Below are 143,546 nucleotides of genomic sequence, written 5' to 3'. Positions count from 1 at the left end.
GGCGCGGCGGCGGAGGCGCGAGGGGAGGCCGTGCCCGCGCCCGGGGAAGCCGCTGCCGGGCCGGGGGAGCGGCCGGGGCCCGCCAGCGGCGCCGCCCGCCCGTCCCAGCCGCCGCCCCCCTTCAGTGCGCGGGCCCGTGTGCCGGCGGCCCAGCCGGGCCCCGCCTCGCCGCGCTCGCCAGGAGGGGCGGGGGCTGTGGAGCGACGGCAGCGAGCAGGCAGGCGCGGAGCTGCCCTTCCATAGGAGCCGCCATTAGCGCTGGGACCCGGTGACAGGGTCTCGGCGTCGGCGGCCGGCGCGGCGCGGGGAGCGGAGGCAGCCGGGGTGGGTCCCCGTTTGATGGATCCCCGGATCGCCTGGTTCCAGCCAGAGCAGCTCGGCCCCTCGAACCGCCTGTGGATGCAGATCTGGGAGACCACGCAGGGGGTCCGCAACCTCTACTTCCAGCAGCAGCAGCAGCAGGAGCAACAGCAGCAGCAGAGCGCCCCCGCCGGGGCCGGCCCGGCCTCCCCGCCCGGCATGTACCGCGCCCCCCGCGCCGACCCCCAGCCCGACTTCCTGCCGCTTGAGAGCGCCAACAACCAGCACAACCGCAGCCACCACCAGGCCTCGCCGCCCCCGGGGGCCGCCGCCTGGGCCCGGTCCGCACGGGGGGGGCCTCCCGCCGCCGCCGCCGCCGCGGCCGCCAGCAACAAGAGGAAGCGCGACAACAAGGCCAGCACCTTCGGGCTCAACTATAGCCTCCTGCTGGGGCCCCCCGCGCAGGGCCGGGCCCCCGCCCTGGGGGACGAGCCGGCCGCCCGGGCCCAGGCCGGCCTGGCCGAGCCGCTCTACACCGGCACCCCCTGGAAGAAGAGGAACTACAGCCAGGGAGTCGTGGGGTGAGCGACCGCGGCTCTGGGCCGGAGGGCGAGCGAGAGGGCGCCTGGCAGCGGCCAGCGCCGGGCCTGGACCCGGCCCGGCCTGTAGAGGAGGCGGGGGCCTCGGCCCTCCCCGCCCCGGGGCCAGCGCGGGGAGCGCTGCCGCGCGTTGGGGCCGGGCAGCGGTAGCGGGGCCGGTGCGGTGCCGCGCACGGGGCGGCCGCCGAGGGGCGGGGGGCGCTGGGCCGCGGCACCTGAGGCACGGGGCGCGGCCCAGGCCCCGGCCTCGGCGGGTGGCGCAGGGTGGCCGGGCCGGGTCCGCCGGGCACCGCTCGCCGCCGGCGGAGTGGGGAGGGGAGGCGAGGACGGTGGGCGCCGGGCCGCTGCCGCGGCTGTCAGTACCTGGCGCAGCGCTGAGCGTCCAGCCCCGCGGGGCGAGCGGCAGCGGGCTCGGCTGCGCGGCCGGCCGGGGCGGCGACTCCGCGGGGAGCGGGGGGAGTGAACGCGACTGGCGGCGGGGCAGCGGGTGCCCGTGTGCATGCTAATGCTGCGGGCGCGCCTATCCGCAGGCGACCGGAGCTCCGGAGGGCTCCTCCGCTGTCACCGCCGGCGCACGTGGGGCTTGTTACACGCTCCTCGCGCGGTAACGCGCCCCGCTCCAGCGCTGCTGTTCCTCTGTCATCCCGCTTCTCGCTTTGCTCTTATTCCGGATAGTTTTTGGGATTGTTTTGTGTCGCTGCTGAGATGTCTAATAGCGTTGCTGCTCACGCACATGCTGCGGGGCTAGATCAGGCACTTCCCTCAGCTGACGCTCAGGGTGGCCGAGGAGGGAGGAGAGCAGGCAGCATGCTGTCAACTGTGCAGGTCTTGTACGCCTGCTCTCCACAGCCAGTCAGGCACAGCTTTGTGCTACATGTGGAACAAGTGCATAGTAGGAACTATAACTTAAGAAAAAAAAATCCTCTGCTGCACATAGACTGGGTAATTACACGGGGAGTGTGTTCTCTAAGACCTGACAGAGAAGGTATGGCACTTGCTCTCAGAAATAAACTTGCATGTGTGTAATAGAGCATTATGGATTTTAGTATGGTATTATTAATGATTTTCATGGATCTCTGGCTGTGGAATGTGTGTGCTGATGTGAGTATTTCGTCCATAGGTTTTTTGTGTTAGCTTAAGTCTCATCAGTTCACGTTGCATGAGCCCACAGAGCAGTACTGAGGGTAGACAAACATGTATCTTCTGTTTACCTGAAAACTGTTTTGAGCCCTCTCTCCCCCCTTTTTTTAAACATAGAGATGGCTTTTGATATGGGTGATGCCCTGAAAAAGAGCCATTGGGTAACTTTGTGGCTTTTTTTTTAAAGTTCATGCTTTTCAAAAGATAACCTTTGCCTTGACGCGTGGTGTACCTCTGCTCCCCACAGCAAGAGCACACTGACGTGGATTTGACTTGTTCAATATGGGTTTCTAGTGTGGTTTATGCAGGTGTGATACTCTTCACAGTCCTGTCCCCTTACAAACAAGCCGGGCTTGGTTTGGATGTCAGGGCTGTATACTGACAGTCAAAGGCCCAGAAGAGGTAGTTTCAGAGATCAGTAATGATTTGGGCCCATCAGCTTTTGTGTGCCGTGTTTGTACTCAAGGGTCCTTCAGCTCCCTCCCACTGCTAAGTGTTGCCTTCAGAAGTCAATATTCTGTAATATTCATCAAACTAACTGTACAAATTCTTGATTGCTGTGAAACTGAAACTCTTACCAGCTCTGGCTCCTTATTTTCTTGCCAACTACTGTGTTACCTTTGCTCTAGGGTTATAATAATTCATAAAATGACACTGCAGAGTGTGCTATTTTAAGTTCTGTTGTTACTATTTATTGTAACCTTCTGTAACTTTCTACACAAGATTTAAAATAATATGTGCAAAACATACCAAGTACTGAATTTGTGTAAGTTAGTTTTTGGACTCTGTTTCTTGTCACTTATTTACTTGAAGGTTGAGGTTAGAAGTGCTTTTCTGTCTGTCTTTTAAGTCCATAAACCTTTTCCCTTTATTGAAGTTATAGAGAAGTGAGAGAAAGGTGAGCTTCAGTAAGAGATTAATAACAACAAAACTGTACCAGAGTATTGAAGGTGGTGTCTGTTGCTAGTGTAGAATTTCTGTTGAATCAATTTCAAACTCTAAAGCGGAAGCACATTGTGAACTTTTTAGTAGTATTAGTAGTGTTAAAAAGTACTCAAATATGTTGGTCTACATTTGGCTTGACTGTCTAGTCTATGACATATATTTACATGGTGCTGAGGTTCTGTTTTAGCAATTTCTTTTGTTCAAAGCAGAGTGAGCTACAGCGTCTCGCAGATACACCCACCTCTACGTTGTTTTTCCTAAATTATGGAAGTAAATGCTGTTTGTTTCTAAAAAGCTATTTATTCCAAAGATATTTAGAGGCAGTTGGCTAGAAATCTTGGATGAAAATTTATGAAAACAATTTCTAAAAGAAGTGGAAGCCTTAGAGAAGCATGCAAGTGCTTAGGCCTTGTGAAGGTTGCAGTGTGACTGACTAGCTGCTGGCAAGGCTGTGTGAAGCCTCCCATGTAAGTGCCTGTGGTGTGCTCTGAGGTGCTGCCATCACTCCTGCATAAAGTTTCTTTTTAATAACTCTGTTGTAGGGCATCTGTCTTGTGTCTTGAGACATGATTAATGATGGGTAGAGAGGTCTGTAATCTAGGAAATGAGGTTATTGCTAAGGTAAATATTTTAAATTCATTATTTCCAACATGATTCCTATATTTGTGTTGACTAGTTCTAACAGTTACTGGAGCAAAAACATACCTGCAGTTCTGTTATAGCATTGCTTGTGTGTTAGCAGGTGTGTTTTTCTCCCCTAATTGTTTCAATGCAAATTGTGAAAAAAATCAGAGGCTCTCAGTGTTTTTCCCTATATACCGTCCTGTACTTTTGTTCAGTTAATCAGTTTAAATTTTGTCTTTCAAATACAAACATGTTATGGAACAGTCCCATATTCAGAAAGACTTGGCCTGACTTGCTGGAAAACACAGTTGGAAACTGACATGTGGCATTCATATTTCTAGTTCAAGGATGTCACTTAGATGTACAGCTGTGCAAAACCAGCTCTGAAGAGGCAGATCAACTCTCTCTGTTGATCAGCAATATGGAAAAACACTCCAGTAATTTTTAGCTAGTTGGACAGTTTATGTGAACACCTAACAGCATGTAAGTAGCTACCTGGAGATTTAAGTAAGGTAAATGCATTGAAAGAGTACAGGTTTTGGTTAAAAGCTAATTATTCGGTTTCAGGCTGTTTATTTTTATTGAGAAATGTGGTTAATGCTTAGTTAATGTTATTTATATGTACAAAGACATAACTAAATAGTTTAAAAAATGATCCGAGATGGTGTTGGTTTTGATTTCAAGATAGATTTGCTACAAAAAATGCACAGTATTTGCTAACATTCACCGATGCTGAAATACTGACATTCAACAGGTGAACCATTTTTACTCTTATAGAGCTAATGGTGCTATTGTATACATTGTATTCTCGCCTATTTTTAATGTTTTCCCTTGTTCTAGGTTTTCAGACATGCATTTGTATTAATAATGTAGAGGTTTGCATTATGGGTACTATACTTTGTTCCGGCTCCCTTAACTTTGTGACTTATGAAATATCACCATGAATCAGTTATGCTGCCTGCAAGTTGATTTGCACTAGTCAGATTCAGCTAGTACATCTTATAACCTCTGGAGACTTGGACAATAGACAGTAATGCTGAAAAGAACAAATTATGCAGAAAAGAAATGAGAAATTTTACACGATTATTATTGACCTAACACATAATGTACCTTTAAAGGTTTAATTGGATTTGCCTTGACCCAGGGTAACTAGTAGCAAAACTCAAGCATGCAGAAGAATGTCTGGATTGGGATTTTGGCATGGATTCTGTTTGTCTGTCTGTCCCAAGGGCAACAGTAAATAATATTAGTAATGTCATAATTAAAAAGGAAGGAAAAGTATTGGTGATACTGAAATGGCTATTCTACAGCTTTCACCGAGTTTAGACTGAGCCTTACTAAAGGTGACTGAAGAACTACTTAAGCCAGAAACCTTAAGTGTAACAAACCTCAAAAACAATTTGGCCTGTCTTGTAGGTTTCTGTGATTCTTGTGCCAAAGGAAAGTGTCCAGTTCATATGCAGTTCCCAGGTTGGAGTTGTGGATTTTGGGACTGTTTAGTTTTCACAGGAATCTGCAGCCAAAAGCAAGAACCCAATTAATCCGTGAGTTTAAGGAGGAAAATCTGTCGTGTATTCCTGAGGAGGAACCTGGGTTAAGTAGAAAACAGTGCATTTTGAAATATTGAGTGCACACTGTTTGAAGTACTGATGGAAACTTTTCCATGGAAAGGAGAGAATCCTGTGTCCCCTCAGAGGAGGAGTGTGCACATGTTCACAGGCCACTGAATTGTTTGGCACAGAATTGAGCAGGCTTCAGTTTATTTGATAGAAAGTTTCCCAGCAGATTTCCCAGGATTACAGAGGGTACCATGAAATAAAATCATAACTACTTTAGGAAGAAAATAGCTTCAAGCCATACATCTTTGCTTTATTCTATTATGGTTCTTTTTTTCACGTGAAGTTTGTCAGCTTCTCAGGTCTGTTAATCTCTTTTTTGAAAGAAGCTAAATGCATTAAGGCAGGCATGGGCTCGTTCTCTGCAAGCTTTGAGCTGACCAGAGGACATGTAGCTCTAGTAATGCAGCTGTCTGCCTAAGATAACTTACTCTGTCTCTCTTTAGCTCTTACTTTCTCAGGTCCTTGAGTGGAATCAGCCACAGTGGCATGGTTTCTATGTGGGCTGGAGCATGAACAAAAAGAGCTGAGTGCAGTGTGAGCAGAGCAAGTGTGTGTACCTGCAGCAAAATGTCTAGCCAGACTGAATGCCTAACCTAGGGGAATTTGATAAAATCCTAATCATGTCATTTTTCCTCATCTACTCTGAAGTGCTTAAATCAAATGCATGGGTGGTGCTTCATTTCCGGTTGCATTACTCTGTACGTACAAATGCTTCACATAAGTGAAACAAACACTTCTGTGCACAGACATCTTATTTCTGCTGAAACGACGAGGTGTTTGCATGACTTCTTAATGTATCTTCTGTTAGAGTAGTTGCATCCATTTCAAATTTAGTGAAGATGTGTATGTTAAAACATAGGTTTCAGTTGAATTCACCGTATTGTGTAAAAATGAATTACTCAGTAAAAACTCATAGATACAAATCTGCTTGCTTCCAAAAAAAGCCCCTTATAACAGTATTCTCTCCTCACTCTGTAACTGACTATGTAAGCTGTAAGGTAGAAGTGTAAGGATGTGACTTGAGTGCAAATCCTTTCCTTCTCTCCATCTGATAAGATTCACTGTCGCTCTCAGTCTCATCCTGAGTCATGCCACAGCCCAGTTCTGGCAGTACCCTGGTGACAGCTTGTGCAGCTCTTGAAGGCGGTCATCTGTGAAGTGAAAAGTGAAATCAGATATTTCCCCACAGCCTGCTGTAGTAAGAAATTACTTCTTTTGGAGGGATTGGGAGAGAGAAACAAGTGTCCTAAGGGGATGAAGGTGTTGGACTGAAGGCAGTTTGAGGAAACCTTTACGAAATATACTGTAAATATTATATAAGGGTATTGTTTGTGCTTGCAGAATTTTGGAATGGTGCCAACATTTTGACACGTTTTATTTAACCAACTTAAGGAGGACTTCAGAGACCTGCCTGTTTCTACATATGCGAGGAAACAGCATGTGAATGTATTCTTGTGAACTGTTTTGATGTCTCTAATTTTTAGCTTTTTGGGGGGACTTGGACACCTTGGAGTGGCTATATAAGGAACAGAAGTTTGGCAGCTTTTTTTTTGGTAGATAGTGATGTCTATATTAAGTAATAGGAAGAGTGTGTCGTTCTCTCTTGTGTGCTTGCTGATTCCCAAGGGCCAATATGTGCTTTCTGTAACAGTATGCATTTGAAGAAAGAGTCTACTCACTCTGAGTCTTTATTAGTGTTATATTAAACCATGTTGTTACTGCTCTTATATTTTAACTAATGAACTATTAGTATAAGGTCATTTTTTGGGAAACCTAGGATCAAATTGTTGGTCGCAGGGAACACAAATAGATGGAAACTGAATCATGAAAGCACGTTGTTGCTTTTTTCACTCCTCCAATTAACCATTTTTCCGTTGTGCTTTGTTCCTGGACAGTTTCTCTATGCTTATTTAAAATCGGAGTATTGAGGTCTGTTTTATCCTTTGGGAATTTGCACAACTTTGAAATATGATTTTGAGAAGTTGTATACATAAGCTTACTATCAAAATAGGCAATAACATAAATACTTTGTATTTCTTTCGCCTCATAGTATGGTGATTAGGAATACATCTCAATGTCAGGTACATGCTCCCAAAATAATGCATGTGCCAAAATTTAAGAGGTGCCTGTTGCTTTGAAGTCTTTTGTTTATATTACATGTGATGTGGCATGGAGGTCCCCTACGCTGTCTTTGCTGGATCTGGAAACTGGCAGCAGTAGAAGAGCATAGAGCCAGCTTAGGTGTTCTGTTGAGAAGTGTATGTGCAGGTAGTGGTATAGTGATACAGCCATTGAAAACTTGCATGATACATATTATAAGCAAAGAAATACTATTGCCAGTGTTAGTGAGCAGTTGGCACGCTAATTCATTACTTGAACATGCTGAGATTTCTTCAATTATGAGTCTTTTTGAATTATCTTTTTGGATGACCTGCCAAAGAGCGCTCAAGATGTCAGTTGTATTTGAGTATTGGTTTCTGTCCCTTTGCCTTGAAATTAGGCTTTAACAAAATATTCCTATAAGCATGAAAAAGAAAAAAAAAACCCTAGTGAACTGGATACAGGCTTCAGATATTTTTCCTAGGCTGCAAATAGCTTTACAGACGGAGCAATTTGAACTTTAATCATTTTGTAACTTTAACCTACAATAGATAACACAGCAGGAATTTTTTCCAAGAATACTATGAACCTATGATGTCATAGGATAAGATAGACATGGATCGAGGCAGCAGAATTCTCGTTTGGAAGTTTGTACAAAACCAACTACAAATCTCCAGAGCTTGTTTAAATCTTTTCAATAACTTTGTATTGATGATGCTCACGTGTTGTCTCATACTCAAGCAGTTAATGTATTAGTATTGCTGCATTCAATTATAAGTCTTATAATACTAGCTGTCCCTGAGGCTTATCCTTCTGACCTTTAAAGCTGTGCCACAAAATTGAGCTGCACAGCCCAAGAGCTGCTTGTGTACCACGGCTACCACCCGGTCTGCAGGACTGGGAGGGTTGGGCTGAGGGTAGGGCACAGGTAAGAGGCAGCTGCTCCAGGGCAGTTCTAGCACGTCAGCTCAGTATGAGGATGAACTGGCTGCATGACTGGGTCTGAGAATGTCTTATGCTGGCACATCAGCAACATCTGTTAATTTTCTTCCTCCTGTGGTGACGATTAAGATTATTTGGCAGCCCTCATTCTGGATCAGCCTCTCTGACAGTCTGCTAATGTCCTCCATGGCATAAGAACTACATCTTAATTATTCAAAAGCAATGTGCAGCTAAAGAGACAGTCTTAGTGTAGTTGCTTGAGAAGACTCTACAGTGTGGAATTCTCCATCATCATACTGTAGGCATAACTGGGTTTTTTTTCTGCATTGCATTTTACAGGATTTTTACTGGAAAACAATGGTAGCAGAAGCTCAAGTAACAAGAGTCTTAGGATAAAAATTAGTCTCTATGTATCTCCACTCTTCCATCGCGTTGGCATGATTTTTTAGAGGAGAAATAGCCAACACTGTGTTGAAAGTGTTGGTAGACAGCATGGAGGAAATAGTGTTGTGATTCTACAAATAATGAAATAAAAGAGCGGGCAATTGTAAACACTGAGATCCTCTAGAAACTTCGAAATCAGGGAAATGAGGGTAGTAGAGGAGGAGGTGTGTAGGTTAGTAGAAACATCGGCTCCTCATCTCCACTGAGTGTAGATTTATTTCCAGGTAGATTTGAGTACACACATCTGAACTGTTACATACTTTCTTACAATTACTTTGTTGTTTGACCCAGAAAAATTTGAAAGGATTTGCATTAACCTGTCATAAAAATCAAGTATAGATAAGCCCTTTATATGGTGTCATATAGAGTAAGAATGCCACTAAAATACGGCATGCAGAAATGTCTTGCTGTAGTCTGGTGTGGAAGATGTTAGTCTAAGGTGTCAACCTGCAATCTGAAGTTACTGAGTCCTTAATCAAAGCTGGTTGACCTTGCCTGACCTCTTGAAGTTGTGTTTGATCTAGACTGAGGAAGTGTGATAACTTCTTTTCTGAAGTTTTGTCTGTCTTTGTTAATTTTAAAGCTCTTCACTTCCACAGTTACTTTAGGAACAGATGATATTTTCTTCTGTAGTACAAAAAGCAATCTTTTTCCCTGTTTTTGGGGTTGTTTTGTTTTGTTTGAAAGGGATTGTTACAATAAACATACTCTTTTATATGCATTCACGTTCCTCTCCCCTCCCTCAGGGATATTTTGGCTTTAACCTAAAATAAGTATGTGCATCATTTTTGGAAATTGTGTGAAGTTTTACTCTGGACTTACACCTCTCACAGTGGCTTTATCTCTTACGTGTTCAGAGGTACTCCTGGTCAGCAAGCTTTCTACTTAGCACAGTGACAGAACTATTTTGTAATGATTATAATTGCGAATCACACAGTCTTATTGAGCCAGGCTGAAAAAATGAGGTCCTAATAGTTTATTTAATTTTTGCTTTATCACACTTCTTCTCAGCTGAGTGATTCAACTAATGTGCTTGAGGATCTTCTGTTTACTTGGCCTTCTGATTGTGTTTTGCGTGCAGTGTCTTACTCTCATTCATCCATGGGGATTTTTCCTTGTAGTAGTCATACTTGGCAGATACTCACAGGAGAAAATTTCCATGTTAATTTTTGCCTTGAAGAGCTAATTTGTTGTTTGAGGTTAGCATCTTTGTTCCATGTACTTTTGCTTCCAACATCAAGTAGGAGAGAGGTTTATCCCGTCAAGCTGTTGGATTCTCTCTTACAGGATGGTTTTTGAGATTAGGCAGAAAGGACAGTACTGTCTTGTAATGCATCAGCTGCAACTGTTTTCTGAGTTAAAATCTGTCAAAATTTGAATTAATTAGTGGTCTTCTGAAGCTGTTCTTGTTACTACTTGGCCAAATGTGACAAGGCAGGTACAGGTGGTAAAAGATAATGTTTCAATAGCAGTAAGTAGCAGTATCAGCTCCCAGCACAACAGCACGTTGGAGCAAACAAAGAGAATAACTGTGTAATAACAAACTTCCTCTCTCGTTTCTTCCGTAATATAGTATGTGCCTGTAGGCATTAAGTCACTGAACATTATAGGCTGGAATAGTTCACTTCAGCCTTTGCTCCTCTGAGGTATACCTGCTTCAGGCATGCTGGAACATACACTTTCTAGTTGCAATTGATTCAGCAGTTTGTAGAGCTCACAGTGACCCTCTTACGCTTCTCTGATAGCTGCTCTTCACTGCTGCACCTTTTACTTTTTTGGTACACTAGACACATTTCAATATAATTTGGAGATTAAAGAAATCGTTTGGAGAGCATGGTTTCAGTAAGTGAGTTGAATGAATCTTGAGTAAGTTTCTGAGCTCTGTACAGCCCCTCACTCTCCATTTGCTAATTTTGTCAGTAGATTGTGCACAAATGTGTTAATGTACAACATGTGGACAGTGTGAGGTGTGTCATGCCAGGGATACCCATCCTAGGGTGAGTTCCAGCATTCACCTGTGTGATATTAGGCTTGGGTGGATTGTGAGGATTTAACTCAAACCACAAGAGGTCATGTTCCCCCCTCCCCCCCCCCCCTTTTTTTTTTCCCCCACCACGAGTTGATTCTTTTGTCCTCATGTCCAAGCAGAACCCAGCAATTGAGGTAGTTGCATGAAATCTTCTGTAAGTCAACTTTCGGCATATATTGGTGTCTCTGAATTTAAGAGTTTGGACTCAGGGAAGGTATTTCAGTGAAGCGTTTTCTAGGCTTGTATTGGTAGTTTTCTTGCAGATGCAGTAGGTGAATCTTCAGGGCAGAGAAGAAGATAAAAACCATGCTTTGATCCATAGGGTTAGTCAGAGACCAGCTTCTCTAGATACTTTGAAGGTCGAGATCAATCACATACATTGGAGGAAGAAGGATTTTGTCCAGTTCCTGACATCAAAGCTCTTGAGCGTGCATCTCTCTCACTAGGCTAATAGAAGTGGCCTCAGGAAACATTTTCCTGTGATCTACTTGGGCATTGTCCTTTTTTAATTGTTATTACTTGTAGCTTTCTAGCTCAAAGTGATAAGCAAAGGGAGGCTGGTGACTCTCCAAAATATTTTGCCAGTTGAGTGCTACTGCTTGTGGCCCATGGTGTTCCTGGTAGCCATGCATCCTGCCTTGCAAGTGGGAGTATCTGAGTATAAGAGAACAAACCAGAATATGAACAAAAGTTTCTAATATGTAGCCTTAAGGAAGCGTGTTACTGTATTGTGAGTCCCAAAATGAATATGACCTTGATTAATCCGAACATAGTTCACTATCCACACCCTTACTGCAAAGATAACAAATCATCAAGGCAAAAAGTTACCTGAAGTGTTCCTTGTACCTTGCCATAGTACATGTGATTGTTCCTCCTCTCCTCCTTCAAAATGCACCCACTCCAGTCATGTGTGAGCATTTGGAAGTGAGAGGGAGAACTAGTTCTGAGACTTAATTTTCCCTGGATGTGACAGCAGCACTTATAAGCTTGTATTAATATTGTAGCAGTGTCACCAAAGTACTGTAACAAGTAATAAATGCGTGATGAGATTTTTCTGAACATGTGCCAAACGGGGAAGTTGGGATCACTATCCATTTTTCTTGAAGAATGTAAATTTAACATACAAACTTAAAATCTTGTGGTTTTAATAGTAAGTGCTAGCTTCAAATCTTCACATAAGAAGTTTTGAATACTTACAATATAGGAGATATGACCAAAATGACTTATGGCTCACTTTTATATTCCTTGAATGTTCCAAAATATAGTGCAAAACTCCCTCTCAAAAACCACCCAAAACTATGAATGTTAGAAAATGACAGAAGGCTTTAGGAAGCTGCATTGACTTTCTAAGTGTCATACTGGCACTTCAGATGTGATTTGAAATGTTCTTGTGCTAGGGCTGAGACGTGTTAACAAACTGCCACTGCGGCTTGTTATTTGACTTAGTATTTTTATATTAAATTGTTTTAAGTTTGAGCTAACGTCTTTCTGAAGCAGAAGTGTTTAGAGTTATGTTCTCGATTCTTCTACCTGCTTAGCAGCTGAAAAGCAGGCTTGCTGCACAGATGAGTGCAAGGTGGCTTTCAGGAGTTAGCACAGTGCACGCTCGAGTGTGCATTCCTGATTGCAGGGACAAGTGTGTAAGCAACACCAGCTACCCGCAGGAAAATGGACTTCAAACAGGTTTTTCACTTTGCATTGAGGTGAACAGCATGAGCCTGGGATGGTGGTAGTGTCCCTTCTTAGGGACTGGTGTGGGCTTTTGAAAGCTTAAATCGGTTCAGATGGAGGGAGATGGTAGTTAATAATTGCATTGCTCTCCTTGCTTTCATTTCACTAGTCTTTCTTAATTTATTAAGTAATAAGAAGAATATTTGTTAAGCAGAACTTACTGTATATGTGAAAGTAGTGGATGTTTCTCCAGTCTCTTCTGTGTCAGAAAAAGCTCTTTTGAGCCCTGCTGGAGACTTGCCTGGCTTCATGTTGTGTGACCCACAGCCATTTATGGTGACAAAGGTCTATACTGTGAGTTTTTAGCTCTGATCAGAGTCTTCAGGTGGAAATTTTTTTCCCAAGGACATGTTATCCATTGGAAGTGCTCATCAGCCTGTTGGGAGTGTGTTAGTTTCACCTCTGCCCAGATAGCATGTAGTGTCGTTTATTGGCAGGTCACAGATTGTTTCTTTATGTGATGATATTTATTGCACTAACAAAATAGTAGCAATGTACCAGTGATGTATAAAGAACTATCCTGCTGGCTTGGCTTTATGAAAGGTGTGTTAGCTGACCTACTGCATCCCTCTGTTCTGGTTTAACAGTAATACCACTGGTGATATTTCCAAAACTGGTCTAATAGACTTTTTTGTTTATAGTTCAGAAGGGGTTAGACCCACTCACAAGCACTGTGGGGATTTGCTGGCTATAGCTTTTGTTATAATCTTAACACAAATGCAGACATTACTGTGTTATTAGGAAATTTCAGCTAATATAAATTGAACTGTTACTGGTACCAGTGGTTACTTTTACTTCTTGTTAAGCTCTTGTTAAACTGTTGTTTGGTCTTGAATGAGAGCTTTTTGTTCAAGGGGAATTGGCAGCCTCAGGAATTACTAATTCCTCAGTATATGAAATAGATACCTTTAACTTCTCTGTGGTTTTAGCTGTTTGGAAATTTACCTCAAGTTGTAATTACAGAATGTATGAAGTGTGTGCTAATAATTGCACTTTACACTTAAAGGCTTTTAAAAATATGTATCTGTATTTTAAATTACAAGGTTGCAAACTGCATAGCTGGTCTCTATATGTAACTGTTCCAACAGACTAATTCTTTTTTTACAAGTGAGCTAAAGGAAAACCTTGTGGTAGTATTTTATAGGAGATGTTCAAGTTACTGGTGTGTTTCAAGGTAATTAGTTATTACTAGAGTTGGAGCCTTTTTGTCATTTTGAAATAAACCAGCTATTTCCCATCTCTGATCTTCCCATTTTGTTTTTCTTGCACAAAACCTTTCTCTCTTGCTTCATCTTGTTCTTTTGATAATACTTTTTCTTTCAGCTCAGTTGAACTAGCAGTTTCTCTCAATATTTTTCTACTTCACTCCTCTCTTAGCAAAATGCATGCCTGACTTGTAGATACTTTCCAGGGAAGAAAAAGCAAGCTATTCCCACACATGTAGTGATTCAGCTAGATTGTTTTTATGTAGAGTGTGATTTAAAAGAAAAGGCAAGGAAAAGTACAGGTACCTCTCAAAACTGTCTTTGATGAGCAAGACTGAGTATGCATACAGCATGGGTTTACAAGTCAGTGGATCAGTTGCAGGGTTATACTTCAGATTGCTTCTTGGGACACTAATTCAAACATTTGATTTATAATTAAAGTTCAGTAGGACTGCTTTTCCTCTTAAAAGACAAATCTCTAGGAAAAAATTCTAGTACATCTGAGTATATTTTAGAAAGACAAAGCACATATTGCAATTTGTAAGCTGACAAAGATTGCTCGCTTCTACCTTGATAGGAAAAAAGGTTCTCTTGCATTACTTCTTGTCTAAACAATGTACTTGGGAGTTTTAATTAGAAATAACTTGGATCAATTTTTAAAATATCACATTTATCCTGATTGAGGCAAAGCATCTATAAAATAAATTAAAAACTGAAAAGATGGAGATAACAGTTTAAATAATTGAAAAGAACTGCCCACAATGCTTCTTTCTCCTGTGTTTTATTGTGACTTTGGCCAGTTCCGTAAGGCAGTGCTATTTGAGTGCCTTCTGTGATACAGTTGAACCTATAAGTTAATGTTAAATCCAGAATGTAAATTAAAAAAATACATTGATTTGAGGTGTGTGCGGGAATGGTTGTTCATTGGGAGGAAGAAAGAAGGTACTATGCTGTGTGCTTTCCAATATTTGCACAGAATGGGCATCGTAGATCTTGTAAATTCAGTGACTTTTTTTTTATTCCACAACATTTGAAGAAATATGCATCATTAGCCCATGACAAATTGCTGAACAAGCTAACTTCATTCAGAAAAGTGTTTTCAAACTCAGTACCAGAGTGATCAATCCTGAAACAGGTTAGTCCTGAAAACAGGATCTGTGTTCCCAAATCATTTACGTATTTATGAAAATTTGTCCTCCCTTGGTCCTAAAAGGCAATTCTGTGAATTACTCAGCAGATGGCAAATGCGAGTCAGAAAGGTCAAGGTGTTCTTGGATAAATACTGAAAGCTACTCAAATATTGCTTGGCTGCCAGAGGTGATCTGCTGTATGCAGATATGTCAGTTGAAGATGTTTCTTCCACTGGCCAATTTTTGCCCCGTGCCATCTGGATGGAAGTGGCTGCTGCTGCTGCTGTCCTTGAGGGATCCTCTCTGGATTCCCCCGTGTGCTTAGGAGAAGTTGTCTGCTTTAGCTGAATTGATGGAAATGATGGGATTTAACTTGGCTAGCTTTGTTTTAGCTGTGTTAGGGAGATTTGTGTAATCCTGTTGTAACAGACTTTGTCACTGAGAAGCCAGAGAATGGTAACACAGAATCACAGAATGGCAGGGGTTGGAAGGGACCTTTAGAGATCTTCTAGACCAAACCCTCTCCTAAAAACAGGTCCTCCTAGATCAGGTCACACAGGAATGTGACCAGGTTTTATGAAGACCTCCCAAGAAAGAGATTCCACACACTCCCTGGGCAGCCTGTTCCAGAGCTCCATACAATAAAGGAGTTACTGGGCTATAATGGAAGGGGACAGGTATAGATCTCATTTGCCTAACTCTCTGCAAAGTGAAATTCTCCATTTGCATCTTAGGAAACTGTTTATACAGTAGATATCCTGATTTTTAGTGCTCTTTAGTAATCACATGGCAGTGGAATACCTGCTTTTTCTGCATGTCTGTTTTTAGGTAAACTGTGCAAAGATGGTCTTTGAAGTTGTATTTCTAATGAGTGAACTGAAGAAAAAAAACCCAACTCTTCAAGCTTTCCTATTTTTTTTCAGGTTGCTAGTAAGTCTTTTGGGATGTTTCATTTTAAAGCTCCCATAGGACATATGTGGCTCAAGATATGGTTACAATGTGACCTAAAATACATTGGTGGTGTTCAGTAACTAAGGATATAGTAAGTGGTGGTTGAACTCTCTGAGGCTTTTGAAAATTGCTTGCTTTATTATGCACAATTTTTGTTTCGTAGGAGAACTGATGTATCGGTAACCATGAAACTGAACTGCCTATTAAATCACATGCAAATACAGTTAGGTGGTTTTCAGTGGCTTCAAAGCTAGCAAATATTAAAAGAATTTGTCTGCTAAAGAAGCACAGGTGGTAGGGAGAGGACTTCAGCAGATGCTTCATATTTACAGTTCCCTTCACTACTTGAATGTTTGGTTTTGTTTGAGTTTGTAGATGAGAAAATAATTTGTGATCTTTACAGTGTCTGCTGTTATTCCTGCTACATTATTTAACACATGTAGATGGTAATAGTAATCTACAAATTATTTTCCTAAGATCATGGGAGAGTAATGTTTAAAGTTAATTTGGGAAGCTGTTGGATTTCCCATCTTGTAATGCCAATATCATTTTTAAAATAAATATTAAAAATATATAAAAACACTTTTAAGGGGAGAGAGAGAATTGAGTGCTCAGTGTCTTTCCTTTACCTTAGTTACAATTTTGTTCAGACCACTTCAGGATGAAGTAGGTCACAGATGGAAAAGGTTTGTTTAGCTCATGAAACTTCCAAAGGATCAGAATTTCCTGCTCTAATTTTTTTTTGTTGTTGCAAAATCAGGGCCATCTTTTTCATAGGAAAACACCTTGAGAAGCTTCAAACTGAAATGATTCTCTCTTCTGCACAGTGCTAGCTTTTTTTCTCAGGAGTGGAGAGATGGATGCAGTTAGGACTCTGAAATACTGATGCTTTTGACAAACTAAAATACCTCAGATTCTTCCTTCACATTCTTCCCCAAAGACAATTATAAAACTGAAATTCTGCAATATCTCTTTGTGTTGCCTTTATTTTTTTTTTTCCTCCGGAGAAGACTTAAACTAGTAGGAGCAAGTAAACTCCTATAGGAATTATTCATCCAAAAGAAAATTAATATACAAAAGACTTATTTAGTGCTATGGGGTACATTGCAAATATCCCATTCCAGTGTGGATATAAAATCAATAAACTCCTAAATCAGAAGTGATTCATCTTGGAGTTTAGGAAGGCAAAAATTATCTGTGTATTCATTGCTTGCTTCTACTCATCACCTGCAGAAATTCCAAATAATTTAGACTTTCATAATTCTGAAAACATTTAGAAAATCCTGCCCAAGTATAAATTGTAGTGCACAAGCACTATACGATTTCTCTGTGTATAGTTACTATCCCATTGTTTTAAATTATCTTGAGTGTAGCATTTCCTGTGCAAAGGAATATATGTGCCCAAGGCAGAGGAAGCTCTTTGAGACTGGATGAGTAGAATTTTTAACCCAGTTGTTTTAACAAGTTGGAGCAGAAGCTATTGGTAACACCCTGATGAGAGAAATCAGAACATGCATGCCTGCATAATTTCTCTCTGAAATGAAGAGTAAAGCAGAGCCAGAGGACAGTGGAAGTATAACACAATTCTAGAATGTCAAAAGCAGGAAAATTTTCAGTTAAAACTTACTACTCTGGTTAGCATAATACTGCACATTAACATGCAAAAGCAACAAATGTTATGCTGTGCTTAAATTACACCAGTCAGAATTACCTTTATCTTTCTGGTTGTTCTGCTTAGCAGGACTGTGCTATGCTGCTCAGCTACTCGGGGCAGGGAGGAGAGGTCCGGGTTGTGGTCTCACTCAGGCCAGCCACTGGTGTGACTGGTGAGCACTGGGCACTGGTGTGTGGGACTGGCTTCTTCCAGGCTGCCGAAATCTTTGAGCACAGTGGGATGCTCATTTGGGCTGCATGAGGATCCTAGTGCAGAGAAGTGAAGCTTGTAGTATCTCCCATTGTGTTTCATAAAGTGACATGCTTCCCAGTATGACCCTTGGTTCTGGATTTGGAACAGTAGTGAGTTGTGTCAGGTAGCTGAAGTGTAGGATCAAGTTAAGTGCTTGTCCCATCCCCGCATCTGTCTGTGCAAAATAACATTTTATTTGAATGTGGTTATTTTGTTAATTGTTTGCTCGAGGTGCAGCAAGATTCATACCCCAGAATAACAACATCTTGGATATATGTGAACTAGTTTGAGAATCTGGAGTGGCATATTTAGAGCCCAGAAGTTGTGCTACAAAATGAAAGCATGGAGTGATCAAACTAAGAAAGAAATGACATGCACTATATTCCACAGTATAGGCATCTGCACAAAAGCTGTGAGGTGTCACCTGAACGGCTTGAGTCTAACAGACTTGAGTTCCTCATGGTGCTCTTCAGGATGTTACAGTGGGGAGTCCTTCTTGTGACTACAACTTTGGCAGCCATAATTTAATTTTTTTTATGATGCATCACTACCTCTTGTCAGATAAATATAAAAGACACTGTAATCCACTAAAGTTAGTGGTTTTTCTTCTCTGTAATTATTTTCTGTCTCTGGAATTCTGGTAAAATCAGCTTACCCGAGTTGAAACAGGGTATAATACCTGTTCTAAAACATACTCAGAGAAAATGTAAGAGACTATTTTCTTTTCCCCGCATGTTAAGATTTCCTGAAGTACAGGACAAAGGCTCACTTGTTTACTGCCATTTACTGTAATAAAAACAGTAAACTAATGCTCTTATGCATTGCAGAGAGCTCTCTCCATGCATCCTAAGTAGGCCTTGGGTGTTCATGTGCTTCAGTATAATTATAAAGCCAAATGAAATATCTCTCCATAGTGAAATCAGGTTTATTCCAGTGCAATTTCCTTCTAAAAACAAGTGTCTTTTAAAGAACTTTTATCTAAAATGACTAATGAATGTAATGACATTAAATAATAAATTACTGTAATGATGCCAAAAATAACTTTGCTATCTCTTTGATCTTCACTTCAGCATTTCATTTCAAGATATAAATTTCCACTAGAGACTCTTGTAAATAGACTCCATTATTCCAAACAAATTGTTCTGAAAAAAATAGTGACTATAATAGATGTTGATGAAGACAGTGAATAACCTTGAATTTTAATTTTCAATACAGCTTGAGTTAACTGCACACTAATTGGAGCCACGCCTCTTAAGTCATGTTGTACTGCTCTGAAATCTGCATGTGGCTACTTCTGTTTGTCTTGGCTTTAAATAATCATTGCCTTGCTTCTTGGCAGCAGCAATTGTTGGGCAGGGAAATACAGTTCCAGATGTAGTCTTGAGCCTTTATGGCTTCTGCCTGCCTTCTGCGTACAGTGGCTCTGTAGCACAGGTGGTCGTAGCAGCATGGAGTCTTGGAGCAGATAAAACACAGATAGATCTGTAGTATTTCCAACCAGTTTGTTGATGTGAACTTTCTCAAGTAGTCTTTAAGCTTTTCTTTTACCATTGAAATAGTCCAAATGTCAAGGTTTTTCTACATCTGCATTGTTCAGTAACAGTCAGTGCATGTGTACTGTAAAATAAGCATGCTGCTTGTTTTTTTGTTTTGCCCTAAAGCTTATGTGCTTCTAAAGAATGCAACAATTGATATAATTACCTCGATTAAGAGTGTCAGTGGAGTTAATAAAGAGAAGTGCCCTGAGAACTGCAATGTCTGTATAGCTTAGCCCTTTGTGCACTTTGGGGACCTCATTTCTGATTGCCTTGTACTTTTAGAGTTCCCTTATGGGGCAGGGGAACAATTAACTCCTGTAAAGCATAAGCCTAGAAGCATCTGGTCCCAGTAATGACGGGTGGTATGGATTTGTGCTGTGCCATACGTAAATTTCTCCCTAAGGTTGGTCCCTCAGTATTATCCCAGCATGCCATGTGTTATTAAGTGGCCTCAGTCAACATGGTGCTACTCCTCATGGCATGCAGTGCATGGTGCACTCAATGTTGTGTTACTACGAACATTGCTCTGAGGCAAATCTTGGGCCTTGTGGATGTAACCAGGCTGTTCCAGCTACTCCAGAGGAGCAGGGTCGAGGCAACGGCTGTGTTGCTTGATCAGTTCTCCACAATGTAGGCCACAAGGAAAGTAAAGAGTTTGCCAGATGTGGTGGGAAGCCTTGGTCTGACTTCCAGGTTTTCCTGTAAGCTGGTCTACCAAATTCAATTTGAAAAATAATTTGTGTTTTCTAGAGCTTTGATTATGATTTTTTTTGCTTGTTCTCCTTGCTACTTTAATGGTCAAGCATGTGGAGACTAAACTAGCAATTCAGGATGTGTTATCGGCAGTGAGGACAAGAGCGAACTTGGTTATTGGAGTGTTTGGCTTGTCCTTTATCATGTACTTCTCACTTAAATTCAGTTCATGCAATGAGGGTAGTTATATGGTGATTTAAGTGCCAACATGTTGGATAGCAGTGAAGCATAGGAAAACAGGAGATGGCTGAAAAGTCTAGGGCAGGGGAGGCAGCTCCCCTGTAATGGATGGCAATTGTGGTTTGGAATGTGCATGTTAACCCTGGGTTATAAGTTGCCAAGGAGAAGCAAAAAAGCAACCATCGGAGGAGGTAAGAAGTGTTCTACTAATGTTAAAACAAGTGCTGAAAACGGCGTTTATTGGGATGAATATTACAGCTGTGTTGTCAGAATATTCTTGTGGTTCCTGAGACTTTGTGTGTGAAACAGGGCTTGGTGTCAATGTGTAGTGGTAAGCAAGGGAGAACAGGGAGATGGCACCTTGCATTTTTGCAGGAGATCTTTTGGGGAAGTTGTTTCATTTTAGCACTTCATTTAAGTGTTTGTAAGGCTCCCTCTGTAGGTGTCAAAGGAGCAGACACTTCTCTACAGGTTGACTTAGAGTAGCTAAATTTGGTACCTGTCTAGATCTCCCTTTGGAAGAGCTCTGTCAGAGGAGTTTCTCTCTTTAGATTAGCTATAGAGAGCCATGGTGACAGCCACCACTAGTTGCTAAAGCTTTTATGGTTATACTGCTAATTGTGTGTGAAATTCCAGTAAATGCTCAGTGAAAAGCAGTGTAATTTTTTTAATTCCTCTGTCTCTGAAAGAGGCTTGTGTTGCTCATAATGCTGCAGTATTGATGAGCACAATGCCTGTGGTTGAGTTCTGCCCCTACCCTGACTGTTGAATACGACTTTCAGGTACTTTAATCTGTTTTGTTGACACCTGTATACAACTTCCAGTTATTAACATTTGATTTATTTAAGTGTGCGTGCAGTGGGGAAGTATTAGATTCCACATCTCGTCTAAGGGCTAGCTCTTAATAAATTCTGATGGTCCCTCAGAGCTTTAAGGAGAGATGCAGTTGTGCTTGGTAACTAGAAACAGTATATTTTTAAAAAATAACTACTACTGTAATGGTCATTGCAGGAAACAAAATTAATTAAACTGCTCTGTGGCTTGAATTAAAGGATTGTGTCTGGTTTTTTTCTAAATTACATTGTTAGTCAAGGTGATGGTATGTTTAGGATATTACAGAAGTGTAGAAATTTGTGGTGCTGTATGAAGATACATTTATTTCAGCTCTAATCATAGGCAATCTAAACATAACTTACTGACTGTGAGAAGCACATGTAATGTGGTAAACTGTCAAATATATGGGTTAACTGTCAGTCAATCACTTATTCTTCTGGGCCACCACTGCTGTGTGTGTACTACTTACTTTTTTGTTGTGAGGAAAGAGTGCATGTTTATGCGCCTTGTCTAAGCAGTAAAGGAAGCAATTCTTCTAGCTCTAGAACTGGCACAACTACTATCAACTTCTTAAAAGCTTGGTATTGAATACAGACTGATGCCTGAAACTCCCTGGCTGGAGCCAAGGGGCTGTTAAGGAAGCTTTGGCTGAAAACCTCCTGTTTAAATGTTTGTGAGGTGTGTACTCAGAGCTTACAGCTGCATTCATAGTGGATGACTGAACCATTTCCGTGTTCCGCTGGCCTTGAGATACAGATTGTGACTTCCAGGGTGAATTGAAGGCACTTGGATTTAGCTTTGCTTCTAGCAAATGCAGTCCGATATTGACTTATGGCATAAGAAACTAACATGAAACCAAGCATTACTAAGTGTTGTCCATCTGGATTTTCTTTTAATTGCATGCTGCTTGTAAACTGTCCCTTAACTAAATGGGTGACTAGGAGCTTTAAAATGTTTTATTAGAGTAGTTGATATTTCATTCTCCTGTGGGTTTTTTCCCTGACTTTCTGTTAATTTTGTCTTTTTTTTTTTCTTTCTTAGTCTTCATGAAGAAATCATTGACTTTTATAAGTATATGTCTCCCAGACCTGAAGAAGAGAGAATGCGGATGGAAGTGGTGAACAGGATAGAAAATGTTATAAAAGAGCTCTGGCCTAATGCAGATGTGAGTAGGACACTGTTCTGTTTGTTAATATATACAAGAAACATTTTGTGCCTCTTTACTTTATGATGTATTGAATCAAGAAAATACTGTTGATTTTCTATGTTAAAAAAAAATCCACAAATATTTTCTGGTCAAATGAGAGAGAAGATCTTTCTTCCTAGAATAATACAGGTCAACATTTTGTGTCACACATAGGTCTAACTCATCTTTATTCCTACTATAGTCAAAGAAAGGGCCTAAGGTGTGGCAACATATATATAGTGTCACTGATATGTATTTACTAAGATTAGTGGGAACATAGCAGGCATGCTTGGAAAGAATTGTGTTAAAAAAAGTCTTCTGAAACTCAGAGCTTCACTAGTAGCAGGGCTTCCAGTCAAAAGACCCACCGTCTTGAATAAGTCTGTTAAGGTAGAATGCCAGCAATGCTGTGTTTCATAGACTGTGCTATTTTTAATGGACAGTTAAACTAAATTGACATATCTTAACAAATTTAAACATTCCAGTTATGTTTTTTAGAGGAACAAACAAGTCTGTAGATATGTGTCTTGAGCTTAAAATCTGTAATGCCTCTTTCCACTGTTTTCCACTGTTTTAATATGTTTCTACTATTACTTCCTTCAATTGAAACAAGAGTTTCTGCTATGCAGGACTATGCTTTTTTTTTAATAAGGTTGTATTAAAGAGAAGCCAGAGAAGTTGCTTTTACAACTTGAGATAGTTTAATGGGGACACAGTTGAATTTTTAGCATAATTAAATCTAATTGTATCCCTCTACTAACATGGTGTTCATTTCCAGAATGCGGATTTGTAGCTGTGGTCATCTATATCTGTAGCTAACAGTAGCTGAAAATAAGGACTTCTTGTTGGAATAGCTAACCAAATTCAAACAACAGAATCTTGAGTTTAAGGAATGTTCTTTGATCCTGCCATAGTAAAAGATACCCTTTTGACCTGGGTGACTTAAACCCACTATCCGTTTCAGATCTTTTAAACTTCTTTTTCTGGAAGATTTTTTTAGAAGTTGGTGGACTATGACAGGATATGGGTTCTGTATAAGCTACATGTATGTGATGTGTGTAAAATACACTCACATTTTCAAAGTGGTTCAAGTTGTTATAGAAAATGTATTAGTGATTTGTAATATGGAAGGAGCACTCTCCACTCGGTGATAGCTACCTTTGCACAGTTATAGGGAGCTCGTAGAGTCAGTACTACATGTGTCTGGTTATTTTCTCTTTGAGCAAAAGCAATAGTCTTTCCAAGGCAACTGTGTAAGAGACTTCAGTGTATTTCACAGATATTGCATAGTTCTTCTCTAGCCCAGTGGAACGGTGTTATAGAGCCTAATCAAGAGCAGGAGTGGTGAGCTACCAGTCTGATAGGCAATAAAACATACATAAAACAGTGTGAGTATGAAACAATGCTTACTTTGCCAAAGCCTTGTAGTAGAGCATTTCACCAAAATAACTGATTGCTTCAGTTCATCTTCAGAGAAGATAAGCCTTTTTCCTAGTCAGGTTTATGTGCTGCAGACTTAACTAGTGTAATGGGGTGAGTGGCTTTATTACCAGGGGATCTGTCTTTGTTGCCACTAACACTTTGGATGGGGCACCAGAACTTGGGGCTTCCAGAGATACTGTTTGTAGGGCAGACGTGGCCTATAAAAGCTAGATCTTATCTATAAAAATAATTTTTAATATTAATTACTTTGGAGCCTTGAGAAATAGTTATTCTTTAGGCTACTGAAACTCTTCTTTGTACACAGAATCTGTTTAAGAAGAAGCAAATTACAAGTCCTGACACATGTGATAGCTGGTCACTGGACTTAGCTGTAATGTGGCTGAGAGGAAGCACACACTGTGTAGCTGAAAACTGAAGTTCACTTTTCAGTTAGTGACAGTTAAAATTGCCATGACCTTTACTGTTTTTGAAAATGTTGGAGAGCAAGAGTGTGCCAGTCCCTGTTTCTCAAGTCAGTCGCCGCTCTTCAAAACTTAACTCTGCATTTTGTCTGCTGTTGTTGAATTGAGGAAGAATTATTTTTTATGCCCTTGTGGAGCTAGAAGTGAACTGAATGGTTACAGGTTATAATCTGGGAACTACTGTAATGCCATTTTTGTAATACTTTACAGATCTGCTTGAGAACTGAACTCAACTGTGTTCAACTTTGACAGTCTTTTGTTGTAATTTTTCAGTCATTTGAGTTAATCACTAACCTTTTGGAAATCTGTGTTGGTTTAGTTGCTTGTAAGATTTAAGGTTTGAGTACACGCTCTGAGAAGGTGGAGTGTTATCTGGTCCAATGTCCTCAGCTTTAGCTGTAGTCGAAAGCAGTAAGTTAATGTTTAAGCTGTTCATTTTGAGTCACAGATGCAGTGAATCCAGCTAAAATAAACTTGTAAGTTAAATATACACATTTACTTCATAGTTTGCCACTAAACACAGGTGAGACAAGTAAGATGTAAAAGTCAGATACCAAGAAAAGGAAAATCAGTCTTCATGAATCTAGATGTATAGAGAGCATGTGGAATGTGTCTATGCATGTACTTTTTTTTTTTCATGTTCCACTTAGGAAAAGACTGAAAAGGCAGATGGGGGGGGGATAAATCTAGGTATCCTAAACTGTTACTTTATTTATAGAAGTTAGCAATTGTGTCATTTGCTCTCTTACTCAAGGGAATGTGCTTAGAAGGAAACATTCCTAGTAAGTGAGAGCTGTTCTTGGCATGAGCAAGACTGACCATAAGAAAGGCTTTAATTACACTGAAACTGAGCAACCCAAAACATTAAATGAAAGCATTTGAAGGCAAAGTTTTTTGACCAGTTGTGTATGAAAATTTGACTGTTGAAGAACTAAGTACTCATGCAGTGGAATTCAGGATACGTTTGTCAGAATGTCCACAACTTCGTGTCCGAGTATTACATGGCCTTGTAGAACTGAAAAGAGGTAATGTTGCATACTTCATGCACTTCAGTTATGGAAATACTGTGGCTGGCAATAGAACAAGAACTTTATTTAATTTGACAAATTTAAGTTGGCTATGGATAGATTTTTTTTTCTTTTGACGAAAGGATTTTGGTAGCAAGGACTTACCAAGCTTTTATGGGTTTCCAAGTTCTGTTGTGCATAGTGAGGACATATTTGGACACATAACATAACTCAAGCTCCTTTAGGAACATTGGAATTTAATATGAACAAGTTTGCAGAAATGTAGGATGAATAGTATCACTAACATGCAGGAGTAGGAGTCCATTGCAGTACTGTGAAGTCTTGAGTTATCTTACTAATGCAAATATGTCTCTGTCCACACAGACTGAAAACATAATTGGCAGTGTTGCCACACAAAGCCTAATGCTCAAATCTCACAAGTCGTAGTAGTGTCCTGTATTTGAGTTGTTTTAAATACAGACATTGCTACAGAGCTTCAACAGTTTAAATTCAGATTTGATAATAAATCAAAATCCTTTAAAATGTCTGTTCCGACATCCCCTCTCTTCTTCTTCCATCTTTCCAGATTTGGTCAGATGAGAGATTGAAGTATGGGTGTGGGTTTCTTTTACAATAATTCTGTGTTTCTCATGCTCCAAATTATTATACAACTGCAGATGTTGTCTCATTCCTTTCAGTAACTGTCATATATGTTGTATCAGTAAGTTTATGAATACTTTCAGAGTTGTTTATTCAGTTTATTCAGTAAAAGCTCCCTTTGCTGTTCAGCTGAGCACACTATTTTGTTTGATAATGTGAAAGCACAATTAGTTTTTTCCGAACTCATGAGTGGTTGTGCAAAAGCACTTTTCAGATGGTTTTGGTGGCCAAATAAATCCTGGTTTTACTGAACCCAAACAGTTCCACAGAGGATGCTTTTATTATTATCCTAGATTCTAATAGTAATTATTATTGTTACATTCTTAGCTTTGTGATGCCTTTATGCTTTTGTCAAGATCTAGTACAACATTGGTGCTTAGTTCTGTGACATGTCTTGCAGTCTTTCCTAGTTTTGAGAAGCTGTGAACTTTCAACATTAGATTTACTGCCAGCTTGTGGGTTTTTTTGTTGGAGGTGGGGGGGAAAGCGGTAAAAAGAGTGAAGTGCTATAAAATAATTAAAAGGAGGCACTCATAATACTTCTTAGTCTACTGAAGTATCAAGACACTTACTTGTAAAACATCATTTTCTGTCTGCCCCATTTTCTTATCCTGAAGGGGAAAACCATAAAGACTGAATCACTTGACATACAAATAGGTGGCGATCAAGCTGGTGTGTGAGGCTCATTAAAGCAGAATATGCAAGTCTGTAAGGTGTCTCCAGGAAATGGATCAGAAGACTGTCTGGTTGGAAATTAGTCCAAATGTGTAGATATTTTTACTTTGAAGTCTCACCAGTCCCCCTCTGAGACTTAGCACATGAGTCCGACCTCCATGCGAGGTCTGGTAAAGTTAATGAGAGCGTGGTTTCGGACTGCCTGCAGTGGGAACCAGGTTATTTAAACCTCCAGTGCCAGTAAAAATCCAGCATTGTGAACTAAGTCTGTGGGAAGCAAAACTTTCTGAAATGTATCTGTTTGGTTTTTAATCAGAAATAAACATAGTTGTGCTACTTCCTCTGTAATTGAAGGGAAAAAGGATTTTGTGATTTAATTTAAATGTGCAAAACAACAGAAGTATATTAAACCAACTTAGAAAGTATATTTGAAAGCCGAAAGGTGTATTTTGAGATAAGAAAGTAAAATTAAATTGAACTGATAATATCCTGTCATTCTTAAGTGTTTTTAAATAGCATGGTTTATATATTTTTTTTTTTCCAAAATTGGTTATGGTGAAAATGTTTATATTACAAATAAGATATTGTAACAAACAAGTCAAAATGATTAATGTTTTATGGGTCGTATCAGTGAACATTAGACTTTTATACTACACTGAAGATATAAGTGCTTTAATGGGAAAAAGTGCTTCTGTTCAGAATGTGCCTGTTAGCAATACCAAAATCTGCCAATGGAGGGTAGCAATAACCAGCCTTTACAAGCAACTTAATAGAACTTGTTTGTACTCAAGCCTGAAAATTTGTTTTCATCTCTCCTGTTCTTGTGTTTCAGGTGCAGATATTTGGAAGTTTTAAGACTGGTTTATATTTACCTACAAGGTTAGTAATTTTTCAGAGTGAATTCTGTATAAGAGAAAAGAGATTTTGTTGAACCGGTATCCCTGTAGTGATTTATCTGACCTCCTAATGTCTGTGTTACTGGTGTGCACGGTTATTATATTAAGAAACTGTTAAACTATTAGTACTCTGCAAAGAGTACAGAAAGATAGTAATTAAGACAACACATGTGTCTGTATAGATTTTGCATATATCAGTAAAATGAATTGCCATGTTGTCAAAACATGGCAATTCATTTTACTGATTTATGCAAAATAGGATTTGGCTCCATTAGATGACTGAACCAAAATAAGAGACTGGCCTTAAAAGAAAAGCTAAATTTTATCTCTGTGAATGATTAAATTGAAACATTTAATATTACCTTGTTAATGATAATATTGGCACTGAAGAAAACAAGATTATGTATAGAATTGTTTTTCCCTTCAGACTTCTTTTGTGAAATCTGTACAATAGCCAACATCTGCCTTTTTTGAATTTATTAGTAGTTCTCATAAAGAAAAGTCATTACTCAGTGACACTGTTATCTTCTCTGTAGGAATTTTAAGTATTTTTTTCTAATTAAATAGAAATAGAATAAAAGGCTTAAATATCTGCAGAGGATAAACATATTGAAATACTGTAAGCCTGAGATTAACCTTGAATTGAGTTCTGTACCTCGGTAACATGAAGAATTAATGTCAAGTACTGATTGCAAGTGATGGATGCTAGAGTAGTTGTTTCATCTATTTTTGAAAAATAAGGTATCTGACAGATGGTTTAGTATCTCCTTTAGTCTAAACGGTGTTCTAGGAAAGCTGAATTGGTCAGTTACTGTGTGGAAAGTTGAAAGTAAGATGTACAAATACAGTTTGTTTTCACATTTGTCATGGTTCTTGGGTGCTTTTTTTTTGCATATTTTTAAATAGACTTGATTAATAAACTTGATTAGAGTCTCTTCTCCCAAGTATCAAGTGATAGGGCGAGAGCAAATGGCCTCAAGTTGCGCCGGGGGAGGTTTAGATTTGCTATTAGGAAGAACTTCTTCACTGAGAGGGTTGTTAAACACTGGCCTAGGCTGCCCAGGGAGATGAAGGAGTCCCCATCCCTGGAGAGATTTAAAAGCTGTGTAAACGAGGTGCTGAGGGACATGGCTTAGTGATGGGCTTGGCAGTGTGAGATTAGTGGTTGGACTCGATCTTAAAGGTCTTTCCAACTGAAATGGTTCTATGATTCTGTACTGTAATGCAGGAGAGCTATTCCTATCCACATGGCTGATAGCAATATTTCTGTACTATATTTGCTTGATAATTTCAAAACTGATGGAAGAAACACATTCTACTGTCGTCTGATTTAATATGCTGCCTTCCCTCCATATTTGTATCAGCAGAGTTTTTGAGGGAGAACAAATGCAGATACTTTAAACAGTACATAAATTCATAAAAAGTCTTTCTTGTGTCAGTACATGCCACACATTCATAAAACCCAGCATTTATGTGGTGGTAATTAATTCACTGTTGCCATCTGTCAAAGCTTCCCTTTCCCAGGTAGGTTTTCCCTACCTGTCAGTAACTATACAGTTAGTTCAGGTTTCAGGTTCTGAGATTCAGAAAGACCTACAGTGTGGTTTTAATTCTGTTATTCTGTGTTAGATTTTGCCTAACATCCTTTTAGTTAAGCTCTTACTGAAAGTTCAGGTATGTGATTGTTTAGCTGCTGGATCTCTGTTATTTTGGAAGCAATATCTATACTCAAGGTGACAGCAGAGCTGCTTTTTCTCTCTTGGTGTGCATTAGGAAAATGTCTCCCATTGTTACCTGTCAGCATCAGTAGTGCGTTTAATACTCATTTGGTTTAGAAGTGTCCAGCAGCATTTCCTGCTCTCCAAGCAGGTTTTGAATGTAGTTTTCTGAAACTGGCTGAGACTGTCTGTACTGGTCAGCTAAATGTAGTGCAACTGAACTGCTGCTGAGCTTGCCTGCTGCTGGCACCGCTTGTCGGCGAGAAACATTTCATCTGATGCAGATGTAGTTTCTTTGGGATTGTTCAAGTGGTGTTTGTGAATCAGCAGACCTGCAGAATCTTTGTGGGTAGAAAAAGTATTCCTACATTTTTTGTTTTTCTGTTATGCAGTTTTCCATATCACTGAAGTGATAGCTCAACTATAGGGTTATAATGCTTTGTGTTCCCAACAAGCAGAGGAAATCAAAGAAGCAACTGGGGAGCAAAGAGGAGAATGCAGACTCTCACAGTGGCCTTCACTGACTTCAGTCTGGACACCAGTTGCCTCTTAAATTTGAATTTAGGCATTGAATTAGTGTGTCAGCTCCCTGTGTAGCCCAATGAATGTGTCTTTGCATAGGGAGGAAGCGTAGCGGGATAGAGTCACCTCTTGAAGGAGCTAAGTTAATGAGTGAAGTTGATTAGGTGGTTTGATCTTACTTAACAGCTTGTTGATTCCTGAAGGTGGAGTTGCCACATTTTCCTCTCTCCCTCCCTGCTCCCTGTTCTTGGCACTACAGGCCAGCTGCTTGCCATGTGCCCACTGATGTTCTGGTCACACAAAAGCAACTTTGAGATGCTGAGGCAGGAAACTACCCCAGAATGTTTTGAGGTTCTTTCAAGGGGGTGGAGTGAGTAGGGAGGACCTGATTTCTCTAAGACCATTAGTATGTTTAATTGATTTGCTGTGAATTAGACAAACACCAGACCTAGAGTGAAGGAGGAGTTAAGGCTGTGCATCTGGGAGTAAAGGATGAGCCTTCCTCTTTCAGTGACATTACTGATTAATACAGCCCAAAGGTGTTGATTTACAAGACAATTTCTTGCTCTGAATCACTCTGGAGAAGTTGATCCCTCTCTGCTGACAGTGTGGCCTGAGGAGACTAATCTGGGGCTTTACAGACCAGTTGATTTTTATGTTTATCTGTCCCCTTCCCTTGGTAACCTCAAATGTTCTGTGTTTCCCATGTAGAGTTCATCCTCACTTCCTTCTTCAGAAAATCAAGAATAAATTATTCCGTGAAGCTACGTTCTGTCAGCTTTATTCTAGTTATATGTGGATGTCAGTTGTTTACCTTTTAAGTGTATTAGTATTTGAATAAATCTGTATTTTCTTTCCATTTCAGTGATATTGATTTAGTTGTGTTTGGAAAATGGGAGACATTACCTCTTTGGACCCTGGAGGAAGCTCTTCGAAAGCACAATGTAGCAGATGAAAATTCAGTAAAGGTTTTAGATAAAGCAACTGTAAGTTTGGGGAAAGAGGGTATTTCCTCGCTCTAAGCTAAATTTCTAATCAAAGAAATATGGTGTTCCTATGTGACCTGTTCTAGGCAGACCTACTTGAGCAGGGGGTTGGACTAGATGATCTCTAAAGGTCCCTTCTAACCCCTACCATTCTGTGATTCCATTAAAGATCTTGGTTAAAAGGATGAATTTGCATAACCAGAAACTGTTTCTTACATAAATTTGAAACAGAAGTAATGGAACATTTTTACTTAGTACAGGTTTTGTTACTGTCAGAATAATAGTACTCCAACAGAAGCATTTCTTCTCTTGGGGAAAATAATCTGATTTTCCATACTGTTCAACATACATTTGCTTTTGGGTGACGTTGTGCTAGTCATTGTTATGAGTTAATGTGATTCCACTTGTGAATTTCTGGAAGTACAGCCTCACATAAATCTGTAGTGGTATGTCTTACACAGGAGAAGTAATTCCATTACAACTTCCTACCTTTTCCTAATTGCAAGAGTGTGTTGGAGTTTAAACAGGTGTCTAATTGCTGGCTAGCATTAGTAGAGAGAGGCAATTTGGAAACCACTCAGGTAGAGACACATCACAATGTTTCTTGTTTTAAAACAATGTTGATGAGGAATAAATGACCAACTGTGACACATGAGTGTGTCTTTTCTTTAAAGTATCTATTACCATTTATCTGTATTTTTTAAGCCTTTGTCTCCCTCTGGTGTTTGTTTTTCCCACTAAAACTGTGCTTCTGTGACAAAAACTTAAAATGTATCACTTTGAAGATGAAGTGTTAAGTTCTGTGAAACAGGACAGTAAATTGAAAATAGCATTCATGAGTTACAAGAGCAAAGTTTATATAAGCAGATTGGTGAGGAGAGTGAGTTCCTAAATAGACAGGAGTCCTGTTTTCGCTGCCTCCTCTTTACAGTTCATAAAACATTTTGGTTTTACTGATGTGTATAAGTGAAACCAAATATGTCTTGGAAGTCTGTATTGACCTAATCTGTCTTTCTTTTGCAGGTACCTATTATTAAACTGACAGATTCCTTCACTGAAGTAAAAGTTGATATAAGCTTTAATGTACAGAACGGGGTTAAAGCAGCCCAGCTCATCAAAGATTTTATCAAGGTTAGGCAAAACTGTAAAACTACAAAGCTGAATATATGATGATTGAATTTGATTTTCTGTTTTACTTGGACTCCTTACTAGAGATACACTTTGTCTCTCTGTTATTTTTTGTTGTCTGATACTACTGTGTGACATCCTTAGTTTTTAGACATATTACCCTAGGCAGCATGAAGAGTAAAATGTACAAAGAAAGCATGGAGAAGTTATAGTGGTACAATGACTAAGGAGAATGTGCTAATACTTCCCTTAAGTGTTTTGCTCTTTCAACTGTGGTTCCTTGAACTTAAAATTACTACTCACACATCCCAGAGAAAGTAGGAGTAATCTTGATTTAGATTGAATATTGTTTCAGCATACAAATGCTAATTAAGTAGAAAAACTTATTGTTCAGGGATTCACTGATAGCTGCGTCATTGATATTTAACAGTTATTTTTGTTTAATATATAGAACTATTTTATTAGGATGAATGCACTTTTGTATTTAAAGTTTTTAAGTGTTGTTACAGTGTTTTCCTTCCTTTCCCTCATTCAGTGCACTGGACACTCATAGTAAATATGAAAGCAGTAGAATTTTTTTTCTTGGATTTTCATATTCTGTGTAGGGAGGTGAAGTGCAGTTCAGTCTCACTTAAATGCTTAGATGTTACTGTGATATTATTAACTGCTTTGATTTTTTTAACCAAACTAGTGGACAACAGGAGAATCAAGTATTTCAGTATCTAGACAAGTAAAACTCCTTTAGAAAAATCCATGAATCTGAATAAAAGAAGCACCTTTGGTTGTAGGTGTTGGACATCATGTACATCTGCTTTAATAATGTCATTGAGTTGCCAGAACTCTTCAAATTTGGGGAGATTTTCAATTGCTGATGAGTTGAGTGTATGGTCTTCAACTTGTTAATCTTCAGTTCCTTTATGTATTCTTAGTAGCCAGTATGAAAGTAGTCCAATTTGCTTCTGCAGTTATCTATTTCTTTAACCTTTAGAAGGACACAGGAGAAAAATCTCTGTCCTTAGTTTCAGTAGAACAATCTGAGTCTGCATTGACTCACCTGTGTTCTTACATAAACCTGTCCTTAAACCTTGTGCTGGCGAGGCCTCTTAGACTTGTGTCCAGAGAAGGAGGATAGGGTGGGTCGGGAGATCTTCCTTCTGTCAATCTCTGTCTGATGAACATGAGTTAATTGTGTTGGCCAACTGTTTGCTGCTAAATCAAGTTTGATTGCTTTGTGCTATGTGGCTTGTTGAGGACAGAAGATACTCAGATTCTCCACCATAGGACAGCTACCTGGAGCTGGGTAGCCAAGTTCAGTTGTTTCATCCTATGCATCTCCGTGTTGCATTGTGGTGGTCTGTGCTTGCTTTGCTACCACAACACAAGGGGTATATTTCTGTCACCCTCCACATACAAATTTATTTTTAGATAGGTATATGAAGCCCTATAAACTTGCCTAAAATTGCCTATATATGCTTCTTAATTTCAAGACAGGAGGTTGTTTTCTCTTAAGAGCCTGAAGGTGCTTTTTTATGCTGAAGAAGACTGTGTTGATGTGTTCCTGTTGAGCAGGTTATTCGTGACCATTTGTAGAGGCAGCACTGGCCTTTGATCAGGGCTCAGTGAGAGTGGGCTGTGGCCTCAGGGAGAGAGCAGGAGCTGTATGTGGCAGCTGGACAGGCTCGGGGCAGGGCCTTTGCCCACCAGGGTGGTCCCCAGACCAAAGAGCAGAGCAGGTCTTGGGACAGCTCACAGTCTGGCCAGTGACTGGCAGCCAAGGCCTCAGTGAGGAGGTCAAAGCTGAGGACTATGCGTCAGTGGTTAGGGTCATAGTAGTGTCGTGATCAGCATCAGTGCATTGACAGCATGGCTCAGGCAAGCACCAAGGGGAGCAGCTAAGATGAGAAGCAGCTCTAGAGTAAAGTGGAGAGATTCCCAACAAGGCTTCCCACATGATGCTTTCCCAGCAGCCTGATCAGGCCATGCAACTGAGCTGCGCCAGAGCTGGCCTTGAACAGGGGTGGCTAAGCCTGGTGTGGCAGGAGAGGGGTGGCACTCAGCCCTGACACACAGCAGGTCATGGCTAGACTGCTATGAAGGGCTGTTTGTTTAACTTGGAGAAAATTTGCTGTGTGCTTTCCAAATGACTTCATTGGTCTTCCTGAGGATCTATCTATGAAACACTTGCAGGGCATTCTCTTAGGTCTTATTTTCTCACACATTAACTTTGAATACCTAACTGTTCAGTATTGCTCTTGGAAGTGCCTGAATCTCTTCATCCAGTCCTTTCAGGAAGTCTTAGGAAGCTTTAAGGATTTGCAATTTCCTGAGAAAAGTCTTGTCTCTGAGTTTTGGTACATGCTGATATTCAACACTTCAGCTTGTGACTGTAAGTTTTTAGTTGTTCAAAAAAGGCATCTTGGGATCTTGGGTTAAGGAGGGCTCCTGATACTCACCGTAAGACTCTTGCAGAGAAATTCTGGGAGAAGTTCTTCTTTCCCCTTAGTCTTTTGCAATCACAGATATCATCATCCACATCTCTTCCCTGACACGAAGAAACCTTTAAGCTTTGTGTTGACAAAAGGATTGCTATTATTGAGCCTATTTTGCCCTCTTCCCTTTGAGGGGATGTACAGAGTGCAGGCTTAGCCCCAGCCTCCACTGCTGTCCAAAAGGTCCATTCTCTGCACATGCAAAAGGAATCCATGTGGACAAACTTATTGAAGGACCAGTTACCCAAGGGTAAGTATTTCACTCCTTTGAAAATGTTGTCTGGTTGTAGCAATTTTGAAGAACTCTGAGCATCTGAAGTACTTACAGGACAGAACTCTTGGTCCACTTTGGGATATCACTTTGGTCATAGCAGGAAGGTTTTGTTACAAACATCATGATATCTCCACAGTTCTTCCTTTACTTTCCTTTTCACTTATATGAGGAAAGCAAGTGTATTTATATATTCAAAGAAAAATGTTCTGATTTTGTGAGGTAATAACGTCTTTCTTTTGTTAGTATCTGCTACTAGATTTGAAGAGGTAAAATAACTGTACTGATCACAGGCAGAGCACTTGGCTTCTCCCTAAAAATAAGTTAAAATTATACTTAGCTGTGAGACTGTGAGTATAACAGATGGCTTCAATATGCTATCTTAGCATCAGTTGTATATATGTGTCATGGCACCCAAACACCTTTGTTTTTCTTTTCTCTTTCAGAAATATCCTGTGTTACCATATCTGGTTTTAGTATTGAAACAGTTCCTGTTGCAGAGGGACCTTAATGAAGTATTTACAGGTGGAATTGGTTCTTACAGTCTTTTTTTAATGGCCGTCAGTTTCCTTCAGGTAAGATTAATGAAACCTATTGTTGCCATTGCTGCAGAAAGACATTTCATTAAGAAGGAATTTAATAAATCCTTAAATTTAACCTTTTGAGCCATGCTGTTTGTGATCTTGCATCCCTTTTTCATTTAAAAATAGACATATCCCCACTGTCTACCTTCTCCCATACTGATACTTATGGTATTGGAGATGTTTGGAACGTCTGTTAGTGTATCAGTATCAGGCACATGGGTCTGTCCTTTATAACACGTATTTTGCAAGTCATACACCCTGTATGTGCTCTGATGAATGCAGCGGAATTTTACTAGTTTGTCTAGGTTTTGAAGCTGATAGCAAATAAACATGTTTTATAACTTTCTCTTAAATCCAAGAGAACAAAATACGTGAGCTGCATCTGTATTGTTGTGCCTGGGGGAGAAAAAATATTGTAGAAATACAAAGTGGCCAAGCTCTGGCTTTATCAACCTCATTCTTTTTCTTGTATTAAATGCTGTTGTATAAGCATGTGCGTATGTGTCTGTGCTCTTACAGTTTGTAGTCACTTTCAAACCAGAGTCTTGAACTGGAGCTTGGTGTTTGCTGAATGCTATTGCAGTTGCCTGCTGAGCACAAAAGTAGTGAGAGCAACAGGTGTATCTTTTTTGAAAGAAACCAAAATCTCTCCCAACCCCTTTTTTTTTCCTTATCTTGACTGGCAGCAGTTCTATTTGCTCTTGAAAAATGTCAGGGTCTTGTATCTGTTAAAGTTACGAACTAGTTTTGTTCAGAATCTCTCAGGCTGCAGACGTACTAATAGTGGGGATCATTTATATAGCTGTGCACATTGGAAGCCTCTATTTGTATTGCAAACCCAGGTTTGTGAGGTGCAAATATCTTTGTTTTTTTACAAGAACCCTGCCATTAATGCTAAAAGTTCAAAGTTCACTTGTTGAACAGTCTTCAAATATAGAAACATTAGTATGAAGTTTATAAAAGTTTTGATAGCATTAAAGATGCTTCATCAAGAGAAAATACTATATTTAGACATGTTTTCTTTATATATTATGTTTCATTATTATTTATTACTCTATTTAGACATGTTAGTTGTAAAAAACAAAAAGACACTTAAAGGCACTTTAAACTTGAAGTCTTAAGAAAATATTTTTGTTTTTTTCTCTCTTTCTGATAGCTGCATCCCAGGGAAGATGCCTGTATGCCCAATGCCAACTATGGTGTTCTTTTAATAGAGTTTTTTGAATTATACGGACGTCACTTCAATTATCTGAAGACTGGAATCCGAATAAAGGATGGTGGCTCTTACGTTGCCAAGGATGAAGTGCAAAAAAGCATGCTGGATGGCTACAGACCATCAATGCTGTATATTGAAGATCCCTTACAGCCAGGTATCCTTCAAACACAAGATGTAACATACTGACTAAGAAAAAAAAGTTAGGGGAATGCTTAATTCAGAGGAGTTACATGAAAGAATAGCATAGAATGACCACCAAAAACCAAACGGAAACACTTCGTTCATGGCTATGAACACAAGATACACTCAGAACACAATAATTTTCTTTAGAATATGTTCCTAGCAAAGGTTCCTGTGTCCCCCAAGAACATACCTGTCCTGCAACTGGGAGATGGGATGTAAGGGAGCACACCAAACAGCTGCCACGTGCTCTGGAGTAACAGGGGTAAAGCTCCAGCACCATGGGCCCAGGTGCGGGCTGGATGTGCCTCTGTCAGCGTGGTCACAGTTGTGCTTTGTGCTGTGCATACACTCTTGTGCACACTCTTCTCTTGGATTCTGTAGTCACAGAAATATGTAGCGGTTTCATTTTGTACTGCCAACCTTTACATTAAGGTTAATTTTTTACTTGAATGTCTGGCTTCTGAAATGGTGAGTCAATTGCTGTTCATAGGAAAGAGTTAAGGTATTTCTTGTCTAGGAAAATGTCATCCGGGACAGTACTGTTATATGTGAAATACATGCAGAACGAACTTTGGGATTTTGTTTTCTTTTGTTTTTTACACTTTTACCTAGAGAATTGCCATTTTGGACTCCTGTGCATGTAAATATCTATAGGGCCTTTAAATATTTATTCTTCACTAATCCTGTTCTACAAAAGGTAACTGCAGTCAGTTGGGACTTAAGGGCAATTAAAAAAAAACAGTCTCCTGTCTGAAAGGAGATAACCACGTTTTGGATCTTATTTACTGATTCATTTAATTATCTTCTTATTTTAAGGTAATGATGTTGGGAGGAGTTCCTATGGTGCCATGCAAGTGAAACAAGCTTTTGATTATGCTTACGTTGTTTTGAGCCATGCAGTTTCCCCCATAGCTAAATATTATCCTAACAATGAAACAGAAAGGTAAATTTTACGAGTCTAAATCTCAGACATTAATTACTTATATTTTTGTGTGTCCAAAAATTTGTGATGATGGTTTTGTTTTTTTCCTGCTTTACAGTATATTAGGTAGAATAATTAGAGTAACGCAAGAAGTGGCCACGTACAGAGACTGGATATCAAAGCAGTGGGGAATGCAAAGTAGGACAGAGTCTTCATGTAACGGTAAGTTTTGACTAAGCGTGACTGATAGTGGGAAACTTCCTGCTTATTGTGATCAATACAAACTTTGTTGTCGCTTTTGTCTCATATAAGGCAACGTGTGCACCTTTGCTCAGTAGTGATGGACTGTTTTGCGTGTTTTCATCCAGAAAATGTAGGTTTGTACAGGACTAAAAAGGCCATACTACATTGTTGTTTTGTTCAGTAGATTTGGTCAGCATAGAGATCTGTAAAGAGTAGTGACTTGCAAAAGGAGACTTTTGAGAAACTTCCAATTTCAATTATATGTGTTGTTACTGTCACACTTCCTGTGTACTTTCAGTGTGGACAAGTTTAAAAAAAAGAATTACTGGGAGTGATGTCCTCTCATCCTCTGTTGTTCTTTCATTGATCATTTTAAACTTGAACCTAATATATGTGCCTGGAAGCACTATTTAAACCAGGATGAACCATGTAAGTAAAATAAGTCTTTTAAACAGAAAAAGCCTGAACTATCAGCCATAATTTTTGTTACTAACAAATGGAAGCACACAAAACCTAGCCAGAGAACGTGCTGAAAATATCCTTTAAAATCATCTTTATTTTCATTACCCGTCTTGTAAGTCTTGTAACTTCACCAGCCAGTTGCTTCACCTCTTTTGGTGCAGCTATATCTGCTGAAGCTTTCAAATAAACATTAATACTTTCCAAGGAGTTTGAGAACCTTTCCTGCTGGGAGTCTTCCTTTGTTAGGGATTAATCAGAGAAGATAACACAACTACCCACTCTTTAGGTTAGGCTGGGATTGTTTATTTGTAAAGCTTTTGTTAGTGATTTCCTGCACTGTCTAAATTGAAATGCCCCTTGGCTGTTGATGGATTTATTGGTCCATAGCCCCTGGTGGTGGCAGCCAACTGCTGTTCAGACTCACAAGCTCCAGGGCAGTCCTCAGCTACCTGTGGTGATGTATGAGTTAAACTCTGTATGCAAATACAGCTAGTGGGACAACAAATGTGTATTATCTAAATCAGAGGTATCTTACGTGAGATAAACCACTAGTGACAAAAGTAAGAGTAGCCCTGGATGAGGAAGGTAATGGTGGGAGTTACAGTGGTCATTGTGGAGATTTAATTTAGATTAAGTTCAGATTCCTTTTTTAAAAAAATCAAAGTAGAAGTTAGTGAGATACAAGAGTTCTGGGTCTTGTATTTTCAGTGTAGATTTTCATACAAAGTGAGCAGACTTATTTGGTGTTCTGATGGCTGTAGAAGCTCCAGCAGAATAAAAATGGGACTTGCTGATTATTGAGCATCTACAGGAACAGAATTTAAACCTACGTATCTTTAGTGCTGGTGAAATCTGTCATGAAACAATCTTATTAAACAGCACATCTGAACTTTGTTACTACTTTCTTCCATGTCTTATCTGTCTTAATTACCGTCTTGGACTGTGGGTAATATTTGGTGGTTTTCATAGTATACATCAGCAGATCTCATCAGGAAAGCACCATGTGCTATGCAAGGTGCTGGTTTGCTGTAGGAAGAGTATGTGCGTGTGCAGATGTGTCCATGTATCCTCTGATGTAATAGATACCTAATGCCTGAGTGGGTATATTTAAAAAACAAGAGACTCACAAAAAAGAAACATGGTTTACCAGTTAACATGTGGTGATGCTTCTGTTTTGTTTTTAACAGGTAATGGAGTAACCTTGATAGTAGATACTCAGCAGCTAGACAAATGCAACAATAATCTTGCTGAGGAGAATGAAGCACTGGGAAAACCTAGAAATAAAACTTCAGAAACACTTAGTAAACATTCTTCAAATTCTTCATCAGGTCCTTTGTCATCATCATCGTCTACTCTGTCCAGCTCTAGTGACGTAGTAAGTACTGGAGGGTTTCTGATTTTATATTTTTCAATTTCTTTGGGGTTTTTCCTATTTTTTAATTTTATTTCTATTGTCACAGAATACATTTTGAAAGCTGGGAATCCTAGTTAGCTATTTCATCCAGAATCCTAACTTGCATAAGATGTTACCTCTTATGCAATTTCTACACATGGAAGTTGCGGTGTGTTTTTGACACAACACATGTAGAAAATTAATAGATACCAAGTTACACAGCCCTCTTTTCTCTGGGAAAAATGTATTCCAAAAAAACCCAGGAAAGACTGGTAGTCCTAAGTCATGCTTGACCAAAAAAAAAAGCTTTTAAAAAAAAAAGGCAAATCCCAAAGCAGGCTCATGCTTCCACACATTTTTAAATCTGTCCATTTTGCTCAGTGAGAATTCTGGATTGAAAGAATTTTAGTATTTAATAAAATAAACACATTTTAAGTTTTGTCCACTGCTAGTGTTCTTTTTTCAGGGAAAACTCACTTGTGGGAAAACTCACTTGTAGAAAAACTCACTCTTAAGAAAAACTCATTCTTTACATTTTCCTAAAGGATTCTGATGGAACACCTTGCAAAACCTCTAAACAATTGAGTTGTCGTCAGTCTACCACAAACAGAGTGGGGTCACAAGAAGTGTCACTGGAATCCTCCCAGTCAAGTGGGAAAACACAAAATAGCCAAACAGCCAATACATCCAGCAACACGAACAAATCTCAGGTTTGTGAAATGGTTGGAAACAACAACTGTCTAGATTATGTGTATATTACACATGTCCTCCACAGAATGATAGATTGTTCTGGGAAAGAAACACTGTGCTTTTCACCTTCCCTTTGCCCCACTGAAAACCTTTGAGCACTGATTGTATCTAAAATCTCCTGATTCTCTGTTTAGTTTACACAGATGCAATTGCATCAGTGGCTTTCCCAGCCTTAAAAGAGCTGAAATGGGATTGACTTTATTTTGGGAAATATAGATTTGCCAGAAGTACACAGCTGTGTTGCGCCCATTTCCAAGTCCAGTCTTTACTGCAGAGTTTGAGAACTAGTGAGACTTGCCTACATTTAGTGAAAAACAGTTAGCAAAAATGTATCTTTAAAGCTGAGACTGGCTGCTCTTGTGGATGTTGATACTTTTGAACTGTCTTTCATTAAGAGTGATGAAGGTTCCTTGCCAATACATGAGATTCCTTGTCATTTCCCCTTAAAGACAAGTATCTTTATGATGAAACCTGTGAGAGCTTACACCTTTAGGAGATTTCTCATGTGGAGGAGTGTGTGTATAACAAATCTGTCATCAGAAAGCATTGTATGCCTATATACAATAAGCTCTGGATTTATGCCGTTTAATTTTCATACCGTTTCAGAATGTAGAACTTGTTTAATGTATGAAAAATAGTCTGGAGTCTTCTGGAATGTTATTTCTGAATTCTGAAGACTTGCCTCCTACTTGCTGGTGATTTATCTGTAGCTAGTAACGTCAGTTTATAAACTAGGCCTTGGACATACCATGAATGTGTGCTGGTGTTATTAGGCAGAGCTAAGTCTGGTGCTGGGATGTGAATATTCACAACCCGAGATACTCTACATCTGTAAAAAGCAAAAAATGAAACTCTGTTCTTCGCTCTTGGCCTTGCGTGGTTCATTTGGAGTTGAACATTTGTTTGCAACCACCAAAGTGAAAGGGCCATGGTGCTGTGCTGCTGTCTGAGCAATGGCCCAGCTTCCTTCACTGGAGCAATGTTTTCAAGTTGTTTCACTTGCATGAGGGAAGGTGCCCATTATCCAGAAACAGGGTTGTGCAATTGCCAGATTTTTCCCTTCTTAGCCCCCCTTGACCATCATCTCTTTCTTTTACAGCATGGATCTGCACGGTTATTTCGCTCTTCTAACAAAGGCTTCCAAGGTCCAACAAGCTCAAGCCACGGTACCTCAGTCACAAACAAACAACATCAAGGCAGCAAATCACACCATCAGTTTTTCCACGGCAAAAAGAGGAAACACAAGAGGGATGCAACCCTTTCAGACCTTTGTAGATAGTTGCCTATTTTATGACTGTTCTTCTGTGTGCAATGATCTCATGCTACAGGATAGTTTGATAGTGACTCCTTGGATCTCTTCCGGAGCTTCAGACTGTTCAGACATTGATTAGCAACTGCATTTTTTTTCCCAGCTCGCCACGGAACGGATCATGAAGATTGATCACTGCAAAAAAATTCAAAAAAATCTAAAAAAAGAGAAAAAAAAAGAAAAAAAATTTAAAAGCAAAAACTTAAAAAAAAAAAAGAGGAAAAAGGCTGCTCATTTGATAAGTCATATGCTACAACAGGGTCATTTAGGATATAAAAGCTTGAATGTAATATAAATGTATTTCCCATCAGCTCATGCTGACCTGTAGAGATAGTACTCAGTGTGTCTAGGGGGTGGTAACAAACAAATAAAACACAAACAAAAAAAGGAAAAAAAAGCAAAAAATTGTATTTTGAGGGAAACCCAGCCTTTAAAGGTGAAAGTAATTTGTGCATGGTTTTTTTTATTATTTTTGCATATACTTACCATTTTATTGTGTATATATAGATGACCATATAGGAGAACTGACATTTGTAATAGTGGATTTGTTAATACTTTTTACATAACATTACTGTTTAAATTGTAAACATAAATTTTTTCTCAGGATTAGTTTGGAAGATAATCTGAATTGTCATTTTAACGTCCATATAAAGAGACATTACTAGTTATATTGCTCAGAATTTCTTTTCTTGGCATTTAAAAGTTTTAATAGAACATTTGATCCGCAAAAGCGATTCCTCTGAAAGAAAGGTTTATGGTGGCAAATGAAGTTTTTCATTTGTATAAAGTGTACGTGTACTTTGTGTAGACACTGAGCTTGTCATCTCAGAGAAGTAACCTTCACCTTGTTTTTAGAGTGCCATAATTTCAGACAATGGGGTTTAATAGTTGCATCCTTCTCTTCCTCCCCTCTCTGGTCCCTCCCCTACCCTTTTTTTTAGAGAAGTATAAAGCCACGTGGGGGTTTTTGTTTGTTTGGTAGTGGTGATTGTTTTCTTCGTTATTTTTTGTTTTTAAAAATACCAAACAACAAAACTCAGTTTGTTACAGACGTTTGCATTCCTGGGCTGCTTTAATCCCATGCCTCCTTGTTTGTGCCTTCCCTGTCCCTTCCAGGTCTGGGTTTTTTTGTCTTTTATATTTTTGCTAACTCCTGTAGGAGATAATAACTGTTGAAGCTTTAAGTAAATTTTACAATTAAAGTACTTTTTTCTCACTCCCCTCTTAGGCATTTTTTATATTTACACTTAATTATTTTTAAAAAATAAACAAAAACCCAGAAGAACTTCAAATAATGAAATACATTTTGTATTGCCTTAAAGACCCAAACCTTTCATATCTTATAGTATTTCTTCATTGACCTAGTTATCATTTAAACTCCACGTGTGTGTGGTTCAGTCGCATCACAGGTGTAGGCTGCAGTAACTTTGATGCCATGAATGTGAATTCAGTGTGTATTATCCTCACAGACGTAGCTTGGAACAGAAGTTGGGACACTTCGATGGTAGAAAGTTAAGTGGCATTTACTTTCACATATTTCTTTAAAGAGGAAAGTCTGTACTGGGCATACGTGGCTGTATTTAATGCAGCTGTTCTGGAGATGACGCTTTTATAAAAAGTACTCTTAGCTTTTAGAAACTTTTCTTTATATACACTTGCAAAATACTACAGACCAACCTGACCTTTAATGGGCACTAGTGAGTGCAATGATTTTAAAAGTAAAATAATACTAAAATAAAACCAGAACCGATGTCATCAATTAAATTAATGAACATTTTCAATGCATTAAAGTGTTTTACTTCAAAAAGGTAAAAATATATATTCTAAAAATGTGGAAAATCTCACCGTTTCCTCCAACACTAAGTTTAAGTGATGTTAATTTGACAATTTAAAAAAGAATTTATATTCATCTTTTAATTTGATCCGATAATTTTATTGACAAGATGTTGAGCTTTTGTTCATATAAATTAGTACAAGTTGTACCACATTATGCATAATCACAGTATTTATTTTGTTTTAGATCCTTGTGAATGTGTAGACTTCTGTTCACCGCTTAGGGAACAATTATTTATAAATTATATTAATCCAGTATTGTTAGCTGCTATTAGCAAAACTGTTCCAAAACTTAATACTTGCAAAGATCTGTATCGCATTTACCACACTGAAGTGTTTTTAAAAGAATCACCCTCATCGTTGAAAGCAAATGTACTCTTAGGGTGCAGATATTAGTGTTCCAATAAGCATGTGATAATTTTAAGGTGGTGGTAGCGGGAAGATAATCTTGATTCCATTGGGAATCTTAGGTTTGCCTCAATTTATGGTTTTCATAAATTTAATGGAAAATAGCTTTTCCTGGACTGCTCAAGTTTCTTTTTGGTAAACAGTATCTTTCTAAAAGAAAAAAAAGACAAAAAAAAAAGAAAAAAAAAAAGGAGAAAAAAAAAAAAAGCATGAAGGAAAAATTGAGGCATTTTACATTGCCTCAAATGACCAGCATTGTATTCATAAAATACTGTATATCTTGCAAATCTTTATTTAAACAGAACAGTTGAACTGTTCGTTTTTCAATCTGAAGTAAAATACTTTCAAGACCTTTTAGTTTGCCTGCTCATTTGTCTTGTACATTTCATCTCTGTATTTGACTCAAGTCTAATTCCTTTTTGAGTTTCAATACTTTTGTGAAGATTTTGTGAATATATGAAAAATAAATGTTTACTCTAACTACTGCAGTTTATCACCATTCTTGACACCCTGTGTTTTCCTTCACAGTACCATGGAAAGAGCAGACTACTTGAGGCGCTTTGTCACATATTTTTGTAGTATCTGGATGCTTCCCAGCTGAGTGCTGGGCTCTCTGCCTGGAATTTGGAAGTCGATTTTATTCAAGGAGGCCTGGTCTGCCGTGTTTTCCTCCAGGAGACCTAAAGCAGAGCTTGTATGCCTGAGAATAAGTAGAAGAATACACACATACCAAGCATGATCTATGTTTTTGGGTTTTGTTTTTCCTCTAGTTTTCCTCTGCACTATATGTAGGAAACTTGTGTGAGGATCTGTTTTCTTTGCCTTCTGAGCTTGGGCTGGAATAGTGTCCAGCTGCAGGACAGCAGCTGTTCAACGCTGCCGTGCCGCCACGGGCCTTGCAGAAATATGCAACAGTTAATGTGAGTCACCCTCGGCTAGAAATCCTGTTTGGCACAGCTGGGATTACTACAATGGATTTTTAACTTTGGCTGTCTTCTGTCCTTGCATAAATCAGTAGGGAGATGTACACATACCAAAAGTTCTTGTAGTCTTGCTGCTGGTAGTCTACCAAAGACCATCTGAAAGACTGAGATGTCTGTATACCTTCCTGTTTAACATTAGATTGATTTGTTAAGGTGGTTTTTTTTCTCTTTCATAAAGAATAGTTCAAATGGTGTTTATAGTTAAAATATATGTATTTATTAATTTTTAAAAGAATTATCATTCTTTTACCTTGTGACAGAAGAGAAGCTGAAGTGCAAGTAAAAGTTCCTGTTGGTGAGACATGATGTGATTCTGTTCCCTGACCTCCACATTCTGTGCTGCTTCCTCAGAATTTACAGCTCAGGTTTTTAAATGTTTACAATAAACTTGTTTTCCTAGAACTTGATTTTTAGAAAATAATTAGTAGCTCATGGCTGGTGGAAACTTTTTCCTTTTTTATGTAATTACATTTCAAAATTGATGTTTCCCATTTTGTAACTGGAGTCATCGTGAGTGCATCCCAAATACTACGTGTGAGTAACTGATTGGAAAACTCTTGTGTTAAAAAAGTATTGTAAATGAAAGCAGCCAGCTGTTCAGCACCTTGATGGGTGTTAGAACTCATGACAGATGTTAAAACTATGAATGTGTGACTCTGTCTTTATTTCCTGAACAGTGAAAGCTGTAGGAGAATACAACGTGTGTAATTACTCATTAAGGGAGTATATTTGTCTATTTAGAGGCTGTAACAAAAAATACAATTATCCCAGTTGTTAAAGTGCAAAAAAGTAATGATTGTTTATTCTACTGACTCCTAGAACGTAATTCTTCTGCTTAATGATGCAAAATACTTTTCAGAGAGTCAGGTTTACCATATCTTAGTGATCATGGAATCAGAGGATGGTTGGGGTTGGAAGGGACCTTTAGAGATCATCTAGTCCAACCCCTCAGCCAAAGCAGCTCCACCTAGGTTGGGTCACACAGGAATGTGTCCAGGTGGGTCTTGAAGACCTCCAGAGAAGGAGCCTCCACACCCTCCCTGGGCAGCCTGTGCCAGGGCTCCGTCACCTCACAGTAAAATAGTTTTTCCTTATGTTTAAATGGAACTTTTTGTGTTCCAGCTTCACCCCATTACCCCTCATCCTGTCACTAGATACAAAGGAAAAAAGTGTTGCCCCAACCTCCTGACATCCACCTTTTAGGTATTTGTAAATATTAATGAGATTCCCCCCCCTCAGTCTCCTTCAGACTAAACAGCCCCAGTTCCTGCAGCCTTTTCTCATTAGGAAGATGCTTCAGTCCCCTGATCATCTTGGTGGCCCTGTGCTGGACTCTCTCCAGAAATTCCCCGTCCCTCTTGAGCTGGGGAGCCCAGAACTGAACACAGGACTCCAGATGAGGCCTCAGCAGGGCAGAGTAGAAGGGGAGAAGAACCTCCCTTGACCTGCTGGCCACACTCTTCTTAATGCATCACAGGATGCCATTGGCCTTGGCCAGGAGGGCACATTGCTGGCTCATGGTTAGTTTATTGTCAACCAGCACTCCCAGGTCTCTCTCTGCAGAGCTGCTCTCACCCCCAGCATGTACTAGTGCATGGGGTTGCACCTCCCCAGGTGCAGATGTTTGTCTTGAAAGTGCAAAATTTGAGAGCTTTATTTTCTAGTTAATTTGTAGTGTTTCCACAAGTTTTCCTCAAAAATGTTTTCCAGGTACAGTGACCTAAATGTAAATCTGTCTTGACTATATTTCCATGAGTCATTTACCAGCAGTTCTGACAAGATACATTCATGGTTTTATCTATAAGCTTAAACCAGCTTTACAGTTTTTATGGTCCTTAATTACATTCATGGTTGTAGATTTTCCTGTATCAAAGTTACTGTTCTCTTCTCTATAGTAATTTGCTCTGAGCATAATTAACTAATTTTCAAAAGCTGATTCTTAGGATGTTTGAAATGATCCCAGAGAAAGTATCCAACCCCGAGAATTCATTGCAAGTTACTTAATGAACAATATTCTGAATAACACAGAAATTAAATTTCAAATGGCCTTGTTGGGCCTTTACAAGCCCAAAGTTGATGTCAGGTATCTACTCAGAAATAGGAATGAAGGAGCCAGGAAGTGGCTGTTACTTGTGCATTTTAATATAGTCGTGCTGGAGCAAATTAATCCACATTCCAGATTACTCTAAAATTTAGATCTGTTAATTTTGAACAGCTGTAATTTTCATTCATAGTATATTTAAGTTATTTTGTCACCATAAGCATTTAATTTGTGGACTCTAGAAAACTTCTAACAAGTGTGGATCCTTTGTTAGACCCTTGGTCTGTACAGTTCAGTAGGCCTCTCTCTTGGCAATGCCAGCTTAAAAATGATCTGTTGCCATTTGCTCCTTTCTCTCACAGTGCAACCAGGTGTGAAGTGGGCTGAGTATGAAATGGGGAGGAAAAGGAATGTGAATCTTTAGTTTGCTGTAAGTTAATTGTAAAAGCTATTGGGATCCCGGAAATAATTTAGGTACACAAAGAAGGGAAGAAAGAAGACATCTCACAGATTCTGCACCAGTGAAAGCTATTGGAGAAATGCCATGTTTCTGCTTTCCAGGATGCTTCAACAAGGTCCTGCCAGTCTTCTGGTGAGACAGTTTGCTCAGATGTGCTTCTTGTCAGATACGGAATAAGCTGAGCAGAGAACCTGCTCACCAGTGGCGTGTGCTGAAGATTTCTGCATTCTGCAGCAGCTTGAGATAGCTGTGAAGGTGTATATTGGCAATTAGACTGATACTGGTATGTTTTGATTCTGCTCTCTCCCGCTAGGAGTATGTAATACAATGTCCTTGATGGCTTTTGATACTTAAAGTTGCTAAATCGAGTCTCCTAATCTTTTCTTCACTGAGTCTACAGTTTGTTTTTTGTGGCAGAGGGCTTTAGTGGTGTATGTGGCCATTTATCAAATCCTGTCCAGTGGGCTATAGCGAAGCAGGAAGGGGATAGAGATTGGCAGTGCTTTAAAAAGAGTTATTTCCTCTGCTACAGCTGCTCTGTAAAGAAGCAGCCCACAAGCTGAAGTAGGAATATGTCCTCCTAGCCCTCGTAAATTCATATCTGAAGCTAGTTTCTGTGCAAATAATAAAAAACCCCTAACATTCAGATGCTAGGATTTTAGTTTGTTGTGTTTTTTAAAAAATCCTTCTATATAATGAAGTTCCTCATTTCCCATAGTACAAAACACCTGAGAAGAAACCCCTGGGCTGTACGCAAGAGCTGGCTTGTAAGGAATGCGTTTGTATGCTGGTGGAGGAAGTCTGGGGAGCCATGGGTGCAGACTTGGTGAGTGTTTGGTTTGTTTAAAATTTGTTTTAAAAAAAGCTCCTGTACGGGTATCTAAAGCTACTTTTGCTTATGTATGAAGCAATGTTTGACTCTTGATCTGAAAGATCGTTAAGCAATCAAAAGCTTCTGAATAGCTGTTAGAGAAAATAAACTGTGCTCTCAGCTGCATTTTCCCAGGTCTAAAGTTCATTTACTGTACCAGATTTGGTGACAGATCTGAAAATAAACTGGCTTCAAATTGCTTGTTTGTGCTGCCTGGCAATGTAACACAACAGTATCTGTTCTGAACTTAAAGCTCCCATCTTAAAAAATACCAAAACAAACCCACCTTGCTGGTCTGTATACAACAGATTGCACCAAGAGTATGATGAAATCTTACAACAATAACATTATGTGGTTTAGGTGAAATATGCATTAATGGTTGCTGTTTGCATTTCCCTTCTCCTGTAGCCTGTTTCCAAACAAAGCTGTTGTTTTCATTCTTACAATAAGTAGTGGACTTATTAAGGCTGGGTTGTTGGGTTTTTTCCCTCTTTGCTATAGTGGATCTTGAACCAAACTCCTTTGTGGTTGCCTGGTAATCAGTAACTATGAAAAGACCATTTTCAGTCAGAAAAATCAATGGCTAACTCAACAGCAGGTGGAAATCTTCCATACTGCCTTCCTTCAATGCTAGCTTGTTTGCTTTTTCTTTTCCAAATTCTTAACAGTGCAAAGGAGAAATAACTGAGCAAATAATAAGATTTTTTTTTAATCCCAAGGCATGTCTTATTAAATCTATGTTACAATATCAACTTTTATCTATGGAGGTAACATAAAGCAACCTAATTGCTGAAAACTCCCAGTACCTCTGAGCTGGAGCACGTGCCATGTTGTGAATCACTTTTGTGCAGTGTCACAGCAGCACCCTCCAAGTGTGAAAGGTATTTTGAAGGTATCTGTTTTATAATGTTGTTTGTATGAAGACAACAGCACCTTCAGGGACTAGTAATTTACTTGGTACTGGTGAGCTACTGCCTGTACTTAAGCATCCTAAATCCCACAGAATCCCATTACACTAAGGGTATAGCTGAGAAAATGAAGTTTTGTTGCCTAAAGAAAGTTTAAACAATATTAGGGTCAAAAGACAAGGAGGTGAGAGCGGTAGCTGCTACTAGAAAGAGGAGTGGGTGCTGTGGGTTGCCCTGGCATCTCTGGCTGTGCCTTTGCCTCCACCAGCAAAATGGGTCAGAAACTACCATGGCCAACTCACTGCGCCAGACCCACTTTCCTACACAAAGTGCTCTATATTTACACTTTTAACAACATTTAACAGCTAAGTGCTTCTAAATTCTTCAGAACAAAGTCACATGATGGTCTATCAAAACTTGAACAAACTTTTCAAAGAGTATAGGCAAATACAGAAGCTGAGAATCTGGAAGCTGAAGCATTAAGGTAAAAGGGAGGGAATCCAGCTTTTGCAGTTACAGGGAGCTACTGGTCTGGACACTTTACCATGCTCTGATAGTCTGATTTAAAACAAAGAAACAAACAAAACCAAACCCTATATCTTCAAATGCCACTACTACACATTAAGTCTATAGAATAAAGAAATATTTTAGAATTACAGGGGTGATTTTAGAGAAGTATTTTTTAATTAAAACAGTAGAAAACAATAACATGTCAGGAAATAATGTTGCTTCTGTAGTTTCTGTATTATGTACTAGTTATCAACACTTAGATGTAAAAATCTGTCCACAGAAAGCAATAGTTATGAACTCTACTGTATTTGTACATTTGGGAGAGTCTGAATGTTCTGATGCTGCTTAGTTAGGAAAAACTACAATTAACAATTGTGATGAGCTGGTGCAATACTAAAGGGACATAAATTAGAGCTGATGTTTAGTTTTCTGTCGTCATTATCAAGTTATTTGTTTTCATTTCTTGTTTTGTGTCCTCATCTATGCCTTGATTTTTACACACCTTTTCTACCTTTGTGCCCTATCTGGCCTGCACAGGACATCACAGCTTTCCTGTATCCTATGCTGACTGCTGGCATCACTTAAGACATAATTTTATGAGCTAGATGGATGATGTTAAAGAACAGCAAGTATCCATTTCTGATCCAGTTATGGTAGAAGGTAGCTAACAGGTTCATAGCCTGTCCACATGGGAAAAATTTATAATAACAATGCCAGTGCAAGCCACTATCACGTGGACATGCTAAAGAACTGGATAATTCTCATCCTGAAATGAAAGACTTCCCAGCTAATTTTTGGTGTGTTGTACTGGAGCAGTGAAGGTGCAGTATGAACACAATGTTAGTGTTACTATAGCAGTACAAATTCTTAGATTTTACTACAAAGGAGTGAAACCTTTGCTGTTGTGAATTTGAGGTTACTCATTTGCCTTGCACTAGAAGCCTGCCTCTGTTGAATATAAGAGGCGATCTGATTTAAGTTATATCAACTTTATCCTGTTTTTTCTCTCATTTTCAAAGACTTAACATCTTCTAGGCAAATGCAAATGCACACACACACATCAGTAGAATAATTACAACTATGGAGACATCTTTCTCATTTCTAGAACACCCATGAACACTTAGTGACTTGTCATCAAAGTTTATTTAGAATACAGTAACTAAACACAGCCAAAATGTTAGAAACCATTGGCTCCTTGGAGGGGAGATGGAGAAGGTCGTGCTCAAGGCCCTTCCTCCAGCTACTATGAATGGGGATGGACTTCCAGCATCACAGACTCTAGCAGGGATGGTGTCCCAGAGACCAGATGGTGTTTGCTTTCATAAGTTGGATTAACCACTTGCCCACTGTTTGATTTACTGAAGTGAGACAGACTCTTAAAGCTTCCTTGCTTAATATTTAATAGCAACATGATATCTGGTGGTACCATGATGATTTTTGGTATTGGTCTTGTGAGCAATTAAGTGACACCTCTGTCACTGTTGCTGCAGAACTCTGTGATTTCAGGATAGTAAGAAACCAAAGCATTTCTAATCTTAGTCCTTCCCAGCTTTGAAATCGTTATTACATGGGTTTGTTTGAAAATACCGACTACTTAGAGGAAAATACAGTCCAATTATCATCATAAAGGGAAAGAAAGAGAGGGTTGTATTCTTGCTCTGTATTGTCTCTTTTAAAATCCCCACTGCAATCTAAAGAAACTAATCTTCAAGAAGTCAACTATTTCTTTGAGCTTAGTAAGTTATTATAAAAGACTATATGCTTGTAATTTATGAAAATACAATTTGTACTCCATTGGCTTCAATCTAATAGGGCTATGTTGATTTAATCAGATGAAGTTTCTCCACACACTTTTAAAATTGCTTTGTAACAGACTTGTTTTTTAGTAAATCCATATTTCCTAGTGGATTCTCTAAAAACTTTCTCTTCTAGAATTGTATTCTGGTTTACATAAAGTGTTTTTCCCTGATAATGTACATGGTCCATTTGTTCCTTACTGATTTTTCTAAAGTATTCTTTCTTCCCAATATGCCCTCCTGGCTACTAACACAAAGATACTGCAAGTGCAAATTGAAAACAGTTAGCTAAATAGTTTCATCATTCACTGTGAAAATAGAACAATCTGTTCTTTTCTGTGTTCTTTAAATCAATAACGTTTTCCATTTTGTTATAAAGGCCACCTGCAGTGTTATGGTACCTCACAGGGAAATGACCTTCCTTTCATTTATTTTCTTCCCTTGTGTAAGTTACCGGTTAATGACAAGAAAGAGTGACCCCCTCAATAAGACCATCTCACAGTTTTCTAGGAAGTTGTGGACCAGATCTTCTATCACTCAGTATTGTTCAGAGTAGTTTGATTTCAAGAAGAAAATGTTCTCTTTTAATACAGGTCAGCTTGAGTCTACAAGTAGATTTTAAAATGAGTCTTAATGCAGTCTAAATCACAAGTACAGGTAGAAGGCTTAAGTGAGTAGCCAGGCTCTGATTTTTCAAGGCATGATGCATATTCTCAACCTGGAGAAAGAAATTTAAGCATGTGCAGATGAGGAGATGGAGATATCTTTATGATTCTTAATCCAACAAGTCAAAACCTCATGGCCCAGGCTCTGAAGCTGCAGGCAGGGAGACTTGAATCCCTAAGTTGGTAAGTTCCTCTAGAAAACAGTGTATTAGCTCCTCAGTCACATTTTTTCAGACTGCTAGCACTTTTCCTAATTTCTTCTATCATTTCACAGCAATGCGAGTTTGCATTGGGCTTAAAGTTTTCTTCGGAGAAAGTACTGTTGGAGGATTAACTCTGACTGACTGTCAGGAAATCTGGAATGCTCGAAAGTGTGATTGTCATTCTAAGGCAGTTACACGCTTGGACAGCTTTAAAAGAAATAACAAATGGGACAAGAACTTGAATAGCTTTTCATTTCCCTAAAGTGGCAAATGATTCACAAAAGTTTGTTCAATTGATCCTAGGGCCTAGAAATGCAAACTATGTAACAGCAGTGAAACTCTGCCTTCCCTTTAGCCTGGCTGACATAGTAAGATACTCTGGCAACTGATTCCAATATTGTCCTGTAAATGAGGGTGGTTGCAGCTCAAAATAATTTCTCATGACATCCTTCCTAAGCATGTAGTGCCTAGCACTTGGGCTTTGTTTTGTTATTAGGCATCTTTGAACTCATAAGTTTACAGAAATAGCAAATAATATGCTCAAGTTGTTTGTCTCATTCTCTAAATTGATCATTGGCTAAAGAGAAGGGGGTGGGGGGTGTATGCACACTGGGAAACAGATGCTAAATCCAAAACAAAGAAATAATTGTTCTAAAAAATACTTCCTACTGTAGTGTTCATAAATGATGCCATTTCACTCGGGGCTGTCGGAATCATGAAACTAGTGAAGAAAAGCAGACGTTAAGGTTGTCTTGATCACTGTTTCTGGATATTTGAAGAACTGCAAAAAAGCATGCTCTCCTACATGCTTTCTGCTGTGCTATTGCAGGATGGCAAAGAAATATTGAGAACAAGACAGTATATTTAAAAGTCTACACGCTAATTTTGAAAGTACTACTTAACATATTGTGCTACTTAAGACTATATTATGTCTAACCCACAAAAATAGTCTACTGTGTATTACTTTTCAAATTATTCCAAAGGGTTGAAAAGAACACTTTCTGAAGTTAAAACTGCACTTCTGATTTGGCTTTTGTCACATATTCATTTGAGTAGCAACCATACTCGTGACTCATTTATGGGAGTCACTGAAAATCTGAATATGGAGACGTTTTGCAAACGATTTATAGGTAACTTGCTGGGGCCAAATGCTGTCAGGTCCTTTACTACTGTGAGTAGTACAAGCATGCGTATGCTGAAGGCATATTCAACCCACAATAACTTGCTAAGAGCAAAATGTACACACACACGCCCCCCTCCATAGGAATTACCCTTGAAGATTACTATGTTCTTCGATTCTTCTTTCCTTTAAAAATAGTGGTCTTCTGCTATTTCATAGTGATTCATGGCACTGGGTACTATGGCACTTTACATTGAGGCACACATCTGAATTGTTCAAGCCAGAGTGCTGTAAGGCTCTGTCGGTAAGTTTGTGAATGACACTGTAAATGCATTTGATATAAACACTTTATCTACAAAGAACTTACATAGAAAATTGAAAAATACTTTGAATTTTATTGTATTAGGTTTTTATCAGCTAATGTATCACATTTTATTTTAACTAAAAATCTGAAATTCTTTTGGATAAATTATAGCTACCCCATTCAATCTTTGGGAAGATGAGGTTTCTGTGTTTAATGCTCTGGTTTTATGCATTCAGTATGTGTGTATCGCTGTAGAGCTCCTGGACTCTTTCCCACACAAGAACTTCAAAATAATAATGCTTGCTTGTCTACTAAGAACATTTTCACAGAACCAAATAAAACTCTGGGGATTGCTACATTCTAATTTATACACCACCATTTCAGATGGACCTTTGATTAAGGGCTACATTTTCACAATATCAAACATTTGCAGCTATCACATACTCATAAGAAATTTATTTTAGACCAATCTATAGGTGCAAAAAGAGAAGCCATTAAAATGACAGGTCAGATGCTATCACTTTTCCTCAGACAGGACAGAACGTTACAGTCGTGTAGTTGCATTTAGCAGGGCTCCCAGCAATGTCAGGTGCTCTCCAGTAAGGGGTGGTAGCATCTGCCTTGTGCAAACCAGCCTGTACTTCAGCTTCACTGCACTTGAGAGAAAAAATAGCAGAAAAAGAGAAGGGGAAGTCTAGACATAGCATATGCAGGAGCCTATTAACTGGATATTAATTTCCATATTTTGGATTTTTTTTCCTTTTACATCCATTTTGCTAAAAATATGTTAGAAATTACCAGTAGTTTGAGAGTAATCTGCACAATACTGTACCAACAGCACTTTGAGTGTTTTGGAACTGGTGCCATCAAATAAAACTCTGCAATGTCTGTCTCATTGAATCATGCAGGAATTTTAGATCTTACTCTGGGATAGCAAATATTTGTGGGCATACAGAAATGATGTTAAGCAATCTGTGTACTCGGAAGGTCCACAAAATTTTGATGAAGTGATAAATGGAGTCCATCTGTTCTGAAATTACTCCATTTATGATCTCAGAAGAAGAATGAATTTTCCATTTCCTGCAGTTTTAAAATCTTATTATCTAACCCAACTTTCAATGAACACAAGGAATTCTTTTTAACAATTATTTTACTGCAAGAACCTTTTTCTCTTCTCCCCTAAGAAGGGGTCTGCTCCTGTGCACTGCTTCTGTCTGAGTGCTTCAATAATTTCCTAGTGCTTTTCAGACACACAATGTCCAAAACAGGAATGGAAAGACCTAGGTAAGATTAAGTAACTTGCTCAAGACTGCTCATAAAAGTGTCACAGGGCAGGGAACAGGAGAGCAGAGTCCAGCTTGCTTGCTGCCCAGTGCAGTGCCTCAGGTATGTAATCGGTATGTAACCAGTTCTTGCCCAGCTATATTCCTTATATATTTGTCCCAAACTGCAGAAACTAGATTAAATTTCGATTCTAAGATTCCCAGTTCTAACAGCCAAAAAGTATCTTAATGCTTGGCAGCCTCAGAAAATCAACATTTCCTATGTGCTCAGCAATATTCAAACAGGAGCTTAGACAGTAAAACAAAGCTATTGTGGCTGTGCTGTGCAAGATGAACTGCTGCTCCCTCTGAGAGAGTAAATTCAAGCATATAGCTTGGGCCTGCAGAGTGTAGAAAATACCAGCTGGCTAGCAGTACACAAATAAAAGTTGTGTTTAGTTACTAATGTACTATCACAGTAATGGTGTGATCGTGGATGACTCACACGTGGTTGTAGCTGCAGGTAGCTGCGCACACACCTGCCTGCCACAGGCTGTGTGCAGTCGCCCATGACTAACACTTCCCCACATAAACGTAATCCAAAAATCCATGGAAATCAGCACTTCTATTACCTGCCATGTGCTTTGCATTGGACTTAGGTGTGGTAGAGCCAGGCTTGATCTGAATTAGTAGCCAGATGTTCAAGGCTCAGTGTACTGAGGAATCATTGCCAGCCCAGTAAACTTGCCTGTAATGTACTGAGATGGCTAAAGCTGTAAGTAAAGGGAGGAAAGGGAAACTGATGCTGCGGGATGGCCGCAGTGCGGGTCAGGTCGCTCACACTCAGGTGCCACAGGGCTGAGGGCAAGGCTCTTGATTCTGGAGTCCTGCCAAAAGCACTCGGCCGGGGCCAGACTTTAAAAAGCTGTCTGTAAGTCTTTGGGTTTTCAGGCTCCCGCACTGTTGGCTGCCACACCATCACGCTACAGTGTGGATGCCGACGGCTCTCCCATCTGAATCAGGTGGAGGGACCCGCACACCCCCAAGCCCCTGCGAGCTGTGAGGGCCGGGGTACAGCCGACGCAGCCCAGAGCGCGTTCCCCCATCACGGGGGTGTGTGGAAGGCTTAACGACCGAGGCGAGGCTGAGGCCGCCCCGCCGGGCTCCCGAGGGCCGGCAGCAGGCTGGCGCGCCGCGCGGAGCCCCCACGGCCGCCTCCACGGGGCCCGCGTCCCACCCACCACCCGCCAGGGGGCAGGAGGGGCGCTGCCGCCGCGCGGCCCGCCCTGCGCCGCGCCGGGGAGGCTCCGCGGGCCACAGAGACACCCCAGGCGGCGGCGGCGGCGGGAGGGGGCGGAGCGTCCGGCACCAGTCCGAGAGCCGCTGTCCCGCCGCTGCCCCGCCGCTGCCCGCTCCTCTTCCGCCGGCCACAGGTGAGAGACGACGGCGGGAGGGAAGGTGTCCGGGAGGGCGAGGGCTGGGGAGTCGCAGCCCGCTCTCCTGGAGCGGGGCCTCTGGCCACCCGCGGGCTCCGGCGGCCCCACTCCACGGAGCTCCAAGTTGAAAGCGTCGAAAACTCGATAGCTTTCTCGTATAGTGGTTATTTACTACCTCATATTACAACACATGATACACTTGGGAAGGGCGAACAAATTTTCAGGCCCATAAACCTTTCTTCGAGTTTATTTCGCTTAGAAGAGACAGATTTGGTGAGCTGCGAGGCCTGATAATTTACGTGTTTCTGCACAGCCGATGAATGGAGAAGTTACTCGCTGGGTTCGTGTCTTGTGCAGTAATGCACTCGAAAGCCAAAAGCTGACTCCTCTGTTAAGGGGTATTTTGAATACTTTTTTTTTTTTTGCTTGTACTGTATTTCTTTAGCACAAGAGAGCTTTAAATTGCTGAGAGAGGTACTTAAATATCCCGGGGAAACTTGAAATATCTGCCGAAGTTGGGTTTGTGTCTCTTTTACTGCTGAATAGGTAAGTTGCTTCTGATCTCAGTAGGATGTGTGCCTGCGTTGCTGTAACAAGTGAGCACTCTGTGTTAATAAAGGGTTTAAAACGCTTTAATAGATACAGTTTAGCATTTGATCATTATTGCTGGGGTCTTATGTTTGCCAGTGGCAGATAAAGTATGTTATTATATAGCAGGGGCATGTCAGTGACCCAGAACCACACTAACGTCTGTTGAACCTGAGACTTCTTTTATGGCCGGTAAAGATGTGTGGTCAGCAGAAGTGCTAAAGACTGGCAAAGAAACTTTGAAAACATTTTTGGACACAGAAATATACAGTGTAACTTTTGAATGGGATTCAACATAGAAATCTACTTTCTTCCTGACAGGTGGATTGTATTTTATTTGTATTGCTGTGTGCCTGACACACATGCTTGTGGCCCAAACCACACTGCACTAAGTTCTATATAAGTAGAAGGTGGGAGAAATCCATGCAAATGCATCTGATTCTGTGGCTTTGTTTCTCAGGTGGTTGTGATTTATTATAGGGAATAAAGTATCCTGTGCTAGATACTGCAATATGAAAATTTCTTCATAGTGAGAAATAGGAGGTAACTGTAGCTGCATTAGTGAGCTCATTTATGCCTTAAAAAGTACCACAAAGAAAATCTACATATATTTTGAGGATAAATAAAAGTAATTTGGTGATGTCATTTTTAAAGTATTACTTTTAAGGAAGCACGATTCCAGGAGAGAAAGTTTCTAGGAGGATTTCATGATTGTGTGTAGGTCCAAAATAAATACATAAACAAACTGTGGCAGTGTGGTTGTGTGTGTGTGTTGGGTGTTTTTGATTGTTTAGGTATCTTCACCTTTCAGATGTTGAAGTCCTGATCTGTAAGTTTTTGTACAATCCCCTATAGGTGGAAAAAGAATGTGTTGCAGGTTAAGACCTGTGATACAGTGTACTCAAGATATGCTTGTGTGCTTTTGGTTTTATACTTTTGGTGTGAACAAAGTACTTTTGAAAAAGATATTCACTGCAGTGGTTGACATTAAAAGCAGTATTTGCCAAAGTCACCCACACATTTACAGTTTCCCTCTACTCTGAGAAGCAGAATGGAAAAGGAGGAATATGTGGCATACCTCTGAAAACAGTAAGCCAATACTGACTTCTAATGGCCATTATAGCATGTTATTTATGGCTTAGAAGCCATTTCTAACAGCAATTAGGGTCATTTGGGGTTTTTGTAAAGCAGCCATTAAACTCCTTAATTTTTTTCTTAATGAAGCTAATGCCAACAGCATTAAGAGTAAACAGAGAATGTACTCCATTCCCTCATGTATGTGGATATTTATGTTCTTATGGTTTGTGCTAAGTGAAAGAGCAGGTGCTGGTTGAGAGCTAATTAGTTTAGGTGTTAGCTTAGAGACAAATGATCCTGGCTTCTGTTAATGGAGGTGTTTGTGTCATTGCCAGTTGCTTTTAGATTAAAAAAAAAAAGGAAAAAGAAAATATCCCTGGTGGAATTACCAAAAAGATACTTTCTAAACTGAATTCTTCGATTTATTCTTGGGTTACATGTTTGACTTGCATTTAGCATTACAGACTTTATGAAAATTACTTGTTCTGATTTTCATTTGTTATGAAGGCCACTTGACCCAGTGATTGCTCCCTTAGTCTCATGGTTTGTGTTGAAGATAAAATGTGTCTTTCTGGATAAGGATCCAGTACTTGAATTTGTTTGGTGTTTTGGATTAATAAAATTAGTCAAACTGCACAAAGCATCCGTGTGGCTTTTGTATTGAAAGTATCAATTGGAACTTCTATGTAGAAATATTTTTTTGTGTGTAAATCAATGACTGCTTTCTTACTGTAAGAAATCAGCCTAGGAATTGAGATGTGTAAGAGCAGATAGTCAATGGAATTGGTGGTGTTCTCTAGGTTACTGAGAGCTGCTTGCTTCAGTGCTGCTTTGTTCCACAGAGGTGTGAGGGTCTGTGTTCACTAGCGGTGAGCATACGTTGGCTGCTGGCTGAGCTATTCCCTTCTGCTGTTCTTTTGGGCTGAATGTGATGCTCTGTGTGAGAAGCATCTGTGTCCACAAGCAGTTCTGAAGAATTAGGCATACTGTTAAAAGTGGAGTTACAGACCTTGCTTAAACCAAAAAGGTTTTTCTGACGAAAACTGGGGCCTGGCTGAGCCAAAGATCACTCCTCTATTTAGAGCCCAGTCAGTATTAAAATTCTTAAATGCAATCCAGAGCTAACCAGTCTGTTCAAAGATCTGCTACATAAAAAGGGAGATAACCTGTTAAACTAGCATCTGCAAAGTTTCAAGATGATTATTTGCTGACAGGATGTTACAGTGTGAAATAGTTTGTAACCACTGTGCAGTTAGATCATCTCGTATTAAAATAAGGAAGTGCAGCTTGTTCCTTAGATCGGTGTGGTATGCTTCACAAGTAGTCCTTGTGTTGTGTTTGCTGAAAAATGTATTGATGTTTTACGTTTTGAAAACAGTAAAGACATTGATCTTGGTTTTCCTTATGCTATTATTTAAAAAACATATGACATTTTCACCTGGAAAAAATGCTGTCTTTAAAAAACCAGTTTTATCTCCTAACGAAAACCGTTGTCATTGTTACCTCCAGGGACTTGCAAAGAACTTCAAGTAACTCTTGCTCTTGTCTCTTATACCATCCTGTCTTTCTGAGTCACCTTGAGTAAGTTCCAGGCTCTGTCCCACAGCATCAAGCAGCAGGGTTAGTCACATGCAGGCATTAGAGCAAGGAATATGTTTAATCTTTCATTTGGAAGTGTTTCTCTTTGCTTAACAAGCGTAACATACAGTCATGTAAATAGGCTATATTTCCAGCACATCGTGTGTAGGTTGCTACTACTGACTCTTATCTCTTCAGAGTTAGTAAAATTAAGCTATAAAAGGTAAAATGTTTTTGTTAAGGTTACTCAAAGACAAATGAGGAATGGCAAAATTTAAGAACACGAAGCTGCTGTTTCTTTTCTAATCAAGGCATTGCAGTCCCTCAGTAGCTTGGAGTTTGAGTTTGTGACAAAATGTATCCTTCAAACTTACTTGTTTTGTGTAACATGTTTTGAGAAGCATTTATATAAAAATCAAATAAACCTTCTCCTCTGTGGCAACCAGGCAGCTATTTTGATTTTTACAGCACAGGCCTTGAAGTTCAAAGGCTTCAGATCTGTTGATACTTTAAAGATGACACAAAGTCAAAGCTGGTTCTCATGTGACATGGGGCTGCAGATACTGGTTTTCCTAAGAGCTTCCTTCACAGCTAATGGCCAAACTATTTGTCTCTTTAACAGCTGTTCTGCAATCTTCATTTCAGCATTAAAAGTAGCTTCTGGACTGTAATTAGAGTGAAGGATGGGGTGTGTTTAACTTCTGCTTCTGGGCATAAAACTGAGTAAGTAGCGTGTTCTTGTTAAAAACCAGAAGTAACAAAGATTACAAAGGCGGAAGCTAATGGCTTAAATCAGAGAAAGGTGACAAGTTTCTTTGGATAGCCTGACTGTTTCTGGCAACTTCTCAGTGAAGTGCCCCAGCACTATACCTATGTCTAGGCCTGCTGTGGTACATGTGTGTGTACTCAGGTAGCTTGCTGGGCCTTCTGCTGGAAATGACTGAACAAGATAATTTCCAGACTCATCCTCCTGTAGCCTGCATCACAGTTTGCTAAAAGAGTAGTGAGAGGGCTTCTGTTTTGTGTGATGAAGAAACAAGAACTATTTGACGTGCAAGTTGAGCCCACAACAAAAGGAATGTGTTTCTCTGAGATACTCAGTAAATATAGCAATAAATCCTCTTTTAAGTAATGCTGCCTTGTAAATGACTGGTTATAATGCTGCAAGAATACTCTTGTAATATAATCAATAGGAAAGTGTTTTAAAAGGACTTTTAAGTTGTAAGGTCTTAAGAGTGCATGCTTTCTTTCAAGGATGGAGACAACACAGAGAAGTGTTTTATAGCTAGATAAATGTGGAAATAGTTTACATGTGACTGTATTACTTGGGTTTTAATTTGTTACTTTTGTTGTGACTGATAACGATTAGTTAGCATTTCAGTGAGTTGAAGTAATTATTTCCATAAGATGCTCTTCATTTGTAAAATAGTCTGGGTTTTAGTCATTATTTATTTAATGTCCAGTTTGTGCTGTTAAGTTTTCTTTTTATTATAAAAATACAATCATTCATACTAGAGGATTCTTTTAAAGAAATGATTGATGATCAAGCCACCTAGCAGTGACTAATTCTTACTTGGATACTGGGTTCCATCCAAGTAACCAAAGTGGTGAGGAAACAAAGGTGCCAATAGAATGACGAAGCACATGGAAGGGCTGGGTGATGAGTGCAGCTGGGAAGGAGCCATCAAAGGTGGATTCAAGCAGGCTGAGCTCATCAAGGTTTATTCAAAGTCAACTGAGATTAATGGAAATAGGCAATAAAACTCTGACCATTTAAATGCCAGATATTCTTAGCACCTGGCTCATGTCAACCCATGTCCATCTGTTATGGTATTTCAGGCAAGATCTGTTTGCTGAAATAAGTTCAAATTTAGACTGTGGGGGAAAAAATGAATTGGGTCAAGCTGAAAGAGGATGAACTTAGTACTGGGGCTTTTCTGTGTGTCTGTGTATTTTTCTCTGTTACTGCCACTGAGTTTATGTGGAACTAAACAATAAAAAAAATAAATTCCAGTAGCAGAACAGAATTTTGGTTTCAATTTCCTCATTTGAAAGGAAACTGGGGCATGGCTATCAAAAATTTTCACTTCCTGACATTTTCTGCCTGCTCTTCTGCTCCTTCTCTGCTGTTTTAGCCTGCTGCCATGAAGGTGCCTGTCGCTTCAATGCCAAGGAAACATTTATTTACTTGCAAGGTACACATGTACTGGAGTAAGCTAAAATAAATGACAGAAGGAGTGAGAAATGTCCGTAGTCATTACATTTTAATCAGGATCTGGGTTTTGAGGTGAAAATGCTTTAAAAAATCTTATCATGGATAAGGCCAATTAATTCTGATACTTAAATTGTGCAACTTCTTACTGTCCTGCCTGTTCCAGGTGTAGTACATGTACTAGTGTATCTAGGCCCCGTGCAATTTATAAGAAGAGAAAAATAGAGGCAAAGTATACTTCTGTGGATATGTAAGTTGCAGGTTACTGGCCTGATTTATTTTATTCTGCCATCAGAAGGGAGGGTGGGTGTTGCAGGGTGAGTGAGCTTTTTCCCCTCTTTTTAGGTCAGAGGAGCATCTGCAATTCATCTCGCAAGGAGGGAAAACAAGCAGGTGTGTCTCGTAGGCTAAAGCTGTAATCCTGAGGAGCTCCCTGTCTACACACTCAGCAGTGGTCAGCACCAGGCAGGGAGGGTAAAGGTGCCCCCTTGGTACAGCTGGAGCTTTGGTGGAGCTTGCCTGGGCGTGAGAAGAGCCAGGAAGATCTCTCCTCTGGTGTGTACCCTCTGGCAGTGGACTTAGAAGTCCACTGCCAGAAATATTTTTATTAGCTCAGAAATATATTATTAGCTCAGAAATATTTTTATTTCCTCTAGAATTGACATAATCTGCTGGTCACATCACAATCTCTTGAGCTGATTGAGATTTGGCCTTTTTGGGCCAAATTTTGCTCTGTATTCATATATCCACAAGTTAATTTATTTTCAGCCAGGACTTGTGTATACACAGGAGGGCACAGCTTCTTTTGGGAGTGTCCTGGGAACTTTCAAGTCCTTTCTGCTCACTAGTTATGTGAAAATGAGTAAGGATGGTCGTGTAAATTTCTTTTTTTTTCTTTCTAGAAATACTCCTATATGGCTTTGCATCTGCTCCTGCCTTTATAGTCAATAGAGGGTGTGATTTTTATGGTGTAGCTAAGCTGGCCCAGCAAGGCTGAGAGCGGGCAGCGCTGCTCGCTTCCTCTCTCTGTGCCCCCACCGCTCGCTCAGCTCAGCACTGGTGCTCATCTGACCTGCTGGAGAGCTGATTCATAGAACTAAATGGGCAAAAAGCTGCTGCCTTTTTTTTTTTTTAATAGGATAAGCATTTTTTAAAGGTCTGATTTTATTTATTTTTCCTCTGTAGGAACAGAACAGCCAGACTAGAGGAAGTGCCAAGAACATGCTGTAGAACTTCTGGAGAGACAGGCAGGGATGATTCCCTCCTCTTTGGTAGTGGGTGTACAATAAAACTGTGCTTCTGATTATCCAAGTATAAATTACACTTCTCCAGACATGCTGGAAAAATGACCTGGACTGTGCTTTGATTTGAGGTATTGCTAATGGAATTGTTAGCCCAATTTCACTAGTTGTTAAGAAAGAGCTCTGCTCCTCTGCTGGACTTGTACAGCAGGAAATTACTGTGAAAATATTTCACTGCAGTACTTTTTCAATATCACCTATATTTTATTGTAAATTCCTGAGGGTATCCTGTTTTGGATTTAGTAGTCTTTATTTTTAGTCTGCTAATTATAATACAGTCACAGCTACAAGCCTCCACTCTCTTTCTCCTCAGGATGCTGTACTGATTTTAAAATAAAGCAAAAGATGCATTGCAACACTATAGTGACAATTCACAGCTGTTGAAAGCCAGTCAAAGCTAGGAACTGCTCTGAGAAAGCGAGACTTTAATTTGATAACAGTACAAACACCATGTTTAACTTTCGAAGAAACAGGAAAAACACCCCAGTGTAGTTACTTTGTGAAAATTATTTTGATGCAGTTCTTAGAGTGCCACATTAGGCACAGTTCCACACAGGCAGTTTTATTTTCCCCGGCGAGCTGATGTCTTGATTACTTGCCTGTTCAGGACTCACAGAGTGGTAGAACGTGTTTTAGTGACACAGATTGTCAGCGTGAGCAGAACTGCATATGGATGTTAATTGCTTCTGGTCAGGAGCAGACCAATAAATGAACAACGCTGGAGATTAAATTGCAATTCATGAATAATAGGGGAATTTTGCTTTTCAAGATTCTGGGTGGATTTAGGCAAGAATTAAGAGCTGTTCTTATGTTTGACTGTGTGCCACGAATGTTTAGCAAGCATGTTTACACAGGGAATTTGGATGTAGTTGTAGCAAAAGTGATTTACCAGAGTAGCATTAAACACTTGCTTTACATGTTGAATTAATTTTTGCCCTACTTTTACGCAGGCTACTGTATTTAGAAATGCATCCTACTATGCTTATTTTTAACTGCAATGAAATATGGATCCTTAATCAGCAATGGTTAGGCTTTCTTTGTAGTTATCTCTGCTGTCAATAAAAAGATGTATATGTATATATAAAGATACATGTATCTGTATGAATAAAAACCCTAAAGCATCATTTATGGAGGCTACAGAATCTAAGACAGTGTGTTGGTTTGTTTTTATCTTGCTGGGTGTGTATCAGAATACTGGGCATCATTCCTCGGGCTGGTGCATTTACAAATGGATAAGCAGTGTTTTAAGAAACACTTGCCAAAATAAACCCCCAAACAACCAAACTTATTACTTGCTGGGAAGCCTGTGGAGTGTTGTCTGTATAAAGTATGAGAAGTCTAGGAATCAGAAAGCTGAGGCTCAGTTAATTTGCTTTCTCATTTAAACCAAGGCGAGGGGTGAGGCAACATTTCTCCAGTGCAATATATTCAGTGTAGCTTTCAGCACACTGAATAACATAGTTGTAGTAGTTGGAAAGGGGTGAGGTGATGCAGTTCTTATGTGCTATAAAAACATTCTCACTAGAAACAGGGGCTTTCAAGAGGGCAAAGAAGTGATGGGGTACGGGCAGGGTGGGAGGAGGAAGAAGGATTTGTTTGTGGTGCTGCCCTCAGAAATGGGTTAACTTTAGGTTGCAGGCAGAGGAGACCTAATTGTATTGTGTAGTAATACTATAGTGGACTTGGGAAAAACTTATCCTGATGAAGAGTCAGACTAGGTTAATGATAATGTTAAGATGGGGATTCTGGAGATATCAAAAGAGGGAAAGCAGTGTGTGTCTTCTGGAGACCTGGTGTGCTTTAAAAGCACTTCTTCATGCAGCTACTGAATGCATTGGAGACCAAATGCTCCAGGAATACTTTGTTAGTTGCTGAGATCTAAACATTGCTGTCAGAGCAATGGCTCAGCAGCAGCCAGGAGAAGCATGCAGACTCTGAGTGGGGAACAACTTCATCTCTCTTTCCAGTGTTATGGTTGAGTTTTAACAAGTTATCTTCTTGTATGCTAGTTAGTGATGTTATCACACTGATTTATGCTTTCTCTGCAAGACACCAGCTAGCTGTATTTGTGTCCATCCCATATGTGAGTGCTTTAAGCACCTTGGGGTTCTGGATGCTGCCTGCCTGCATTCACTCAGCCTGGATGTTAAAATTACTGCCAACTCTCAGCATCTGTTTGAAGCAAACTGAATAGTCCCATCTGCTGTGAACACTTAACTCTTGAAGGCATGGGATAGATACAGTCACCAAGATACATAGCTAGTTTTAAAGGCAGTTTTCCAGGTGATAGTGGAGATAGGTGCTCAGTGTAAAACAGACTGTAGTGCACACTGTTCTCCAAATCTCCTTTCTTTGGAGTGTTCTTTGGCATGTAGTCAATGCTTTCCAAGGTTCCCATGTCCCCATTCCTGTCCACGATGCCCCCAGCACAGGCTTTTCTTTGCTCCATGAGAAAGATCCAGGCACTTTGATTCTCTTGCTGTTCCCTCTGCTGCTGTGTGACTCTCTGGTCAGTTGCAAGCCCTTGGGTGGTCTGTTACCACACAATTTGAGTTCAGACCTGAAAAACTGGTTTTTATAGGCACTAACCACCTGTTCTGCTAGGGAATGGCCCAGGTAATTGTGGATGGTCTAATTGTGGATGTCTTGTTCAGCAGGAGAAGCTGAGTGTTGCTCCTCCCTCTACACAGTGCCATACAACCCACCCTTCCTAACTGTGCTCTCCTTCTTGAATGAGAAAATGTTATGTTTAAAGAGCATTAGTAATGCCCAGCTCAACTTCATAATATGTATGTAGGTTCCTGAGATAGTTGTAAGGAATTTGAGATTACAGAGAAAAGCTGCTTATAATACAGTTGTTCTGTCTGGGCGCAATATTTCTGCATCCAGTAGTGTGTGCAGCCAGGCGGCATGTTTTAGCTTCTGATGTAAACCTGTATTCTCACATCAGGGGAGCAACTCTGTAATTGTGACAACACCAGTTTTTAGACACTGACTGAGCAGGTAACAGGTCTGCATTCTGACCTAAGAGAATGACTGCACAAACTGTGGACAAAAGTGCCTTGGTTGTTACCTGTGTATAATGTTATCCTACATAAGGTAAATGTGAGACAGGTTATTCTACTTTCCTTTACAGGAGGCTAGGAGTTTGTACATTGGCAATTACTAAGAGAGATTTTACATGCTATTAATTGTCATGTATGAATAATTAATTTGTGTAACTAGGTAGTTAGTTTTCTTTACCATGGTAGCCTTTAAAAAAAGAGAACTCTTTAAAATCCACTTAGTTTGATAACTTGAACAGACCATTTATGGAACAAAAACTATATTGTATGCCTTTTGATTGGAAATAATGCTTGTTTAAGAATGATCCCAGGATGTAGTTTTATGTAGCTCTAAGCTGCTTGGGATGTTTGCCTGTTTTCCCATAAACTATTCATTATTAATTCTTTTCCATGATAATGTGTAGCTAGCAGATGGGAAGGCAGGCAATGGCGATTTTTTTTCCTACCTGCCTTTCTCTGTTGAAAAAAAAAACAAGAAATAAAAGCTTGGTTTTTTGTTTCAAAGGTGATAAGCTGGAGGAGAGCACCCTTCTTGCAATATTGCCACATATAGCTTTTGGTTATGAGTTGGAAGAAGTGTTTCAAAATTTTAAAGCTCATCTTTCACTTCTCGTATTAATTTTGATCTATTTTTGGCCTCAGTTGAGTCCAGTACAAAAAACTTTGTTTAAAATACAGTCTTATGATTTCAGTGTTCACTAAAATTGTCTGCTATCATTAATATTCTGATAAAGGATTAACCTTGTGAACCAGCACACTAAATTGTTCTTATAACTTCCTTCCTGTCTTAGTGGAGAAGTCATCAAACTTTTAAGCACTTTCCTTGCACCTATGGTGTACATTTTTACATGTATTTCCCTATAATGAAATAGGAATTTTAGATTTCAAGCACTCTAAATGAAGGGATATATGGCTAATATTATTTGCTGTGCTTCTGGAATGTGCCATAGGGTTTTGTATTTATGCACTTACCTTGGTTTTGTGCCTTATTTCTGAACAAGAACTAGAGATACAGCCTTCTCAAAGCAGTGCTAACACAAAAGTCTGCTTTTATTGATAAGCTTCCTGGATTTTCTTTTGCTTGACTTCTGCCAGAATATCAATATACCTTTCCTTGTTAGTGATTTCTTGACCTGGATTTACCATGCCGTCTGCATTCCTTGATGCATCATTCACTGAGTTGTCTCTTTTCCTTTGACTGACCCCTTCTTGACTGTTTCTGTAGGGTCACAAAAGAAAGGCAAACTGGGAAGTCACTCTAGTGCTTGGAGGGGGAGAAGGCCAAGTGCTCTCCCTGTCTGCAAGTGGGGAGGATCAGACTGTCAGGATTCAGTCTGTCTCACCTCTGGGGAGGTCATGCACGGCTGTGATAGTTCCTCAGGAGCGGGGTGTGTTCCACCCCAGTGCTGCAATCTGCTTTCACAGTACAAACTGCAGAAAGAGGCATGAGGATTACACACATGCAGCAGCACTTAATTCAGCCTTTTCTCACAGTTGTGACTTTTATGTGTTGCTCTTTGTTTAAAGGATACATTTCTAACCCTATTTTTGTGCTAGCTTCCAGGCTTCATGTCAGCCAAGGGAGGGTACTTTAGGTGAAATTTGTAATTAAACAACACTTGAAAGAATGTATGTATTAGTTATTATATTTGCTATCATTCATATATTTTTTGGCAAGTCTTAATATTTGTTGTGATGACTTAAATCCTTGCTGTATGTTTACAGGACAGATTTCTTTTCAGCCATGAGAATAGTATTCATAGTGTATGTAAAATATCCCCTGTACTTGATTGCAGCTTGGAGTTTACTTTTTTTTTACTCCTTTGTGCGTCATCCTGTCTAAGAATTCAGGATTTCATAAATCAGTGCTTTGGGTGGTGAATTCTGTGAGTGCTAGTTTCATATTCATTGTCCTTAGCTATTGTCTAAATACAGAAACCTTTTCTTAATGCTTTCTTAATTTGTGCTTGCTCCTGACAATGTACAATTTCTTTCCCAATGGCACACACTTTTTACCCCACTGTTTCTGGGGATTTTTTTTTAGAGCATCACTTGACCTATTAATACCTTCTTGCAATTCTGTAGTGTCTTCCCCACACATGATTTGTTCAAATTCTGTCTCAAACTGAGAGTTTGTGTGAAAGGCAGTCTCCTCCTGTGCCCCTCACTGAACATATTCATGCAGTTCTGTCTTTTTGTAAAAACACTCCGGAACATCTAGAATGTTTCAAAACTTCTGTTTTGACTATTTGCTTGTACTTAATTGCAACTTATTTTTTCATTTGTTTTTGTGCTTGAGTATGCTTATATGTATACTTGACAAAGAGATGGTGATGAAATTATTGCTATAGTCTAACATATATGTGCCTGAATACTTACAGTCCTTTTAAGGGGTTAATTAGATTTTTTAAAAATACATACCAGACATTTTCACTTCCATTTTGTACTTTCCCTTCCTCATTTCTGACTTCTTGTACTCTCTGTATGTCAAGGCTTGACATGGTGATAAAGTAGTAAAAGTCCAGCTGTAAACCAGTGGTTTATGATTTAAAGAAATGTTACAGCATTTTTATGTCTGTGTGTAATACGTAGAGTAGCTAAAAATGTAGATGTGCCTGTTTTATGTGTGGTTTAGGTCCCTGAAGGGTTGCATATGGCTTCTGTTTTTCCTTATCCCAAAACATTTGGCTGTCAGCTCTTACATGAAGTGGGCTGACTCAATGATAGATATGAATACAGGATTTGCAATATTGTGCATTATATTGTATTTCAGTGGTTTCTGCTTCATTTGTTCCATTTTTGCCTTTGAGATACTTTCAAGCATCATGGTATTTCATAGTGAAACTTTGTTGAAGTCAGTTAAATGGCTTTATTTAAAATCAACAGACATGTCTGAGGGGAAGTGTTAGTGTAAAAGTGGGGTTTGGATTTGTAAATATTTGAGGAGTGTGTTACTTCAGGAACACTGCACACACAAAAATGTTTGTGGCTTTTTCTTTTCTTCCTCAGTGGAAACTCTTTCTAGACTGGTAATCAAATGCAAAAGTACTTGGTTTTGAGATTTGTCTAGGGAAGGTGTGAGAGCTACATAAAATATGTATTATGAACTGCAAAATGATCACAAAATTATATTTCTTCAGTTTGTGTGTTTAAATCTCTTTTGGATAAAAACATGAGCTAAGATTTTTAAACAGTTCTTTTTATCTTGAAACTCCTTCAGTGAATCCTCCCTGCACTCAAGTACAGATACTTTTGGTATTCATTTTCCTTTGCAACAGTTGTAAATTGGGGTTTTTTTCCTGTATGAAATTACTCTTTTTTTAGGCAGCAAACCTGAAGTACAATTTAGTGGTGGAAGCACAAATCTGGCAGTCAAAAGGTGTGAACAGTGTTTGTAGGGTGATTCTAGCAAGTCAGACTTTTTTCTGGCTTTTTCTTTCTGCAAAATATTGATAGAAACAAAAGTACAGAAGGTTTTATTTACTCATCTTGGAGGCCCCCAGACAAAAATGGAAAGTGTTCTGGACACTAACAGTAATTTGGCTGCTGGAAGTTGCCCAAAGTACTGGCAGTATGTCTCGCTCTTACTGAAAAATAAAGTAGTTCTCTTTTTTTAATAAGCGTAAGTCAGCTTGGATGCTGCTCGGCAGCCTGTTGTGAAAGTCATCACTTCTAATAGCACAGTGCCCCAGGGACTGCTGCAGGGCATTGACTGGCTCAGTACTGACTCAGAGCTGAAATCTGTTGACACTGCTCATCTAGAAAAATGATGCCATTATGACTCTCCTCTCTAGTCTGGGAAAGCATCTTGGATCTCATCGTTCACATCTCCAGTTTTCAGAGATGAGGTGAGCCAGTCAGACCAGGGTGAGTCTTCCCTGCTTGTGTGTGTTGATCGGTTACTGTTCTTTAAATTCTTGACTATTTCCCACAGGTTATGGATTGGGTATAACTAAACTGTTAATGGCTTTTCTCAGTTGTTAAAATAGAGAATTACACACCACCTTGACTACTTCTTTTAGCAGAGGCATTGAGAGGTCTCTTTTTCCCCTGAGAAACTGATCTTTTCTGTTGGTGACTCTTGCCTAGCATCTCTGCAGGCTATCCCTTGTATTGGTGCTCATGTGGGAGCAGAATTCCTTCCCATAATGACTGAGCCACACTTTCAGGTTAAGGAGCACCTTCCTGCTGTCAGCTCCGTATTCTGTAGCCAGCTGCTCTCAGCTGTGCTGGCCCTGTTGCTCACGAAGCTGCACTGCCCACAATCACAGATCTCATCTGCCTCTTAGGCAAAATGAAACAAAACCTGGGAGACACAAATTGCTATTTTTAAGCTTATCTGACTGCATGTGGATCTAGAAACAGCAAGGTGCACATAAGGAAAGAATGGCATGGTGACAAGGTAAGAGGAAGTGTGACGGGAAAGAGGAGGTTAAACTTATTGAGCAAATATTACTGGAGATGCCCCTGTCGAGAGCTGTAGCCAACACCTGTGGATTCAGTTGCTTAAAAAGAACAGCACAAGTTTCCTTTATAGATTTGTTTAACTGAAACTCTGTGTATAGAGAGGGTGGTGATTTATGAATAAACATGTGTTTGCTGTATGAGATATTTGTATTTGAATGCATTCCTGGTAGTGATACATCTGGCTTCCCCCCTTATATTGGGGTTTGTTTGCTTGAGCAGTGAATTGTACTTTAGAAATAAGGAAGTGATGGTAATGTGTCAGCTTGAACTGCATGTTAAAAAACGCAGTGCTCATGTTACAACTGTGTGAAAGGAATGAAAGGAACTTGGTAATTTCATCCACTGTTCTGTCTTGCCATTGCTTAGAGATACTGGTTTCATTTGCCACTGAAAAAAAGTGGCATAAATGAAAGATTCCCTCTCCTCTGGAACCAAATTTCCAGCACTGATTCGCCGTCATGTTTTTGTAACCGCCACGTCTGTCAGTGGGAGTTGAAGCACTGCCAGTCTGCTATCCTTAACATCATGCATTCTTATTTAATTACATATTTATTTTTAATGTAATAACATTACGCAATAACCCAGTTATTATTTTGTGATATTTAAAGCCCAGCATTGTGCTTCCTGCCATAGCTGATAGAACATTTTACTACAGGGATTATATCCGTTTCTGGAAGTAAGAGATTCAAGCTGAACAAAGATTTAAGTGCCAATGAAGATGTTTACTGTAATTGTTGTAGTCCAAAATTATTTCTATCTTATAAGCTTGGGAATGCTGTATTGCTAAAATGTCTTGTGAGTATTCATTTGTTTTGCTGCCACCTTTTGTGAGTGGATGATAGTACTAGATCAGTTGCTTTGGGAAAGAAAAAAAGGACACCACACAGAGCCAGCCAGCCAGCAGGAAATCTGTGGGAGAGCCAAAAGATGGAAAATACGTTTTGAGTTTTTTGCTTTAACCACAGTGGTTATCTTTCTCATACAGGGTCTAAGGGCTTCAGAAGGTTTGGAGAATTTGTATGTGCACAGGATGGAAAGATGGGATTACAGGCGAGAAAAATACCTCTGGAATTTATTGTACTTTAACCGCAGGATGTGGTTATTGAAATAACATTCTTGGGGTTTTGGCAATATCTGGATCTCAGGCCTGCTCATAAACTGTGCTGAACAGCTCCAGTGGAAGCTAAAAGTAATCAGAATTTTGAAAAGTGAGTAGATGTCTGTGCCCCTAAATGAGTGGTTTGTGCTTCTGCAGGAACTCTCTCATCTACCAGATAAGGCTTGGCCAGTGGACTCTGACGAGCCTGCGTTCTCTTCCCAGATCTGCTCCCGAGGTGCTTCATAGCATTGATTTCGGCTGAGCACTTTCCCTATGTATAAGTGCTGGTTTTCTCTTTGTGGTTCTATGTAGAATGTGAAGTCTTTGAATCATGGGTTGTCTCTTTAGGAAACTACTAGCAGGTCAGATCTTAGGGCTATGGTTTAAGTCTGATATTAGTTTGTATTTTGTTGATGTTCATAAAAGCTTTTTTCCATTCTCAACATCAAAAGATAAACTAAGGGATTTCATGCATGTAGTGTAGTTTAATTACATTTTCATTAAAAGCTATTGCTTTTTCTCAGTTTTGAATGGTTAGCTTCCAGATGATAATTCTGAATTTCTGTCACTTTTGTGTTTTTAATTTCATTATGCCATTTGATCTACCTATAGGTGAATAGTTGAGTCCACTGTTGCATTATTATTTTGCCACGTTTTCAGTCTCCTTTGGTTGATCCTCTAGGATTCTAGCTCTATAATGCTTTTCACTCAGGCTAGTTTTGGTGTAAATTCCTGTCCCTACCAACCCTGTCAAGGTACACATGTAAAACAGAGAGCAGGATGAATGTATTGAAAGAAAGAGTTTCATGTAAAACCCACACTGGGTTTGCCAAAGCGCTTCCACTGGAGCTGGAGAGCTGCAGTTGTAAGAGTGGAAACCATGTGTTTCTTTGAGTTACCTTTGTAGATATGATGTTTCTGTTGTTTCATTTGCTTGTTAAAAAAAAAAAAAGGTGCAATTTTAGATGTGAACTAGTTTAAATATGAAGGTGCAATTTTAGATGTGAACTAGTTTAAATATGAACTACCGTGTCCTAAGTTCTTAATTAACTCCTAGTGCCAGGCAGAAAACCGCTAATTACTGAAACTGGAAACCGCTCCAGCAGTGCTACGTAATCTTTAGACCTGTCAGAGCAAGAAAGATTGCACCAGAGACTCTTGGAGACCTTCTTAGCAGTACTTTTAAGATTTGCTCTGCATGTGTATTTTCTTCAGTCTTCTCACGTTCAGGAAACAGTTCCTGCATTATTTAAGTTTTATTCCCAAGGGACCAGAAACCAGTCTTTGTGTAGAAATGTAGTTTTCTAGGTTTATCCATAGGAGGATCTCATTTTATATAAGACAATGGAAGCCAAGTTCAAATGCAAAAAGAGGTAAGATGAAGAAGGGACCTGAAGGCTGTTTGTTCAGTGAGTTGTAATACATAGTCAGCATGCTCCTTCATGTTCTAGGTTAGGAATTTTAAAACTCATTTTACGGGAGAAATTGTTACACTCGACTCATGGTTTTCAGTGTAATTTTGGAGGTAGTGTGGGAGAGGATGTAGTCTTAGTTTATGTAATATTATTTGCTTTGTTTTGACTTTATTTTTTTGTTCCAGAGCATTTATATTGTTTCTGCAATAATCTGTCTTCTGTGCTTCTGAATAAAGTAAACTTAAACTGAGCATCAGATCAATTTGTATTTGCTTACGCTACCATTTAGGATAATATGGAAGTGATTTTTAGAAGATCTGCAGCTGTTAGCCAGGGAATAGAAAGAAATGCCTTAGTATTTGTAATAGTTTTAGTTTTATTTGTAAATTATTTTTATTTTTAAAAGGACAATATAGAATATATTTTTAACATTTCCCAAAAACATGGAGAGTTCTTAAATCTGTCCTATATGTAGCTGAGGGGGAAATACCTGCAGTAGTGCTGTAACAGGCTGCCCAGATGGGTTATTGAGTATCCTCTGGAGATATTGAAAACCTACCTGGACGAGTTCTTGTGTGACCTACTATAGGTGGTCCTGCTGTGGCAGGGAGATTGGACTGGATGATCTTTCGAGGTCCCTTCCAACACTTCAGATTCTGTGATTCTGTAACACAGTGTCTGAAGCATCCATCTATTAATCTGTCTGAAGTCTAGAATATTATTTTAATAATGCAGATCACATTTTTGTTTTTAAAAGCTTTTGTTCAGTTACAAGTACTGTAATGAAATGTTACAGATTTGATATAAAATAGATCCAAACCTGTACCAAGTACACATTATGCCACTATATTTTGCCTCAAAAGACTTCAAATGAATGTCAGTATTTCAATGCAGAATATTTATGAGTGTAGGAATTAAAAAATTATACCAAAAAATCCTGTAAAATATTTAATTTGTCAGTGTAAATGTGATTAATTTGAACTAAATTAAGACACCTCTACATTCTGGGTGTTCAGGATGAGCATTTGAATTAAGGCTCCATCGGTAATGGTCTTGCTGTTACACCTTACTAGCAGGGTAAACTCTTGAGACTCATGGCAACTTTATGCTTTTAGGTTAATAAATAAACTGAGAGATAACCAGAAACCCTTGGTGTACTGCAGTGTTTCTTTAGATGTGTCCACTGAACCAGTCAGAAAGTCTGAGTAAGGATAGTGTGCACATTATTGAAAACAGCAGTCGAAGCTGTTATCATTAGTAATTTCTACTTGTCTTTTAAATAATAAACTACTAGTCAGAATACAAAGTATGTCTCATAACTGGTTCAAAAGAAAACAGTGAAGGGATTTTCTTTTTTTGAAGAAAAAGAAGACAAAGTTGTATAATTTCCATGATTACAATAAATCTGAATTTCCGCGTCTTAGTTGATACACAGGTGAATGATCAGTGAACAGATATCTTGAATAAAACTGGGAAGAGTCAAATAATTTTGTAAGTCTTTTCTCTAAACAGGTGTTACATTTGGTGAAGCAAGATAAATCTGAGGTTTCATGATACAAAAATAATCCATCTTTCCATTCTGGAGTTTTTGTTATGTGAAAATTGTTGTATCTTGAAGCTAATGAAGTCTCCCTGAAATTAACCCAGAACTATTATTGTGTGCTTCACTTCTTTATGCTCTTCTGAATGCTACAAACAGAAACCAAAGAAAAGTCTTGAAAATAGTAAGACGTTTTTCTTAGTACTGCGGGGTTTTGGTTTTTTGACCAATTTAAGCTTGATAAAGTTTAGATATTAAAAAAAAACCCAACTCAACCTATGCTAAAGCAGATCTGTGCTGCAGGTGCACCATTGATCCATCTACCAGGTCAATACTACGCAAATAACAACTTGGTAGGTGTGAAAATCAACTGCTGTTATAGCAGCAAGGTGCAGTGCTCCTAATGTAACTGGTTAAATGTTCTTCAGTCAGAATGAAAATGGCCTGCAAGCTGTTGCTAGGGAATAGGCGCCTGTGGTTAGTGTTGAATGCAGAGAGGTTCGTCTGTCTTGCAGATTAAAAAATATCTCCAAGTACTTAGTCTGTGTATCACTTTACTTCCGGAAACTTGCTGCTTATCAGCAGCCTGGTCTCGGTGCCTCTGAGAAGATTCAGTTACAAATAGAGAGAGAATCTTTCTGTCTTTTTGTTAATCCCTCCTCCCCCACCCTTTTTACATTTTGAGATAAAGCATTTGTTTCACTTGTTGTCTTTGTTTATAATGCCTGTGTATGATAGGAAGTGTACTGTCCTCAGGACCTGATCCCACTTCTAGGAGGGCAGCATCTTGATCCCTCTGCAACTGAAGTGAATCTTGTGTTTAACTGTTTATCAGGGACTCTGGTGAAAGTTGTGTTTTGAGATGTATTTTTAAAAACCACAATAAAATAAAAAATATCAGTGAAACTTTGTGATTTGGTATGTCCTTGAGTTGATTTTCTGAAAGCTAACTAGGTACATCACAAGTATGAATTGCTACAATTAAGCACCTTCATAAACATTAGAAACAAAAGCTCTGAGTCCTTTAGCTCCTCTTCTAAAATCTCTGCTGAGTGTTGTTTCTGGGATGATTTTTTTTAAAACTGTCACAGTATGTTTTTCTAAAATGCATTGTGAATGCACTGTGAACAAAGCCAAGAGCTGTCATGTATGATGTGGATTACCCTACTAGAGAGCTGGTCCCTTAAGAATGGTAAACTGGCCATGACTTCTGATCATCTGCCTACCTGGAGATCCAATTTTCTGTTCACCACATCCTAGGAATGTGCCTTTATGCCCTTTTTGTGCTCTATGACATGCAAATCTAGTGGGCAGAATCTTTTAGTTTCCCCACTAGCAGTAGATAAATCTCTATCCAAAGCTACACAGTGCAGGGAAGGAATGTTTTGTTTTGCTTTCTTTTACTGGTTTTCCTGACACATTGTCATATTTACTGATCTGTGACCTAAAGTCCCAAACTGTATTTTATGCCATTTTGAATGATACATTATTTAATTCAAGATTTTCTTCTTGGGGTGGTTTTAAAAATTGTTGATACTTGTGTATAATAAAACTTACTGAAAAAATTAGGGCTTTCATTATCATGAATGCTGTAAAAGCTAGTAAAATGTTCTTCTTGTAGTTTTAGCAGAGTATCTTTGCTGTCACACAAGCCTTGCTTGAAAAGCATTGGGATCACTTAGCATAAAGATGATACCTTTGATCAGTCTTCAGCCTCCTACTCAGACATTTCCATCTGTCATTAAGTATTTCAATCAAGTTATGCTCATGCTCGAGCTTGCCACAATATAGTTAAGTACTTTTTCTTCTATTGATTGTCTGGGTAGAAGGTTCATAATACATGGAGATTAAGTAGTTTTTTCCTCCTTCAACTGTGAGGGGAAGAAATAGAAGCATTATTAGTGCTTACAGTGGTCGTTGGAGTAAAGATTCCCTGTTTTATTGCAGGTTGATGTGTATGATACATCAACTATTTAGTGTTGAGCATCATACCTGTATGGGCTGCACTCACTCTGCTGCAGGAATTGCAAACTGATGGAACAGACCATAGTGGAGTGGAAAAATACAACTTTTGCTGATGAATCATGTGGCCTGTAATGGTAAGCAAACGATAAGCATGTGTTTTGAAGACCACAAAACCCAGGAGTAAGCTGTTACGCCCAGCTCAGCATCACAGTCCAAGTAAAAAGCTCTCATTCAATGACTGTACACAGCCCTTGGGTATTTGTTAGGTGCTGATCAGTTATAACCTTCTGTAGGGTAGTGGAAATTCACTATTTGGAAAGTTGTTCTGTAGGCTTGATATTGCTCTGAGGCAATGACTCCATAGATTTTTAGAAAAGTGACTTTTTCTACATCCTAAAGTTTTACTATGGCTATTGTGTTGTTTCAGGTTTTTGGTGTTAGCTAGTTCTGGTTTAATTCTTATTAGCTGGACTTAGTATCAGCAAATCCAAAGGATAAAGCTGCTGAAGGAGAATTTAATTTAAAAATGTCTGCTTCATTTTGGCTGTTGCCAGGTGAGATACCTGTGTTTCTCTCGGTGAGTCGGTGTGTTACATGGTGCAGGTTTCCATAGTTCTTGGAGTTGGGAACAGTAGTGCTGGCTGTCAAGCAAACCTTTGAAAATGGTCACATGAAAGATAAGATGAGAAGAATGATAGTGATTATATCTGTGTTCAAACATTCCATTATCTTAGTAGACAACCAAAACATAATGTGAGGGCACGTTGGTTGTCTGTGGAAAGCTCTCACTGCTTCTGCACAGCTCTTGTGATCCAAGAGAGTTTACCCAGGCGCTCACGAATGCTTGGCTCACGTGGCGTGTCACCTGGATTGGTGAAAAATATGTGTACAATGCCTAACAATTTGGAAGTGTGTGTTACTATCAGGTGGGACTGATAATAGAAGATTTCAGAAGTTTGCATGTCGTTATCATTGTTTTATTTCAGAATGAGTCCACACAGGTACATTTTGGAAAATTTACATTTTTAAAAAGACTTGTGTGTACTTGACTGCTGTTGTGTCCTGAGGTGGGTAGGACTTCAGAAACAATGCTTCTTGTAGGAGCTTAGGTATGTCTCCTTGGTGGTATTTTTAATACTTAACCTCCAAGGGAGGGAACTTCCTTATTGCAAGTGTTAGTTTTAGTTTTAGTGTTTTTGGCTGTGAAGTACGGATGTGGTGGTGTAACAAATGTTGCATAGTTGACATGTGAAAAAGCTTGGAGAAAATGAAAATTGCCCTATAATAAATAGTATCTAGAAATAAGATATTTAAAATGTGTACCTGATGGGACTTACTCTTGAAGTAGTAGTCATTGGATTGAATCTGTCTCCTTCCCTTGCCCCCTTGTTTCATAAACAGTATGAGGGTTTTGCTTTCTTAAACTCAAAGGGCATTTGTACCTTAACAAAAATATTTGTACTGTAATACCCCCCTGCAGTACATTACTCTAGTTACTGATGAACAGTCATGTTCTTTCCATTGTCCATCTCTTGGCCTTAGGCTGAGGTTTATTTCTAAAGTGAGATGACCAGTGGGTCTAATTGCTACAGGAGGAATACTAATCTGAAGATGATACTTAAATTGCTTTAAAAGATAATTGGTTCTGTAATAGAACTCTGTACTGATAACAGTACAGTAGGAGTATATGGTACTGATTTATGCTTTGAGCAGCCTTAAACGTCTCTTACCTAATATTTAGTGACACACTTTCAGTGTATATATCAATATTAATTCATCTGAAAAATTAGAGAGTGGGAAAAAAAGCCAAGGAAACTGAAGTTATTTGCATCAGTACTTTAGTTGGATTTCAGCTGCCTGTATAGAGTTCTACTCACTTCACTAGCATGGAAGTATTTTAGGTAGGAGAGAGAGGTTTTTATCTCTGAGCCTCCTTCTGTGTTTTACTAATTTTAGGTAGCCTGAACCTAAATAGTAAGTGATTTCTTATCTTGCTCAGGACAGGTTTTATCTTCTTCCCACCCACAGCATGGCCCTTATCCCTTGCCATATTATGATTGTACCTGTTCTATGTAAATACATTATTTACCCTAGAGGTGGGAAAGATGCATTTCTATGCTGATCTGTAACACTCCCCCTGAATAACTGAGATAGGTTAAAAATAAGTGATGTGTGATGCCCATTACACTCTGTTCATAGTGTTGTGTGTGTGTGTGAGATATTTTTTTTTCTTCCTTTTAGAACATCTGTGGCTCATCTAGCCGTAAGTAGAAGAGTCAAGTTACGTCAGTATACTCTGTCTCTGTCACATCAACAGTCTGTACTACTTAATTGCTTTAGTGAGATGGAAAAGCTGAGGTGCATTTAAAATGTTGCTATACAAATGAGAGAAATTTTAGCCTAAATGTAATGAAGTAATTATGTTGAGCTTAGGAAGTTTGTCAGCCTGAGCCCTTTTGTTTGCCATGTGCTTATAATTCTGTATCCTAAAGGATAATATCTGAAAAAAATCTCTGGATAGTTTAAACATACCTTTCTTGAAGTGATTTTTTTTTTCCTTGTCACCAATTTCAATGTAGGCTGAGTATTACCTATTGTAATACCTTTTGTCCTTAAAAAAATTCTGAAAATATCAGGGATTTTAATTTCTGTAAAAATCAAGGGTATTCTGATATTTTTTTTCCACATAGAGTTCCAGTTAAATAGTCTGTGTTTCCGGTGTGGGTTTTTTTCCCCTTGCAGTTTATGTTGTTTAATAGCGTGGGTTTTATAACTCTAAATAACTGCACAAGGGTTCTACATTTGATGTAATTACACTGAAATGCTATCCTGACTTCTGAGGCTGCTGTGTTCCAAGACATGAATTTTAAATTGGTCACTGAAAACTTTAAGTGAAATATTGACTTTTGTAGTGATAAGTTCAATTTTAAACCAACTAAAGTCAGAAAATCTATCAGTAAGATGTGACAGGGAGTCTGGAAATTGTGCAATAATCACACACTTTGGACTTTGAAAGATGCAAAGCACAGCTCAAGTCCCTCCTGGTGTGAAATATGTTTTTACACCCTGGAGTTTTCTGCTTATGAGAACCAGTATTATAAAGGACTCTTTTTTTTCTTTTCTTCTTTTTTCCTTTTCCCCTTCTGAGCCAAACCCAGCAGTTAATTATAAGGCTTAGTAGATTTATTGGTTGAACCATCGTGTGTTTGGACAATAAACTACAACAGTAGTAAACCCTTCTGTGTAATTCAGTTGCACCAATCTACTTATATGGATTCTTCTTTCTTTTTCACTAACTTAGTTTCTGAGCTAGTCTTAAATTATAGATCTCTGGTTTGGCCATCTTCTGTTGCCATTCCCCTGTCCTGCCTGAATCAGGAGCATGGAGATTTTTCTGTGACTAATCTCTTTCCTCAAAACACATTCTGTAATGATAGTGATACTTAACAGTGAGCAACAAACACCCCAGCTCTAGAAGTGATATTCTTGAAATGTTCTTAGGCTGTGGACCTGTGAGAAGTGATGAGTCAACTTAACAACTCACCGCTGCCCTTGCTGTCCTATTTGTGGTTTGCCTTTCCAAATGCTGGGCTAGCTCCGCAGCTCATCTGTATCTCTTGTAGCCCTTGCTCTCCACCACCATAAAAGAGAAATGATCTGTCAAGAATAGCTTTCTGGTTTGTGTTTGGTGAATAGACTCTGAGGAGAGCCTGGTGGGTGCAGGAGCTGGCTGCCTGAGCAGGCAGGCCGTGCAGCTGGCACAGAACAGGGGTTCTGAGTGGGTGAGACCTCCTCCTTTGGGTGGTCTAAGCCTGCTGTTGGGCTCAGGTGTTTGTGAAACCACAGCCTCTGCTATTTCACATCTTCTACTAGTGACTGAAAACTGCTTTCAATTTGCACAACTTGTTAATCCTATTTTAAGGGAAGAAGCAATCTATTGAAATAAGAATGTGAATAAAAAAATTTCAGTTTCAACACCTTCCTTGCAGTATATTTAGCACCATCATTGTCATGGCTCTCAGTGTTCAAGGACACAGCCTAGGTGATGTAGTGTCATATTTTACCCTGATTGCTCTGACACGTGGTGGGATTTCTCCTGCCTCCTGATTATTTTTTTTTCAAATGATAGACTACTTTTTTTTTTACTGATTTGATATTTTAATGCAAATATGGTTTTGAATGATGATTTGTTGAAATGAGTATGCTCACTTTTGGAAGAAAGTAGAAGGTAAATGTAAGATTTTTCTGTATGGCAAAAGGAGATCTGCAGAAATGAAATGTAGTTAAGAAAGGTGAAATTTCACATGAAAACCTTCAAAAGATTTATTTAAAAAATGTTTACCTTTGTAAAGAGACTTACTCGTGCAAGTAATAGTTACCACAGATAGATCACTAAAAATGCATCTGTTCTCCATTTAATGTCTTTGTATGAGTAGAAAAAGTGAAGGTGACTGCAGGCTGGGACTTGAAAGCAAAGTCTAAAAGGAAGAAGTGTTGTCTTTCACTCAAATGGTATTTCCTGTGGTGTACTTTTGGATTGCTAATGCTCATTTCCTAGACTGAATTAGATGTGGAATCCTCTAGACTGAAGATTATTTTTGCCTGGGATTCAGAATTTACCTACTCATCTTCAGTTATTCTACTGGATGTTTATAGATTCCTATTTCCCTTTTAATATTTGCTAATGGGTAATTACTGTCAGCAATCATTCTCATCAGGGAAATTACTAAAGTAATTTCAGAAACACTGTTGTCATTTGTGTAAAACAAAAGATGCAATGGAAATCAAAGCTGAACCTTCTGTCCTCAGTGCTGTAGTAGTTAAAGGTGGAAAAACTGGGTCTGCTTGCTTTTGTACAGCAATTATTAAGAGGAGTAAGGTAATATGTATCATTTGGTTCTTGCTGTTACAGTTCATTCTACTATTTCATGAGCAAGACTGATTTTAAGAAACAGATAACTTTAGGTGAGCAAGACTTGAGTCCTTGACAAAGGAACAGCAAAGGGAAGAAATACTTCTAAAATTGTTGAGGCAGTTACTGTGGATGTGTTTGTGAACACATCGGTAGCTTTGAAATGAAGAACAGAAATGCAACAGAATTTGTTCCTATTGAGAACGGCATTAATTTGCTCAGTAGCTGCTGTGAATATTTCTTCCAAGAGAGGGGAGAAAGGACGTGATCACTGGGCATCTGTGCATCCTGTTGTGTGACTGAGAGTGGGCTGGAGGGTGCAGGTTTACCAAATCCACTCTCCAGTGTGCTACTGTGCTAGCACCTGAAAACTGTTTGTGCTTCTGCAAATACAGAGAGCGAAGGAGGGCCACCCCAAGAACTGCTTTGTTGTTATCAGTCTTATTTTTCTATAGAGTAGCACATAAGTCTTTCTGATGCTCCACCTTGCATTGTCAAGGGAGAGAATGCTCTTTGTGCCACAGTTCAAGTGAGAAGTCCTTGTGTTGAGTGGCTTTCTGCACTGTGCTCTTGATACCTTCAATATCTCTCCCTCCTCTGTCTGCCCTCGCATTGCAGACAATTGTTGGGGAGGAAAGGGCTGAAGTTACCTCATACATCAACATGCTTGGACTCATGTGTGACCTGCATTGCTTTAAAAAAAAGGAAAAAACCCTCAACCCAAACCAAAGGGTTCAACACAGGGTGCCTGAAACAAATGCACCTGCGTGTCTGGAGGGAAAACTGCTACTTACGTGAGCTGTAGATGGGAAGTAGATGAGCAAGAGATAATTGGGACAGATGTATGTAGAAAAGTGGCTTCTACTTTTGGCTCCAAGCAGGCAATGGGGATCAGGGGCTTTGTGAAGGCAAGGCAGTTGTGAAGACAGCAGGAAGAGTTGCTGGAACTGAATCTAAGAGCTTCTGGGTAGCGATCACTAATAACTGCTGGTCAGAACATTTGAGTCCTGGGATAAGACTCTTTAGCTATTACTAGGACAAAGACTCAATCCAAACTTTTAATCTCAACATATATTGAGAGGCATCTTGAGGAGCCAGGATCTTCCTGGCATTGTCCCCTCAGTATTGTTACCTTTCAGTATTATTACAGGGAAATAAAACTTTTCCAGGTAGAAGCTTCAAAGGACTTAGAAAATGCAAGAATTTTATGTTACCCTATTTTGAGTTAATAGAAGAATTGACTTGATTTTTCCATCTATGCTGGTTGGAGTATGCAAAGGTAGGCCTGAATGAATCACTGGGAAGCAAAAATCAACAGCAGCTCACATTTACATTCTTTTGCAGATGGTCATCTGGCCAGAGAATGTTATTTGAAGTGCTAACCAAGTTGTTTGGGTGATGGTTGGCTGTTAGAATGGAAAATATGTTGCTAAGGGCACCTTAGAAAGCAGCAATAGTCTATTTGGAAAATAAAAACGAGGGAAGTATGCTCTGTTTAGTAACTGGGCATATTATGAAAATACATTATGAAGGTATGCCTGCATGCAACTACATGGGGGTAGGGCTGTTACCTAGTGATGCTTGGTGCGCTGTTTATGACAAGGCTGGAGATGAGAAATGAGGGAAATCCTTGTTGCTTTGTAGGCACAAGGAACTGTGTTCTCACCCTATCAGCTGATTTGTGTTATCTGCCCTGAACTTTCTTCTTTGTCTCAGTAAAGGACTGGTCTCTGTGAGGCACGTTCCCAGATTAGTTTCCCTCGTGAAGAGACTTGCTTTTTTTGTAGCTACTTATCTCGAGCAAAGTGCAGAAGAAAGAAGCTTCTCTGACTTTTGTAATATGACTTGTTAGTGTAGCCCATCATATCATGTTTCAGTTAGTTTTCTTTAAAACACTTGGTCTCTCTTGGCTCTGTAGTATGGTCATGTCTATTCTGCAACTGTTGAGTTCAGGCCAATTCTTAAGAAAGTGTTGTGTATTGACACAAAGCACTGTGGACAGTTTTAACTACCCTGGGAGAACAAAAGAGCTTCAGTCCAAGTCTAGTAGTCTAATAAAAGTGTAGAAAATGTTTACTTTCATATTTTTTTGCAACAAAATCCTATGGTTTTGTCAATAGGGGACTGGAGTTTACTGATGCTTGAAAATTCCTGTCTATGGAAAGGAAAGCACAGAGCAGTCAGAGACACTCAGATTTGTGGAAGATAGAAATGTGGTCTTGCAAGTGAAAGGTGGCTGTGTGTGCCAGGTCTTGCCCACTACTTACCTGGGTAATTTCTGTTTCTGCATCTGAGCACAGCCTTGTTCCCAATGGCTTTAAACAGATTTGGAAGACTGTAGCTGTTCTGATTCATGTTCTGGAAGGAGACATGTATCCAGTGTTTGTTCTTCCATAATAATTGGACATATTTCTTTATCTGATCATTTTTTTTTTCAAGTTAATTGGCCTGCAGATGGCTGTGGAGCTTACTGAGATCTGACTAAATCAAATTTCTTTCTTTGGTAGACGTTCCTGTAGGTTCTCCATGCAGGTCCCAACCCATAATGCTGGGATGGCTTCTTATATATAAGAATCTGGCTGAGAAATTGTTCCTTCTCCTTTCTAATTCTTTAGAACACAGTGAAAGATTCTAAAGAAATGAGGTGTTTTCTTGATAAACTGGTGATCAAAGCTTCATGACTTTATGTCAGCAGCCCACATCCAGTCCCCATTTGACTTGGTGTGTTTGCTACTGGTGCTTCTGGGAGTGCTGTTTGGGTTTTGTGGCCTGTTGCTGGTTCAGGATCACACCTCTCTTGTGGTGTCGGGACAGCAAATCTCCAAGCAAAGACCAAAAAAAAGGGAACATGATACTGTAGTGCAATGTGATCTTTAAATATATAAACAGGAGTGTGTTACCTTGATGATTTTACTGGTGTGTGGTTTTTCTCTTTCTCAAGTCTGTCTTCTACATTTACAGAAAGCTGCCAGAAAAAATTTTGAGAAGGGGAAAGGGCACAAAGAGTGGTTGCTTTCAGCTAAATCTACTAAATTTTTTCAAACAAAAGATTGTCTTTTAATGGAAAGAGATAATGCCAGTCATATTAAAAAGCAAAAAGCTGTTTATATATTTGTAGTGACTTGGAACCAAAATTCCTATAGTCATATATGTGTAATGTATCTATTTCTGATTTTGACTGGCACAATTCTCACCTGTAAAAATGTGTTTATTCCAGTAATGCATAACTGCATGATTCTCAAATAGGTAATTTTGGGTGTTGCAAGTAATTTGAAATTTTAAAAAATGTAACTTGTACTGAAGGAGCACAAGTTGCTCTGAGCTACTTTTTGAAAAGGGAGGTGTTAGTGGCAGTGGGACATGGGATGCAAATTAAAACTAGTTCATAGTTGAATTATTCATCTCTAAGTAGCATTTATGCAGGGTATTATATACATTCTTGGTAAATCAATAAAGTACTATTTGGAGATCTCTTTACCTAATAGAGTTTCAAGAAGAAAATGCTATGACCCAGAAGTCAGTCATAATTACTGGTAATGCCTGTCTACGAAGATCAGCAGAGAAATAAACAAATCAATAGGGTAGCAATCTTCTTTTAAAATGAAAATGAATTAAACCATTGAAGAGAAATGTCTCTTCAACCGATTGACGAGTAAAACTCTCAACCAATACTCACAGATAGTTCCAAGCTGACACTTCACATCTTTTTTTGTCTTTTAATGTTAGATAACCGAACCACAGACACACAGTATGTTCTGTAGGACAGGGATTATCCCTAGTATTGCTTATTCTTATTGACACAGTCAGAAGAATAAATGGCAGAAAGTGAGCTGTGAAGTCATTTTACTTGGATTTCAATGTTAAGTAGCCCAAGCCAGTATTACTTGTCTCATAATTGTAAATGTATTACTGCTTAGCAATTGTTATTTTTAGAAAAGGGAGTTGGTTCTGCTAACTGGAAAAATAAAGCTGTCTCTCAAAATATCTGTTATTATAACAATTAGCATTAAAATGATATTTCTGCAAGTATATTAACTTCAATTGGTTTTAGTCTGAAAATACACTTTTGGAGGGAACTGGGACATCAAGATTGTCATCTCTTATGTATAGTGGATCCCATCGGGCAGAATGTGCTCCTGCACCCACATTCCCGTGGTGAAAGAATTCTTCAGGCTGTTTAGTGAGTCCTCTGCCTCTGGTGCATGACATGCTTAACCTTTCCAATGTCTATAGGATGTTGTCGTTGTTACTGAAGGACAAATTCAGATTAAAACGCTTGTCCCTGTACACATCTTCTGATAGTTTTGTCTTCAGAAGAAAATGGCCATCACTTAAGTCAAGTAATTGTGCAGTCACCTGTATGGCTTGGAAAATGCATTAGAGCATGACTTGAACCTTTCAATTTCTACTTTGCATCTCCTTTAATTTAAGTCTCAGTGACTTCTAAGAGGTGTTCACACAATTTTGCGAGTGCATTATTAAGCAGATGATATGAGTTCCAGAAGAATTTTATTCAGGTGAAAAATTGGAGGCCTTTTATTATGAAGAAAATATTGGCAATAACCAGTAGAGGTGAGATATTAGGTGTAATCTTAACTGTACACACGAAACATGTATTGAAAGAGGTCTTTGGTTTTATTTCGGTATGTAACATGTATGTCAGTTTATTTCTGGGTGTTAATGAATAGAAGTGATGCAACATGGTCTTTTCTCTTTTTGTCATTAATCCTGGTTTGTTGCATGAGAAGTTGGAGTTACTAATTTTGCTGCAAAAGTTTTCTTTTTGTCCACTCTTAACATTGGTATATCTGATTTTTCTTGCTTGGTCATTACTAATGGGTAGTATGCTAGTGTTTGGCTGTATTTATATAGGCTAAATCACTCAGTATAGCTTCTGAAACTTTTCCTTAACACCACTTCTGGTTGTAGTGGGAATGCAGTCTAAACACATGTGTGGTTAAGCATTTTGCCTTTTGAGAATAACTGGCTTGGATTTGCCTTTTCAACAAGTCTTTAGCAGGTTCTTTCTCCCCAGAGCAATGGCCTTGGGCACCATGGTGACAGCAGTCAAGTAGCAAAGAAGCTGTTGTCCTGTTATCAAGTTTTAATAAGACTTATTCTGCAATCCTGTTTTTCATGCTTCCCTCCATCCCATCCCCGTGCTTTTTTTGTTTTACGTCTCTTGGCAATTGAGTTGACTATATTCATGAATCTATTTGAGAAACATTGGTCACATAGTAATTAACAACACAGTTCATTTCTTCATGCTCATTGTTAACAGAACATACCTATTGCCTTGGAAACACATTAATAAGAGTTGAACGAAAGATACAGAACTAGATGTAAAGTGGTTTTGTTTTTTAAAAAAGGGGAATGAATTTTGGCTGGACAGCTGTGTTCTCATTTTCTGTGCCTTTTAATTAATTTGTGAAAGGAATAAAAAGGACTTCTTAAAAATTAAGATGCAATATAACAATAATACAATGTGTATTGTGATTAAAGAGTTTTTAATGTATATATACACAGTCGTATGGGTGCCACCACTTCAAAAGAGTTGTTAAGTTTTAGTTACACAATGTGCTCATGGAAACTAAGTAATTTGCTCAAAAGGAAGCAAATTTAGTACATTTTTTCACACAAAAACGTTTCAGTTGCTAGAGAAAGGTGCACTTGGTGTGTGCAGAGCAGCCGTTGGCAGGCGCTGCCCTAGCTGTGCTCTGTGGGGCTGTTGGGCTTCCACCTGCCAGCAAGAAACAGCTTTTGCTCTCTGGTGAGTGTGCTGAGAGGAAGCTTGAGGAATGTACTTTTTTTTTTTTCCTCCTTGGGGAGCACACTGTACACCCAACTGAATACATTAATAATATTGTCTCTCTGCAGAGTTCATCCCAGGAAGTGAGATTCTTGCTTACGGGAAGGAGTTACAGACTTGCAAAATAATCATTTAAAAAAGTCCATGCCAAAAACTCCTGTTTGCACAAATACAAGTTGATCTAGAGATCTGTGTGTAGAGCTGATGATGAATTGCCCGTGGTTTTGGGGAGGACACCTGTCTTGCTTTTGGTTGCATTGGCAATCTGAAGTTAATGCTCATGAGAAGTAAAATCAGAGGACGTGAGTTACTCGGTGTGCCTAAAGACCGTGGAGGGAGCAGTGAAGGGATAGAACTTCTCTTTGAAGCAGTAGCTTCAGCTGTATCTTATTGTGTGCACTGGGAACTGAGAGAAAGAGCAGCCAACCTGGGAGAAAATGCCAGCTAAAGGTAAATACTTCTTCAACGAAAATGACGACTGTAGGATATCAGACCCACTCTATGAGAAGTACCGCTACACAAGCCAGCAGCATCCACTCCTCCTGCTGCTGCTCTTCATTGCAATCATCTTCTGGACTACTCTAATTGTAATGTTTTTCATCTTTCATGTGAGTATTCTTTGTATGTTTGATGTATTCAAAGCTGACCAGTAATCCCTATAAAAGCATACAAAACATTTCTGCAAGTAATTTCTTGTGACACATTGTATCAAAGTTGCAATGTTGAAAGAAATCTAGTAATTGTGTATGCAAAACTGTGTGTTTTGAAGGGACAGGAAAGAGAAGACACAATGTTATCAGGCACGTGCATAGTTAGCATAAGGATTGCTCTTTCTTTCCAATATGTTATGAACAAGTTGTAATCTATGTTAAATAGTAGCTACAATAATAAGTAATTAAAGGGTTCAAGGAGGGAACATGAACATAAGTTAAAATGTCCTGAATTTCTTGTATTTTCTATGTAGAGTCATCTAAGAAATGTAAAATAATATTATGATCATTGGCCCTGTATTCCGGAGGTGATTTTTTTAAAAGGATTTGTACATATTTATCCCTCTTTTTTTGTGTGGGAGGGAGGATAGTAATAAAAGCACAATAGGAATCTCCCAGTACAACAGGCAATCTGTTGAATCAACAGCTGGTAAGCAAAGAGCAAGGATCCTATAGGCATAGAAAAGATGCTGCTTAAAGAATTTTTTGTTGTGTAGCATAACATGATTTTCTGTAATGAAATTAAGTGTTCTTCTCAGTTGACAGCTCATAAAAGGGGAGTTGATTTAAAAGTAACATTGTAAACAGGTGGTAAGGAAGCTATAGTAATCCTTTATGGCCTTCTAACACTGCTTTCCAAATACTGTGCTTCGTAATAAATTGTCTTTAAGTTTCTCTTTAGCAACAAATCTAAACAATTGCACTTGTATCCCTTTTAGTTTTTATTTCTTAAAAAATGAAACAAAGAGCAACACGATTTGAATATTACAAGTTATCTCCTATAAAACTCAGGAAAAGAGTTGTCACACTTCTTTCTAGCAAAGCTTGAGCTCCTTAAATGCATTTCTTTTTGAGTATATCTGCATTGTGCAGTATAGTTCAGTTAGACCTTTGCTTAGAAGACCAAACTAAACCCACTAATTTTGGAAATAATAATGGTGGAACTGGGTTAGACTGAGTGTCTGTAATAGTGTTTGCTCTCTGTATGTGTGAATATCAGAAGTGATAATGCTGCCACAAACAGATGACTTAGGAACTCAGGTTAGCATGTCTTAAATCTCTGTTTCCAGCACAGTATTGATGCATTTTACATTTTTTTTTTCCTAAAAGGAACATTTAGGGCAGATATAACACTTTTTGGTTTGCTTTTGCAGGAAGCACGTACTCATCTTGCCTTCATTATTGCAGTATGTGCTGCTCTTGTCATATTTGCAGTCATGTACTTACTTTTATGTATTGAATCCCTGTTTCGGAGATGGCTGTCGTTGTTTGGAGTCACGATTTGGATTTGCTTCTTAATTGTAGGATATGTATCTCTCTTTGAAAAAGAAAGTGATTATCAACTGTGGCAACAACAGGTATGGATATCTTGTTCGTTCAGATACTTACATAGAAGTGGTACTCAGCATATGTGAATGTATTTCTGTGCTCTGTTTCTTCTGTATATTATAACTGCGTAATAACTTTTCTTGAGATTTAGGTTCAATTTCCTGAATTGGTTTCAGTGGTTTATTATACTAAATTTTGGCTTGTATTCTTCATCATAGTGAAAATATAGTTCAGCTGAGAAAAACTGATAACTGCATAAATCTATGCAGGAATTGCATCTTTAAGTTGTAATTGAATTGTATCTTTACATAAGTTCTTTACTAAATCTTAAGTACTGTGCATTCATCTTTGAGGGAATTTTTCACTAATAATACTTGCTTTGTTAGTTTCTGTGGGTCAGAGTGGTGTACAAGAAATGTATAAAGGACTCTAGAGCTGGGTGTGCCCTAGGGAGCATGTTTTCAAATCAGTGGGAGAGGTGAAGTGAACAATAAGAACTAATGACACATCCTGGCATAGCTGGGTGTGGCTACAGTTCATTGCTTAGTATCTCTGATCAGAAGACAGGCAATTTCATGATGCCAAAAATACCATAATCTGTAGGAAACTCCTCCTAGGGTCTCATAATATAAACACAAGAGTTTTTAATGAAATAAAAATGACTTTTTATCTTATTTTAGTGACTCTTCCCCTTCCCCTCTTTATTTCAAATAACGAAAGATATAAATTATCAGTTAAACAACCAAAATCTGATTTGTATTGTGGCCTGAATCCAGCACCATGTATTTACACTTGCTATTCAGTATTTTTTTAACTTAAGGAAGAAGTTATTACCTTAGGAAAAATCAAGATTTTCTGTTCTAAACTTTAAGTCCAAACATGTAACAAAGCAAGATTTGGGTTTCAAGCTTTGAATGCTGCAAGCCAATGTCTTGTGCAGCTGTTATAGTAATAATTTGTTAATGTTAATTTAAGTAATAAAATATAAAACTCTAGGTTAGGCAGTAGAAGTTAATAGGTTCATTTCAGACTTTTATCTCAAGTTATGAATTTATCACTAATTAAAGCTACTGTTTAAATGCAGGTATGACCTTTGCTTGTCCATGCTTATAAAACTGTTACATGATGTTCAGAACATTGAATGATAGGGACTGTGTATATGTCAGAAAAAGATCTTTTTTTTTAGTCCAGCTAGAATAGTGAAGAATGAAAATTAAAGTATTGCTTTTATTGAAGGAAAACTTTTATTTGGTTGGTTGTTTATTGTCTCAACCAAGCTGTCTATTCTGGCAAAACATTTAAGTGCGGACTGGACCTTGAGGCTTCCTTGAAGGAAGCTCATGTCTGGAACAGCATAAGTTGAGTTGCATTGATGAGGTGGAGCTCAGCCAGGAGCACTGCAGCATTTTCCTCTGATTGGGATTGTTAGTTTCTGTATGTATGAGCTAAGTACTATTAACAAATGAATAAGCATGGCTTTAAGTTTTATAGATCTTCCCTCAGATCCCTAGCACTTTAGAGGGCCCTTGGGCATTTTGTAAAATCTGTGCAGCTAAATATGTAGTTAGTGGCAGTGAAGATTATTCTTTTGTGTCAGCACCAGGAAGTATTGGTTGGATTTTTGTTTTTTATCAAATATGGAGTAGATATGCACCTATAATCAGGTGATGTTAAAATTAGAATAAGTGGGAGAAGGTGAGAAATCTGATTCAATATGGCTATCTTTGCAACACATAAAGGAGAAATGTTAAACTGTCTTATCTATGAATCTATAGCTGCTAATTCCCTCAAAGCTTTTTGGACTATCACTGTCCTTATGGTCTTAATTGTGATTTTGAAACATCAAATTTATTATTTTTTTTTTAGCCTGAAAATATGCAAGAATCCTGCTATTTTCCACCTTGTTCTGTTGTAATTTTTGGCAGGCATCTTATAATGTGTATATGTGATTCTTTTTCTTTTTCTCTATCTCTCTTTCCAAAGGTGCCATTCTTTCTATTCACAATCTTCACAGTTTATACCATGCTACCCTTTGGAATGAGAGGTGCAGTCATCATTAGTGTTCTTAGTGCTCTCTCCCATATTATTGTTCTAAGCACTGTGGTAAGCATGACTCCTATGGAAAATAAGGACTCCATTCTATTTCAGGTAAGGAAATACTACTTGGTTAAGTAATTAAACACCCTAGTTGTATTTCCATTTGATATTGGCATGACTAACTTGTTCAGATAAGTTCCGAACTTCCACATGGATGTTTCGAATCCTTGGATTTGGAGCTTGGGCCTGATGGGGTTTGCAAGCTTTTCATAAAATCACAATTATTTTAATCTGTAACACATTTTGGATTTCTGACCTAAATGGAAGAGGCAGAATTATTTTAATTTTTTAACTACATTACTCAAAAGATGACAAACTGTCACAATCATTCTTCCCAATCTGTGCTGTTTCAGGTGGGTCTATCTAACTTCATCTGTCACTGCCTACAGGGTGGATCAAAAAAGCCATTCCTGCCCTGGGGAGTCAGCAGGGGCTGGGAGTGCTCTGAAGGGTTCCCAGCACTCATTAATAATAGGGTGTGTTCAAAGGAGCACCCCAGCTCTTTTGATGCTGGTGTGTGTCAGACTTCACACAGCACGCTGATGCATGAGTTTGTAGTCTGGTTTCTCCCGAAATCAAGCAGTGGTGCCTGCAAGTAAATGTTAAATGCTGTAGCAGAGTTTTATGTTTCATGGGAATACTGTATGTTCATACAGGAATGGCTATGACTCTGAAGTTAGCTTGTATTTCCCAGGTAAATCCTGGCTGATGGTAACACTACGATTTGCTGTGTGATAGAATAAGAGAGAAATTGAACATGGCCTGGTATGCATTGTTTTTAAGGGACTAGTATGCATAATTAGTGAAGTATCAATGACTGCTGTGCAGCAGATAAATGTTGTTTCTTCTTGTGCAGCTGCTTGCGAATGCTGTCATTTTCCTTTGTGGTAACCTGATGGGGGCATTTCACAAACGCCAGATGCAGGTTGCTTCCTGGGATTTGTACAGATACACACTAAAGTGCATTCAGGTCCGAATGAAACTGAAGATTGAAAAGAGGCAACAAGTGAGTGAAGCAGCTGATGTTACGAATTGCATGTTTTAATTTCTAAAGTCTGTATAATTTTACAAGTGGTTGGTGACTAAGGCATGTTGAAAGGTTTGCTCCAAGCTTTGTGATACCCACCTAGTGTCAAAAATACAAGTTGTGCCATTTGTAACAAAAGAAGGAAGTTAAAGGGCGGAAGCTGTTCTCTGTGGATTGTCTGTATGAAAATCACAGTATTTGTAACAGGAATGTAATTAGCAGTTGCTTTCTTTTTTCCTATAAAGTGTTACTGGGACTAGCCCGAGGTAACTTAAAAGAACATGCCTTTAATGTCCTGAAAATACTTGTAAGATACTGCTGGCCTAGTACTCAGTACTCACTCAAAGACTGACTTTTCATCCTGTGATCCCAGGGCACATCTTTTTGGTGGCAAGTACTGGTTAAGTAACCCTGACAGCTTACTGCTATCTGTGTACAGCTGCACCAGGAAAAGAGGACAAAGATTTAGTCTGAACTGGCAGTGTTATATTCAGTTACACGACGTGTTAACCTTGCTGGCCATGTCATCTGAAAAAGTTTCTTCTTGTAGCTACTTCACACAACATTTCTTTTTCTATGATGTGTCTGTCTCTGGGGCACTAGAGCCCTTCCTGGGTTAAAAGCACTCTGTTTTTGTCTTCCTCACTTAGCAGGGTCTTCTTTGAAGAACAGCCTTTCAAGTCAAAGCCAGTGTAAAACAGTGCACTAAACTGACAAACAGCATAAGGTGGTTTTTGAAGAGTCTTTATTCTTTCTCAGTTCAAAAGACTTTATTTCAGTGGCATCAGTTCCTGGTTCATTTGAACTACAGCAACATGTTGTTGATGCTTTTGTTACCTGTCACTGCTTTTCCAGCATTTGAGAATTCACAAGGGTTTTTAATACTGTATTGATTGTTCATTACAGAGTATAAGCTTTAACCAGAAGCTTTATCAGATGATGCTAACATAGCACTGAGATTGGTGGACAGCATAAGTTTTCGTTTATCCAGAAATCGTAGTACTGAATACCGACTTCCTGTGTGTTTTCATGGTTACAAGAGATGTCACATCTAGGTCACAAAGAACAAAAGAGAAAAAGTATGCAACACCCATAACTAATGTCAGTGATTTTGAGACCAGGAATGTAAAAGTGTTTTCTGGAAAGTCTGGCATGCATTACGCAAAAGCTGTTTGAATGAAGACATTCTATTTTATTATTTTTTTAATTACTTCTTGCGGTCACTAAAATCCTGCAGTTGTAAATTTACTAGCATTGATTTTCCCCCTCTCCTTTTAGGAAAATTTGCTTTTATCCATATTGCCAGCTCATATTTCTATGGAAATGAAGCTGGCAATCATAGAGCGACTAAAGGAAACTAATGATAATAGGCAAATGCATGACAACAACTTTCACAGTCTGTATGTAAAAAGGCACCAAAATGTTAGGTAAGTGGAAACTCTAGAAGTAATGATATTAATATACACTGCTTATTCTTAACAGTGGATCTAGTCCAGTGAAATAAACACTTGGGGATAAACTTTCAGGCTGAAGTGAGGTTTTTTTCCTGTTAAGGGAAGATAACATGCTTTGAACTGATGTGCTGTCTTCTTTCTGGGGTGGTTTTATAATGGGAGAGATGCTTTCTACTATATGCATGATAATATTTAAATTGACTGTGGACTACACATTTCTTCATATTTCCATGACGTGTCTTCTGTTTGTTCTTGTCTAGCATTCTTTATGCAGACATTGTAGGATTTACTCGCCTGGCCAGTGACTGCTCTCCTAAGGAACTAGTAGTGATGCTGAATGAACTTTTTGGAAAGTTTGATCAGATTGCAAAGGTAGGTGTTGCAGTTTGTTGTGCACTAGGGATAAAAGCCACCATTGGAAAAAGAAGACAGAAGGCAGTTGCATTAGTGCTTCTAAAGTCAGGAAAGGGAGACTTTAAAGCTAACTGGCAAAATCTTGTTAAAACAAAATTGAAGACAAAAATAGGAAACGTGGCAAGTTGTTACTGTAATTCCAATTTTTGGGTCTAGAGATGTGTCTGCATTGTTCAGGGAATGATCTGATGGCAGTACATGATTGCCATAGGGCTGTAAGGGGTACTGTATGTAAGCACTGAGTTTGGCAGTGTTCAGTTAGAAGGGCTGTTTATTGGCTCTGCAAATGGAGAGCTTAGACATGTATTTAAATTCGTAAACTGAGTCATATTGCATCAGACCAAAGAGTTCTTTAGCTCAGTGGTAATAATTAGTAATGGATACTTACAGAAAAGTGTAAGAATGGGAAATAAAGTGGTCCTTATTAAGACTTATTAATTAACAAAGCTGAGAATCTTTATTAAGGCAAGAGTCCTAACTCTTGTTAAGGCAAGTTAAAACAAGAGTCCTTATTAATACCCTCACTGCTGACCATTCAGGCTGGCAGTACTTTTTAACCACTTCCAAGCGCTGCTTGGTGTTAATTTCTTTGCAAAGGTAATCACAAACTCAGATTTTGAGTTCTTAGATTACAGAGACTGTATCAGATACATGTTTGGATGATTGACTCTCTGTAATGACTTCTGTTATCCTCTGAAACTGACCCTAGTCTGGGATAGATGTTCTGTCATATCCATTGATTTTTTTCCCCTGTTACTATTATGATGTAAATATGTCTTTAGGAAAATTAATGCTGCATTGTGTAGCATCATGATATCAAAAAACAAATACCATCCTAAATTCTAGCTCTAGAGATTTAAAATTGGTAGCACCTAAGTCAAGACTAGTGATGGACTACCTATCAAAACTTCCCATGGTTTAAAGACATTGGTTTGCTGACATAATTGACTATATTTGGATATACTGGATGCAAATTAGAAAATTAATGGGCTTGGAAAATCTTGCATCTGTGAAATTCTAAAAATTCTCCAAAAAAGTGTGAAAACTCTGAAGTTAGTATTATAGCAGAGAGATGAAATTGCTTTAATAAACCTTTGCAGATGTTATTGAATAATTTTTTAAATGTATCACTGATTAATAGCTGGCTAAAATCCTAGTTAACCTTTGTGACTAAATGACATTGCTAATCTTTGCATTTATATTAATTCAACTGGTGCTTAAAACTGCAAGTACTGGCAAATAAGTGTATTGTAATTGTACTGATGTGATGCAGCTGTTAAGAACACACAGAGTCAGTCATGTCATCATAGTTGCCACAAGCTTTTTATGCCAAAATAGTCACAGACATTTGGTTTCTTGTGTTTTTTTATTGTTCCTCAGAAACATAGCAAAGATCCCAGATTTTGGGTGATGTGGTTTCATTTCTCTCTCCTGTCTGTAAATGGCACTGTTTAAAAAAAGGTCTGGATTTAGTGAGTCAGGGCTCTTGCAGCTCTGTGGTTGAGTTGTAAGAAGAGATTCCTGCTTTTAATGTTATTTTTATTCTGCCGGGGGTATATTCTCAGTCATCATTTCCATGATGTAAACATGTTGTAGGCTACAATTTACTGATTAAAAGTTGATGGCTAACCTGGACACCAAACTGGATACTGGTCTAACAAGTCTAATCTAGGGCCAGGTTTACCTGCTGATCTCTGGAGCCGAAGCACGGAGCTATCTGAGCTTGTCACTTGCTGTGATGCTCAGAACCCACTGGATGGCTTAAGATGGTGAACGATGGATCTTCTCTTAAGGCTTTCACTGATGAGGGAGAACAGCTTAGTTTGATGAACTGCCACCGATTTGGGCTGATTTTGGAGCTGATTGAAGAATTGCTGGGCTGTTCTCACAGCAGCAAGGGCTGGGCAGCTGAAGGTGTCAGCTGGCCCAAATTAAGCCATCTCTCCTTATCCGTTAAACACTATACAGCCTTGCACAATTAGCCCTGGCTTACTTACAACCTTTGTAGTTAAAATTCTTCAACAAGTGTTGACAAGAGACAGTATGAGGAGCTCTTTACTCTTTCACTTTTCCCCTCTCCAGTCATGGGCAGCAGTATCCTCTGTTGCAGAGTTAGGAACAAGTTTTCTCCTGGCAGATAGTATTGTGGGGGTTTTTGTTAGTGCTAGCAAACTGCCTGCTTCCTCTTCACTCATATTTGAAACAAAAAAACAACCCCATTTTTTCTTCTGCTAAGCTATCAGGTTGGGCATCTTCATTTCTAACTGCTTCCTAACTTCATTCCTAAATGCTTTGGGGGTTGGACTGGATGATCTTTCAAGGTCCCTTCCTGTGATTCCTAAATTCTATGCAGATTTTGTGACATTGCACAATGTTACTTATGAGGCTGCCATGCAAAAATGGAAAAGGTGAACAAACTGCCTATAATTCAGGTGTTAATAAAGACAAATATTAAAAGATGGGTAAGTACATTTAATCCTTTAGATGGTAAATTTTGTGACAGGTTTATTTTTGATGACAGTTGCTGAATGGAACATGGTTCCAAGCACTAAGTCACAAACTAGAAAGGTGATTTTATTTCAGAAATGCTTGAAGTGTTCATTTCTGTTCTCTAGTGGGTAATAGTCAGGCATTTGGGTGTGGAAAAAGAGGAAGTAAGCTTTGTAGAATTATGGCATAGTTTTGGTTGGAAAAGACTTTTAAGATCACCAAGTCCAACCACTCACCTCACACTGCCAGGCCTATCACTAAACCATGTCCTTCAGCACCTCAGCTACATGGCTTTTAAATATCTCCAAGGATGGTGACTCTTCCACCTCGCTGGGCAACCTGTGCTGGTGTCTAATAACTTCCTCGGTGAAAAAGTTCTTTCTAATCAGCAATCTAAACCTCTTCTGGAGCAAGTTGAGGCCATTTCTTCTTATTCTATCACTCATTACTTGGGAGAACAGACTGACACTCACCTTGCTACCATCTCCTTTCAGGTAGTTGCAGAGAATGATGAGGTCTAACCTTACCCTCCCCCAGACTAAACACCTCCAGCTCCCTCAGCTGCTCCTCACAGGACTTGTTCTCTAGAACAACCTTTGCTTCAACAAGGACTGAATGAAGCCTGGTTTTCACAAAATGATATAGACAAGTCCTCTTTTTGGTGTCATTAGCCTACTTGCAGTTCATTTTTTCATGTTAAATCTGTTTCCCGTGATTTCATAGGAGAATGAATGCATGAGAATAAAAATCTTGGGGGACTGTTACTACTGTGTCTCGGGACTACCTGTGTCCTTACCAGTTCATGCCAGGAACTGTGTCAAAATGGGACTCGACATGTGTGAAGCAATAAAGTAAGTATAGCACAGAAGATTTTTTAATGTAGTTAGGCTGTGGTGATATTGAAGTCATTCTTAGTTTTCTTGTCAACATTCAAAGTGCAGTTATTAATTGTAAGCATTAGGTCATAAGTTTGTGTCTTGTCTTTGCACTAAATATATAACGAAACTAAACCTTGACAGATCTCCAGACGGAGCAAAAATCCAAAGTGTCACTTATGCTGTCATACCCTTTTCCCTCCACAGGCAAGTGAGAGAGGCCACAGGAGTGGATATCAACATGAGGGTTGGCATTCACTCTGGGAACGTGCTGTGCGGCGTGATCGGGCTCCGGAAGTGGCAGTACGACGTGTGGTCGCACGACGTGTCCCTGGCCAACCGCATGGAGTCGGCGGGAGTGCCGGGGTCAGCATCTTCCCCTCCCCCTCTCTGCTGACTCACTCTGTCCTCATGGCTTTCATAATCCTGCTTTATGGCTCTGGAATTTGTAACTGTACTGTGACATAAATGCTCGTAATGGGATGATGAAAATAGGACAAATGTGTGTTTACCAGAGCTGTAAAACGTTAATATTTTCTGATTCGGTTTTCAATAAACTATAAAATTCTATTCCTAGGCAAGTAAGTAACTGCTTTTTGACCTTCCCTTCATTGGAGGATGTTGTGCGTGATGTTGACTTCATTAATTCATGTTGTGCACAGGGCTAATTCTGTATTTGTACATTTAGCTAAAGCTAGATATGCTCTGTATGGCAACAAGGCTGAGATGCAGATGTACCTAGTGTTTTTGTTACTATATTGATCAGTCCCACTTGACTGGAACAACTCAGAAATGAAAATGAAGCCTGATGAGGAGCATCCAAGCAAGGAGAATTTGGAGCTGTTGGCTGTTGCTTATTCTGTTTGACATTTGTTATGGGCTGTAGAGGAAAGAAAGTGAGTGGTCCTGAGAAGAGCTGAGACAAAGCAATAATGTAATTTGCCACAAGCTACTCAGCAGTGCAGAGGACTGGATTTGAGGCTGATATTCATGCCAGCTTTTTAAAGATGCTTATTAAAAAGGACAAATGTAAACGTTTTTTAACAACACCAACATTTTGTGTTTTCCTCATTTAGGGAAGAAGTATACTTTGTTTTTTTTATTTTCTAAGTTGAACTTGGGGATTAATATTCAGCTAAGAAACTTTTTTTTGGTAGTCTACACTTAAAAAGACCTTATTAAGACTTTCCCTCTTTCCATTCCCAAATGAGGTCATGATTTTGTAGGTTATTGGTAGTCTGTGCAAGTTAGTACTTATACCAGTGTGGTTAATTTGTTTAAGCATTAAAGTAGTGGTTTCTTTTGGAAAGTGACTCTAACCAGTGACATAGGGTTTCTTATTATTTCTATGTCTTAGGCAGCTTTTAGGTATATGCTTGTGACTTAAAGATTAATTTCTGCAAAGTGATAAGAGGATAAGAATGTAAAATTATTTTCTTGTATTGATGACTGAAACAGAAAACTAACTGAAGCTCAGTTAACAGCTGCAATACCATCCAAGCTGAGCATTTTAGTGTATTGACTCAGCATGATTAAACAAGACTGCAGAGCTGTAAAGTTTCTTTTGTTGGTTAGCAAACAACAAGACTGAATATGGCATGAAAACACACTTTTCTTAGTCACATTTAGGACCATTGCCTAATCTTGAGAACTTTTATTATTCCATTATGCTCTTTGTGCTTATATTTGTTAATCTGGTAGAGAGTAAAGCTGGTTTAGGTTGGCAGGCTGGTTCAGAGCATTACACAGTGTTTCTTATATCTATTCATGTCCAGAAGTTTCTTATTGTGTGTTAAAAAGGTAGCCAGAGGAAGCCTTCCACTTATGGAAGACTGAGCCTCATAAGGAGGAGGGGTTTCTATTCATTATGCAAATATTATGTTATATTTGTCTCCTAGTCTGCAGAAAAAATGACCTGTCTGGGATTCCCAGTCCAATGTTAGCTTTGGAAGCAGAAGGTTTGTCCTTAGGAGCAGTTTGAGGTTTTTCTTTAAAAGAGGAAGTATGTATATGTCTGATTTCTGTATGTGAAGGCATTCTAAAGACTTTTGAAAATAAGCAAGAAAACTTCTAGCTTTATAAATATTTGATTTCCATTGGCAGAATGGCCTTGTTCATCATCTTTCTGGTTTTAAAAATGATTTGCATTCATAACAAATAAAAGGAAAAGGCAGACAGGACTAAGCATAAAGCCAAAATTGGAAACACACTTAGGACCAATTCTCTCTAATCTGTATATGCCTGGAAGATCAGCATACATTACTGTCAGGCCTGTTAGCATAGGAAATGGAGTGCAGTATGGTAGGTATTCTGTCCTAGCATAGGAAGTGCAAGAGTGCACGTTCCAGCTTGCCCTTGAGAGGCAGCTTCGGTGGCAGCAGCTGCTGGTTATGTGCTGACCCCAGAGCCCAGTCAGCATTAGGAACTGCTGAGAGTCATCAGCATAGGCATTGAAATGGAAAGAAGTTTGCGGTAAGATCTGAAATGTGCTGGGGCAGCGTGTGATTTGGGGAAGAGGAGAGAGGAAACTTGGTCAAATGGAAAAGGGTAGATAGTGAACAAAAGCATTGCTTTTTGAGAGCAGTGGAAAACCCCAGAAAACCTGCTGCAGTACATGACTGTTGTAAGGCTGGGTTAACACCTCAGTCCCTATGGAAGGAAATGATGCTTTAGAGCAAGCTTTAAAATCTCAGATTTGGAGGTTTGCCTTAACTGTAAAACTGCATAATCAGGGTAACAATTAAGAAAACTCATTTGTTTGAGACAATTAGCAGTAAACAAATACAACCCTGCATTCTCTGTATTCCAAAACTCTTATCTTTGGGCTCCAGAAGTATCAAGAAGTTTTTATTCTTCCTTGCAGGAAGCCGTGGCCAGTGGGCTCTGGCTCTTGACTAAATTATCTTTAGGCAAACCTACATACAGCATAAGGATATAGAGGCAGATGGACCAATGATCCCTTTGCTCTCTGTGGTCAGGCAGGAGTGCCGCACACTTTCAGCTCCCATTCTGGAAAGATTCTATGCCCAGCTCTTTGCTGATGGATTGTAGGACCAACAGCAGGGTGTTTAACCCTTCCACACCACGGTGAGAAAAGCTGTGGGAAGATAAACACTGAGAAAATAGAATATAAGAACAGCTATTGTATGAACATCCTTAAGTATCTTGTTGAGAAAGTCTATAGAAAGATATTAATCAAAAATTATATGAAAATACGTGATTCAAGATACTGAGATAAAATACATTTAAGGGAAAGTGTGAATGAGTACAGGAAGATACTAGCTGCTTCCCTGAGAAGTGAGTTGCTGTTGTTGCTGTGTTACACTCTCATCTGATTGTTTCAGTGAGACAGACTTTCAGAATTATTCTCCTAGTTGCCAAAAAACTTTTCCATCTTTTTCCCCTAGACTTTGTGCCCATTTCTTCCCTTCCTCATGCATTTCTAGTATAAGACAGTCCTCTCTTGTGTTTTGTTTGTGAGCTGTCCTTGCAGCTCTTGCCATCTGAAACAACTTGCCTGTGAGTCTGTCTTGTCTGTCAGATTTCCTTTGATCACGTTTCTTCTTGTTTCTTATATGTCTCTGCTTATTTCAATTTAGTTTTATACTGATAGTATCTGGTTCTAGGAAGAGTTTTTTAGCATACTTGCTATGAAAGCTGTGTGATTAAGAACTGCAATAAAGGATTGCAAGTACTTTTGTTAGGTACTGGCAGGACTTTGCAGTTGGCTGCCAAAGCACAAGATGTCTGAAAAGCAGAAATGTCAGCAGTAGCCATTAAAATGTAAATGAAATGCTTAATGTGACCTTTCTGTAAGTGTTTGGATCTCTTGCTCTTTCTCCCCTTCTCAGCCGTGTACACATCACTGAAGCAACATTAAATCACCTAGGCAAAGCGTATGAAGTAGAAGAAGGGAATGGACACCTAAGGGATCCTTACCTTGAATCCATGAATATCAAAACCTACTTAGTGGTTGATCCAAGGGTATGTGTCTGTTTTTAAACACTTATATTTGTTCAGATATATACATACATTGTAAGTACATAGGTCTCTGTGGTGCGTATCCATTTAAATTCAGGAACAGAGTTAAAGCATGGTAAGAGCCATCTAAGTAGCTTGGATTTGGGACTTCAGATCTGAAAGCATGTTCTACTGTTTTGTGACATGACACATAGTTTGAAGTATTATGCTGAAACCTCCTATGTGATCCACATAGAGTAAAAATAGGTATTTGACTGTATATTTGTGTGAAATTTGTCTCTCACAAATCCATGTCAAAAGGTGGGATGAAGTTGGGACAGAATACCTGTGCCACGTGGCCACTTTCAGATAAAATACTCCCCTTAAAATAGCTTGTGACGTCATCTTTCTCACTATCTTAGATGTGAGATTCACCTTTTCAAGTTGTAATGTTAGCAACTATCGGTTGCCACTTAAGTGCCTGTTAACTGCAAACACCTAGAGCGTTTCTATTTTTAATTGACTTGTAGTTGATGAGTAAAATATTTCAGAAGGAAAAAGAATGACAATAACTTCTTTCCTTCAGGATCTTTACAGGAAGGAACAGTACAGAGCCACTTTTAATTAGCAAGAATCTTACTTTTGTTGCCTGTTTTATGTACTCGGTATTGCAAACTCTCCTACATATACACAGCATATGTTCTCAGAATGAGGATCTAAGTCTGTTAAAATGATCACTTGAAGATATCTGTGAAATGTTAGAGGATAACCAGTCATTGATGTATCAGTTTATTCTGTAGTTTTGGCTTCCTTTTAGACCTTCCTTGTACACCTGTGACACAGGGATACAGTCCAATGTCAAGTCTGTAATTTGTGAGATCTTCTCCCAACCACTGTTTTGATATGCCCTAGCTCAGGAATTGGGAATCCTTGTACCCTGCTGTTGTGCTGACTGCAAGGAGATTGTATCTACTTGTAAGATCCTACCATCTCTTGCATCAGGAAGATTGAATGTTGCAGTGTTACAAGCAAAGGCTTGTAAAGGCAACTGAAGCAAATTCATTATGTCATGATTTTCTTTAGTTTGTGTTAATTAAATGAGATAAAGTAATCAAGGTTGGCTGACACATTGCTGCTGTGTTTACAATCTTCCTAAACAGCTAGATTGTGTAGTCCTAAAGTGCACAACTGCACAGAGCTTCATGTCTTTGTAATTTGTGTCATTTTCTGTTTTCCAAATGCGTGTGTTTTCCATCAGTCCAAACAATGTGTATCAAATAACCACCTCCCTAAAACAAGGGTGAATGATGGGCTGAAGATGCGAGCATCTGTTCGGATGACGCGTTATCTAGAGTCCTGGGGAGCAGCCAGGCCCTTTGCCCACCTCAACCACAGAGAAAGTGTGAGCAGTGACTCTTCAAGTTCACAAGGAAGGCGAAGAAGGGTAAGGTTGGAAGTAATGATTGTTATCATCCAATTGTAAACTGTTCTTCCTGTCTATGATGTGAAACTCGAGCTCTGTCATGGATTTGTGGCTGAATTTCTGTTATTACTCTTGGTGCTCTGTGTGCACACAGAACTTAAAAGGTATCTGCACAAGAGCTATTGCTGTCAGAACTTAACAGTATTCAAACTGCCAATCTCTAGCATGCCCTATTACTAGGAAACTTTAGAAGGAAAACTTCAAACCTATCTTTTTCTTCCTGATGTTTTTCTATCTTGGAATCCTGTTTGCTACACGTGGTTTGGAAAGAAGTTTATGTCAGCCTCTAGATGCACTCAACATTTACTTAAAATATATAGAAAATAAACAGTCCCTCTGCATGCTGGGCCTGCCACAGGATTTTAGCAGTAAAGAATTTTTAAGATGAAGAATTCTTAAGTTTCTTAAGATTTTAAAATTTAAGATAACTCATTTTTTTCCTCCCATCTGCTCTTCCTAAAAGCTGAAAGGAGGAGATGGGCATGCGTTCAGGTGTGCTTCTGGAAGGGCAGCAAGGCTGTGTTTCTCTCTGTGGACAGATAGCTGTCGTAGATTTTCAATTAAGTATCCACCCATACAGGTTTGTGGAAGTGGTTTCCCATTTACATGCCTCTGCTGATGTTAGTTATTTCAGTGTGTGGAGAGAAATAAGAGGGAGGATCTGTTCAATTATTTTTTAACTTTTTTTTTGGTCAGTAAATGCTCACTTGGTAAAGCAGAAAACATCCCTGGAAAGGGTTGATTTTGATAATCTGCTCTACTTGAGAATTGTTTTTGGATTTTATTTGTGAAGAAAACAGCTCTTGAGGTTTATTTCCAATAATTGTTTGAGTCTAGAACTTATTATTATTTCCTTCTTTATTTAGGAAATACCCTTGTGTTCCACTGGGCGACAGAGAACTTCCGATAGGTTTGTCAAGTGCTTTCTTTGTAAAAAACACATGATCCTATGCTCCCCTTGCAGTTCAGTTCAGTAAGCATGTGAACTTTTGGTTGATTAATCACTACATCTATGGTATTCCTGTATTAGAAAAGTTAAGCTAAATATTTGGCCTTCAGAAGGCTCCTCAATTCACATCTATATTGTTACCAGACTCTAAGAGGAGCTTCCTCCTACCCTCTTCATCTTACTGGCTCCTTAGTCTTTCAGGTTGCATTTTGCTTTATGGGCATGATGGAGGGGAGTAGTAAAGTAAGCCCTAAAGAGGTATGAAAAACAGACCCAGACACCTCAGATATTGTAGACATGTACATATTTTAAACACTTGTGCTGCATCAGCTTTTAGTTTTCTTAGTCTTATATCTAGATTTGTTTGTAAATATTATAGTACAAAATAAATGCAGTTTAACATAATGTTATAAATGAATGCATGTTCTATTTTACAAGCTGTGTCTTTGGGTAGCAGTATTAATGTGTGTCATGCAGGGTCATGAAAGAGTTGGCACTGTCTGTAGAAATGCTTAGTGGTACCTGTACCACCAAGTTAAGTAGGTGGGTAATTTTCACTTGTGAAACATTTGGCAAAATATTGCACTAAAAAATGCAGGATTTGCATAACTAGAGAAAGGCTTGGTAAAGTGCTTGGGAATGTGTATGTTTGTCAATTTGGAGCATTTGTGTTTAACTTTTCTCTGGTAAGTTTACCACACTTGTGCACTGGCAAGTATGATCCTCTGTAGCTGTTAATTGTTTCTGAATAGTGTTTGTAACATGGACTTTGTCTTGTTCTCAGAAATTCATCTCAGAAGGGGAGGATAGAGGAAGATATTTATGATGAAATGATGTCAACTATTGAGGGCCTCAGTTCAACTAAGTATGCAGTATTTTATTTTTATTCTTCATCTTCCAGAATCTGCTTCTCAAAAATCAAATTACTGAGGTTTTATCTTGTCTTTTGTTGGTTGGATGTTGGGCTTTTTTTAACTTAGGTTAGTTCCTTTTTGGTTTCAATTTGAACACAATGAGAGTAAGAAGCCAATGGTTAGTCTGGCTGTTCAGTGGGATATTGCAGCCTGAACTAGCAAAACTTACTGCTTTGTTTCTTATCACTGTCTGAAGTAATGAGGTGAACTGCAGTGTAGCACAGGATGAGAAGGTAATATTTGTGATCTGTTTATTAGAATAAGAAGTGTCAAGAAATGGGGTGTAGTCCTGAACAAAACCTATGTAGAAAATCAAAATACAGTTTTGGGGGTACAATAAAATTGCTTTAGTGGCCAGTCCACTGAAGGTGAATAGTCTGTCAGTAGCAGGTGGTGTATTTGGAACTATAATTACATTTAAAAAAGACAAAGGTAGGCAATGTTGTTGTCTCCTTGTTGTTTTTGTTTCTTTTTAAAGTGAAATAATTTAAAATTCTATCAAATGTGAAAGAATTTGAGAAGAAAAACTTTTCTTTCCTCTGAATTATAGGAAGGCTGTTGTCACTGTACCTCAGCTATGTCTGACATGGGCCTGATATTATTTAAGACAAGTTTTTGCAGATTGTCAGCCACTTCTAACATTTACTGTTATACTTTCCTATTTGTAAACCTCAAGGAAAGTCTGGGGCTACATTTTGCATGTCACTGGCAGACGCCGCTGTCTCTGAAAGTTCTGGTCCTGCCTGTCAGCTGCATAAAAATGTAACTGCACATTTGATGTGCTCTAAAATAGACAGACCTTGGAGAACTGTCGAATGTGTGTAAAACAGCAGCACTCTCAGCCTGTGTACTGTGGAGTCTCAACTATAAGGATGCTTTTGCACCCCTCTCCTTGGCCCATTGCGTGCATTTTGTAATGTGTATCTCTCTCAATGCAGTCCGTGGTGTGGCAAATCAGATGACTTCTGTGGATTCTCACTGATTTTTGCAGAACCTGGTCTTGAAAAAGAGGTTGGTAAGAGCAAAATAATCCTTTCTGATCTCTGATTTACACTTCAGAGCAGCATAAGAATGTATTTGAAACTATTTTCATTCTGAAACTAGATTCTGGAGGGGACTGCACACCCAAAGAGGTTTTTGGTAACTAATGGAAAGCAGATTTCATTATCTGAGTTGGCCATTCTTTCTTGCTAATGCTAAGTCTATAAAGTAAAGGAAATTGTCTCTAATCTGGGGTTAAATTCTTCCCATAAGGGAGTTACTAGGAGTTCTGTAGGTTGATTTGCTAGGTTATGTGCCATCTGTGAAATGCTGATTTATATTCCCAGTTGATTTCCCTCGAAGTTTGAAATTATCCTTTGTTGAGAGATGTTCAAGTTAATTTTACTTGGTGCTTCTCTTCTGTTCTCTTTTTGTTCTATGCATACTTTTAGTAGTGCAGTATAAATTTGTATATCTATGTAACAACAAAAATGTAACAGAGCTTTGTATAAAACCTGAAGATTCCTTAAAACTGATTCTAATCTGTTTCAGTATCGCACCATTCCCATTCTAAAACTGAAGAGTTACTTTGTGTGTGCCAGTTTTGTGTTCCTCTGTATATTCCTCATACAGATGTTTATAATGCCAAAGTAAGTGTCACTATTTTAATAGTTTATCATTCAAATTAACCAAGAACTAAAATGAAACTCGTGCATGAAACCTTAAGTTAATGTCTTGTGGAGTTTCTGAGGGTTTAAGTTTAGGAAACATACACCTCCTAGGACTAATTTATCCCTTAATAAAGGAATGCTGTCATGTTGTTGGCATAAGAGCCCAGATATCAATATTAAAATTAACCAGAAATATTCTTTAATATTGTACTTGCTTAGTCCATACAGGGAGATGATCAGCTAAGTGAGAAATACTGTTCTGAAAGAATAGTTGGCTATAAGCACGTTGAGTGAGCAATAGAAAAATGAGATTAGCTGGTTAAAATATTCTCAGTGATCCTTTTATCTGCAGATACAACTTTCAGCTTCTAATACCTCCGAGAAAGCAGATGTCTGATGATTCTGAAATTTGGGGCATATTTGTTTTTCATTGCTGTTGCAGTGCAATTTCCATGTGGTTTATGCATGGGATGGTGGTTCAGACTGTTAGAGGAGATATAGTGTTTGTGCAAGAAAGTGACAATAACCTTTGCAGTATTGTAGTCTTCTAGTACTATTAGAAAAAAAAAATCTATTTAAATTTAGAGAAATGCTGTTAGCAAACTTTAATCTGAATTATAGTTTGAAACTTTTTTTTTGTTTAACACTGGCTTGTTTCATGCCTTCTGTTTAGAACAGCAAAACTGGGAATTTCCTTTGGCATTGTTGCAGCCATCATTGTACTTATTTTGTTTGTGTGCTTTGCTGAGAAATGTCTGGTAAGTTTATTAAAACAGAGTTTCTTGGTTTTTCAAAACTGATGGCTGTAATTCAGCAACTTGGTCAGTCATTTAGGATAGTGAACAGTTAATTTCAGTAGGAGTTAAAGAGCCTTGGATCTCAGGTTATGAGATTTCATTGCCTGAAACAGATATTTGTGTCTGAAAATTCTTGCTATGTCAGAATCATCTGGGTGCTGGAACAGATGGTTGGAAGAGAAGAGGAAGACATTAAGACTTCCTGGGTAGCCTTGGTTTTGTATTTGTCCTCACTAGTAATTTGGGTTGTAAATCCTGATATTTCCTATACTGGAAATAATATTAAAATAAAAATAAATTTGAATGCAAGATTAGTTTTCATAATCATTTATAAAGCCTCATGAAAATTACAAACATATGAATAATTTATTGGCAGCAATTTCATAGCTGTTAGAATTCCAATTTCACCATTGCATCAATTAGGACACTTTGCATTTGTAGTTCAATTACCTTTGCATTAATAAATGTATGCAATTACTGTTTAAAAATACATAGGGGCATAGAGTTCAACAATACCCAATTGAAGTCCTTCTCCAGTCCAAGAACTATCTGGAAGCAGGAGTGGGAGAGGGAATGGATTTTAAAGCGTTCCTTACACTCATCAAATCAATGTGCAAGCCCAAGGGAGGGAATTCTGAAGTCAGTGGAGATCATGCTACCCATCATCTTATTGCAGAGTAGTGATGGTGATGCTACAGAAAGGATTAGTCTCTTACAGAGCCAGGTTCAAGTTGTGTGAAAGGGAAAGAGACAAAAATGAATTGCACTTTGTACGTGGGAAAAAGTTTTATGATAGATAAAGTACAGACAGATAGTATGTATCTATTTTATGTGTCTATGGTGTTAATATGTATGACTGGATGGATTTATAGATATGTGTGTACATATATATATAGTCTGTGGTGAGGGGGAGAAAGAGAGATGTGTGTATGTGTGCATGGATGGTTTCTACATGTGGAAGAACACATGGGAAAAAGAAAATTCCAAGATAGCAATTGCATCAGATTTGAGTTTTATGCTGGGAATGTTTTGGTATAAAACCCTTGAATGATGCTTACAGCTGTTAAAAGCATATGCTTCACTGGGTATTTTCCCTATAGCAACAAATGGAGGATATTAGGATGGCAGGAAATGGTACTGTCTGTGATTGGTTTCCATTTAGTCCTCTGAAAATGTAGTTCCATATTTAACGTTGTAGCTCTGCAACTAAAAAATACAACATAGCTTGTGCTATAATTTAGTAATGTTTCTTTAGAACTCTCAGACTGTAGTTTTGTATTTTTAAAGCAGAAATTCTGAAAATTTTATCAGCTGGACTCTTTGAAACAAGGCTCTGCTTTCAGTTGTAGAGAGAGGGGCTTTAGGCATTTCATCTGAATGACAAGATTCAGAATTCTAAATTGGGACTCCACTGAAGACTTTTGGCACTCTCTTGCAGGGAAAAAGTGTATTTAAAAATATTTCTTCTCATATATGTGTTACCCCTGTTACTGAAACCAAGCAATTTTGTTTGCAGAAGTGCTGCTCAGAACAGTGGCCTTTCCTGAACCATCTTTGTGCTGTTTCAGAAAAGGTGGAAACAATGCCTTTACTTAGGGTTCCTTTAGCAGTCATCACTATAGGTGCCTTGCTGATTATAGCCATTTTTAATTTGGTAAGTAATCACATTCTTTTTATTCTGGTAATTTTCTGTAATGGCCACAGTTTAAGTAACTTCCTGTATTCTTGTCGTCAAGTACCTCGCTTTTTGCTGCTTTTTCTAATGTCTGATTTGCAGCATGAGTTGATTTCCACAAGGATAATTCACAGTGTCATGTAAAAACATTAAAAGTAAAATCTCCCAGTTGGTAGAACTGAAAGTCCATGTGACAGACCTGAGTGCTAGCTTACACCTCCTTTTCTTGCTTTCAAGATGGCATTTATAATTGCTATTGATTGTAACCTCACTAAGATGGTCATCCATTTTTTAAAATGTGGGTTTACATGTCTGGCTGTAACAGGCAGAATTTTTAAGCAGTTTCCTGTGCTATTTGCACTGGCTAACAATAATGCAGCTGGGGAGGGAAGCTTGGCTCTCTGAACACCAGATAGTTGTGGGTATTTACTGTTAGACTAAGATGCAAATGGTGTCTGTTTTTCAACTGTAGTTTGAATATTGTATTGCACCTGCAGTCCTCACTTATCTTTGAAAACCAACCAATCCTTTGGAGTAACTTCATACTCAAGACCACTCTGCTGTGGTTTTCTTAAACAAGGTGAATGTGACACATCATGTTAACTGTTAAACCTATCTGATAGCTAGCTACTAAAAGTGATGCCCTCTGATCCCATGTGCTTGGTCTGCCATTGTTCCAAAAGCTATACTGCAGAAGCAGCTTAATTTTCTTTGTAGGGTTGTTCTGCTGGCTTAGGTCCTTGAATTGACTCATAGCTGTGTCATGTGAACACTGCCCAAGACAGCCACTGAGATCAGCAGCTGTGAAGCTGGGATGTGAGGCAGAACCACACATTGGTGCCCATTGGCTATTGGAGTAGCATAACCATGATGGCAAAATTCACCCTGAATTAAAAGACAAGCAACTAAACACTGGCCAGTTTTAACCTTCTTGTACCTTGTGTGTGCATATATATGTTTAATATAACTATATGGGATATCACTGCATCTCAACATTTCTATTGCAGTAGCATTGAAAGGGAAACTAGATCAGGAATCATTGTATAGTATATGGAGAAAAAGCCTTGAGGATAGTGAGTACCTGCTAACAACTGTGGTGGTTTTGTTGTTGTTTTTTTTTTCCCCAATAACTCAAGACCACTGAAAAGAACACAGTTGCAAACTTTACTGGATCAAGTGACCTGGGTGCTACCGCCTCTGTGAGTATTGTCTTCATTTTTAAGATGAAAATGAAATTAATTTTGATATCTCACCATCTTTTTATAAAGAGAATAAAGCTTGTTGAACACAAAGATATACTCGTGCCAAAAGGCAGTTCCAGGCATATTTTCTGTCTTTAGCTATGTCTTTCTGTGCACCTTCTAGGGATTTTCCAAAGTCAGGAGTACTCATGGGTAGGGCTGAGGTTTTGGCTTATTTTGGTTACTCGGCTCTTTTGGAAGGTGTTCTCTAGCATTTCTGTAAGGACAGATTCAGCACTTGGAATTTACCCAAAAGGATTTCTTCTGAGGGATTAATTTATCTCTTTAATTCCAAAGTAGCATTCTATTTTGACATCATCCAAATGTTTGGGATGCTCCTTTGACCCTGGCCACCCCTTTAGGTGATGAACATTTTATAAACAGTGCAGAGCAGGTTGTGTGAGGACCCTTTCATTCAATTCCTTATGAAAAATGGTGTTACACATGTATTACACAAGTGGTACTCATCTGTTAATTTTCTGTTCTTGCATGTGTGTAAATCAGCCTTTTGGAAACACAACTCAATCCTGCGTTGAGGAAACTGTAAGTAGTGAATGAATACATGTTACTTTAAAACCCAGACTGTTGAATATTGTGTATATTACTGACAACTGGCAGGTTCTGTTGCCAAATAAAATAACTTTTTTACGTGTCTGACAGCAGAAAAGTTCTTCATGAAGTGAGATGTATCAGCTGCTGCTGCTGTGCTGAATAAAGTTTGGCTTTACAATTTTTTGACATTTCAGACTTAGAGGTAGATACAAAACTTTGAGTAAAGCATTAGAATGGGATAATGTTTATGTTTGAGAGATGAGAGCTGTGCTTGCAAGTATCCCACTAAATATTTTGGTAGTGAAAGGCCTCAAATGGCCATGAGACCTATGGCCACACTACATGGTGGCTTCTTTTTCAGAGGTTTAGTTTCAGGTTGAAGGTTTATAACTGTTTATTACCTTTTGGAGGTTAGACTCAAGGCCTTTAGGATGTCTGAATTCATGTAATACATCACCACATGGGTTCTGATCCTGAGTTGCCCCATAAATGCTTCTGGTTTCATCAACTTCAGCAAAAATGTTAATTCTTTAACTAAAAATGTCTCAGATCTGAGGTGGGTCTGTGCTATTATGGGAGAAGAACTGTGCTTTGTACATAATAACAAAACTTTGGAGGAGCAGAAGCTGGAGTGGTTTGGGAGTTGTTTGCAGGCTGAAGTATTCTAGCTCAGCATCACCTGTGCCCCTGGCTGCACAGCATACTTTGTACATGTGGCAGTTCTAGTGCTCACAGCTGCCCTTGGGCACTGTGCCTGAGCTGAGATTCCTCTGGGAGAGTTTTCAGTAGTTCCATTGGATCATGGCTCTGGCTTGATAATGCTTATTAGCATCAAAGCTCTTATGAAGGAGCTATGTCTGAGGCTGGTCATGGTCTTCACATGTTGCAGGTGGGGGAGATGGGAATGTGGTATCTGCTTAAGGTTACAAAGGGGAAGCACTGCAAAAATAGGACCAAAAGGCTGAAGTTTCTGGTTCAGAGCCTTTTCACTGGACTATGAACCTATTTTAGGTTAGTCTTGAACTTTAAATAAGTTGTTTGTTTAAATTAACAGACTTCAGAAGATCTCAGCACACTTGAGTTTTTATGTGATGCTGTTTATGTTGGTGTGATGCTTTTTGTTTAGATCTTTTTGCTTGTGTTTAAAAATTAGCAAAGTAAACAAAAAAAGGTATATTCAGCCTTTTAGTGCAATTAAAAATAAAGCTTGAAGTGTATTTGGAAGAACTTGCAACCACTTGCTATTTAAATCACCATGATTGTGAACTTAGAGCATTTGTGATGGTTTGATAGTGTCTTTGGCATAAAGCCTGAATAATGCAACTGCTCTTTAAATTCTTCTTCTTACAGTATTATGCTTACTGCTGCATCTTGGGGTTCATTGCTTGCTCGGTATTTCTTCAAATGAGCTTCGAACTCAAAGTTCTCCTCCTGTCCATTGCTGTGACTGTATACCTCATCATTTTTAATACCCTTCAGCACAGAGACATGAGCTTCTCTGGCAACAGTACCAGGTGCAGTGTAAAGTTTCTTATAATTGACAACAATGTCTCATTAAAGGAGATGGTAGATTTTTGTATACTTGCTAGAGTATTGACATATCAATATGATGTAAGTTAGATGTTACAAACCTTTCTGTGAAATTGGTGGCATGAAAATCATCTGAGACCAGATCACTCTTTTTGTTTTTTAAAGGAAGTGTGTTTTCTGAAAAGCTCTGTAAAGTGGCTGCTGAGATCCCTGGAAGCTTAGCTTACATTAGAGACCAGGGGGTAGAATATTAATGTCATAATATGGTTGATTTTCTGTTGAAATCTGAAGAAAAGCTTTGCTAGAAGTCTGATGTTCAAACTGTGCTTGTGAGACTCTGCTAGTCTCGTGAACTCTTCGTTTACTTACCTCACTAACTGCACATATTCTGGAAAGCATCAACAAGTCACCCAATCTAAGGGAGGAAGCTATAAAAATACTTAAATCATATGGCAGGATTTTTACTGTTCAGTTGTCAGTGTCTCTCAGATCCTCAACATAGTCTCATGGCCGAAGATTAGGATAAATTTATGTTGCAGAGGCTAACTGAGCTGTCAGCACAGCTTGAAGAAGCCTAAATGGGCTCTTAATGTAGCCTCTTAATCCTAGGTTATTCATGTAATGAGAATTTAGCTCGATGCATTTATTAAAGTTATTAGATGTGGCGAGACAGACTGATCTTACTATGAAAAAGGAGTAGGGTCTCAGACTTCTGTGGAACTGTAGACAGGTGGGATTTAATGAGTGGCCTTGTTTTGGAAATTCAGGCTTTTATGTGCCATCATCTTTCCTTCCACAAGAAACAAAAGTTTCTGCACTTCGGTTTTTTGTTGGCTGTTTTCTGGTGGGGCAGTGCAATTAAGATGGCTCCACTAAAACAAAGCCATGTTTACTTGAACATCTCACTACAAAAGCTACTTGAAAAGGTTTCAGCACCCTTTTTGTCATTACCTGAAATGCAGTTCAAGTGTTGAAATGAGTAAGGATTCTTTCTGCTATTAGGATAGGACCTATAACCAGACAGCCACTGGCACAATTGAGCCATGGCATTGGTGGTACATGCCTGAGCAAAGACACCCTCGTCTGCTCTGCTCTTCTTCCCTTCCCCTCCAGCCCTTTATTGTGTGGATTTTCTTAAAGAATACAGATGACTTTGTATCATTTTCTTGTTTTCAGGCTTTTCATCAAAGAGCCGAGGATAATGACTAATTTATATCTGGTTCTGTTTTACATAACCCTAATTTTACTTGCAAAACAGGTATGTATTTGAAAGCAATAGGTTAGTTTGTACCTGCAAAAAATGGATTTAAATCAAATGCAAAAGTGTTGTTCATTGAAATTGTGCTCTAAATGAAAATATAACTTAAAATTTTTTTACATTCTTGTACTTAGTTGCAGATAATGTATTCACTTGTACTTAGAGATAATGCAGAAGTTTTTACTCTGAAAGGATGGGGAAGAACTCTTCAGTTCTTCCAGTGTGGACCTACATGTATTTGTATGTTAATATTCATTAGAAATCAAGGCAGTAATTCAAGGTAAAAATAATCACCATATTATTCAAATGTCATTTTGGTAAATACACCTGGTGGCACCCAAATGGCATTCATTCATACTGCTTCATATGTTTCTGACCTTTGTTCTCAAAGCCTGTTTTTCATAACTATATAAGGCTCAAAAGGCCTTGAAGAAGCTTTACTGGAACTACACTTTTTCAATAAATTGACTGCTACTGTTCAGAGGGACATTCTATGGATTTAACTTCTCGTCTTTGGTCCCTTTGCAGATTGACTATTACTGTCGACTGGATTGTCTGTGGAAGAATAAGTTTAAAAAAGAACATGAACAGTTTGAAACGATGGAGAATGTTAACAGGCTCCTGCTGGAAAATGTCCTTCCGGCACACGTTGCTGCGTATTTCATTGGTGAAAAACGAAATGAGGTATGTTTAATCTCCTGCCGTGTGAAGGACAGTCAGTTGGACTTCTGTGATGTAGAATGTCAGGCTGACAAGGACACAGAAGGCTTAGAGTTCTGCACTCCTTGTAGAGTTCTTGTATCCCAGGACCTTCAGAAAGCGAAGAATCTGCAATCCAGATGGCCCCCAAAAGTGCAAACTTTTAGCATCAGTCTCCAGAATATGTTTTTGGAATTGGGACTTTGGCTTCAGGACACAGTTTTGAGTTTGGCATCTCTCTGGGAAGCAGTAAATCCTTTAAAAATACCACATTTGACCAGAGAAGATGGGCTGCTTTAAAAGTTAGTTGAGGAACAGAGTGTATCTCCTTGGTAACAACCCGAGGGAGAAGTTCATCAACAGTGATTTATTTTATGCTTTAAAACATTCATCTTATTCTGCCAGCATGTCATGTGAGTAAATATTGCTGATTTCATAGCCATTGTGTCAGAGGACTGTCACTGTCCAGAATAGATGAGAATCTTTAATATGCATCAATATCTGAGCTTTTCCTTAGGCAAATCAACTCTGTTAATGCTTCTGACGAAGTAAGAGATGCCCACTGGGAAGTACTGGAGTTGGTTTCATAGGGAAACTGCAATTAATATTAGTAGTTAGAAACAATAGTCATAGTTTTGAGTAACTATGGTGGAAGGTGAGTGCTGACAAGGTGTGCATGTATTGTTTTCCTGCAGGACTGGTACCATCAATCTTATGACTGTGTCTGTGTCATGTTTGCGTCAGTACCAGACTTTAAGGTGTTTTATACTGAGTGTGATGTCAATAAAGAAGGCCTGGAGTGCTTGCGGCTGTTAAATGAAATCATTGCAGATTTTGATGAGGTAATTAAGTTCCTGAGCAAAGATGGATTGGATTACATATTTACTGCCAAATAAAATGTTTCAGAAGATCTGTGATTATTGTGGAAGAGGTGGGAAAGGCTGTTACACTGAACTGATATTCAGACTTCAGCCTTGCAATCTTGAAAGATACGTTCCCGTCTGATGGGGCTTCTCAGTTTCATCATCCAGTAGCATTAGCAGGGTGGTTTCAAAGTCCTGCATTTCAGGACCCTGTTTCAGTGCTTCGTTGCTTTTGTTTCTTCTGTGAGCAGGTAGAGCACAACTGTGAAACTAATCCTCAATACTTTCTTATCTAACTTTCATGTGATTGTTAGCATGCCTAGGGATGTTTAATGCTTATTGTAGACAGTATAAGAGTTCTGGTTAAATCCCACACTGAAAGGTGATGGTATCGAAGTCTGAAGCTTCTATTTTCCTTCCCTTCAAACAGCTCTTGTTAAAACCTAAATTTAGCGGTGTTGAAAAAATAAAAACCATTGGAAGCACTTACATGGCAGCAGCTGGTCTCAGTGTTACCCCAGGCCAAGAGAACAACCAGGTATGTCTGAGATCTGCCTCTGGTGTTCAGTATGCACATAGCTGGGTTTGAAGTAACAAAATGTAATGTGATGTAAAAGAGAAAGCAAATCAGTAAGGGTGACTTTCAGAAATGTGGAAAAAGATGATAAAAGTGTATCATCTCCTGTTGAATTCACTATTTATCTCCTGGTTCATTTTTTCCTGCTTTTCCTAAGCAGGTATTGTCTGTAATCCCAGCACGCTTTTTACATCTTTAGTCTTTGATTCCAGCAGCTTAACGTTTCTAGATGCATTACAGAACAGCTCTAATAATAGGGAAGTCAAAGAATGGCTGCCAAAGAAAAGGCCAACTCAGAACTGGACAGTAAGCTTTTTGTGGTGCCTGAGAACTGGCACAAAAAGAGAATCCTCAAGTGCCACGTTAGATCTGAATCTGAAACTGTCATCCAGAAGAATTAAACCCAATGTCTGACTCGGGCTCACTGTCACTGTAGCAGGTTGGCGTATGGCGTCAGGGGGTATCTGTAGTACACAGAGGACAAGTACAGTTAAATCTGGAATCCTGAAGGACAGACATAGGTTTGTTATAAAATTTAATTATATGTCTGTTGTCTTAGAGCCATTTGAATTGGCTAATTTCAATTGAATGTAATGCTTTAAATGTTTGTTGAACTGTGCAGTTTTGCACAGCTACCAGAAGTGGTGGGTGCAACCTGATAAATACCAGCCTCACTCCCTCATGGTGCTGGTTTGGAACAGCACCTGACACAGCCGCTCGTCTTGTAATTTGATCATTAATGTGTGTGTGTGTGATTGTGTAGGACAGGGAAAGACAGCATGCTCACATTGGGATCATGGTGGAGTACGGGATTGCCTTGATGAGCAAACTGGATGGCATCAACCGACATTCCTTTAACAATTTCCGCCTGCGTGTTGGTGAGTTCGTTTGGGAACATCAGCTGTGCTGCTGTCAGAATGACAGTGGGCTGGGCTGAGCTGGGTAACTGCTGGGGGCTGTGCAGCCCTTCTTACCACTGAACACACTTGTGTGGGTTATTATAAAATGCTGCATAGCTTAAGGTCATGTTGTCCAATCTGCTTTTTAAAATATGCCCAGCTCCTTAGGACGGGCTTTTCCACACTGGAGGGGGCAATACAAAGACTGCAGCTGGGTACATTTGGATAAAATTAAAGCTAGGAATGAAGAGTGAAGCACTCTATTATTAACTGTTGCCTAAAGACAGTATTGTCATGATACAAATGTTTATTTCTGTATATTAAAAGTACAAAAGGAAGAATTTTGCTTTGGCTCTAACTTTGCCCTAGCTCTTTCTTGGACTTCCCATTTTACAATGAATGACTCACCCCACATCTCCTGAGCCACAGCACTAGTATTGATAGAGCAGGGGTCATACTCATTGCTGGAAACATGTGTCAGGCTCCAGTGGTGGGGTTTCATGGGGTTATTTTTTTCCCCCTGAAGCTTACAAGTTATGGCTAATAATGAAACTAAATATCTCATAACACCCACTTGTGTTCCTGCAGGGATAAACCATGGCCCTGTGATTGCAGGGGTGATTGGTGCCCGGAAGCCTCAGTACGACATCTGGGGCAACACTGTCAATGTTGCCAGTCGCATGGAGAGCACAGGGGAGCTGGGGAAGATCCAGGTGAGCACAGAGGCTGGGGGAGCTGGGGAAGATCCAGGTGAGCACAGGGGCTGGGGGAGCTGGGGAAGATCCAGGTGAGCACAGGGGCTGGGGGAGCTGGGAAATGGTTTCTGATTGCCTTGTTTTTTTTTTAAAATGTGAATGATCAGAAGAATTTCACAAGAGCTTCTAATTCTTTTCACACAAAGGTCACAGAAGAAACGAGTAAAATACTGCAGGAGCTGGGATACTCCTGTGAATGTAGGGGACTCATTAATGTCAAAGGCAAGGGAGAACTGCGGACTTACTTTGTTTGCACTGAGACTGCCAAATTCCAAGGGATGGGACTGAACTGAGGCTACGATGAACTTAATCAAAATAGGCATAGAACTGCCTCCCTTCTGTGAAGACTTAGAATTTCCCTCCTTATGTGAAGGACTTTATCCTAAAACCATAGATGAGCTATTCCTATTTCTTAGGCATCTCAAGAGAATGATTTTTATATTTTTTGGAAAGGAGTTCTGAAAAGTTCCTAGAAGACAACAGAAGCACCAGGCTGAACAAGACTACCTTTAACTGAAATACTTTGAGGATTTACCTGGAATTGCCTTCAAGCAGTTTCAGTTAGTTGCTTCCCTCAGCTGCACTGTGGGAGCCTTAACAGCTGCGGTAGCAACATGTGTGGACGCACCGTAGAGCCCACGCTGCAACGTTCCCCTGCTCCGCTCTGTGCCACACGCCTGCACACAGAGTTGTTTGGCACAGGGCTGGGAAATGGGCTCTGGGCACTGCACGTCCTGCTTGTGATGCTGAACAGACTCATGGCAGAAGATGGCTGAGTAATGGAGAGAGGAATGCAAGTCAGCTCAAATCCATCCCAGGATAATTGTGCTGAGCTCTTTGGGAAAAAAAATAATTGCACAGTATTGGATAATGTTTGAATTCTTGTGGCCACCTCCATGGTGGTACTTTGTATTCCACAAATGTTTTTGTGACCAACAGCTGTTCAGAAGCAACTTTCATCTAGTTCTGAGTGTTTACATGATATTCCGTGTTCTCCTTTGTATTTCCCTGCCTCTGTATTTACTGCACGTTTTACACAGCCACAGAAGAGAATGGCTTGAACATCCTGGCCTTAAGCTTTCCATGATACACCTGACCTGGCAGAGCACTGAGCACTGCAGCCTCTCCTGGATGCCTGGTGAGATGGGCCCTGGGAGCAGCTCGTGTTGCCGCCAGCCGCAGGAACCGGGCGTGCTGCTGCCTTCCTGGGGCACTGATGGGATAGGAAAGGGTCTGTCCTGGCTTGTTTGGAAACCAAGAAACAGACCTAAGAAGCCGGTGTTAGAAGCAGGAGCTGATCCTGTATAAACAGAGCTGCATCAGAGGTGGGCTTGGATGGGTTTTTTTCCCAATTCTTTTATTTTGTGTGCTCAGCCACGGGCTTGTTGTGCCTTTTAAAGGTGATGCGGTTTATGAAACAAATAGGGTTTGAAGGTTGCAAAAGGGTGTATGGGAAAAACACCTTCATAATGGAAACGTTTCAGCAGAGCCTCAGTACTTGAAAGTCTGCGTAGAGCATTAGTAAGAAGATGAGGGGAATGGACTTGCTGTAAATTTAGTTTGTAAAGTTTTCAAGCTGTTAACGGCTTTGGCCAATTTCTAAATTAGCGTTTTTCTACTTATTGCAATCATGTAATCTGTGTTGATAGGATTTTGTACAGCTACCATCTTGTGCCCAATTACATGTATTAGCTAAGCATGGAACGATTCCCCGCCCCTCGATGCACCACCTGTAGTATGACTGAACAGCACTGTGATTCCTGAGGTCAGCTGCGGTTTCAAGCCTTACTCTTCTCTTCTACAAAGCAAGCAGCATTTACTCATGTTTCTGGGTTTAGTACTAAACCATACTGGAAAAGTTTAAACAAGCAGTCCTGGGCATCACTGCCGCTTTCTAATTACTGTGTAATTTCTTTAGAAGATGATATGACTACGTTTCAAGACAGGAACAAATCTAAATATTGTCCAACTGTGGATTAAATATAGTGCTTATGGCCTTTATCGATTTGGTAGGTCAAGACTGTGTTTGTAGTTTGTCTCCAACAGAAAGCAGCACATTAAAAACTCTTTGTTTGAGGTTGCCAGGGTCATGTATGGCCTCTGCTGAAGAAGGAAGTTTCATACTTGGTGTCTTGTTAGTATAAGGTCAGTGTTGTAGTTGAATAAACTTTCCAGCAGCTTTTGCTACTCTTGTATGTTTGTAGTAACAGATGCTCAGCAAGTGTTTGTTTTGAGATATTTATTTATTGTTTTATAAGGACCATGCATGTGTCAAAGGCTCCTTTCAGCAGTCTTTGACATCATCTGTTAGGTAAAGTGACTATTTGCCTTGTTAATAACTGTTGAGAAGTGCATTCATTCTGCCTATCGCTGGAGCTGGCTCCGCAGTGTTCTGTTCACAGACCTTGTACAAGTGTCAGCTGCCTATGGAAAAAACTGCTGTGTGTATCAGCATTTTGAAATGCACATGTTTATTTTGTTTACATGGCATTGCCTGTCAGGCTGGTGTAACTTCCCCTAACCTCAGTTACAGAAGTGGTGTAAGAGCCAGCGCTTTCAAACTGGAAGAGGTGGGGCCTGGGGCAGCTGTGCCAGGGCTGGATGCGCTGTCCCTGCTCGCTCAGGGTCTGCAGTGTGCAACGCAGTCTGGAGGAGTCAGAACAAAACAGAGGTTGGGGCTGAGGCCTTCCTTACTTCTTAGCAGAACTGGAACTGTCTTCTATCAGCTGTATTCAAAACCAGAAAAAGTTCCATGTAAGCAGCAACTGTATTTAAGTGTTTTCAGCAGTCCTTGTGAGAGCAAATTGTGACAGTTAAAATTGAGGAAATACCCTTGTTAGAAAAAGCTCCCTTACAGCATTATTATTTTCCTTAATGTGAACAAATGGCACAGTGTCCAATTTGAAGAGCTAATAAGGTCTGGAATTAGCAATCTATTTTAAAGAACAAACTCTCAGTTTTACCATTAAATAAAAAGAAATCCAGAAACGTGTTTGGTTATGTCATTCTTCTGCTGAGGATTCCTATGATCAGGAGTGAATGTCTGAGACCCCTGGAGTTTGAGTAAAACCAAACTCAGTAGTTATGTTTTTTTAAATGTGTGTCAGTGAAAACCAGGGCGAGTGCCAGGCAGGTGTCCAACAGCTAAAGCTTCATCCCTCTACTCAGTGTTCTGGCACCTGTGGCTGCTCCTGCGCTCCCTGAAAGGTCAGTGGTGGGATGGCAGATGCTGGAGAGGGAGCCATGGGGAAAAAAAAATCATTCCTCAGGGTAATATTTCAGCTGCAGCCACCTAGAACTGTGAAACAATTCCTGTGGAGACTGTTATCTCAGAATTAGCTCTTAAACTGCTGCAGAGAAATCCCATTGGCAGCTCAGCTGTTTTGGAGTGTGTTTGTAGAACTGTAACACTTTAAAGGACAATGAAACAAACTCCTCTGCAGCCACCTGGAGAGAGGAGGCAGGAAGGGAGGGCCAGGATGACTGGGGGTAGAGGGAGGGATTCACCATTATGCCATGCCTTGCAGTTACCTCTTAGTTCCATCCTGTGCCACGGGGCAATCGCTGACTGGCTGGAGCTGAAACAGCCTGAAGTGGCACCAGAACCACCGGGCAAGAACAGCCTCAGGCTGCCTGGAGTAGAGACGGTGGAAGCTCAGAGGTCAGGACAGTGCTGCACGTCCCACGAGTTCCAGAGTGCAGCCGTAAGGGGAGAGGCAGGCCCAGTCTCAGCCAGGTGAGCTTTTGTTAATTCATCAGGCTACATCAGCTTTATTTAAAAAGTTTATTTCTCATCATCCTAAGAGTCACACAGTCATTTGAGAAAGGGAGACTTGCAAGTTCAGATACCGATGGTTTTTGCCCCAAACAGAGTCAGTCTATACATTGCTTTTGGAAACGTTTGGCTGAGCCCCCACCCCCTGTAGAGGCACATTTTCACTTCCACTTGACTTTTCCAAACAGTTAACCTAGGCAAGCTGAAATGCTGCAGAGGTGATTTAAAATAACAAGGAATGCAGAGTAATTTAGTGCATTTCTGTAGCAGAAATGACTTTAACACAAACTGCTCCCTTTCAAAGGTCCAACATGTAACAACCAAAAGTAGCTGGACAGACCCTGTACCCGTCCTGGTGAATGCACCCGGTTCTGAAACAATCAAGCAGCTGTAAGCTGAGCCCATGCTTCAGACTGTAATTGGACCACACTCGTTTCCAGGGATGGTGACAGCCTTTTTAGGGTCTTGAAAGTCTGAAAGTGTACAACAGAGAGCTGGTCAATTAGCACACATTACCTGCAAATGAAGGAAGTGCCTAGACTAGAGTGTCCTGCAGCCACCTGCTGTTTGCACAGGTAGCCCTGAGGTAGCCATGTGCTCTCTAACAGCCCAACAAAAGATGCTGTTGCAGTGGGATCTGTTTTGGAGCCCTCCTCATACAGGGCTATGAAACACAAACCAATCATTTTGAAACTTAGATTTCTTCATCAGTTTCCTTGACAATAGAAATTTGTTCCTGAAGCAATCCTGCTCTTTCCATTAAATGGTATCTTCACAGAGACCCTGAGTGAATGTGGTGTGTAAATTATGGTAATTAAATTCTTACCTGCCTTAAAAACAGGGCCAACCACATCCTGCAGCTGCACTTTTACCTTTTGTGTGCCACAAGAGGGAGATGTGGGTCTGGCACTCAGAGCTCCCACTGCCCTGCTGCTGGCAGCTGAGGAGGCACAGCAGCTGCCCACCTTAAGCACAGCCAAATGCTGGGAGCACCAAGTCCTTGTTTTAGCAAGGAAGAGGAATTCAAACTCTCCTTGTGTAACTCTTGGAAAAACTAAAATGGAATGGATTGCCAGGCTTGGTAATTTGGCAATGCTGTGAGATGAATGACAACATAACTACTTGCTGTAGTAGAACCCGAGTTCCATACGGCCCAAAGCTCCCTTTTGGACTGAGACCAAACAGCAACTTTGCATTAGAAACAGGATTTTAAGAAGGGGAGAAGAACTGAAATTTGGACCTAAGTTAGTGCAGGTTGTGCCCCACACCAGTCTAATGATTTGCAGATGTGGTTTTGTTTCAGTTGAACGGGTGCTACAACCCACTTCTGTATAACTCACCCTCTGTCAAATCTACCCAGCAGTCTTCTGTGTCAGGTACAGGAACAGAAATGCCCATTGCCTTCCGGATTCCATAGGTACTGACAATGTCACCTGGAGTCACTTGTTGTGCCAGTTCTTTCAGGTTATTGGTTACTCTCTCCGCTAGAAGAGATAAGTGGATGAGGTTATATGCCATGGATATACACACACCCCATCCCTGAAATGAACCCTCCACCCTGGGAACAGCTGAGGTACAAACAACCCTGGTAAATAATGTTTCCGTAACAGGAGAGTTCTTCCTTTCTGTGTGCAATCGTAAGACATGCTGGGAACTACAAAGAGAGAGTCAAGAAGAGGGGAGGAATGAAATAGGTGCTGACCAAGGCTTGCTGCCAGCAGGAGACACTAAAGGTCAGAGTGAGCTGGTGCCGCCAGGCCCCGTGGCGCCGGGACTCAGCACTATCAGCCTGTCAGGGCTCAGCGTTCCTTTTGCTGCACAAACTGGAGACACCCTTCTTCTTGCCACAAAGGTGGTTTTCCTTCAAGAAGGAAGCTGTGAATACCTGAACTTTTCAAGAAAGGTGAGGTTTGATCTGCTTTAGGCTTGGTGTCATACCAGCTTGGTCATACTTCTCCAGTAAGGGAATTGAGCTCATCACATCAAGGTGGTTATTTCAAAGCATGTATGCTGGCACTGGTACTGCACAGGTCTGGTTTACTGCAAAACACACACCCTGGGCACAGTCCTGTGTCAGAAGGTTGCCATTAGCACAGGCTCATTCTCCTGAGAGACAGGAAGCTTTCCTCAAATAATTAAGGAATGTATGATAGTATTAATTGGTATAATAAAATAGACTGAACTAGATCAAACCTGGAATGAAGCTCACCTTACAGCCAGGGCTTGGTAAAGCTTAAGCAACCTCTGCTCAAAGGCATTGTAAAAATGGTGGAGTTAGAAGTGTTTGGCTATCATCTACCCTGTGGCAGAGAGAAACCTCCCAACCACTTCTAGAGAAATTGACAAATAAAGAAGAAATGCTTGTATTACTGTTCAAAACTTTCATCTGGCTATATATACCAAACAAATTAATCTTCCAGGCCTAAGAGGGCAAGTGTTCTGCACTGTAACTGCTAAACTTTTGTTTCTCTTGAAGTTGACACAAGCTGGGACTTGATAAATTCTGCAAGAATGACCAGAAAAGGTGTAGTTACCCAAGTGCATCTCTCTGTAAGATGGACCCAGAAGACAAATCATATTAGGGGGTGGTTTTGTACTTAGTCGTTCATTTTGAGCATCCTGCAGTTCTCTCAGAAGCTTTGTTGTTTCATCAAGTTTCCTCTGGAAGATTTCAGCTTCTGTTTAACAAAGCAAAGAAAGTTCTAGCTAGTGAGAGAGTACTTTTACATTCTGATATAAAATGTAGTAAGGCTGACTACCTGAAGGGGTTGAGAAACTGAGACAGTTACAGATGTAGAAGTGCAAGTACCAAAAAACCTCACCCTCAGAATCAAACTCCTCCACAGGCAGCCCAAAGTTTGTAACAGCCTTCAGAGCAGTCAGTCTGTCATTGTTAGAGTCCAGCCTGGCAGCAAGATCCATTTCCATCATCTAAAAAGACAAGAAAGGCAGCAAGTAATAACTCAAGACAATACTCAGATCAGTCTTGAAACAACAAAATTTTTTTGAGTAAATGAGAACAAAAAAAAAAAAAGTTAAAATTAGTCTGCTCTACCAAAAAAGTGACCACACAGAGGGAAAGCTGACAAGACACTCTCTGAAACTGTTCTACAGTGCCAGAGTTTATTGCTTCATACTCAAATAGAAAATGGCATGTGCCAAAACCACTGAGGGCATGCACAAATGCTTCAGTAACTTCAGAGCAGCATCCCAACTGAAAAATATAAATTCCTTGAGCTGATCTGAAACACAATTTATCTGAGAGCTGAGACCAAAATGAAAAACCAGCCTTGGGATAGCCTTCAGGAGAGCAGCCTTTCCCCTACAACTACCCCTGTGCTTCTTCCAGTTGAGCAAAGTTCAGGTGGGGTGATTTCAGAAAGTGACTGTACGCCTGTAGGGGCACAGGCCTCGCTGCCACAGGCACCTGCAGGTTGGTCACAGTACTTAATGGATATAGAAAAATGTTACCTTTACATCTTTCAGTGCATCACTTCTTTCTTGTGGGCCTTCAGCTTCCTTCGATGGCTGCACAGAGGAAGAATTTTAAAAGAAGACATTAAAATAAATTTTTCTTTACATTCAAAGCAAAACTCTACAAAATGCAGTATTGTTCATGTTAGATAAATACACAACATCATAATGAGCTTCCTCCAAGTTAGAAAGGAGCAATTGTTTTAAAGGGCTTTCTCCAGATATTGTTTTCTAAAATGCACATTTACAGCCCACACTTTATTGCTCTTTGCAAAGTCCACATGCTCTTCCCCAGTGACATCACATCAGAGGTTATTTACTGAGGAGCAGGAAGAAAAGGGAGGGTGAATTAGAAGCTGAAAGGTATTCTGGTTCTACCCATAACTGTGCACCTCTAACACCTGCAAGTGTAGTGAGTGAACCCTGTTAAGTCAGTGTCACTATTGTGTATTAGAAAAAAGAGCTAAAATAGTAATGCTAAGCAAAGATCTTGAACTGGGGCTAAAAGTTGACCTTTGATCCTTGATTTAGCTCATCCTTGACCCCTTAGTAAAGGGCTATGATCTGTTTATTTCAGTAGTTTACAGAGATGTGAAACAAATCAAGTCTTTCAGCTAACAGGAACTGTTTTGTGGAGATTTTCAACTGAATTATCAAGTGAAGTTTGTCAAATTAGCCCCTCTGATCCCAACCACGTTTGGCATGGTCAGGTACTAAGATCTACAAATGTGAAGAGCAGCTATTCAGGATTTTTACATAGTTCACATTTGAGCTTAAAAGCACTGCACAAAGTAAAGGGAAAAAGCAGCTACCAATCAGCAGCTGCTAGGAGTGTGATAAACTCCTCATGGAAACAAGAAAGCCTGTCTGTGATCATCTTGCTCCTACCAACTGGTCACTGCTATTATGAAGTCAAGCAGGAACTAGTGCTAATGGGAGTGGGAGAGCAGACAGAGAGAACCTGTGACCATCTCACTCTGCAGCATTTCATTAATCTTCATGTTTCACTAATTAACAAATCAGAATAATCTGCTTCCAGAAAATCCATCCACTGGAGATCATCTGCACTTTCAAATGTTCTCCATTAAAAGAGCCCATCAACAGGATCAGCATCATTTTTCTCTAGCTTTACAGCTTGTGTGCCAAAGCCAAAGACCAGACAGTACTCACATCCACACTTACAGTTTCCAGTTCCCGGAGAGCTCTCGAATGTCCTCCTTTTGTTAGGACATCGAGCAGACTATCAGCCATCAGGAAAGGGTAATCTTGGGATTTCATCAAAAAATCCTGGACGCTGAAAGATCAAAAGATACTGAAGGATACTAGTGTCATACCAAACATTCCGTTCCCTAAAGTCAAACCAGCATGTGCAGCATAGAATACACACAAGGGAGCACAGAATTTGACCTAAAGGGCTTGCTTCCATTTAATTATTTGTGCCTTCTGTGGCTGAGGAAGCCATTCAGACCCTGAACAAAACCTGGAAAACTAGAAGCATGTACGCTGCCCCAGGCAGCTGCAGCAGCCCAGTCACTCACATTTGCTTTGTCCTTAAGCACCCCCACATTCCAGATGAATTTATTCTATTTTTGAGATTCATAAAACAAAAGGACATAAAATCCAAACTTTCATAACCAAGGATAACAAACAGAATGACAACTAATGGTTTTTGCTACAGTAAATAACAGCAAAAAAAAAATCAAGCAGTACACTGACTGTTTGACACTGGGAATCACTGGACTCAGCTCTCCCACTGTGATAACAGCAGTCTGGCCAATATTGGCCAGTGACAGAAATGCATCTCATTCAAGGCAGTAATTAAGTTCATTAATGTTAAAAAACCCAGGTTCTATAAACATTTGTAACACTCAACATTTTTCTGGCTTTGAACATGTGTCCTTCAGACTTAGTCACAAATACACTTTAAATTTTAGACTGTGTTGCTATCAGTAGCATCAAAATCCTTCAATCTGGGCTAATTTCACTTTACAGGCAAGTTCTCTTATTCAAGTACTTGTTTCTTGAAACCAAGCAAAGCCAGCAGGCTGTAAAGCAGCAGTGACACCACTGAACAGCAAAGCCACAGCACATACTGCAGAGCTCCACATAACTGCTTCTGTGTAGGAGAGCTGTCATATGCATCCTAGTTGTTTGCTCACCTGAAAGATCCTTGATTGGAGTCTTCCCCATATGTTGAATAGATTAAGTCAGAGTCTTCTTTGCTTATGTTGGCAAATGTAGAATCATATGTTGGGGCGTAGGAACTGTAGGGTCCATAGTTCAAGTAGGTCACTAACAAATAACAACAGTACTGATTACTGTCTCTGATATGCATCTATCAGATAAGGGCTTGTAAAACAATCCCCAAGAAGAAACTTCTAGGAACATACTTCTGGTGAAAACAAACCCTCACAGAATCTTGTCTGTCCCCATCTTTTAGTAACATGAACATCAAGTGCATTTTTACATACAAATGCTTTACTGACAATACTGTGTGCCTTAAAACAATATGAAAGTTCAGCCTGGTGCTGGTAGCAGGGTCTCAGGCTCCCCACTTTGCCCTTCCAAAGCTAGTAAAAACCTTTACCTTTCTGGTGTAGTTCCTCTTCTCAGCAGAGGTGAGCATCCTTCCTCCTGCCTTTCTTATGTGTAAATTAAGCTGGACTTTGTAATGTGCTGCTTAGTTGTGTGATAGAAACATGCAATTCTGTGCTTTACCATTACAAATAAATTAGTTCCCAACTATTTGGGTACTAGGAATGAGATCCATATATTTTCTTTATATAAGGAGAAGGAGTTCTATTTTTAAATAAATCAGCACTTACCTGGAGTCACCTTGTTTCTTTTATCCTCCTTGAACCCTTGTAATGTATTAACTCCTGACTGAAGTCTTCCTGCTGTCATACCCAACTTTACAGGGCAGTAACCTGGTTCTACAGTAGGACACATAAAAACACAGAAACCACGAAGGCACAGTAAGTGACACAGAAAGCATCCAAACATTTAATACTTGTAGCCAGGCACTTCAGAATAAACAGGATGCAACTCTCAAACTGTGTTCTCCACCCCATATGCTTCATACTAAAGACTGTGTATAGTCTTACCCATAAATCCACACCAAGTAGATGATAACACTAGTTCAGCATAGAAGATTTAACCTAAACGTTATGTTTTCACCGTCACTCTTCCTCCTTCCCGAACAGAAGCTGTATCATTAAAAGGGAGCAGCTTCAGAGCTAGTCAGGGGAGCTCTGCCATGAGCTGGGAGTTAAATAAGTGGTGAAGCACCTGCACTCTTTTAGCTAGTGATACTACACTACAATGATGTGGGACCCAGAGAGTTCCCAGTGGTCAATTCTGGAGCACTGGTAACCTTTACGATCAGCAGACACTGCGCTCTGTACAGGCACCAGACTTAAGGGGAGCCTGCGAATTAAATGTGCCCAAGCACGTGGCAGGTAGTCTCTTGTCCAATAGCAAAAGCTTTCTCTTGCAGCTCCCACAAAAAACTGACACAAAAAGAAACAAGTGTTACTGAGGGCTCCCTCCAGCTGCTCCTAACAACATCCACAACTGGTCCCAATCTATGTGCTCCCTCAGCTGCAGCTTTTTAAATCCAGACATTTATAAGACTGTAAAAGGCACTTAGTTCTTGGCTGGCATTTGCTGACCTGACCCAGCATCTGAGCAGGTAGGTGAAAGTTTGTTATCTGAGCTGCATTGACTTACCTCCTGCAGTAAGATCAATTGGATTAAGAAGGCCCAGAGTTGTTGTACCATCTGGTTTTCTTCTTTCAAATTCACACTGAAATAAGATTAATTTATGTATTGGTTTAAATTTGTGGTCCTTAAACTAGCAAAACCATTTAATGAAACTGTCCTATGTATGTGAATTGGAAAGGGACTTGGAAAGATCAGTCAGGCTCAGAAGACAGTGAAATTCTAACTTTTATGTTCACTAGGTAACTTTACTATTGGTGTAAACAAGGAATTGAGGAATGAATGATGAATATTAACATTGTTCCAGAGGCTAAGAGATATGTAATTCATGTAGAGTTACCAAACTAGGCTCCTTCTCCTGTAATGTGAATAATCTCTGATCAGATATGTGGCTCTTTCAGGATATGAGGCTTTTTGTAGGTCAGATTTGAGATATTTTCTTGAGGTTCTTACTACTCATCCTTTTCTCCTACTTTATCTCAAGTTTCTGAGAGCTGAAGCTGAATTTGCTCAGCTGCTGAAATTCAGCCTACATGTGATATGCCTTTTTTTTTAATCCTACAATCATGTTACCCAGATATTCAGTTGTGTAAAATTGTGGAAACTGTAGGAAGGCCCACCTTGAGTTTCAACTGATAGAAGATGCTAAGTCAAGCTCTGTGAAAAAGTGGAAGGAGTTAACAAGTCCACAAAGACTCACCTGACTGTTTGCAAGGCGCCTTGTTAACTTTCCTCCAGACTCTCTAACAATGCGATCGATCTGCTCTTGTTCCCTTTCCAAGCTACTGCTTCGGAATTTGTCTTCAAGTAGATCTTTGTCCTTCCTGTGAATAAAACCCACAGAGCTTAATTACAGATGTAACAGTTTTAAGAGGCATTGCTTGACTAAAGATCCTGAAAGGATAGGGTAAAGAAATTTTAGCCATCTAGGAAGACCTACTTGAAAAAAAGAGATGGTATCATAAAAGATTCAAAACATTTAATTTTGTATATGAGGATGCTTTATATAAATGTTGCTCCTTTGAGATGAAGGTCTCTTAGTGGATAAACAGTGCAAGAAAGAGAGGAACGCACATCCACTGCGCCCTAAGTTTCAGCAGCATTTAAAGACTTTATGCTAGAATTGTTATTAAGGTAATACTTCACTTTTTGTGTTCTTTGCTGGGTGTTTTGAATGCTTTGCTGTCACCATCCAGAGGTTCTCCTTTGTCTTTCCCAGCACCATTTTCATCCTCCCCAGTTTGCTGCAGTTCTGTCTTGTCCTTCTGCTTCCTTGTCTTCTGCAGGTCAGCCATGAATTCTATACTTTGTTTCAGGCTTTGAATTCTCTCCTAAAAGACCCACAGAATCCTTTTATTTGCTACTTTAATGAATCTTTTTGTAATGTACACACAGAAAATGATTTTATTTCTTAATACTAAGAAGTATAAAGATAAAGGCAGTTTAGAAAATGAAATAAATATTTCTTCAATAACTGATGTGGTAGCAGTAGTAGGGCATGAGCCTTACAGCAATGTACTACCTAAATTCTAATACGTGTGCAAACACTAGACAAATATTAAGCAAGTTTTTGTTTATTTTAATGAGATCTCTGTAAGAAAAGTGGAATGCAAGAGGAATCAAAAAGGAAGAAGTGTATTTTTTAATATTGTGGTTTGTATTTTCTGTTACCTGGCTAAGTATCTTCATCCCTGAGTGCAGCAGTTTTTTTGCAGCTTTGTAGTAAATGGTGTCTGGTTTGTTGTAAATCATTGCGTTAGTGCACATCAGTTTGAAGTTATCCTGTGCAGACAGTAACAGTTTTGAATGAAAGTTAAAACTGCATAGTACACTATTAAAATCCTTGTAAATGCAGAGTCTGGAGTTTCAGGAAAAAAAGAATTTCAAAGAATCCTTCTAATTAATGAATTTAAGAAATCTACTTAATTAAAAAATTAAGCAGAAATAAGTAAGTCTAAGATTCAAATCTCAAAACTAGCAGCCCAATAAATATCCTGAAAGTATTCTTAAGTGTTCAGTACTGTTTGTAGTTTTTAATGTTTCAATGAAAGTCCTCTTAGTAAAATTACTCACTTCCCTGACCAATCAGCAGTCATTAAAAGAAAAATAAAGCAAAGGAAGGTAAAAGAAAAGACAATAAAGCAAACTTTAAACCCAGAAGAGCTGCAATTGAAAGTTAAATCATTGTAAGGAATATGTCTATGTTTGTTATGTTGAAATGAAACAGATGCGTGTTTGAAGTTAAGTTCCTGAATGAGAGAGCCAGAAACTTCACTTCTATACTCACTGCAAAGCCTTTACAGGTTGGTATGTTTTATCCCATTCTCAGCTACTTACACAGACAAAATGTTAAAATGAGAAACTAACTAGAAACAGATGGAACAACAGGGAATATTCCTTTTAACTTCTGGAGCTCTAAAGAAGCATGTGCAAGAGAATACAACCAACAGTATTAACTAACATCTGCTGAAGTTTAACTGTAAATTGCACAGAAATTACACTTTTCAGATCCTCATCTAGCCCAATGAAGAGCTATTGAATATTTCTGCTGAAGAAAACAAAACAAAACAAGCCCCCACACCTTATAAAAGTTTTAGAAGCCTTTAAAAGAGGACCTTGAATCCACTAGACACACTACAGCAGAGGGTTAACAGGTTCCTGCTAAGGGGATTGAGTTCATCTTGCCTTCACTAGTAAATCTGGCCAGCACAGATCTGACAGGAAGCAAGTGAGGAATTAGTTAATAGGCAGGGAAAGCCAATAAATTCATCAGACTCCTCATTTTCTGAAAGCAAACACATTTAAAACGAGAGAGCAGCGCTGAGAGAAACGCTAAGAGTTTCATTCTTCAGTAAAGCTCTAAAATACTCCACTGAAGGACACATAGACAGGTTCCACTTAACCCTGCATAAAACCTGAAACCCTCTGCATCTTTTAAAGATGCATATCTATCTACAAGCCAGAAGTGTTTTCTCTTTCACTTCCAGAACTTATTTGCTCACAAAAATTCAACAAGAAACATTTCCTTGGGCAGAAGTCTTGGTTCTTTGGGCATCTTCATATTCTCATAAAATATGAGAGCTGAGGTCCACTGAACACAATACATCCCTGTAGTCAAAGTATAATTTACAGAATTACCTTTAATTCTTCTATGGACTGGTACCCATTGTTCTTGATCTTCTCTTTCATGGTACTAAAATCCATTGGGTTTTTAATGATCATGGAGTAGCCCGGGGCAATAAAGTCAGTCACAGGAAATGAAAAGAAAGAACTTGGATCCTTTCTGTTAAGAAAAGACAGTTTTTAATGTTGCAGCTTATAACAAAGAACATAGTGAGCCTGGAATTAAACAGAAAGGAAAGGACTAAGCTGAAAAGGAATCAAAACCACAAAGCTAAAAATGTCTCACGTCAGCATAATCTTTCACCTTTGAAGGTTGAAAAGATGCCATATGCAAAGCCATATACCAAAAAAGTGCTACAAACATATTTTAGAAGTTTGTTCTACGTTTTGGTAACTATTTGTGTTCCCAAGATGATTATTAAAAAAAAAAACCTCATCTTTTTTTTTTAGGGTTTTTTTTTGAGAAGTGGTTTTACATTATAATTCGGTTCAACAAATGGTTTTATCTTAATTATAATTAAGTCATTGAAAAATAAAGAGAATAAAAGTCATAAGAACGTGCACTTGACATTCATTGCTTACTTCCTATTTTCATTTCATAGCTCTGAAAGTCTGTAGCACACTTACCTCTGCAGCTGTCTCATAAGTTGATTCAGAGCTTCCTGCAGTGGTGTTTGCTCCACCTCTAGACCAGAAAGAGGGAGAGCGAGCACGTGAGACAGAACTGACTGCAAGAGGTACTGAACTTTTTAAAGGTACTAGAAATCCATTAAACAAAACTTAATGCAACTTGAGAATTCATCAGGAATGAAAAGAATACAACACATATAGGGGTAGATCTACTTTTCTCATTAGCTTTGCTTGACATTCTGCTCCCCCTGACACAGGCACCAGACACCATTCTGCGAAAGAAGTACACAGCAACACTTCCCAACTTCTGTACGAGGTGGGGAAAAGCAGTGAGATAGCAAAAAGTGCCAAGTCACTTGCTACAGGATGAAAGAACTATAAGAATGTAACTCAATCAAATGAAACTGCAATTAGTGAAAGAAATATTTTTTTAGTTACCTTCTTGTTTTGCTAAAGTACTTGTCAATGGTTTCTCTGGTGGTAGTTCCAATCGGATGGGGGTCTGACATTTCATCTCCTGTTCCCCTTCACTGTCTGCATGTTCTCGATCTCGTTTCTTTTTATCATCCTAGAAAGAGTAAACACTTAAGAGAAGCTGCCAGAGGAGCGCTATTACTGTACACAATGCTGCCCACGTTTTTTAAAAACAACCTCGCATAGTTTGTAAGTCTGTAAAACCCTTGTATTCCTCATGCACTGTCTCCACCTGCTGGACAAAGAAGTAATTCCGCTACATACTGCAACGTACCACAGAATTAGGGTTTTTAAATGTGACAGCCAGCCACTTAAAGTGTGACAGCAATGACTCTGCACTATTCTCTGCACAGAGCATTGTCTCCAGCAAAGTCCCTAAGGTGACTTCTGAACGTTTTAGAAAACCAGTAACAAATAGGAAATTCAAAACTAGAGCTACCCATAATGCTTCAAATAAATGTATTTTAATTGCTTATGTTAAGAACTCTGAGAGGGAAATATACATTTTTTTCTCTTTAATTAAGATCTTATAAATGTCCATTCTGTTTCATATAAATGGATTTATTTAGATACAGATTTTTCCCCCCTTCTTTTTAATTTTTTGAGCTCTTACACCAATATTTTTTTGGAGATGAGAAATTCCAGAAGACTTCATCTTTTTCTAATAAAAGTACCTGGACAAAAGGAATCAGTAATATGTAATCAATAACTAATAGACTGAGCCTGAAGGTATTAACAGTGATATTTGATCACCTTTTGATGTGATGACTGGAGAAAGCTGAAGCTTTTTTTTTTCCTGAAATGCACAATGTTGAACACATACCTTAACCTTTCTCTTTCTTTTCTCCTTTTCTTCTCCAGGAACCTGTTTTTCTCCTTTCTTTCTCTTTTTCCTTTTTCTGTCTTTGTGTTTTTCATGTTCTGATTTGTCTTCATATAGGCTGGAATCAAGTGCCGCGTTTCCAGTAGACAGTTCAGCAACTTCACTTCCTCCAACTTTCAGCACTAGCTTCAGCGGCTTTTCTACATATTCTTGAAACACCAGAGAAATAAACCGCGTGAGTATCGCAGAAAACACACTCCCTATCTTGCCTGGATAACAGCGCACCAGCTCTCGTATGCCTCAAAGCCTCTCGCTAAACCAGGTATGTTCTTTCCTGACCCTGCTACTGGTTGTTTCTGCCCCACACCGCAGCAGCGCCGCCGGGCCGAGCCCCGCCGCCAATCGCAGCCTCCCTTCTCCGGCCTCAGCGGCTGCACGAAGGCCGCTCCCCCCGCCCCCCTTCCAGCCGGCCTTTTCAAACCGCCCCGGCGGGTGGGCCCGGCCGTGCTGTCTCCGCGGCGGGGCGGGCGGCAGCGACAGCCGAGGGTCCGCGCCCGCTTTGAGGCCCTGTGCCTGCCCACGCACCCACCCACCCTCGTAGGGGTGCTTGTCCGACTTGTGCTTCTTGTGCTTCTTCCCCATGGCGCCGGCGGCCCCGGCCCGCCCGGGTAGGCCGCGCTGTTGTCGCGGTCACCGGCCCCGCCGAGGCGCGGCGCCGCGCGCACCCGGCAGCGGGGGGGATCGCGGACGCAGAGCGGCGGCCGCGCAGCGCCCCCTGGCGGCACGGAGGTACGGCCAGCCGCGCTGCAGCCGGCGCAGGCGCAGAGACGGCCGCCGGCGGGCGGCGGTTGGGTTCCCTGGCCGCGGCAGCTGAGTGGCGCCTCCCCGCTCCGGGGGCTGGGGACAGTGAGCGCTTTTGCCAGCTCAAGTTTTGTGTTGTTAGCAGCGCCCTTCCCTGCACAGCTGAGGTGGATGTATTGGACAGTCGGCTCACCCCTGTTTCTCGGGCAGCGTTGCCTCTCCAGAGCCCGCACAAGTGTCCCGTGCCCTGTCCTCTCACAACCCGCTGCAGCTCTCCTCACACAGCCTCCTGCCACCTCCCCTCACAGCCCGCTGCAGCCCTCCTCACACAGCCTCCTGCCACCTCCCCTCACAGCCCGCTGCAGCCCTCCTCACACAGCCTCCTGCCACCTCCCCTCACAGCCCGCTGCAGCCCTCCTCATACTCCCCTGCCACCTCCCCTCACAGCCCGCTGCAGCCCTCCTCACACAGCCTCCTGCCACCTCCCCTCACAGCCCGCTGCAGCCCTCCTCACACAGCCTCCTGCCACCTCCCCTCATAGCCCGCTGCAGCCCTTCTCATAGTCCCCTGCCACCTCCTCACACAGCCTCCTGTCAGCTCTCCCCTCACAGCCTTCTGCAGCCCTCCTCACACAGCCTCCTGCTACCTCCCTTCACAGCCTCCCGTGCCCTCTCCCCTCATATCCTGCTGCAGCCTTCCTCACACTCTTGGGCTTATGTCAGTCTGTGCTGCAGAATCTTCCCTACTGTGGCTGGGGATGTGATCCTAGCAAAAACGGTGCCTGCTTTCTTGAAAGTGTGCTTTACATTGCACCTGACTAAACCCAGCAGAGCCTGTGAGAGTTGCCTACTTCCTGGCTGTGGTGTTTACTGCCTGCAGCAGACCTTCAATCTGTGATAAAGACCACTAGCAGTGGCCCCCTAGTCCAGAATCTGAGAACCAATGCGCAAATTTGTGCCAGTGGGTAGAGAATTTACAGCTGCATGCTACAATCTGTGCTGATCAAAGTGACAGGTCTCTCCTGTGCCTTGACCAAAAGTTGTGTCTATCATATGCAGACAGTGACAGACTCAGCCTAAGAGACCGAGTACCTAAACTTGCTCACCACTTTTGAAAGCAAATTCTTTATAATCAGGTTATAAATTCAAATGGAAAAAAAAGTGTGTACTGTGCATCACAAGTTAAAAATAACTTACAAATTAGGACCTCCTAGAAATGGTGTAAATTAACACCTTTGCCTTGCCTGGCAGTACTTCTCAAAACAAGTGAATATTTTCCAGAATGAAATATAACACCAGTTATTTACTCTTTCAAAGTTAATAGTGTATTTGCTGGTATCACTTAAACTGCACTCGTTGCCATTTCAACAACACCGGGTAGGTATTGTTTTCTGCTAAGGGCTATTCTGTGATGCATCTTAAAATTTCACTTCTTGGAAGTTTGGAGTGTAAAAATAAACTGTTTCTATTTCAAAAGAGAAGCTTTAATTTTATTCCCACATGATAGTCTGTAAATATTCCTCAAGTTTGTTGAATCATATGTGATGTTTTATAGCCAAAGAAAATAGTTAATTAGAAATTTGTGATACAGCTCTGTATCTACACAAGATTTGTTTTGAAGGCTTGAGAATTTAGAGAAAATCTCTTTTCCATTGTCCATTCAGTCATTGGGAATTTAATCAGATGTGACAGTTTTGTGTTGCATTTTACTGGTTTGATTTATTGTCATTTGGTAACCTACTCAGAGAATTGTGTGGGTGGTGCTCTGGAATAAACCACAACTTTCCTGCTTGATCTTACTCCAGTAGTTTGAAATTTAGCTATAATAGACACAGTTGTTTTTCTAGTTCACATCTGGATCCTTTAATATTCTTATTACATATGCAATGAATGTTCTTAAGCATACTTTAGTGAGAGGTAGAAGGCTTTTTCTTGGGATGTGACCACATGTAGAAAATACAAGACTAGTAAATATTTAAAGGACATGTTTTATAGAATGAAAAAAAAAGTTGCTATATCCTCTATTCCCACAAGAGGACTGGCAGACTTTCTAAGTTGTTTTTTTTTCTTTTGTTATATAGCAAGACCATTTGTTCAATTGTTGTTCTGAAATTTCCTGACTGTGTCCTGAATTTAATGAAATTTGAGAGAATTTTGCACAAGCAAGTAATGTGAGACACTGCCAGTATTGAGAGCTGCCCTTTCTAGGTGTCTTATTCAATAACATCCCCTGGATCAGAGAAAGATGCTTTTTCTTAATTGTTGGCTCATGCACCTGTACCTAGAATACATGTTGGGTTTGACATCCCCGTCTCTAGCACTCCTTTCCTCCTTTCAGTATTTCTTTCTCCTCAAAAACACTTGTGCAGCCTTTCAAAGCACTGCTCAGTTCAGGCAAGCTTGGAAAGAGAAGGTGCTGCATTTTGCAGCAATATTCAGGAGCATTACTGCTGGATCTTGGTACTCTTTGGATGTGTTCCTGTGTGACCTACTCTAGGTTGTCCTGCTCTGTCAGGGAACTAGATGATCTTTCAAAGTCCCTTCCAACCCAAGATTCTGTGATTCCTTCATACTTAAATGGCTCTGTTGTTACCTGTAGCACCAGAGGAAAACTATAAGAATCTTATCACTGTCTTGTAAAACACTGTGCCTTCTCAGCCCATATCAGGGGCAGTCCTTCCAATTTTGGGGGGATTCAGTTATGCAAAGAGGAAAGATGGAAGTCCTGAATGTCCTATGACTCAACACAGAGGCTGGATGTGACTTGGAACTGCTGTCATTTATATGTTTGAAAAGTAACTTGTTACGGCATCCTATTTCCTAGCAATGTTTTTTCATAATTTCACAAAAAAATGTTACATTTCAACAATAAATCACATTACTTAGAGATTATAGTTTTGCCCAGTAAAAATGAAAGCTGATGGTTTTCAGAGATGACTCAAGATCATCAAAGCTTTACCAGTACAATGTATGCCAAGAGCTGGGGCAGAAGAGCTGTAGACAGAGCTACAGACTTCAGAAGGCTGAAAGTTTCTTTCAGATTTATTCCAATTGTCACAATGTTTAGTGTTTTGCCAAATTCCCATCTACTGGGATCATGTACTTACCTGTAATTTTAAACTTTAATTACAATAAAATCTCTTATATGTTATTATAGAAGACTTGGAAGTATGATGTAGGCAAACCGTAGAAACTTGAAAGTCAAAACCTCTACATTCAAATACTCCACATATTGCACTAAGTCAATCTACCGATTTCCTTGGAAAGCTGACTCTGTTGACTTCTATTTGATACTTCTGTGATGTTTGTGAGTCATAGTCTAGGTTTTATGATTTGAACCCAGCTTGGCATACAATAGACATTCGAAAATTCTGGTTTTGTAATGCTTCCTGCATGTTCTGTTCTACTGCTTTGATGGCTATGGCTGGGAGAATAATTTCAAAGCTTTTGCAAGCTTAAAAGATTGATCTGTTGTTTGGTTTTGGTTTTTTTTCCCTTGTATATGACAATCCCAAGGTTTTATCTCTTCAGAGCAAGAATGCATCATGTATAGTGTAGTATCTTCAGCAGCATTCTTGTCACTTGGATTTGAAGTAACTGTAGTATAACTGTAGCTTTTAGGTGTAAAGTTTGGCATCATTACTTGAGGGTGGAGCATTTCATTTTTTACCTTTCTTTCCCTTTCCCTCCTTTCCCCTCTTCTCATCTTCCTTTTCCTTTAACTGTTACAACAGTAAGGAAAACTTGTAACTCTTTCTGCTGTACGGTCTGCAAATGATTAAAATCACACATTGGGACTTGATTTCCATTGACCTTTTGCTGAAGGGCTAAAACTTTCTCCTAGTAAACTATCTTTAACAGACAAAGTATTTGATGTCAAACATTTTCTTTCTTCTCCCTTTCTTCAGAGAAGTTTTCTTTGTGTATATTTGCACTGAACTAGCCAAATTTGAACAAGATTGAGGTCAGTTATTGATAGGGCTTTTAAAATCTGTTTCATGAAACATGTTTTGATTACAAACACAGCAAGACCCTCTACAATACGTCAAATTACTGGAGTGTTCCAATTTTCTTTTCATTCAACAGGCTTGAGCTCAAGCTGGAAAATAAAAGGACACTTGAAGTTTCTTTATTGCTATAAAAATTGCAGAACTTTTCTGCATGTCATATCCTTATTTTCTGTTTGTTTAGAAATTGTAGGGTCTTCTGTCAATAGGCTTTAGTGTGGAGTAAATTAGCTGTTGATTATTTTGAGATTTTTTACATGATGTCTGCTATATACTAATACAGACTATACTGAGTAATTTAATTATAACATTTATCACTTGTCTACAGAATTATCTGGAAAGTATATAAGAAGTAATATATAGAAAATTTCTGTATAAGAAATATCATACAGTGGGTTTTTAGATGAGGAACTGTATAAGAAGAATCATGGAAATACTAGAACACAGTTTCTGAAACACAGCTTTCCAGATAAAATCAGATTTTTAAAAAGGAAGCTATTAGGTGTCAGTATTCCATACCAAGAGGTATTTCTTTTATATTCTCAAGTTATAATTCTATGTGGCCTTATAGGAGGACTAAATAGATGAGATGTCTTCTGTTTCTTCTAAAAGTTGCAGAAACTTCTTTTAGTTTGAAGAACTTGGCTTTAGGAGTTGATGATAAAGATTTTCACTTCTTGTATACAACTTTTTGAAGTAAATTTATCCTTGCTACATTATTTCCTTTTTGAGCAAATGTACTCTGTGGTTTGAGAAAAATACACTCAACGCAAATAGAGAAGCTTCTATTAATTACAAAGAAAAAGAGAGTACTACTTGGACCTGAAAGTGTGCTGTCACCTAGGAAAGTTTACAGCTTTTTGTTCTTAGTCTACCTGTAGCTTCAGAACAAGATCTCCATGTCAGCTGAAGCTAATGCAATAAAATGGTAGAATGGTTGAGAGTGTAAAGTACGTGTGTGTTTTGCTAATGTGAACAGAGATGTTTTAGATGTCAACTGAATGGATTCTAGAATTACATCACAGAGTAGGAAGGAAATTTGTTGCCACTTATGTACACAGAAACCCAGAGCTGGGCTAGGATGAGAACCTCTGTGTCAACAATTTCTCCTGAGTAGTTGCTTTGAAAGCTCTTACCTATGCTCTTTGAAATACTTTTTGTTAGCCATCAAACAGCTGGCAGTAACTGTCAGCACGTAAAGACCTGCTTCAGGTCACATTGTTTCTGTGGATGACATTATTCAGAAAAAGTCTGTTTGGGCATAATTTCTGAAATGCCATTTGTAAGCTTGTGAAGAGTTTTAACACTGTCTGTATTAGAAATGCAAGATCTCATTCTTGTTAGTTGAATGTGCAGGATTAATCATTTCAGTTCATTGCATATTTTCTGAGGATGACATTCCTCATCTTAATCACTGTCAAGTTTCTATAGCAACTAGCATTTAAGAGTGAGAGACAATAATGTGTGTTGCTGTCACTGTTAGCCATGAAGACTAATGGAGAAAATGTTTGAAATAGATGTCCAAGCATTTTCACACATACCTTCTTCTATCTCTTAACTTGGATTGAGACTTGTGGATAGCATAAGGTCATATTAGTATACAGTCATTTAATTAGATACCAAATAATGTAATTATTTAAATTGCTGTTTTTTTTACCCAAAACATTGAGCAAAGAAGGATCTAATAAGCACAACTGTTTGCAGGTTGTCTTTGATCAACGTATATATAGCATTACCAATATAATTGAATGTGCTTAATAGAAAATTTGGTGAAACTCTGTTGCTTTAATCACTAGTGTACTCCCATAGAAGAGGCAGAATCTAGTAACAGCATAAGGCTGCAAAGACCACTGCAAGGCACAGGAGACAAGCATGCTAAAGTCTTTGGTAGAAGGTTTCAATGATAATACAAGCATGTAGAACTTTGGATTGCTAAAGTCACTAGGAGTTTTTCATGTGTTTGGCTTGTAGTCTATAACGTGCAGAAATGTCGGGAGAAACAGGTTTTGTGGCAGACATTTATTTAAAACCAATATTTTACACCAGCACACCTTTCTAAAAATATCCCAATGCATGGATGAAGTAAATAATATAGCCAATATTTTATTGGTTCATCTATTACTATCAATATGACTTTTACCTCATTAGCTGAAAGATTCAATGTGACTCTGTTCTTGATTCTGTGAGGACTGAAGGGACACTGTCATTTTCCACCTGCATATGTCCTGAAAAAAATCTGAGGGAAATTTTTCCCTCAGTTTGAATAGACTGTCTCATCATTATGATGCATTTTCTCATTTTTACTTCAGCACTGAAGAGCTGAAGTCCCATCTGGAAACACACTGTAAATTACTACTGGTGAAAAAATGGCATTTTACTTTGTCAAGGAAAGTTATCCAAATTCATTTACTTGTAATAATAGCCAAATATCTGTTTCTACCCCAAGATCCTTAAGACTGTAATAAACTTTATAAGAAGACTGTATTTCAGTCGTAATTATGGATGATTTCCTTATTGTCCATAGAGCAGTCATGCTGTTAGTTGTGTGTGTATATTTGTGTAAGCCTGTGTTTTGTAAATATCTTTCCTATGACCTTGTCCAAATCCTGTAGGCACTTCTTTTAGTAACTGTCTTTTTTAAGGAGATTTTATGCACCTGAAGAAATACCTTGTTGCACACCTCTGAACTAAAATAGCAACATTTTTGCTAGACATGCATGAAATTGCAGGAAATTTAAACATTTATGACCTTGGTTCTTGGCTACTTTAACTGCTCAGGTTGAGAAAATTAAACAAGGTTCAGCTGGGTCCACATAGCTTCCCTCATGAGTGGAGATGGCTGGACAAGTGGGATTTACCCATCATCCCTGCTTCTCCCTAGTCAACTGGAGGATTTACACTTTATTGCAGCTGTAAAAGGAGAATGTTTAATACAAATCTCTTTCTGTTCCAGTTATTTTTTAATTTTAGATAGCAATTCCTCTTTTTAATTTTATTTTGGTTTGTGTAGTGGTGTCTTCAGAGGAAACATAGTGAATAGAAAAACATAAGAGCATTAGGCCACTTGGTGGTGTAATATGCAAAGGAAAATGAATCTGTCACATTCAAGTGAAGACAATATAAATAATAGACCGTTTCCATTTACTTATTATCTGATTAAACAGAGTACAAGACGTTACAATGAACAGTTACTTTTTAAAGACCTTTACTTTTAAGTAGGCAGTCAAGTGCATTTTGTAGGCTGAATTCTGATTTTAGCTCAGCTCTTCCTGAAAGTGATTGTGTTGAAGCTATTGATGGTCCTTTAGTTAGTTCAGAAATCCTGAACCAGTCCACAGAGCAAACCCTATAGTTTGAAAATGGACTCTTCAGCCTCTCTGTGTGTGTGACTTCAGTAACAGCTTTGGTTTTCCCCTACTAGAGTCTGATGTCCCTCACATGCACAACAGGTACAGCAGCTTCTCCTCAACTCTGTTTCATAAACACGACTGAGAAGCTCGGGAGAAGCCATGGCATAGCAGCGCTCTCCTGCAAATGCCTGCACCTCCCAAAGATACACCTGAGTTTGCATGGTGATGCTGAAACACGTGTATGCTTGTGCAGTGAATACTGAAAGGGAGGATAATGTGTGGAAAATCAGATTGGTGGGACCCATTTATTTTTCGCCTTGGAATAAGTTCCAGCCTTCCCTCACCTTCTAATTCAAACTTGTTTTAGGCACTTATAAAACCTGTGAGCTCAGCAGGATGCCACAAGGTCTGCAGAGCAGTGTGTGTGGAGACAAAAATTTATACTGTATGCAGTGGTGCTCATGTCAGGGGAGAAAAGTGAGGATAAAAGAATCTGTATAATGCTGCTTTGCAAATTCTAGCAGAAGTAAACATTTCCCATGCTAAGTGAGGCCCGCTAAGGTGTTGTAGGTGTCCAGAAGATCTCGGATTGTAATGTGTATGTAGTGATCTTGTCCCCTCAGCGGGGGTGGGCTGAGTGATCCGTGCTGGCGGCCTGGTGATGTTGCCGATAGCGCAACATAAGGAATGTCAGTTTTAGTCAAACCATTATTCTGAAACAGTAATCAGAATCTTGTTTTCTAGGGGAAAGAAAAAACACAGGAAAAAGGAGGAAGTTTCCATTCCTGTTTGCCAGAAACATCAAAGTAACATTAAAGTTTCATTCTCAGATTGAGGAAGGATAAAATAAAGATGTTATGACTGGTATTTGGCTTAACTTTGGTTTGGTTTTTTAGCCTACAGCCTAGAAATTAATTAGCATTTAAGAATAAATTAAGCCTGGGCTATTCAGATTAAACTGAAGATATGATTTAGCTTTGTCCTTTATGATTATACCAAATCTAAGTTCTAAAAGAAGTTGCAGGTACTTGGTAATTTTAAGATCAAGTGACCATGCTAGTGTCCGAGTGGATGCTAACCTGCTGAGACCTTGGTTTAGTTGAATTTGTTTCTATCATATTATGACGTTCCTTTGTCAATCCAGCATGTATAGTTGGAGTGAGAACTTCGCATGTTGACTGTAAGAGGTATAAGTAGGGACTTACTCTTTTAAGACAGATCATCTCAGTGATGGCTGATCTATTGCTCTTCATGGTTGTTGGTATGGGTGGGGGCATCCTGGATCATATTCTTCCAGAATACTTTCATCACTCCCCAGATTAATACATATATTAGACATGAAATATTTTTAACTTTCCCATAACAAGCCAAGGGACAGACAATTGATCTCCTTATGTTGTACATAATATCTCCTGAAATTTCCAAGTGGTACTGATGACCACAGGTATAGTATAGATGTGGAACACATAATTTGTAGCATACTTCTATAGCTCCTGTGACATCCTCCATTTGTTCTCTGAGTGAAAGCTTGGAGCAGGGAGATATAAACAAAGTGTACTGTAAGGTCACTTGACTCTTTAGATTGCTGATTATATGTAACCAAAATAATACTATTACCATATCCAAACATTAAGAATCTGTCTAGGCTATGAATCTCTTAGAAATTACTACTTATAAATTATTACTATGTAGTAATGAATAAGAACTTTTTTGTTAAGCTTCTGCTGTGTTATTATTATTATTATTAACTCCCTTGGTTAGAATACAGAGTCTTTAGAAGAGGTTGGCTGGGATCAGAAAGCTGACAGTTGCAGAAAGGAAGTGAAATTAATTGAAAGCTATGAGAAATTTGTCTGGCCAGGCTGATT

At 39.4% G+C, this 143,546-nt stretch overlaps 3 protein-coding genes across 7 annotated transcripts; 2 read left to right on the top strand and 1 right to left on the bottom strand.

Moving 5' to 3' along the window:
- Positions 1 to 196: 196 nt before the first annotated feature.
- On the top strand, positions 197 to 43,281 carry TENT4B (terminal nucleotidyltransferase 4B). 2 transcript variants are annotated; one of them, XM_062007350.1, is made up of 12 exons: positions 197 to 881; positions 22,012 to 22,135; positions 27,235 to 27,281; positions 30,404 to 30,524; positions 31,548 to 31,655; positions 34,859 to 34,987; positions 36,153 to 36,366; positions 37,212 to 37,338; positions 37,436 to 37,539; positions 39,351 to 39,397; positions 39,961 to 40,125; positions 41,265 to 43,281. In XM_062007350.1, the coding sequence occupies exons 1-12, from the start codon at positions 340 to 342 to the stop codon at positions 41,442 to 41,444; spliced, it is 1,908 nt and encodes a 635-aa protein (XP_061863334.1). In that variant the 5' UTR covers positions 197 to 339; the 3' UTR covers positions 41,445 to 43,281. The 2 variants fall into 2 exon arrangements, with proteins under 2 accessions (XP_061863334.1, XP_061863333.1); XM_062007349.1 differs by having other exon boundaries at positions 39,210 to 39,397.
- A 12,882-nt stretch (positions 43,282 to 56,163) lies between these two features.
- On the top strand, positions 56,164 to 120,508 carry ADCY7 (adenylate cyclase 7). Of its 3 annotated transcripts, none has more exons than XM_062007115.1 (27): positions 56,164 to 56,271; positions 87,371 to 87,910; positions 89,167 to 89,370; positions 91,325 to 91,489; positions 92,295 to 92,444; positions 93,744 to 93,892; positions 94,180 to 94,291; positions 97,547 to 97,674; positions 97,906 to 98,064; positions 101,550 to 101,682; positions 102,917 to 103,102; positions 104,008 to 104,051; positions 104,875 to 104,955; positions 105,943 to 106,015; positions 106,538 to 106,635; positions 107,330 to 107,414; positions 108,970 to 109,107; positions 110,265 to 110,327; positions 110,874 to 110,912; positions 112,272 to 112,435; positions 113,628 to 113,709; positions 114,238 to 114,393; positions 115,104 to 115,250; positions 115,702 to 115,809; positions 116,612 to 116,726; positions 117,336 to 117,460; positions 117,649 to 120,508. In XM_062007115.1, the coding sequence occupies exons 2-27, from the start codon at positions 87,740 to 87,742 to the stop codon at positions 117,793 to 117,795; spliced, it is 3,222 nt and encodes a 1,073-aa protein (XP_061863099.1). In that variant the 5' UTR covers positions 56,164 to 56,271; positions 87,371 to 87,739; the 3' UTR covers positions 117,796 to 120,508. The 3 variants fall into 3 exon arrangements, with proteins under 3 accessions (XP_061863099.1, XP_061863102.1, XP_061863100.1); XM_062007118.1 differs by lacking the exon at positions 56,164 to 56,271 and adding an exon at positions 69,857 to 69,943; XM_062007116.1 differs by lacking the exon at positions 56,164 to 56,271 and adding an exon at positions 76,637 to 76,715.
- A 764-nt stretch (positions 120,509 to 121,272) lies between these two features.
- On the bottom strand, positions 121,273 to 134,242 carry BRD7 (bromodomain containing 7). 2 transcript variants are annotated; one of them, XM_062007119.1, is made up of 17 exons: positions 134,115 to 134,242; positions 133,522 to 133,730; positions 132,663 to 132,792; positions 132,222 to 132,279; positions 131,610 to 131,754; positions 130,143 to 130,253; positions 129,618 to 129,802; positions 129,172 to 129,295; positions 128,481 to 128,556; positions 127,577 to 127,684; positions 126,911 to 127,043; positions 125,922 to 126,045; positions 124,749 to 124,805; positions 124,100 to 124,208; positions 123,812 to 123,955; positions 122,618 to 122,761; positions 121,273 to 121,750 (listed from the first exon to the last, which is right to left on the bottom strand). In XM_062007119.1, exons 1-17 carry the CDS (start codon positions 134,161 to 134,163, stop codon positions 121,686 to 121,688), a joined length of 1,971 nt encoding a protein of 656 aa, XP_061863103.1. In that variant the 5' UTR covers positions 134,164 to 134,242; the 3' UTR covers positions 121,273 to 121,685. The 2 variants fall into 2 exon arrangements, with proteins under 2 accessions (XP_061863103.1, XP_061863104.1); XM_062007120.1 differs by having other exon boundaries at positions 125,934 to 126,045.
- Positions 134,243 to 143,546: the final 9,304 nt, after the last annotated feature.

This window comes from Colius striatus, chromosome 14 (assembly GCF_028858725.1).
Source record: "Colius striatus isolate bColStr4 chromosome 14, bColStr4.1.hap1, whole genome shotgun sequence".
In the NCBI taxonomy this organism is placed as follows: domain Eukaryota; kingdom Metazoa; phylum Chordata; class Aves; order Coliiformes; family Coliidae; genus Colius; species Colius striatus.
Note: the sequence above shows the minus strand (reverse complement) of the source record. Positions and strands in the feature narration are given on the sequence as shown.

Coding starts and splice junctions, on each gene's coding strand:
- TENT4B (XM_062007349.1), top strand. CDS start 340: ATGGATCCCCGGATCGCCTGGTTCCAGCCAGAGCAGCTCGGCCCCTCG. Junction 882..22,011: donor TACAGCCAGGGAGTCGTGGG/GTGAGCGACCGC, acceptor TTTCTTTCTTAG/TCTTCATGAAGAAATCATTG. Junction 37,540..39,209: donor GACAGAGTCTTCATGTAACG/GTAAGTTTTGAC, acceptor TGTTTTTAACAG/GTAATGGAGTAACCTTGATA.
- ADCY7 (XM_062007115.1), top strand. CDS start 87,740: ATGCCAGCTAAAGGTAAATACTTCTTCAACGAAAATGACGACTGTAGG. Junction 109,108..110,264: donor TTATAGCCATTTTTAATTTG/GTAAGTAATCAC, acceptor CAATAACTCAAG/ACCACTGAAAAGAACACAGT. Junction 115,251..115,701: donor TCATTGCAGATTTTGATGAG/GTAATTAAGTTC, acceptor CCCTTCAAACAG/CTCTTGTTAAAACCTAAATT.
- BRD7 (XM_062007119.1), bottom strand. CDS start 134,163: ATGGGGAAGAAGCACAAGAAGCACAAGTCGGACAAGCACCCCTACGAG. Junction 124,209..124,748: donor ATGCACTGAAAGATGTAAAG/GTAACATTTTTC, acceptor TTGTCTTTTTAG/ATGATGGAAATGGATCTTGC. Junction 123,956..124,099: donor GGAGGAGTTTGATTCTGAGG/GTGAGGTTTTTT, acceptor TTTGTTAAACAG/AAGCTGAAATCTTCCAGAGG.